The 113027-nt window shown below is 54.7% G+C and overlaps 7 protein-coding genes across 13 annotated transcripts in view; 3 read left to right on the top strand and 4 right to left on the bottom strand.

Annotated features, from left to right (window-relative positions):
* Positions 1-2467, bottom strand: part of ECHS1 (enoyl-CoA hydratase, short chain 1) — a 7676-nt gene extending 5209 nt beyond the window's left edge. The window contains exons 1-3 of the mRNA XM_080822301.1: positions 2312-2467; positions 1004-1201; positions 350-477 (exon numbers count right to left, since the gene is read on the bottom strand). Of these exons, the coding sequence (XP_080678427.1) occupies positions 350-477; positions 1004-1201; positions 2312-2399 (414 nt within the window). The 5' untranslated portion in view covers positions 2400-2467. The remainder of the gene's footprint in view (positions 1-349; positions 478-1003; positions 1202-2311) is intronic.
* A 7869-nt stretch (positions 2468-10336) lies between these two features.
* Positions 10337-20494, top strand: PAOX (polyamine oxidase). Of its 3 annotated transcripts, none has more exons than XM_080822302.1 (7): positions 10340-10645; positions 11172-11658; positions 12435-12634; positions 14322-14574; positions 17230-17345; positions 17718-17875; positions 20068-20494. In XM_080822302.1, the coding sequence occupies exons 1-7, from the start codon at positions 10462-10464 to the stop codon at positions 20209-20211; spliced, it is 1542 nt and encodes a 513-aa protein (XP_080678428.1). In that variant the 5' UTR covers positions 10340-10461; the 3' UTR covers positions 20212-20494. The 3 variants fall into 3 exon arrangements, with proteins under 3 accessions (XP_080678430.1, XP_080678428.1, XP_080678429.1); XM_080822303.1 differs by having other exon boundaries at positions 10341-10645; positions 17233-17345; XM_080822304.1 differs by lacking the exon at positions 17718-17875 and having other exon boundaries at positions 10337-10645; positions 17233-17345; positions 20068-20493.
* Positions 20495-22809: 2315 nt separating this feature from the next.
* On the top strand, positions 22810-37515 carry MTG1 (mitochondrial ribosome associated GTPase 1). 5 transcript variants are annotated; one of them, XM_080822296.1, is made up of 11 exons: positions 22841-23032; positions 24099-24165; positions 26739-26847; positions 29063-29143; positions 29673-29729; positions 30065-30155; positions 31509-31570; positions 32052-32148; positions 32388-32469; positions 36360-36472; positions 36860-37515. In XM_080822296.1, exons 1-11 carry the CDS (start codon positions 22921-22923, stop codon positions 36991-36993), a joined length of 1005 nt encoding a protein of 334 aa, XP_080678422.1. In that variant the 5' UTR covers positions 22841-22920; the 3' UTR covers positions 36994-37515. The 5 variants fall into 5 exon arrangements, 4 of the variants coding, with proteins under 4 accessions (XP_080678422.1, XP_080678423.1, XP_080678424.1 ...); XM_080822297.1 differs by having other exon boundaries at positions 22842-23032; positions 26739-26841; XM_080822298.1 differs by lacking the exon at positions 22841-23032 and adding an exon at positions 23656-23840 and having other exon boundaries at positions 24099-24163; positions 26737-26841.
* Positions 37516-39845: 2330 nt separating this feature from the next.
* Positions 39846-41547, bottom strand: SPRN (shadow of prion protein). Its single transcript, XM_080822300.1, has 2 exons — positions 41456-41547; positions 39846-40428 (listed from the first exon to the last, which is right to left on the bottom strand). The coding sequence occupies exon 2, from the start codon at positions 40411-40413 to the stop codon at positions 39982-39984; it is 432 nt and encodes a 143-aa protein (XP_080678426.1). The 5' UTR covers positions 40414-40428; positions 41456-41547; the 3' UTR covers positions 39846-39981.
* A 3665-nt stretch (positions 41548-45212) lies between these two features.
* On the bottom strand, positions 45213-46130 carry LOC308355405 (olfactory receptor 226-like; the record flags this gene model as incomplete). Its single annotated transcript, XM_080823618.1, has 1 exon — positions 45213-46130. One exon carries the CDS (start codon positions 46128-46130, stop codon positions 45213-45215), a length of 918 nt encoding a protein of 305 aa, XP_080679744.1.
* Positions 46131-70159: 24029 nt separating this feature from the next.
* On the top strand, positions 70160-71095 carry LOC308355358 (olfactory receptor 287-like; the record flags this gene model as incomplete). The annotated part of the gene is made up of 1 exon (XM_080823536.1): positions 70160-71095. One exon carries the CDS (start codon positions 70160-70162, stop codon positions 71093-71095), a length of 936 nt encoding a protein of 311 aa, XP_080679662.1.
* Positions 71096-101173: 30078 nt separating this feature from the next.
* LOC308354793 (olfactory receptor 226-like) lies at positions 101174-102130 on the bottom strand (the record flags this gene model as incomplete). The annotated part of the gene is made up of 1 exon (XM_080822473.1): positions 101174-102130. One exon carries the CDS (start codon positions 102128-102130, stop codon positions 101174-101176), a length of 957 nt encoding a protein of 318 aa, XP_080678599.1.
* Positions 102131-113027: the final 10897 nt, after the last annotated feature.

Raw genomic sequence — 113027 nt, 5'->3', positions numbered from 1 at the left:
CGCCATGATCGGCCCCAGTGCCTCTGGCTATCCTTGTGCCCAGAGCAGGCTGGAGCCACTGAAACCATATGGAGAAGGCAACGTGTGGCCTACAGCCCAGCAGAGGGGAGAGATTCCCAGGAGTCACAGGGGCCCAGGGGCCTCGGGGAGGGCTGAGAATGCAGAAGCCCGCAGCAAACACCCGCGAAGGAGAGCTGGTGTTATAGTGCCTCCGCTCTGCACGTCCTGGATCTGTGACGTCCCTCAGCAGGAACAGTGGGACTGTAACTACACCCCAGCCTTTTCAAAATAAAGATAGCTTATCCCACGCCTCCCGGTGCGCTGAGAGGAGACTTGGTCTGATACTCACGGCATAGCCATTGACAGCAGCTATGATCGGCTTCTTGACTTGGGCAAGCCGGTCCCAGTGGCTCAAGAACTTCCTGGAGTAACAATCCTGGAACGTCTGGTTCTGCATCTCTTTGATATCAGCTCCGGCTGGGGGTGGAAACGAGTCCCAGTTACCAGAGAGCAGAGACCCGAGTATTGCTGCACCCCCCAAACCTGCAGGGAGCTATGAGTGTGCAGCACGTGTAGGCACTGGGGGCTGCTGGGAATGGCCGACGATGCAGGGCCCTGCACGGTGCTGGCCACCTGGACAGAGCCGGGTAGCAGACTGTGGCGACATGCCATGCTACATGTTGATGGAGAGGATGCAGAGGGACTGCGGGACAGGAAACCGATGCAAGCTAGACTCGGAAGGCAGGACTAATTCATCAGTCACTTAAGCCCTGACACACACAAAACCTGATTGCCAAGAACCCGAGTCACTTTCAATAATCTTATTCTGCTGGCAGGGCACGCATGGATGTTAAACAGGCAGAGCGGCTCTTCCGAGAAGCACCTGTGTCTGTTTACACTATGTTTAAGTCAACCCTGAGTTGCCCTGACTTTTCTGACACTACCACGCGGGGTAATTCTGTTCACAATGCCACATGCCGCAGTCAGACCGCCCCTTGCGCACCTGCAAACGCCTTCTCCCCACCCGTGACGACGATGGCCCCCACGGCCGGGTCCTCCTCGAAGGCCTCCAGGGCCTGGTTGAGCTCGGTGATCAGGCCTTCGCAGAGCGCATTCAGGGCTTTGGGGCGGTTCAGCTGGATGAAGCCCACGTTGCTGTTCCTCCCCTTCTTTTCTGCGATGATGTACTGAAAGCCGGCACCTAGGGGGTTCGCGCAGGCCTCAGACAGGTCAGTGGACAGGGTGACCCCGACACGTCCCCCGCCCAGTCCTCGGGCAGCAGCCCACAGCTCTCAGCCCTGTGGTGGCCTCTGCACCGCTCTCTACCTTCGTAGGAGTTTGAACACTTCCCAGCACCTGCTCTGCAGATACCCTGGGATTCCGCAGGTACAAGGGCTGGGAAACGGGCTCCCTCCACAAACTGCAGCGGGGTGAGGCAACGAGCTGGGTGTGCACAGAGCAGCGCGGGAGGCACACACCGGGGAGAGGTGACTCACGGGCCGGAGGGGCAGGCTGCTGACTCGGGGCCAGCATGGCCCGGAGAGGAAGGGCAACCTCAGAAGCCACAGGTTTGTGTGCCTGCGGGCACTCGCGCTGGGGTATGGTGGGGAGGGACGCAAGCGAGAGACTTAGCAGCAGCCTGATGCAGCCCAGGACAGGACTGCTGACTGCAGGTCAGGTCCCACAGACGGCCGTCAGCAAAGAGAGCTCCGGGGAAAATCAACACGCTCTGGTAGCCGGACAGGTACGGGGACACCCGGGAGGGAGGAGGATGCACGGACGCCCCCCAGCTCCGGGACAGGGCCAAGAGCGCCTCAGGAACACTGCGGCCCTGACCCGAGGGCTGAGCGGAGGACAGGCCCGGCCAGCTGGGGGAGACAGAGTCGGAAAAGCAGAGGCCGTGGGCAGGCCTGAGCCCCAGGCGCTGCGCGACACAACGCGCGACTCTGCCAACTCGAGGCCCCAGCTGCACATTCTCTCCAAGTCCTGCAAACCCCGCAGGATTTCACCAACGACCGAACTGAAGAGGCTAGAGGTCTTAGCACGTGATCCCGAGTCCCCCAACGGAGGGGCCACCGGTAACCGCAGAGGTCAGCACGCTGAGGCAGCAGGTGCTGGAAGGGTGGCCCAGTCTAACAGCAGAGCCGCGGGGGCCGGGCTCTGGGTGCACAGGGAGGAGGTGGAGGGGGTGAGGTCCCGGGCGAGGCACGGGGGTGCCCGGGGCGGCGGGGTCAGGCCCTGAAGTGAGGTCCGGAGGTCCCGGGTGCGGCCGCGGTGCCGGACCCCCACGCGCTCTCAGTCGCGTACTCACCCGAGGAGAAGGGGCGCAAGGCCGCGGAGCCGGGGAGGCGGCGCAGCGGGCCGCGGACGCGAGGCAGCAGGGCGCGGAGGGCAGCCATGGCGCTGTAGGGACGGCTCGCCCCGCCCCGCCCCGCCCCGCCCCGCCCCGCCCGCCGCTCGCCCCGCCCCGTCCCGCGGAGCCGCCCCCGGCTGCGCCAGTCAGGGCCCGGCCCCACTCCGAGCCGGCATCGCGAGACGGCCCAGGCATCGCGAGACGGCCCAGGCATCGCGAGACCAGCGGGCAGCGGGAGGGGCGTGGCAAGCGGTGGGCGGGGTCGGGGGTTCGGGGAGCGGGGTTCGGAGGGTCGGCCTTGTGGGGTGCCGCAGCCCCGTGCTGGCGGTCGGTGACCCCGAGCGGTGGGAAAGCAGCCCGAGGACCCCGGGGGGCACGCCCGGCGACCTCTTGCGCCCCACAGAGACTCCCGGGCGAGCCGGCGCCGCCTCTTGACCTTTGGCCTTCGGCCCTTGCCCCCACTTCCGGGACGAGCCCCGCGGGCTGGAGGCGGAGGAGCCGGGGGCGGAACCTGGGCCAGACGCGCCCCACGGCCCCGGGGACGCGCTTCTCGCCTCGCAGGCCGCGGGCGCGGGGCAAGCACCCCCGCGAAGTCCGCGGAAGCCGGGTTTGCGGGGCACGAACGGGCCGCGGCGGAAGGAAGCGCGTGGATGGGAGAAGGCGGGGGACCAAGGGGCGCCTGGCGGTTCAGTCCGGGGTGCGGCTGCTTTCCGCTCGGGTCCTGGTTCCCGGGTCCTGGGATCGTGCCCCGGATGGGCCCCCGCCCCGCCTCGGGCCCCAGTCCCGCCTCGGGCTCCCTGCTCCGCGGGGAGCCTGCCTCTCCCCTCCCCCTGCGCTCCCCCTGCGTGTGCGCGCCCTCTCTCACTCCCTCCGTGAAATACATTAAAAATCTAAAAAAAAAAAGACCGTGGCCCCAGGACCCTAGCTTTAGCCCCGCGGGGGCACCGACGCCGCCCTCAGCGAGCGGCGCTTCCCGCGGTGCGAGCCCGGCCCGCGTCTCCGCGCCGGGGTGCTCGCGGGGCCGCCCTGCTCCGCTCGGTGCGCGCCGCCGAGCGTCGTTCAGCCGCGTGAAGCCACCGAAATCCGGGAGATGCGTGTACGGGGAGCACGCGCCCGACCGGTGCTCCCTGCCGGCAGCTCGGTGGCTTCTAAGTTCGACTTCACATAGTTTGTACAGTGTTCCCAGTGCCTCTGTGACGGTTACAGTGTTCCAATGCCTCAGTGATGGTTACAGTGTTCCAATGCCTCAGTGATGGTTACAGTGTTCCCAGTGCCTCAGTGACTCTGACGGTTACAGTGTTCCCAGTATGTGCACCTGCGTTACTTCCGCTCCAACGCGACGGTGCTCGGCCTCTGTGGAATTCTCGTTCAGGTTCTGTAGACAGCCGAGACGGAAGATGCCTACAAATGAAAAGGAAGACGGATGTTTTCCAATAAATAACAAAATTCAAACCAGAATCGAATACTCAGCAAAGTTCATTCCGAGGCCAAGGTAGAATTTTATTCACTTTCACGCCAAGATGACCAACGCTGTGCTCATGGAGACTGCGCCCCTGTGGGCCACCCCTCTGGGACAGGCACACGAAATGAAATGGTTCCAGCCTAAAAGAAGTTCTTCTAAGCCCCCGGGCTGGCGTGGAGGAGAGCAGCTGTTGTCTTCCGTAAGGTTAGGGACAAAAGAACAAGTGACAAAAAAACACAAAAGTATTTGTATTAACCTTCAAAATAAAAGTCCCTTACTTTACCAGAAAGATGGGTTTATTTGGGAATAGCAGAGAATTGTAATTAGGGACATGCAAGCTATAGAAAAATCATGGGCCAGCCCAACAAAGGAGAAGGAGGACATTGTGAGGGATTGCTCTGAGCTAAAGTCCATTGGTGAGAAGCAAGCAATGAAGGTGATGATGAAGGTGATGAGGGCTTCCTGGCCAAGGCGCAGGGGTGGGCCAGTTTTGGTGGCAGATGCAGGTTCACCTCTTCTGGTGGGGCTGTGGTTGACTGTCTCCTGCTGAGGGCTCTTCTGTTGGGGTCTGTAACTCACAGTTGGTTCTGTGCTCACCATGGAACCGTATGGCTCCCCCTCTGGCCTCCTGACTCCATTCTGTGAGGTTTCCCATCATTAATTTTCATATATATGTATCTGTAAATGGGCCTCAGCAAAATTAAAAACTTTTGTACTTCAAAGGACACCATGAAGAAAGTGAAAGGACAATCCCCAGAATGGGAGAAAGTTTTTGCAAATCCTATATCTGGTAAGGGTTTTCTTTCTAGAATATATGAAGAACATGTTCAACTCAATAATAAAAAGACAAACCATTAAAAACTGGGCAAAGGAGGGGTGCCTGGCTGGCTCAGTTGGAAGGACATGAGACTCTTGTTCTTGGCATCATGAGTTTGAGCCCTATGTTGGGTGCAGAGATTACTATAAAAAAATAAACTTTTTAAAAAGTGGGCAAAGGATCGGACAGAAATTTCTCCAATAAAGATATGCAAGTGGCCAGTGCACACACACAGAGGTGCTCGATATCATTAGTCACTAGGGAAATGCAGACATCACTTCCTACATACTAGAATGGCTATGACCGGAAAGGCAGTCTAAGTGTCAGCGAGTGTTGGAATACCCTCACTAGGGCCAACTGCTGGGTGACCACTGGCAGACTATAAAGGGACAGGATAGCGGAAAACATAACACAGGGTAATTTTAAGGGGGATAGAGCCAGTTCACGGGGCAAGGACAGTGACGATGCAACCTGAAAATGGGGCTGCAGCCTTGAGTCACCGCCAGTCACCTGGAGAGAGGGCAGTGTCTAGCCAGCTGGTCTGCTGAAAGTGGCCACGGCCTGTGCTAGGAGGCTTCTTTCACCCAAGGATGAGCATACAGATATGTCCCTCACGGTCCCACAGTCAAATCCGTGAAGGTGGCACCGGGCTGCCTTGTCAGGGGCAGTGGGCATGTCACTCGAGACTCCAATAAGCTCCAAACAGCCCACAAAAACCCAGGTTTCCAGTCCTGCTTACAGGTGCTGCTTGCCACCAGAAACTAAGGTCCAGGCCAGAAGCCGTAACTCCAAAGAAGCCCCACTGACCCAGTTCGGGACCAGTCTGATTCAGTTCAGACACTGCACTAACCTTGCAGATGACCTCAGGATCATGACCATGTCATTGCCATAACAAAGACACCGAGCCTCGGTGGCTCAGTTGGTTAAGCCTCTGCCTTCAGCTCAGGTCATGATCTCAGGGTCCTGGAATCGAGCCCATCGGGCTCCCTGCTCAGCGGTGAGTCTGTTTCTCCCTCTGCCTCTGCCTGCCACTCTGCCCCCCTCTCTGTGTCAAATAAATACATAAAATCTTGAAAAAACCCCCAAACACCTATTAGTGCACTGACAAATCCACCTGCACCCATTTAAGGGAAAAAAAGAGGTGGCAGTCTGAATCCAAGACAGCCCCCTTCCTCTTCCCTAAAAAACCCCTAGTCAGCTTGCTTACCAGCTCTTTAATTACCCTAACCCCATATAACCCTGACCATGAGACCAAATCAGGAAGAAGATACCTTCAGAGCTTGAGCTCCCCTTCTCCACTCCCTGGTCACTAAATAAATTACCAGCTTGCTGTGAAATATGGTTTGGTTATTTCACAAACAGTCTTGAGTAGGAAAAGAACAGGCCACTTTGGTAACCGTTGGGCCTCTCAGGTTCCACCACCAGCCCTCACCATGGGCATACCTGAGAGAAACCCAGACAACAGCGGCCACTTTGCTGAGTTTGGGATCTCAAAGAATCTTTAATCTGTGGGCTGAAGTGTCCCCAGTGGTAGACCAGATATCTGGGACACTGGCCGCAGCCCAGTGACACTGTTGAGTTGAACCCTGGGGGGAACCAGAAGGCATGTGGGGGAACCTCTGAGAAGGAAGTCCGCTGGACCAGCAGCTTTGCTTTGCATCCTGGCAGGGGGTAAATTTTCCCCCAAAGAGAGAGCTGTTCCTCCCAGCAAACAGGTGACACTGGGGGCAGGGTGACTGCACCCGAACATATGTGGACTCAGTCAGATTGCCTGAGATGTCGGGCTGAGTGACAAGGCCAGGGGTCAGGCAGTCAGCTCTGTGAACTGGTCTGAGGCCCAGTGCCACAGCCCACTTCTGGGTCCCCATGACCTCCAGTTTCCGCCCAGGGCTTTGTGTCCCCACCTGGGGGCTGTGCAGAGTCAGGTGCAAGCCTTCAGACTCAGGGTGCACCTCGCAGGACAATCACAGTCTGACGGGTGTTGTCATCTAGGAGCTTTCCCTGTGCAACGGTGACGCGAGCCCTGGGTGGGGGGGCGGTGCAGAGCCAGCTGTCCAGGACCCTGTTGGGGAGCCGGGGTGGGTGCAGAACGACAGCAGGCCATTCCTGGCAGTCACTCATGGGCGCCTTGACCTGTTTGGTTTCTTATATGACCAGCCACAGAAACTGTTCAGTATCAGGAGAGGGGTCAGCCTTGGTCTGGGCACTCTGCAAGGATTTTCAGACACTTTCTGCCGATGGCAACACCTCTCCCAACATCATTCTTCAAAAACCCATGTACCCCTTGCATGTATGTTTCATTGTGAATCACATATTCATGTATATTTCTATGTCCATTTTCTGAATGCCATAAGGGCTGGGATTTGTCTTTATTCCGGGGTGAGTTCTGAGCACCTTGAATTAGTTGAACAGGTTCCCTCATGTTTAAGAAGCTGTTCGATTACCAGTACTGGCCCTGGGCCATTCTGGCAGCAGCCTGGACATCTGTCTTTGCACAGAGGGATTCTGGAAGAAGGCACAGTTGGAGGTGGGTCTCCAGCACCCAGAATGCTGACCCTCCCCACTCCTGCCCACTCTTTGGCTTCAAAAATACTAGCAGCCAGACCTATATGCTGCAGGAAGGACACTGGAAGACACTTACTGGGGAGCCTGGCCAGCCCAAAGGAAGGACTTAGAGATACTGATGGGGGGTTCCCCATTTAACAGCTCCCCACCCTGAGCAGTGCAGAGTCAAGCTCAAATTCAATGAGCCCCACCTACAAACCTATTTCCAAACAGCCCTTTGGCCTATTCCTCCTCATGAGCAAACAAACACTATCCGCCAGCATGTAAAGTATCTTCCTGGAAGATAGAAACAGAAGAAACAATTTGGAGCAAACCTCCCAAAGCAGGAGAATGACACTTCAGTGTTTCTTTTTATATCCTTGAAGAACAGCACATTTCTCTAAAAACAGACATGTGTGGAAGAAGAGCTCTTGGAAATTAAACTCTGTGACAGCAAAAACAAAAGCCTCATGTGGAGAAGCCCTGCAGAGAGCAGAGCAACAGGTGAAGATGGAAACAGGAGAGAATACACTGAGCATCCACGTTCAGTCTCAGACCTCTGACGGCCTAAAGTAGGAATTCCATCTTATTTTTATTTTTTGTAAAGATTTTATTTATGTATTTGACATAGAGAGGCAGTCAGTGAGAGAGGAAGCACAAGCAGGGGGAGTGGGAGAGGGAGAAGCAGACTCCCCGCTGAGCAGGGAGCCCTACTCGGGGCTTGATCCCAGGACCCTGGAATCATGACCTGAGCTGAAGGCAGACACCTAATGACTAAGCCCCCCAGGTGCCCCTAAAGTAGGAATTTTAGAAAGGGTAACAGCACATGGGGGATAAATCATTGGTGGAAACAACTGATTAGTGAAATAACCTATGAAAGAAGTTCCCAGGACTGACGGACAGAGTTTCCAGACTGAAGGGGTCTTTGAGTTCCCAACACAGTGGAAGCCCACGCACATGGAGGCACCACACTGTGAAATTTCAGCAGATGATCCTAAATATTTGCAGGGTGGAACAAGCCTCCACTGTGGTGAAGGGTTATAAATTTGAGTGCCTGTGACTTTTTTTTTTTTTTTAAGATTTTATTTATTTGAGAAAGAGCGAGAGAGAGCACAAGTGGGGGGATGGAGAGGGGAAGAGGGACAAACAGACTCCCTACTGAACAGAGAGCCCAATGCAGGGCTCAACTCCATGACCCTGAGATCATGACCTGAGCTGAAAGTCAGACACTTAACCCACTGAGACACCCAGGTGCTCTTGCCTGTGAGTTTCTTAACAGCACTCCTAGAAGGGATGAGACAATGCCTTCACAGCCTGAAGGAGGAGGTCTCTAACCTAGAGTTCTATACTTAGGCAAACTACAAATCAAGTGTGAGGGCGAAACCAAGACATTTTCAGGTTTGCAGTATCGTTAAAAAATGATCTCCCAAACACCTCTTCTCAGCTTCACCCAAACAGGTGAGTGAATGAAGAAACAAGAATAGATGGCCGAGGAGGGCCAGCACAGGGGGACAGGAGGGAATCCTCTGGGACATGGAGAGGGGAAAACCCAGACAGAAAGACCATCTACCCAGCCTGGAGCTGACTTAGGAGTGGTAGCTGAAGGCTGCAGAGCCTCCCATCCCGGCCACCCTCACTGGCTGGAACAGGGGGCCACAGAAAGTCCAGGGAAGCCTCCGGGTGGGTTAGGACAGCAGGATCTAGCACATGACTAAGAAGGAACGACGTGCCCTAACACCCTGTTACAGAAAAGCCTTTGGGCAGAGGGCAGAAGCTTTCTAACCCTCACAAGACAGTAGAGAACAGACCTTCCTGAATTAGGGCGGTTCTCTAGAAAGGCCTGCATGCTTGAATATGCTTTAAATGCCTTCCGGGGTGGGGGGAGGGGGACGTTCGAGAAAGTTCTTCACTTACCCTTTCTCTTGAACTTTGTACCTCATGTGTATAAACAACCGTGACCACGCACACTCAGAACAGCCCCACTTCGGACGTGCTCAGCTCTCCCCGCCCCACCCTGACAGCACAGCCCGCCTCGGACTTTCATCCATAGGCTCCCCGGGGTCCCAGGGCGCAGGCGCTCATGGCGCTTTTCTGCGGCAGGAGAGAGGCACCTCCTCCACCTTCTGGTCGCCTTTCCCACGTCTCCTTCGGAAGGAGACACGAGCCGCCCGGACTGCCGGCGCCATCCTCCCTCCGTGGGGACACGCGCCCACATCGGCCAGCAGCAGGCCAGCGCCCCGCGCACAGGCCGACGGCGGACACACTCCCACACAGCGGCGCTCGCCCGCACTCCGCCTGCAGCCGAAACGTGGGCGGCGTCGCTAGGGGAAGCTCCAAACCCAGCCCATAGGGTCACGTGGTGCGGCTGCCAACCGGGCCGGGCCTCGCCCCGCGCTCCGCGCTCCACCTACCCGCCCCGCCCCTCGCTATCGCTCCGCCCCTCCTCGCCCCGCTCATCCCCCTCCAGCCCCGCCCCGCCCCTCCGTCCACCTCGAGCCCTCGCCCCGCCCCTCCCCCTCGCCCCGCCTCCAGACCCGCCTCTCCCACCTCCAGCCACGCCCCTCCCCCACCTCGCCCCTCCTCCAACTCCTCCCCTCCCCTCCGCCCCGAGCCCTCGCCCCGCCCCTCCCCCTCGCCCCGCCTCCAGACCCGCCTCTCCCACCTCCAGCCACGCCCCTCCCCCACCTCGCCCCTCCTCCAACTCCTCCCCTCCCCTCCGCCCCGAGCCCTCGCCCCGCCCCTCCCCCTCGCCCCGCCTCCAGACCCGCCTCTCCCACCTCCAGCCACGCCCCTCCCCCACCTCGCCCCTCCTCCAACTCCTCCCCTCCCCTCCGCCTCGCGCCCTCGCCACGCCCCTCCCGATCGCCCCGCCTCCAGACCCGCCTCTCCCACCTCCAGCCACGCCCCTCCCCCACCTCGCCCCTCCTCCAACTCCTCCCCTCCCCTCCGCCCCAGCCCTCGCCCCGCCCCTCCCCTCGCCCCGCCTCCAGACCCGCCTCTCCCACCTCCAGACCCGCCCCGCCCCCACCTCGCCCCTCCTCCAACTCCTCCCCTCCCCTCCGCCCCGAGCCCTCGCCCCGCCCCTCCCCATCGCTCCGGGCCCGGCTCGCCCCGCGCCCCCCGTCCCGTCGCCAGCCGCCCGGTGCCCGGACCCGGTCCCGCCCCTCCCCATCGCTGCGCCTCCAGCCCCGCCCCGCGCCCCACCTCCCGCCCCTGCCGGGTACCCTCGGCGCTCTCCGCGCTTCGGGGCGGCGGGGGCGCACGGAGACTGCCTGGGACGGCGCGATGGAGTCGAGCGGAGGCCGCGCGGAGGGCTCGGGCCGCGGCCCGCGGGTGCTGGTGGTGGGCAGCGGCATCGCGGGGCTGGGCGCCGCGCAGAGGCTCTGCCGCCACCCGGCCTTCCCGCAGCTGCGGGTCCTGGAGGCCACTGCCCGCGCCGGCGGCCGCATCCGCTCGGAGCGCGGCTTCGGTAACGGCCTCTCCCGGAACCCCTTCCCCGAGCCCATTTCCGGAACCCAACGGGTGCGGCCCCGGCTCTGCCGCGCCCGGTCCGGCCTGCACCCGGGGTTGGCCGACCCGGAAGCCTTGCCTGCCCCCGCCCCTCCCTTAATGAGGCCGAGTTCACCGGTGCCCGAAACTCAGCCGTCCCGTTGGCAGGGCCGGCCCCTGCCGGGGAGGGTAGCCTGTGTCTCTGCAGTCCTTCTGGTTGTGTCCCTCGAGGAGCTCCCCCTCCAGCCCCCGGGTCACCCCCAGGCACCCCTTCTGCCCCCGTGGCGGCTCTCTAAATGTCCTCTGAAGGCAGGCGCAGGCCAAATGTTCCGCTTAAACTAGGTCTGAGCAGGCCCTAGGACTGTAGTCTTCGGGGACTCTGTGTCCTCGGATCAGGCTTTCAGAGCATGTTTGGGGAGGGCCGGGCTGGTGCGGTCCAGGAGAAGGGCTCAGGGTTGGCCTCTGTGGGGAGAGAACCTCCAAGTCTCATCTGCTGCCCCTGCCAGGTGGTGTGGTAGAGCTGGGTGCCCACTGGATCCACGGGCCCTCACAGGGCAACCCGGTCTTTCAGCTGGCTGCCAAGTACCAGCTGCTGAGGGAGAAGGACTTGTCAGAGGAGAACCAGCACATCGAAACTGGGGGTCATGTGGGCCTGCCCTCCGTGTCCTACGCCAGCTCTGGGGTAAGTGTGAGCCGTGAGCTGGTAGTGGAGATGGCGAGTCTGTTCTATAGTCTCATAGACCAGACTCGGGAGTTCCTACACACGGCCGACGCCCCAGTGCCCAGTGTTGGGGAGTACCTCAAGAAGGAGATCCGTCAGCGCGCGGCTGGCTGGACGGAGGATGAGGAGACCAGGAAGCTCAAGCTGGCCGTCCTCAACAGCTTCTTCAATGTGGAGTGCTGTGTGAGTGGGACCCACAGCATGGACCTGGTGGCCCTCGTGCCCTTTGGGGAGTACACCGTGCTGCCAGGGCTGGACTGCACCTTTCCTGGGTATGTGCATGCCCCACCCCCGAGTCCGCCCTCCATGTGCCGCCTCCAGGCACCCTTGCCCCCCTCCACGTACCCCGGGCCTCTCTTCATGCACCCTGGGACCCCCTCCATGCACCCAAGTCCCCTCTGAGCCTGCCCCCCTTTATGGAACCCGGTCCCTCCCCAGGTACTCTGGTTCCCCTCCGTGCACCCCGGGACCCTTTCCATTTGCCTCAGGTTGAGCTTTGGGAAGTAGGGGAAGGGTGAGAGGGTCAGGAGGCCATTTGTCTTCCTTGTTTCAGAGAGGTTGCCTGTTGGTTTCTCTAGTTTTGCTCACTTGGGAAAAATAATTATTTTCAAGAAAAGGGGATTAAAAGAAGGCCGCACCTCTCACCACGCTTTCTTCCTCCCGTGTTTATGAGGCCTCTCACGCGCTGAGTGCTGTGTAAGGCTCCAGCCTCTGTGATGGGCAGATATCCCACCCCGTGGCGGGTGGCTGTCCCCCCACCGAGCGCTCAAGAGGCCCTCACAGGACTGTCCCGCTGGGCTCTCTGGCATCACCCCAAGTCTCCCGGCAGGGGTGGGCATTTGTGATCAGAAGTAGGGTTCCAGGCGGGTGGGGAGGAGGCCTTGTCCTCCCAGTTACCTCTGTTCGCTCACGCTCACCTGATCCCCTTGTTAGCCTGGGCAGTGGCGACCGTGTCCCCGAGGAGACCCTGCGCTCCTCCTGCCTTCCCGGCAGGGCCTCCTCGGACGGCAGCTCGCTCTGAAAACGCCCACACCTCTGTGTCTCCTAGGGGCTACCAGGGGCTCACAAGCCGCATAATGGCCTCCTTGCCGGAGGACGTGATTGTTTTTAACAAGCCTGTGAAGACCATTCGCTGGAATGGGGCCTTCCAGGAAGCCTTGTCTCCTGGGGAGACGTTTCCGGTGTTGGTGGAATGCGAGGACGGAGCCTGCTTCCCTGCACATCACGTCATCGTCACTGTGCCCTTAGGTGAAGCCGTTTCCCCTGTCGGGGTTCCCTTTGGTCGCCCACCCCCGGGGCCCCGGCAGCAGGCTCTGGAGGGCCGGGTCCGGGGGTAGCTCGCATTTTCAGTCTAGTTTCCAACAGGGTTATTCTCTCGTGTGTGTGGCAGTTGCACGCTTTGGCACTGAGTTTCACAGCGAGAGAAGACGCGGGTCTTGCTCCTTCCGAGGACGTTTACGGGGCGGCTGGGACGGCCTCCGGTTCACCCGGCTGGGCTTTCTCGGAGACGGAAGTGGGTGTGAGCGCCAGCTCTCAGGTTCCGTCCTGGTGTAATCAAGGAATGGGTCAAGCATATGGTTCTGTTTGAGTCTAGATCTGACACCCGAGACAGAAGCTCTTTTGGCAACTTGACAAAAGGTGAAGGCGGCTGCGCTGAGCTGTGCCTGTGCCGTCTCACTTACCCCGCAGCAGCTGGGGGCGTGTATGTCCCTGTCCTCTTGGACAGAGGCGGACGGCATGACAAGTTAGTTGTGCAGGTTCACAAAGCTGGCAGGGCCCGAGCTGAGGGAAGATGTGGGTTCCCGGGGTTCCTTCGGGATGGGATGCGGGCTGTGGTTAGCTAGCTCAGCACCCAGCTCCTTTCTCCCACACGTGCAACCACACTGGACGTCCTAGCATCGTCTTCTGCTGCTCTGTTTGCCGCCCCCTGCTTTCTCGGTTCATACGACTTCTGTCAATGCGCCCCAGTCCGCACGCGGAGACCCGTCTGTCTCCCCTCCCCACCCCCACCCCCCGCCGGCGTCTGTGTTTATGCACAGTTGCAGTGCTGCCTGGGGAGCCCCTGCTCTCACCAGCGGATGCGTCACTGTGTCTGCTGGTGTCGCTAACCGGGAGCGGGGACACCGGTCACAGTGCTTCTTTATACCGCATAGTATTTCCTTATACATGAGGGTCGTTGCTGAATATTCCTTAGTTGATGGAAATACAGTCTATTTTCACTTTTTTTGTTTCACAAAGCATTTTTCATCTGCACAGAAAACACTTGTGTGAATGTATCTGTGGCATAAATCACGGTGGTGGGAGCTGCGGGGCTGAGGGTCTGGGCAAACGGGACCGTGGTGGGGGGCATGGGACCCCTCTGTGGCCCTTGCAGCCTCTGTGGGTCTGCTTCCTCCTGGGCTGTTTGTCCTTTACTCACTGGCTTGCAAGTTATCTGTGTTGTAAGGAGACTGGCTTGTGCTGCAAACAGTCCATCTTGTCTGACTCTGGCCGAGAATTAAATTTTTTTGGCATGCAGGTTATTTTTCCCATGGCTTCTGGAGAGAGCCCGTGTGTCGTGATGCTTCTCTACACTATCCTGGAGCAGCGGGGTCTGCAGACATTGAGAGACAGATGGGTTTTGAAGTGAGACAGTGTCCTACAGAGCAGTTTGGGTGGGGTGTGACAACTGTCCCTGCCTGAGCAGGTGGCCATGGGGCCTTTCATGTCCCTCCACTGCAGTGTTGATCACTGAGGCCGAGTCCCAATGGCCAGAGCCAGCCCGATTTCTGGGAGCCCGGCTGAGCTGGGGCTGGTGTGGGTCTCGAGTGGACGTGGGCTCTGGATGCCTCCTTTCGCTGACTCCTCCGATGGGCATCTGGGTGGGTTCCTGTGGCGGTCAATTCCACTTTATGAGATTTATGTGGTGTAAGCTGAGTCCACTTGTGAATTCCAGGTTTTCTTAAAGAACATCTGGACACCTTTTTTGAACCACCACTGCCCGCTGAGAAGGCAGAAGCGATCCAGAAAATGGGCTTTGGGACCAACAATAAAATCTTCCTGGAGTTTGAGGAGCCCTTCTGGGAGCCAGACTGCCAGTACATCCAGGTGGTGTGGGAGGACACGTCACCCCTGGAGGACGTCGCGTCTGAGCTGCGGCACGCCTGGTTCAAGAAGCTCATTGGCTTTTTGGTCCTGCCTTCCTTTGAGTATGTATGCTGCTTGAGTCTCTCTGAGGACACGTCAGGGGTGAGCGATGAGGAGCTGGTTCGTTGGTCTTAGTTTGGTTGTTGATTCACTGGGAGGCATTTCTGGAGGATTTCTGGGTGGGATTCCAAGGGCACCCAAGAGCACTGATGACAGACACTGGGGCTCTAACCACTGCAGGGCTGGATGGAAGCCTCTTGCAGGCAGCCTGTTGGTGTGTCTTAGGTGCTGGAATGAGCTTGTGGCCGGGAGGGCGTGTTCAATCAGTAAGAAAGTGTTTACTGAAATCCCCAGGAAGCTGGGGTGTGTAGGTTACAGAAGGAATTTGAAACATGGAAGGGTCTGTAACTGGGAGACAGTATTCCAACCTGATGCAGTAATTGAGGAAACACCTTTGTGTTTCCTTGTAACTCAGGAATCAAAGACCCATCCGTGGCTAAGTTGGGTGGCTATGACGCATGGATCAAGCAGTCTACGTGGGCTCCGTGCTGACTCAGAAACAAGACCAGGAATCATTTAGGGACGGAGGGACGATTTTTCCCACAAGAGCCTAAGACGTAGCCAGTGTGTGATAGTCGATTGGCAGATGTGAGTCCAAGTTTCCACACAGAGACGTGGCAGGATTGGGGACCATATTCCGGGCCCGGAGGACAAAACGCAGGCATGCCTTCCAACAAAGCTCATCCCCAACAGCCAAAGGAGCTGGGTGCGTGGGGTCCTCCTACCTAGGAGGGGACCCGCACGTGTCCTTTGCACTGAAGATAAAGCGGACATCCAGGGGCTTGGAAAGTTACCCAGGGCTGCGGATACGTAGTGGAGCGGTGGCTGGCGTGCTCGGCCAGCTGCCCCATGCCGGGCTCTGTGGCCTGTGCTCAGGACACTGGTGGAGACGACAGTCTTCAGGACACTCTGTGGTCCAGGACGGTGGCCCTCACACTTTGTGGTCTCTGGACCCCGTTTCATACTCTTTAAAAATATTGAGGGTTCCAAAGAGCGTCCGTTAGGTGGGTTGTGTCTGTACATTTACCACACTAGAAACGAAACTGTTAAATTTAAAAAATTTTTAAAAAAGATTTTATTTATTTGAGACACAGAGAAAGAGAGAGAGAGCGAGCACACAGCAGGGGAGGAGCAGAGGGAGAGAGAGAAGCACATTCCCTGCTGAGCAGGGAGCCCGACTCAGGGCTGGATCCTAGGACCCCAGGATCGAAGGCAGATGCTTAACGACTGAGCCACCCAGGCACCCCAAATGTTTATTCTTTAAACTGAGTAAATCTATACCATGTTAGCATAGATAGCATCTTTTTTGAGAGGGGGGAGGGGCAGAGGATGAGAGAGAATCCCAAGCAGACTCCACGCTCCGCGCAGAGCCTGGCATGGGGCCCGGTCTCAAGACCCTGAGATCACGACCGGAACTGAAATCCAGAGTCGGTCGCTTGACTGAGCCATCCAGGGCCCCATTATACTTTTAAATGAAATCAAGTTCACGTTTATTAAAGAAAAATAACTATATTTCTAACACAAAGTTTAGCGAGGAGAGTAGCGATGCTTTGGCTTTTTTCCTCATCTCTTTACCGTCCGGCGTGATCGCGGACAGCTGGGCTCTCAAGGCTGTCAGAAGGTGTGGGGCCGTGTCTCGTTCCACTTGAGACGGATGAAACGTCTCGACCCAGACGCGCGGTCTGGAGAAGGGGCTGCGCTCAGTCTTCAGATGGTCGTGGGTGTTCTGTGAAACCGAAGCTAAGACGCAGTCGCTCCTCCTGGGTGAGGCACCGTGTGCAGGCTGGAAGCTCGTCGTGGACGTCTGTGCTCCGAACTCTGCTGCCTGCCCTGCACGTTGAGTGGGTCGTGCACCCGTCCCTAGCTTGGGCATTCCAGACACTGATCTGTTTCATGTACGACCTCAAAAAATTACGTTTATTAATATCACCACGGGTCTCAGGAAAGTCTCCTGGTATTGGGAACCTATCGAGCTGTTGGTGGCAGATACAAGTTTTCTAAAATTGTAATTTTTGCTTGAGTGCTTAAATTTCTTCATTGGCAGTAAATGCTTGTCGTTGTTTTCCTCGTGATGGACACATTGCTCGTTTTCGAGAACCTGCCTGCCACACAACCAAGCTTGAATACCGGCCGCGTTCTCTCAAGTAGAAACGGTGTTTGTGAAAGGAGCTACGCAGTTGGCAACTCCAGCTACCGCCCAGGGCTGTCCTGAAGACGGTGCCACACGAGCATGCAGCAGAAGTGCTTTGTGCCGGATCTCGTTTTGTCACGCAGAATGTGAGAGCCGTGCAGTCAGGACTCGAGATTTAATACAGTTAATGGCGTGCGTTGCTTCATCTAGGACATTCTCAAGTGAATTTGGCGTTTTTGTTCATTTATTTTTCATGGGGTGTGTGTCACGGAAGAACACCATGTGCTGGGCCCAATTCTGCGAAGGGACAGCCGTTCACTCCTGTGGGCCTTGCACACCAGTGTGGACGTTGACAGAGTAGAAACAGCAAACACTGTCTCGGCGTTGTGGAAAGGGTTGTGGCCTCACAGTCCCTGGGGGCTGGAACCCCGGAGGGTGGGCTGTAGGCCACACCTGCTGTCGGGGTACCGCAGGGGCTGAGCACGGGTGAGCCGGCTACAAGTCGTCTCAGCGTGTGTCTCCCCAGCAGGTCTGTCCACGTCCTCTGCGGCTTCATCGCTGGGCTGGAGTCTGAGTTCATGGAGACGCTGTCCGACGAGGACGTGCTTCTGTCTCTGACCCAAGTGCTTCGCCGGGTGACAGGTACGGAGCGTGTGTGGCCGGGCACCGTGGGGGCTCCTTGCTGGCCATCTCTGGACAGGAGCCCAGCTTTGCAAGAACAGAGCTTGGTGCTCTGTCCCTCCAGGGACAGTCCTCCTGCTGTGAGTGGGGTCACTCGGTTCTTATGTCTGAGGAACTGAAACGGCTTTGCAAACACTTTCCACTGCCTTTTTCTGTTTCTGGGTGTCCTGAGTTAAGCAAAGTGGTAAGACAGGGAGAGCTTCTGAGGAATACACTCGCGGTGAGGTTTTCTTCCTGGGTGGTTTCCTTCCGTTTAAACCGCGGGGTCTTAAAGGGAAGCTAGATTGGGGCCAGGGGTAGTGGGGCCACACTGACGGGCGTCTCTGGGCGCAGGAAACGCCCAGCTCCCTGCGCCCAGGAGCGTGCTGCGCTCCCGCTGGCACAGCGCCCCGTACACCAGGGGCTCCTACAGCTACGTGGCCGTGGGCAGCACCGGGGACGACATCGACCAGCTGGCGCAGCCCCTGCCCACGGACGGTGCCGAGGCACAGGTGAGGTGGGCGCGGGCGGGGCTGGGACCCCTGCACTGGGTCCCTGTGGTTTCTGAAATTAGGAATCGTGAAACATGCATTATTTTATCAGAATTTTACATGCACGTAGCCTAAAGCATCAGAAAATCCTGCAGTGCTGGTACGAATAACAAACTTAAAAACCACGGCGGCTGCCAAGGGCCTCCAGCATTCCCTTCCCAGGCCCTCGGAGCCAAGGCTCAGCTCCAAACACACCGCATCTCTAAGTCTCACATGAATCTGCCTCTTTTTACAAAACACTCAGCCGTGGAGAACTTCGGGTATGTGCACGAGCCGCCCAGACCTTCGCGCCGTGCCTGCAGCTTCAACGCTGTGCAATGGCAGCCGTGGCCCATCCCCCACACCATGGGATGACATCGTTTTACCGCAGACACCCCGGAGTGGGTCTCTGAAGACATAGGACGCCCTCGGAAGATGTGTAACTATAGCAAAGGTGTCCCAGTTAAAAATGAATGCTAATTCCTCTGTATGATCCAAAACTCAGGGCTCCGTTTCCCAAGTGCCTTATAATCTCTTCACAGTCTGCTTGTTCCGTAATATTGCTCCTTGGCTTTTCCGTTCTTGGCACCCCTGATGGACTCTCCCTACGGCAGATAGGGTTTTAGCTCTCTTGCCCCCTCTTCACTTAGCTCCGCCCCAGCCTCCCCACGTGTGGCGCAGCGCTCTTGGTAAGACCCCTGCTCAGGGTTTCCGTCATATGCTTGGCTCCAGGCCCCACGCACATCTGGCCGGAAGGGCGCCGTGGGTCCTTTCCTGTCTGGAGATGCGAGCGTGCAACTGTGCGAGACCTTGTGTGTGTGTCTGTGAGTCTCTGGGTGGGTGTGTGGAGGTGTGGCACGTGCAAGTGAGCGTGACTGCGTGCACGAGGGAGGGAGTGTGCAGGCCTCCGATTTCTGTACCCGTCTTTGCCTGGGCTCTGCTAACGCCTTCCGTCCTCTCTCGCCTCCTCCCCGCACCCCCGAGTCAGCTTCAGCTCCTGACGCACAGCCCTCGCCTGTCTGTGCCCGGTATCCCATGCGCCCCGTGTCCCACCTGCCCCATGCACGCACGTTCTGGAACATTTGTTCCAGTAGCTCCCTGATGAGGGGGTGCAGGGGAGGGGAGTTTTCAGAGGGAGTTTGCCTGTGTGGAAATGTCCTTCTTCTCCCCTTAGACTGCATGTTCCAGTCCTGCCAGCATGTAACAAACCACCCTAAAACCCAGAGGTGGGGACAACCACTTTGTTATGCTGACAGGCTCTGTAGGTGGGCACGTGGGACCATCTGTTTCTGTCCGTGACGTCTGGGGACGCAGTGGGGAAGACTTGACCTGTGCCGGGGTCACTCGGGGTTGGGGTGGGGGCCGTCCAAGGCTGCTCGTCTCACACGGCTGCCCTGGGCTGGGACACTGATGGGACCCCCTGCCTCTGGCTTCTGAGTGGCTCGGGCCTCCTCACAGTGCGGCCACGTGGTGGCCCGGACATTCCCGTGGAGGAGGCAGCTGCGTCGCCTCCCGTGGCCCAGCTAGGATGTCAGAAAGTGCCACTCTGCCACACCCCACTGCACAGTGGTCACGAGCCTGCCCAGATTCAAGGTCAGGACACAGACCCTGCCTCTCTACGGGAGGCGTGTCCAGGAACTCGTAACCCCATGTGAGCCGCACGTGGGGCGTCACCCCTAGTTGAGGGGCACGTCCCTCAGCGCTCTGAACACGTTCTTCGGCGCTGCTCTCGGAAAGCCCGAAGCCACTCAGCACCCTTCCTTTCTTACCTCTTAGGAAGCCTGGGAGCATCTCAGCGCCTGTTCTTCTTCTCGGCTGCTTCCCTCTTTTGTGGGACTTTGTTGTTTGGACGGGGGACAGGTCCTCATTTTTTTTTTTTTTAATCTTTTTCCCTCCTAACTTCCATCTCTCTGGGTTTTCACTCTGTGTTTTGGGTGAAGTCCTTAACATCACACCCCAAACCGTCTGTTGGGTTTCCATTTTGCAACTTCTCTTGATCACGGCAGTGGTTGCTGTCTGTGTTCCTGCTTACGCTTCCTGACCGGCTCAGAGCTCAGCGGGATTCGTGAACAATAAAGCCACATACTTGCCATCAGCTCTGCAGCCACAGTGAGATTCGTGTGGCTGCGGCCTGACGCCCGGCCCCCTGTGCTAACCCCGGCTTTTCCTTGCAGCTCCAGATACTGTTTGCAGGGGAAGCCACACATCGCACGTTTTACTCCACCACGCACGGGGCTCTGCTGTCTGGCTGGAGGGAGGCCGACCGTCTCATCGCTCTGCAGGACCCACAGGCACAGCTGCCCGGGCCCTGGCTCTGAGTCCTGCTTCTCCCCTTCTGAGCCCAGCTCTGCCCCTCCAGTGCCAGGGGGAGGCTGACACCATCCTTTCCTCTGACAGACAGTGTCTGCCCTGGCTTGAGATTTGGGGATGTTAATGACAGCCTGCCTTTTTTGGTGACTGGAGGAAGCTCTCATCTTTCATGTCCCCGAGTCTGGCCAGGGTCTAGCTAGAGCTGAGTGCGAAGTCTTCTTGGAGAAATGAGACATGGGAGGCCACCACGGCTGCTGGGGCAGGCACATAAAGTCTGTTAATGTCTCCGTGTCTCCTCCGTGTCTCCGTGTCACATCTGTCTTCGCCAGGCCCCAGGCCTGGGCCGTTGCAGGGCCAGGTGCCCCCCGCCTTGAGTTCCCTGCACACTGGGTGCTGTGGTTGCCCTTGTCCCTGGTGCCTCCAGACATTCCCGAGCTCTCACTGCCGGTCCCAGGACCACGCTGACAGATACTTAGTGGACACCAGCTGTGCGGGGCTGGGGGAGGGCCAGAGTGCGCGGACACAGGGCACCCCATCCTGACCTGGGGCCAGAGGGTTTCCAGAGGAAGTGAATAAAAAACGCCTCCAGAGTGCAGAGGGGTGGGATGGTTGGGGAGTCAGGGTGAGTGGGGGGCATGTCAGTGCCGTGGGCGTGTTGGGGTGAGTGTGCTGGGAGGCCTGGGCGCTCGGCTCAGCTGACCCCTTCTTACTTTGCTGCATTCTCAAAGTGTCCCAGGAATGGGTCAAAGTGCTGCCACTTCCCAGTTGAGGAGGGGACAGCATGTCTGGAGGTCAAGGTCAGCCTCAAGGCTGCCCCCGCAGAGCTCGGTCTTCTTCCCAGGACAGGCCCAGGGAGGCTGGTGCTGTGGTCAGTGGCACTTGGGAGGAAGGTGCGGGAACTGCAGGCGGTGGGGCTCATGGCCCTGCACCCACCCTGAAGCCAGCGGCTCCTGCCTCCCCTGGTGCCTCAGGCTGCAGCCTGTGATGGGCTCTGGTGGGGGCGGCGGGGAAGACCCTGGCCGCAGGCACGAGCCAGCGTGTCTGTGTGTTTGGGGGAAGGGTCTTGGGGCCACACCTGCCTGGGCTCTTCTCCAGTCCCAAGTCGGCCCCAGCGCGCCCTGCACGGACCACCTCATTCTTCCCCTCCCGGGTCAGACGGCCCCTCCAAGGGGACTTCCCTGCTGCTGTCCCGGAGCTTGCATGTGTGTCCACTGCTCTGTCACTCGAGTGTTTTGTGTGGGACACCTGCCAGTCAGCTGTGAGAAATCCGGAATTCGACAGGGTTTTGTTTCAGGTTCGTGGTCCCAGGGCTCTGAGAGATGCCGCTCCCCTTGGCGATCTGTGTTGTTGACCTCCAAGGTTTCTTCAAGCTGCATGCCTTGGGGGACATTTCTTGTACCCCAGGTGACAAAGGTGAGCAGGGCACCTGCTGCCCTCTTGGTGGGAGGGCTGCTCTGTGAGGCGGGGCTGGGGGCTGCGTCCTCATCCTCATTCTCATCTGGTGTCTTACTCCTCCCCTGAGTCCATCATCTCGGTCAGGGAGCCGCCTGGGAGGGCTTACCTCCCGCAGTCCCGGGAATGCTTAGTGCTGAGATGGTCACAATAGGGACATTTTTGTGCTGAGAATTCAAGCGTGTTTGGGATTTTAGCAGCTTGTTCCAGAAATTCCATTAGAGTAACTCTTGTACTCAACGTGTGCTGCGTAGTCGCTGGGACTCAGAACTAAAGCTAAAACCTGACACTACACAGAGTACCGGACCGCAGGAACCCTGGCTCCGTCTATTGACAGTGCAGCAGAACTGCCGTCAGCGTTTCCGAAGGCTTTGTTTAAAAAGTGGCATATTTGAAAAAGAAAAGGGCGATATTACATATATAGACTACATTTATTTTTTTTTAAAGATTTTATTTATTTATTTAACAGACAGAGATCACAAGTAGGCAGAGAAGCAGGCAGAGAGAGAGGAGGAAGCAGGCTCCTTGCTGAGCAGAGAGCCTGATGTGGGGCTTGATCCCAGAACCCTGGGATCATGACCTGAGCTGAAGGCAGAGGCTTTAACCCACTGAGCCACCCAGGTGCCCTATAGACTACATTTAAAGTATTTGAACATTTTAACCAACTAGTAAAAAGGGGACTGCTGGAAAAAAAAGGGGGGGGGACTGCTGAGTTGTGTTACACTTATACTCAGAATACACTCGAGGAGAAACTAGAAATTTTAAAATGTAGTTAACGTTAATATGTCTATGAATTCCTTAAAAAAAAAAAAATTCCATGGGGGCACCTGGGGGGCTCCGTGGGTTAAGCCTCTGTCTTGTGCTCAGGTCATGATCCCAGGGTCTTGGGATCGAGCCCCGCATCAGGCTCTCTGCTCAGCGGGGATCCTGCTTCCTCCTCTCTCTCTGCCTGCCTCTCTGCCTACTTGTGATCTCTGTCTGTCAAATAAATAAATAAAATCTTAAAAAAAAAAAAAATTCCATGAACTGAGGACCCCTGGGAAGTCCCTGGCCTGCACAAGGTCCCAGGTCGGCTGGTAGCCCCGCCCCCGCGGCCCCGCCCCCCCGCGCCGCCGAAGGCATCTAGTGCGCACGCGCGAGTCGCCAGCGGGGAGGGGGGGGCGCCTCCTGAAGCGCCGGAACCGCAGGGCGGGGGCGTGGGCCGGCGGGGAGGTCCGTCGCCGGAGCGGTCCCCCTGCGCCGCGCTGTGCTGGGGACACGGCGCCATGCGGGCGGCCTTGCACGCGCTCTGCGGCGCCGCCGGGGCCGCCTGGCGAGAGAGCTTCCCGCTGGGCGGTCGGGACGTGGCGCGCTGGTTCCCGGGACACATGGCCAAGGGTGAGGCGGGGGCGGCGCCGGGGTCCGTCCGCCCGCGACTGCGTCGCCCGCGTCCCCAGCACCGTTCGCCGGCGGGCTGAGCGCGCGTGGGGCGGGCGGCGGCGGGGGACGGCAGGGGTGCCCCGGGGTGGCCCCGGGTCCCCGCAGGTCCCTTCGCCGCCGTATTTCCCGCAGCCTCCGTCTCCACCCGGGGACGCGTTCCGGCTCGGACGTTGGGGACGAAGGGCAGTGGCCGCGGCGGGTCCCCTCCGAGCCGCGTGGTCACCGCAGCACGCTGACCGCGCGGGGGCCTCGCCGTCCCGCCAGGCCGCCCGAGGAGGCCCTTCCTGGCCTCAGGCCGGTCGGGGAGCCCTCGGCGTCCGCGCCGCTGCCTTCCGCGCTCGGGCGCCCGCGGTGCACGGGGCCGGGGGCCGCGGCCGTGCGTGTCCCGAGGTCGGCTCCGGCTCGCGCGGGGCGCGCGGGGGGCGCGTGCGGTGCTCCAGGGCGCTCGCGGGGCCCCGGCGTGGCGGCGTGAGGGGCGCCGAGCGGCGCCGGCCCCGCGGCTTTGCGCGTGTGGTTCCCGGGGCCGCGGCAGGGGCTCGGGGGTCCCGGGGCAGCAGCGCCGCCGTGCGGCGTGGAGGCCCGGCGCGCCGCGGAGGTTAAGTACCGCGGGGGGCCCTGCGGGGGCCTGGGGCGCAGACGTGCTGCTGCCCCTCGGGCGGGGCCTCGGCCCTTCCCGGAGACGCCGCCGGTGAGCGTGGAGGAGGCCCTCGCGAGCACTTGTCCGTCGCGGCGGCTCAGGACACGTCCTCGGGGGATTCTTTCCTAGGTGGTCATTCGTGGCCGCGGGATTAAACCTGGCCTGTTTATTATTATGTTTTAAAGATTTTGTTTCTTTACTGGAGAGTGAGAGACGGCATGAGAAGGGAGACGGGCAGAGGGAGAAGCAGAGAGCCGGGGGCCGGAGCCTGGGGACTCCGGGATCCTGGCCTGAGCTGAAGGCAGTCGCGTCACCAGCTGAGCCGCCCAGGCGCCCCTCACACCTGCCCTGTTTAAACCCAGGAGGCACCCTTCTTCTGTTTTCCAGGGCTGAAGAAGATGCAGAGCAGCCTGAAGTTGGTGGACTGTATCATCGAGGTCCACGACGCCCGGATATCCTTCAGGGGCTGTGATCCTGTGACCTGTAAAAAGAAATGCGTGTATGTTGGGTCTCTGTCCCTGTCTCTGGCACGTAGCTCTTAAAGCCCTGGGTATTTCCTAAGGGATGAGAGGGATAAAGGTGTCTGTCGATGGGGTGACTTTGGAAAAGCCACTAAGTCACTTAGGTTTGAGGGTTGGTTGCCGGTGAAACAGTCCTGCCCTTGGAGGAGTGGAGCTTTCAGTTCCGCCCCCTGGACCCACTGACCCATTGGCCGATGGCCAGTGATTTAATTAATCAGCCCTGTAGAATGAAGCCTCAGTTAAGACCTAAAAAGACAAGGTTTGGAGATCGTCTGGGTTGGCAAACATGGATATAGAGGGAGAGGAGCATGTTTATTATTTAAAAAAAAAAAAAGATTTTATTTAGAAGGGGGGTGTGGCACACATGCAAGTATGGGACTGGGAGAGGGAGGGGAATTTCAAGCCGACTCTGCACTGAGTGGTGAGCCTGATACGGGGACTGAGCCACCCAGGTGGCCTGAGTGGTACAGGTAGAGCACGGAGGCTCTGTGCTCCGTCCTGCATAACACAGCCTTGTGTGGATGTGGCTATCTGGCTGTTCCTGAGTTGTCATTTTATAACGAGCCAGTAATCTCGTAAGTAAAGTTTTCTCTGAGTTCCGTGAGCCACTCTGGCAAACTAACTGAATCCAAGGAGGGGGTCGTGGGTCAGAAGCACAGGTGATGGCCTGGACTGTGATAGGCACCTTGGGGGCATGTGTGGGCCTCAGCCCTTAGCCTGTGGGATCTGGCTCTTTCTCCATGTAGATAGTGTTAGAGTTGAGTTGAATTATAGGACATGCAGCCGGTGTCACAGAGTTGCTTATGTTGTGAGCCCCCTTGCTCCCAACTCTCCCAGAACTGGGTGCACGCAGAACCGTAGTGGTAAGAGGAGGCCCTTTGTCCTGGGTCGCATGGGGCTCAGGCAGCAGGAGGCATTCCTGGTGTTACTTGGTCTGGGTCTACCTCCTCTTCCTGTCTCTGCTCTGGTCTCCTGTACTGGGCTGGTGCCCTCGCCTCTCAGTTACTGGCACTTGAAGCAGTGATTCTCAGCTCTCATTACATGTTAGGGTTTCTCCAGCAGGCTTTAAAGAATCCTGGTCTGGGCCCCTTTCCAGACCAGTTAACCAGCATCTCCGGCGTGGGGTCCAGGCCTGTGTCTTTTGACACTCTGCATTGGTGCGTAGGGCAGCATCTTTGCTCTGACCTCTGCCTGGCACACGCAGACCTTCCAGTCCAGTCCAGCAGTGGGGTCTCTGGGTGAGGTATGCAAGCTTCACGTAAGCGTGCCGGCCAGTGGGATTTTCCTCTGGGCCTGAGGCGTGCGTTGGCAAGATCCGGGAATCTTGTTTAGTAACAAATGTACTTTTCAGACCTTGTGTTCATTGTATTGGAGTATGTTTGGGTTCTCTTTGTGTGACGAAGGTGTTGCTGTGAGAGTTGTTACCAGCTCAGGGATGTCAGATGAGGGACCGTTTTCACTATTTCAGACTCTGGAACTTTTGTAATAAGATGTCAAGTTTATTTACTGTAGGCTAAATCTGTCAGTTTACAGGATATCCCATGCTGGGCAGAAGTGTTTGCTGGCAGTCATATGTTTGACAAAACATATGTTAGCAAAAACAACAAAGCTATAGTTGCTACTGTGCAGTGAGTGGACATCTGTCCTTTTGGTTTCTAGACCTCTGTCTTTTTCGCCAGGACATGGCAAGGAGCCCTAGGCTGCGTTAGGGACCCTGGGATGGAGTCTGGGCTTTTGCTGTTGGCTTAACCCTTGAGCAAAGAGTGAGATTTGTGGGAAGTCCTTTTGTGTGGGTGAGGGCACAGCCCTTAACAGGTGTCCAGACCCAGGGTGTGCTGGAGGCCTTGGGGATCTCACACCTGGACTCAGTAGGAGATGGAACAGCGGTAGTGTCTGAGTGTTCAGAGGATAACTAGGGGCCGTCCTTCTGCCCGTGTTAGGGTCCCATGAGGTGGGACCTGTCCTGATTCCTTAAGGGTCCCTGGCTGAGGGCGGAAGGGCCTGACAGTGCTGGCGAGGAGGCAGAACCTTCAGGGATGGTTTCCAGGGGGGACCCTCATCTCCTTGGCAGTCACCAGAGGGTGGCAGCAGTGGGAGGTAAACTGGTTAGGGCATTACTGGCTGCACTGTAGGGTGGTCACATCATTCATTTTGGACTTCTGCACCTTGGCAGCTAAACAAAGAGCCAGTTATGAAGCCCTCCACTGAGCTTTGCCTTCTGTCTGTGCCCCATCATTCCTGTTCGGGAAGGCAAGCGGGAGCCGCTGTCCTGCATGTCTGCGGTGGGAACGTGGTGGCGACAAGGTGTCCTTCTCCCCAGCTGGCGGGGAGTGTGAGGAGTGTGGGGCTGGGCTGGCTGGCAGGGCTGAGACTGGGCTTCCTGCTCTGCTCAGTCCCTTCTACAGATTTCATTCTGAAGATGGTGTCAGTCTGGGTGACGAGGTGGATGAGATAAATTAATGGGCTGGGAAAGCACTGATGGGATTTTTCCTTAATTTTACCACATTCCACTTTCAGGCCGCAATCCTCTGTTTCAGGAAACTCTTGGGCTTAAGCCGCACGTGCTGGTCCTCAACAAAATGGACTTGGCGGATCTGAAGCAGCAGCAGGTGAAGGTGCCCGTGCGGGCGCGGTCCGCGTCTGGGATTGCAGACACGCGCGGGGTTGGTTCACCCAGACAGGCTTGCTTCGGCAAACAGCACTTTGTTTGCAGAGGTATTCCCACGTGATTTCTCAGAATGACAAGCCTCCCTCTATGTTTATGGTCCAAAAGACCAAGGTGTGCCTCTCCCATGGGACGTGGCCAGGCTGTGGGGCTGGAGTCCTGTGCCCCACCGTGTGGCCTCTGTCCCATCTGGCAGGGAGCACTTGACATGTGGCTCCTGTCGCAGCTGCGACGTTCACAGTTTACATCATTTTGATGAGCTACCTTTCAGTGGCTGTGTGAGGCCAGTGGCCACAGGCTCAGGCCACAGGTACTGACCTGGAGGTCTCCTGTGATGGCCGCACTTGCCCCAGGCGCCCACACCAGCCGGCCAGCCCCGCATAGCCACTGAGCTGGAAACTAGAAGGGTGGGGAGGCCCAAAGGAACTTCTTCAAAGCAGGCAGGATCGGGGACACGAGGCACCAGGTGACCGAGGGCAGGGCTTTCCCCCGTGTTGCAGAAGTTCGAGAAACATGGAGGTCTGGACATGTTGTTTTCAAGCACTCTCCTCTGCTCTTCCTGCCCAAAGGGCTGGCGCCAAAGCCTTGTGGGTCGCAGCCTGGCTGCTGTCAGGGTGTCAGTGGTGCAGTTCGCTCTTTGTTTCCAGAATGTTGTTTAGGTTTCTTTTCTTGTTTTTAAAAAGCATTGTTTCTTTTTTCTTTCCTTTCGTTTACTTATTTGAGAGAGACAGAGATCACAAGCGGGGTTGGGGGTGGAGAAGCAGAGGGAGAAGCAGGTTTCCCATTGAGGAGGGAGCCGATGTGGGACTTGATCCCAGGACCCTGAGATCATGACCTGAGCCAAAACCAAGAGTCAGACGCTCAACAGACCGAGACCCCCAGGTGCCCCTTGGTTCAGGTTTCCTCGTTGATCGTGGCATGTTTGAGTTACGTAAGCCCCAGCCACAAGCCTCTGTCTCAAGGTTTCCAGGGAGACATCCAACCCGGAAGCCACCAGAGTTCTGTTCGTTGAGAATCCAAGCAGCAGTGACCCCTCACCCAGGTGCAGGCACCTGGGGTCATTTCAAGCCTTCCTGCTGTGCAGATCAGGCAGCTCAGGCCCTCTAGGCGCTGGGTGTCTGTGGGTCTCAGTGCATGTGCACATGTAGTCATTTAATCACAAGCTTTGCTTTTATTGGTTGAGATTTGAGTTTTAATCAGTGATTGCTTCTGCCCTTAAATGCTAATTTCTGTAGAGTGCTGGGCACTGATGTGACCTACTGTAGGAGCGCAGTGGGGTCTCCCCGGGCTGGGAGCTGTTCTCAGGCGCTGCTGTGGCAGAGGTCCTGGAGAGGAGGGGTGGAGCCCCGAGTGGACGCCCCTTGTGTCTGCCTCGAGTGCTGGGTCATCACACCGTTGTGAATTTATGTACTTCAGAGCGTGGCTTTAAATGTGTCTGCCGTGGCCTGTGTCTTAGCCTGCATCATCCAACAAATAACTAAAATCAGACCCGAACTAGTGAGTGAGCTTTTGTTCATTTAGGCATCAACCGTATGTTTAGGTCGGTAGCTGATCAAACGTCATCATACTGGTTTAAAAAACAGGGTTCCTACACGGGTTTTGCTTAATGCTGAGGCCGGTAACTTCATATTAGCCTTAGGTTACCTGTGGGCTTTTAGAACATCAGATATGTTCTGTGATTGGATTTGGGTCACGCCTCAGTTTCCGGGGGGGTGGGGGGAGTGTGGGCAGAACACTCAGGTGTAATAGGCTGTTTGCTGCTGGAAGTGGCCCCTTGCACACGAAGGTCCTGAGTCCCAAGAGGCAGTTGATGTCTGTGCTGAACCCTCATCCCCGCTGGAGCCTGGAGTACAAGGGCCCCTGACTGGGACACCTCCCTCCCGCCCTCCCAGGGGCTCCTAACCCTAACCCTCACCCTCACCCTCCCAGGGCCTCCCGCGCCCGCACCGCCTGCCCCTCACCACCCCCCCCCACCCCCCCCCACCCCCCCCCCCCCGCAGCCTGATCGTCTCCAGATCCTGTGGCGGTGGCTCCGAGCCAGGGAACAGCCTGGCCTGGGGCGGGGGCGGGGGTGGGGTCGGGGTCAATCTCAGGTCCTTGGATTTTAGCATAGTATACCACCCATGTTTGCATTTAGTATATAAAATGGAAATATTCTCTTTCAGAAAATTATACAACACTTAGAAGGAGAAGGCCTAAAAAATGTCGTTTTCACCAACTGTGTAAAGGATGAGAATATCAAGCAGGTAGGCACCCCTCTGTTTCACACTCCAGTGCTTTCGCTTAAATACATTCAAGAAATCCTACAGGTTATTTCATGCTCTCATAAGAAGCAGAGTTTTGAGACAGTCCAGGGTTTGCTGGGGGCCTGGGGGCACGCTCCTCTCTGGGCGAGAGCAGGTGGGCTCTGGGCAGCCTGTGATGGTCTGAGGGGTGCGGTGCGGCTGTCGCGAGCACTCGGGGCCGTAGCTCCCACAGGCTTCTGGACGGTCTGGGGCCTTGTGTCTGCAGCCATATTTGGAGGATCATTTCACTGGTTGGTAGGCAGCTTGGCTGGAGTGGCTGCAGTCAGAGCTGTCGCCCTCTGGGGGACTGACCCACTCACTGATGGTAGAGGGACAGGACGGGGCACAGGTCAGCGCGTCCCTCCCTCCCTGGGCCCCAGCACACTCTGAATCCTAATGTGGACAGCCCTGCTTCCCTGATGCTGGACCTGGGCGGACGCCACCCCGGAAGTCCAGAAAAAGCCAGTGTCTGGGTGTTTGTGCTTTGCAGATCATACCGCTGGTCAGAGGACTGGTTGAGGGCAGCTACCGCTATCATCGAGGAGAGGTTGGTTGTGGAGCCTGGGGCTGGCCGTGGGCTGGTGCCTCCTGCTGAGGGGTCAAGGCTCAGTGTCTAGCAGTGGCTGAGCAGTCCTTGTGCTGGGCCACGACCCCTTGGGGTTCTCTCTCTGCTGCTGCAGGGGGGCAGCAGGGGCAGCTGCCCTGTGTGTGCTTTCTCGCAGCAGGAAGGGTGGGGTGGCGCTGCTGAAGCGGACGGGGCCTCCACCCTGGTCTTCCTTCCCCTGAACACAAACCTGGGCTTGTGGGGCCCCCAGCATGGGCCACAGGAGGCCGTGGGTGGTCTGGGTGGACCCCTGAGTCCCTGCTCTTGTGCCTTGGCAGAACCTGGAGTACTGTGCCATGGTGATTGGGATCCCCAACGTGGGCAAGTCCTCACTCATCAACGCACTCAGGAGACAGCACCTCGGGAAAGGTCCTGCCTTTGCTGCTGTGGGCCCTTCGTCCCCCCGGCGAGCAGTTGTCTCAGTCCTGACAACAGACAACACTGCCATAGCCAGAGCATCACGGCCCCTTGGGGTTGTCTGTGCCCTGAAAGGACCCAGTGAAGTGTCCGATGTGAGGTTAAGTGGTGACACAGAGTCATCCTGTTACCCATTTTATACTGAATGTATTTTCTTTCCTGAACGCGAAATGTTGGTGTTTGACGCGGGGATGACTTTTCTACTCTCCGGTGGTCTTGTCCTCACCGAGGTCTCAGGCCGCCACTGCACACAGGCAGGAGACATTTGGTGAGGGCCCCCTCTCCAGCTGGAAATCTGCCTCCTCCCGGCTCGGGAATGGCCTCCGGGAGCTCCCAGGCGCCTCCTGACTGTGCTCGCCCGGTGTTAGGGTTGTGCAGATGCGCCTGTTATGCTCGCTCGCTCGCTGTGCTTCTGTTGCGCTCAGGGTTTTCAGGGTTAACGCCGGGACCGTGCTAGCCTTGCTCTCCAGACCTGTCACGAGCCCGCTGCCCGTGCACGGACCCCAAGCCTGATGTAGCTGAACCGTTAGTTTGCAGGTGGTGTTTTCGGTGCTCATTGCAGACTTGCCAAACCGTCTGTTCTTTTAAGTTTATTTTTTTAAATTATGGCTTTTAAAAACATTGTGCCATTAAGTATATTCAGTGCTGTCCATCCATCCCACTATTCTAGACTTTTCCATTGTTTCCAGCTGGAAGTCTTTAAACAAACCCTAACCGGCACTGGGCACCAGTAATGTGCTTTCTGTCTGGACCTCACATGTGTGCAGTCAGCGGTAGTGGTCAGCATAATGTCCTCGGGTCCGTCCTGCGGCTGCCGAAGGACTTCCTTTTCAAGGCTGAGTAATACTCCGTTGGGTTTCTGGACCACAATTTGCTTTTCCACGCACGACTGGCAGACACGTGGATCTCTTTACTCTTGAACTGACTGGGTACCTTGGACAGGAACTCAGCTCATAGGCCTGTTGCGGGCACTGCTGTGGGGTCGGACTTGCAGGGTGCAGGGTTGGCGTCGGGCATGGGGTCAGGTCCTGGAGGCAGCAGCTGGCGTGCTGACATGAGAGCTCTGTTGGGACCTTCACGGTCAGGTGCTTGCCTGCTGGTCCCTGGGCAGGTCTTGGAGCATCTTTCTAGGTGTTGGGAAGAAGTTTTGGTAGAAGAGTCACTGCTGTGAGCTGGTTTGGAGTTGACTCGAGCCCAAGCCCCTGTGGGCCATCGTAGGGTTCTGTGTGTATCATTTCTTACCCTGTAGCCTGTGTGCCAGGCTTTGTGTGTGACTACCTTTGATGGCCCGTTTCCATCCTGCAGGAAAAGCTACCAGGGTCGGCGGCGAGCCCGGGATCACCAGAGCTGTGATGTCCAGAATTCAGGTAGGGTGCTCGGCTGCCGGGTCTCGAGTGCCGCGCACACATGCCCGGTACTTCCCGAGGGCTGTGGGGCGGCCTGCCTGTCTTCTCCACTCTGCTCCCCCTGAGTGCTCGCCACGCGCCACACACTGAGGGCCCTTACAGCAAACCCGGGGGGAGGGCGCGCTCTCACCCCTGTTTTATGGAGGAGGGAGCCGAGCACCTGCCCAAGGTCACACCGTGGCCTGTTCTCCCAGGCTTAGCTCAGCCTGTCCACACGCGCCCTTTACGCCCTGGGAGGAGAACCTATTGCCCGGATTTATTCTCCAAACTCAGTGGGAACTGATGGTGTGGGGAAGCCGAGAGCTTCCTGAAAAGGACGAACCCTCCGGGACGGGGCCCCAGAACCTCCTCGGAACCCTAGAACCTAGCAGCCTGGCTCTAGGGGCCACCCAGCAGAGCATCTGGAGGGGATGGCTGGCCCAACCGCCCTCTGTGTCTACAGGTGTGTGACCGGCCACTGATGTTCCTGCTGGACACTCCCGGGGTGCTGTCCCCTCGGATTGAGAGTGTGGAGATGGGCCTGAAGCTGGCCCTTTGCGGTGAGTCGGGGCCCCCCTGGCGCCCCTCCTGCCGCCGGGCCTCACGGGTTGTGCCTGCTCTAAGTGGGCCGCCTGACGAGGGCCAGCCTCTGCTCCTACCCCGCAGACCGCGGCCTGGAGAGCTTAGCGCTGAGGCAGGGCTGCCAGGAGCCGCAGCGTCACAGGCTGAGCAGGGAGGGGGCGCTTGAGTGCCAATGCCGGGCGGGTCTGCGGGGCTCACCCTGGCCTCCTGGTTCCAGGAACCGTGCTGGACCACCTGGTGGGGGAGGAGACCCTGGCCGACTACCTTCTCTACACCCTCAACAGGCACCAGCTCTTTGGGTGAGTGCAGGGTCGGGGGCTGGGCGGGCTGTCCTCTCTCATCCTGGACAGATGTCATTAAGGAAAACAGCAGCATTCACGTGTTCTTAGAGAAATTCTGCACATCCTGTGCACTGTGACACGTTTGACTCTTACACAGTCAAGAAAACACCCAATTTCTCGCGCTCTTTGGGGATGGCTCCTCCCTACCCTCCCTGCTCCCATTTTATAGACGGTCTCCTGACCCCGCCTGCCGCAGCTGGTGGCCATCTGCCTTCTGTCCTATCCTCGAATGTCCTAGGAATGGAGTCCCACGGTGTGGTTCCCTGTGCTTGACAAGATAGCTCCCAGACTGCTCCGTGTCGCGCCGCGTGTCGCTCCTTCCTGGCGGCTGCCGCACCGTGTTCTCTGGTACAGACTGATGCACCTGTTTGTTCTTGCCAGGGAGTGTGCGGGGAGCTGGGAGTCCCGTGGACGTCCTGTGTCGCGTTGAGGACCTCAGTCCCCCGGACACTTGTCAGTTTTACTGAGTTCTATCGAGAGCTTTCGGTCACGGTGACTTTCTCCGTTGTCTTTCTGTCTTTTCGTTCACTGATTACTGTTCCATCTTCCCTGTTTCCTTCTTTCTGCTTTGCCGGCTTTCCTTCTGTTTCTGCCAGCAGGTGCCGAGAGAAGGTACTGAAGTCTCCGCCTGTGGCTGGTCTGTCTGTCTGTCCTTGCGGATCTGTGTGTCTGCTCCACACACTCCGAAGCTGTGTTGGGAGGGGCAGGGGACAGTCTGTGGGTCCTCGTGTCCCCTGACTTGATGCGCTCGTCGCCCAGAAGGGCCGTCTTGGTCCTGGCGGTTCTCTCTGCTCAGACATCTGCCTCGTCTGGCAGGGACGCGGTGACCCTGGCCTTCTCCTGTCACTTTGTGCTTTAATTGTGTCTTTATGTTAAAAATGTGCTTCTCACAGCCTGCGTACAGTGAGGTCTTTTTTCTTATTCAATCTGACCATTTCTGTTTTTTACTTTCGGTCTTTGCACTATTTACATGTAATGTGATTATTGTTGTCAGGTTGAATTTGTCATCTTATGGGGGCAACTGGGTGGCTCAGTCAGTAAGCATCTGGCTTTTGGCTCAGATCATGATCCCGGGGTCCTGGGATCGAGCCCTGCGTGGGGCTCCCTGCTCGGCGGGAGGCCTGCTTCCCCCTCTGTCTGCTGCCCCCCTGCTTTGCTCTCTCTTTCACACTCTCTCAAATAAATAAAACTTTTTTTTTTTAAAGATTTTATTTATTTATGACAGAGATAGCGAGAGAGGGAACACAAACGGGCAGAGGGAGAGAGAGAAGCAGGCTCCCACCAAGCAGGGAGCCTGATGCGGGGCTCGATCCCAGAATCCTGGGATCATGACCTGAGACGAAGGCAGACGCCTGATGATTCAGCCACCCAGGTGCCCCTCAAATAAATAAAATCTTAAAAAACCCAAATTTGTTGTCTTGCTGTTCGTTCCAACTGTCCCTAGTTCCCTTTCCTCTTGCTTGGCATCCGTCTGCCTCTCTCCCTCCCTCTGTCCCTCTCTTGGATGAATTGGACGTTACGATGTCCCTCTGTCCCCTCTGTCAGCTTGTTGTCTGTGACTCCTAAAGGGGTTGCCTGGGTGTTGGAGGAGCAGCTCTGAGTGACACCAGAGCGTGTCTCGAGTGTGGGCGCGTCTCCGTTCCTCGACGGATCTGTGGCTGTGGCCGCTCCGTGTCTTGCTGGGATGTGTCTTGTAACCCTGAGCTGCACTGTCTGGTTTTTACGGAGACGTCAAGCGTAAGAAACAGACCTTAGCTGTTGATCTGTTGCTTGGTGTTTCGTGGGTGCCGCGCGCTCCCTGGCATAGGTCTGGGCTCCGTGTGCTGCCCTGTGGCGGAGGGTTTCCCGTCCTGCCTCTTGCCGCACGTGTGCTGCTGCTGAACTGTCAGATTTGGGTTGTGCAGAGACGTCTTTCTTTCACATTCATTTTGGAAAGATACTTTCACTGAGTGTGAAAGGCTCGATGGACAGCTGTTTCCAGGACTGGAGAGTGGTCGGCCCCCCCTGTTCTCACCCCTGTTTCTGATGAGCAGTGGGTCAAGTCTGTGTCTGTTCCTCCAGCTGGTTTTGTGACAGCGGCTTCTCGTTTCTTGAGCTGAGAGTTTGTTGTGCTCTCAGATCTGTGGCTCGGTGGCTTTTCTCAGATTTTTGACCACGGTATCTTCCTGTGTGTTCAGCATCTGCCTTCTCCCGTCCTCAGGACTTGCTGCCCGCGCGTTGGCCACGCGCCTGCACCCCTGCATGTTGGACCTGCTGCTCGTGCCCCCCAGTGTGTGTCTCACAGCGCGTGTCACGTCGTCTGTGTTTCTTGAGTTCGTGACACGTGGACCGTGGTTACACAAACCGGTCTGCCATCTCCGCTAACCCTGACGTCTGGGGCAGTTTCGGCGAACGGCTTTTCTCCTCCTGATGAGTCTGTTCCCCACTGTCCGTGCCTCGTGGTAGATGCTTGGCTGCTGGGCGTTTTGAATTCTGTCTCTTTGGGTGATGGGCGTCTTTCAGATCCTGCACAAATCCTTGAGCTTCGCTTGGGACATTGTCTGGAAACAGTTCCTTCCAGGCCTGTGGGTCTGGAGCCATTGCCCCGCGTGGGACGGGGCCCTCCCCTGCCCTGTGTCCCATCCACCCGCTCCTGGCTCTCTGTGAGCGTGGGCCCATGTCCCTCTGCCTTGCTGGGGGTCTCTCCCGGCCTCTGGCTTCGGAGGATTCCCTTTCTCACGTGTGCTGAGCCCTCGTCTGCTAAATATGGAGGCGGCAGAGTTCCGGCATTCTCTCTGTGGGCAGCTCTGCTCTCTCTGTTTCAGCTGGTGGTGTCTCCGCTGTGCAGCCGCCCTCTGGGCCCTGTGGGGTCCCGAGGCACCGAGCAGGACAGTGCCGGGCCCCCCGTTTACACTCTTCGTGGCTGGATGCCCGGTGCCTTGAGAACCGTTTTGTCTTTGGTTGTTTCAGTTCCTGTAACTGTCTTTTGCACGGAGGCAGAATTTCAAAGTAATTTTTTTGCCTCGTTTGTGTGGGAGTCTGTTTGGGCATCTGCAGTCCTGCAGCGTTTCTAGAGAATCTCTGGAGAGTTTCCAGAGTCCCTGCGGGCGGCCACTCCCGGATGTGTTAGTGAGAGTGCTCCCCCGGACAGCTCTCGAGATCGTCAGGACGGAGGGCCTTGACGCCCTCGGAAGCTGCACTTGGGACCTGCGTTCTCAGGGCTCAGACCCCTCTGAGACGGGCGCTCTGATGCCCACGTGGGGCGGGGTCCGGGTCTTACTTTGCTCGCGCCTGAGCCCCGCTCCCCACTGCGGACCGTGGGGCAGATCCACTGTCTCCTCTGACTGGGGGGCGGTCCAGGCTAGAGCTTCCCGGACCCTGGGGTTCGGCAGGTGCTTGGCTGTGGGTGAGGTTTTTCTCCTTCGGCCCTTCAGGGTAGGCCGTGCCGGCCCCGTGCTGGCCTCCCTCGTCGGGCCCAGAGCCGGAGTTGGGTGGGACAGGGAGCTCACGGGGGCCACTGGGCGGTTCTCAGCAGTGGTGGGCACTGTCTGCTGGTCCGCGGGCTGCAGAAAACGCCAGGCACGCCTCTTCCTTCTCCACCGGAGAGAGTGCTGGTGATCCTGGCGCTCCTGGCCTCGTGCGGCTGCCTCCGGTGGCTGGCCGTGCTGACCAAGGGCTCCAGGCCCCAGGCCTGCTCAGGAATGGGGTGGATGTTGCAGCCACGGGCTCCTGTGGGGAAGCTGGCCTTAGGGCACCTGGCCATGGCCGGCCAAGGGCGGGGACTGCGGGAGGGGTCCTTGCTAGAGCTGGGCATGGCCCAGCACAGGTCAGCTCTGGCTGTCCCTCCCTGACTGTGGGTGTGTGTGTAGGTACGTGCAGCACTACGGCCTGGACGGGGCCTGTGATGACATCGCCAGTGTGCTGAAGCGGGTAGCTGTGAGGCTGGGGAAGGCGCAGAAGGTGAAGGTGCTCACAGGCACAGGTGAGACGTGGAGGCCTCAGCCCCGGGCTGGGCGTGGAGCACCAGCCTGTGAAGCGGGCTGCGGCTGTCGGGGAGGACGTGTGGGCACGTGTGGCTGTTCTGGAAACTGAGGTGCCGCAGAGGAGGGGGCTCGGGGTCCAGCCTGGAGAGGAGGGCAGGGTGGCCCTGCCTCGCTCTGGGCACACCCTGTGTCCTACCCCTTGGGAGCCTCCTAAGGTCCAGGTGCCACGGCCCAGACTCCATTTTCTTTCTGAATATGCCCTGGGGCCCAAGCTCCACTGGTTCCCACCGCCAGTCCCTGAGGATGGGCAGGGAGCGGTGCGTCTGAATCCCGGGCCTGCCCTGCACAGAGGGGCCTTCCTCCCCAGACCGTCTTGTTTCCCCCAGGGGACGTGAACGTCATCCAGCCCAACTACCCCGCGGCAGCCCGAGACTTCCTCCGGACCTTCCGCAGTGGACTGCTCGGCCCAGTGATGCTGGACAGGGATGTCCTGAAGAGCCTCCCCTTGGCAGACCCCTGAGTGGGTCCAGCTGGTAGGGGCCTCACCCCAGCCTGGCCCTTGACACCAGAGATTGGGACATTCCCGGCCCTCAGACCCAAGAAGTTGCCGCTGGGACTCCCTTTCCCAGAATCTCCATGCTGGTCCCCGGACAATACTCAGGTCTCGTCTCTAGGAAGGAGCCTGTACCTGCCGCCACCCCACAGCCTGGCCAGCTGCTGGTCCCGGGCACGGTGCCCGGGGTCTGGACATCGGTGCTGCCGACACGGTGGAGCTGTCCCTGTGCGGCTCACGCCTGCTGAGTATCTCTTAGGGAGAAGCTGACTTTTTTTCTGGAGGTGAAAGTGCAGTCTGTAGCTTAAACATTTTAGAAGGCCTGTCTCTGCTGGCGGCCCATTTGTTGTGCACAGGAGCACCGTGGGTCCGCGTGTTATGGCCTGTGTCTCAGCCCGAACGGTCAGGATGTGAGCCGTGTTGTCGGGGCTCTCATGTTAGGTCCTCCTAACGCCTTGGGTCCTGCAATAAAGACGGATCTGTTTGCCAGCAGAGTGTTTATTTCACGACATGACTAAACTGTGCACACAACATGGACAGAGGTTCTAGGAGCCGTGGCAGAACCCACGGACTGTCTGTCCCCAGCTGCGTACGGGCCGCGATGGTCGCTGGTGTGGTCAGTGGAGACTCGAGAGCTTTCCTGCTGCCTCCGAGCACCTTGAAGCCAACAGGTCGGTGGGACTCTTCCCCGGGGAACTTGACCTACCAGCCTGCATTCCAGCAAAGGGCAGAAGAAGGAGGGGGTGGGGTGGACCTGGTGTCCCGTGGGGGCGTGGCCTTCCTGGAAACACCGGCGTCTCCGTGGGGCACCTCCCCTCCTGCAGGTGCCCACTCCCGGAGCACACACACTGGCCTCTCTTGAGGGGACCGGCCCTGGGCACCGTCTGCTTCCCGCTGGAGCCCTGACCAGTAGAGCGGGAAGTACGCCAGCGTGCGGCGGTGCCGAATGCCGGACACACTCCCGGAATCAGGCTGGTGTGTGAGGAAGCTCTTGACTTGGGCGTCCCGTTTCCGCCACCTCCACCACGTGGTGCTGGGCAGGCTGGGCCCTGGCTCCTGGCCCCCCAGGTAGAGCCGAGTCCCTGTGCAAGGCTGTCCTGCTCGCAGGTGTGGCGGCAGGCTGGTCGCACGGCTCCCGAGGCCCCAGGCAGGGCTCCGCCGTGCTGGTCTTTGGTCGCATCAGGTGTGGTCTGGAATGGATGAAGCGGCATCTGGGCCTGCTGTGCCCCGAGAAGGCTGGCGCTGTGGGTACAGGCAGAGCTGTGTCCAGCAGCTCTGCGTCCTGGCCTTTGGAGAGCGATGCTTGGTCCAGGGTTCTGCTGGTAGCCTGGAGACCCTTACCCTAACCAGACCTGTGTGTCAGCTGTGGGAAAGCAGAGTGGGCAGGCCCACCCACCCCCTCCCCCATGGGAGGTGCTGGCATCGGTCAGCTGAGTAGGAAGGCCCCACGGTCCAGGGGCGGGTGTGAGGGCGTATTCTGGGAGGCAGCCCAGCGGCAGGTGAGGCTTTCAGTGAGCACCGAAGGACGGGGCGATCCAGAGGATCTAGGCCTGGGACGTTGTCCTGCTGTGGGATATGGGGTGGAGGAAGTGGTAAAGAGCCAAGGCCCCCAGGGCTTGTGGACCGTGACCCAGGCCTGAGGCTTGAGGGAAACGGGCCTCTGGGCGCCTGAGAAGCAAAGGGCTGGCTTTCTGCAGAGGGTGCTTGGGCGCCAGAGGCAGCCCCTTGCAAGGCCCACCTGGCACTTCCTTAGAGGCCTCTCTGGGGGTCTGTCCTGTCCCCAGCACAGCCTCAGATGCTCAGACAGGTGTTGCCGGGGGTTCGGCTTCTGGGGGCCTTGCTTTGCTGAGCCCGAGCACTCTCGCGTCTGGCTGTGCCTGCCGGGTGCTGGGCCTGGCCGCCGTCCGCCTCCAGGGACCTGCCTCGTGGCTGTGCTGGTTGCTGGTTCCGATTTGAGATCGGGCCGGCCGCATTCACACCCCCCCTTCCCCAGGAGGCCGCCTGCTGCAGATCTGCCCGAAACACAGCTGGCTGTCCTGGGAGGGGTCTTCAGCGGGAGCGGCTGTGCGGTCCCTGAGGACCAGCGAGCACTGATTCCAGAATGTGAACCTAAACCTTAAAGGAAAGGAAAAGCTCTTGAAAGTTAAACAATGTGGTTTTTTCCCCCCAAAATAGGTCCCAAGAAGAGTTGAGTGAGTTGTTTCAAGTGGGAGCAAAGTGGCCCCAAGGGGTCCATGGTCTTGAGAGTGTCCAGGGAGGGGGCACGTCTCTGGGCCCAGGGGTGGGCTGGCAAGGCTCTGGGGCAGTTGCTGTAGCAGGGATGCCCTGGGAATTATCCAGGGACCCATGATGGGCACGTGTGGGCCCCGAAATCCCCAGACTGCCTTTTGCGGACAGGTGGTAGGCACACGAGAACCTGTGAGAGAAACCTCTTCTTCCCCAGAGCCACTAGGCCTTTGGTCCGTACTGGCTGCTGCTGTGGGGGAGGGCCACAGTGTCCTCAGGGCCCACCTCTTGGCTTGGTGGTCAGCACTGTCCACACCCCTCCGGGGTCCAGGATGGGGTCAGGGGAGCCGGAATGGCTTGAACATCCTGGTTTGGCACATCTCTCTGGGCAGCTGGGGAGAGATGCTGGACTGCTGGTCCCGATGGCAGCACAGGCACCGCCTTTCTGGCTGGGGAGGACCCTGACCTGGCGGTAGGTGGGGCATCCTGGAGCTGATGGGCCCTGGGCCTCCGGTATCGTGAGGAATGGGGAGGCTGGGGAGGGACTTGGGCAGGGCCGTGAGCAGGAGGCCGCCTCTGGGTGAGAGGTGGAACAGGGCTCCCTGGTTCAGAGGCGGTGGGCAGCGGTGGGAAGGGGGTGCTCAGCGGCTGCAGGTCTCTGGGGCAGGCTGGAGAGGCCTGCCCGAGGGCACTGGCTGGTGGCCAGATCTTGCCCTAACCCGGCAGGGCCTAGGGCCGCAGCAGCCCCAGGGCGCCAAGAGCGCCGCCCAGCAGCAGGCAGAGGTGGGGGCTGCTGGTGGGCCCCGCGCCCGAAGTCCACGCCCGGTAGCTGTAGACTCCTTGGCCCGTCCGGTTGCCACCTGGTCCCGCGTCCTCGTCCTCCAGGTCGTATTCCCCCGGGCCCGTGGCCCTTCTCCAGCCGGAGCCCGCTGCCAGGCCCGCGGCCGCCCCCGCCGCCCCCGCCGCCGCCACGCGCAGGGAGGAGCCTCCGTAGCGGGGCACCGGCCTCACGCGCACCCTCGGGGCCCCGCGCGCGCTTCCGCGCAACCCTCCCCTGGCGCTGCCGCGAGCCCCTCCACGGCCACCCTTGGCCGCACCGCTGTCGCAGAGGAAGGTGGCGGCTAGTAGCAGAGCCCAGCATGTCGCGGCCGTCCAGTTCATCTTTGTGGAGCAAACCTGCGGTAGAACGGGGAAAGGACCTCAGCTTCGGGGAGATCAGGGGACCAGGGGCCTTGGAGCCAGGGGCTTAGGGACCAGGCGACTCAGGGCCTGGGGACAAGGGCTCAGGGGCTCGGGGACAGCGGGCTCAGGGCCTGGACACAGGGGCTAGGGGACCAGCGGGCTCAGGGCTTGGGGACAGGAGACTGGCATTTGGCAGTACAGGGGGCCCCCAGCATCTGGAGGACGACTGGCTCAGAGCTGGGGCGGGCTGGGAGGGTAGCGTTCCGGCCTAGACAGAGGGTGGGAGTCTTGTTCAGGAACCAGGAAGGGGTCACCTGGAGGGTGAGAGGGTTGAGCACCTCGGGGTTATTCTGTGCCTGGGGCTGGAGTGGGTGCAAAGAACGGAGGGTGGTGAACTCCCTGCGGTGGGGCGCTGAGCCCTGGGGGAGGGGACCCCATATCCTGCGCTGCCCTGGGACGACCGACCCAAGCCTCCACGGCTTGGGACAAGAGGCCACACTGGGGTGGGGGATGTACTTGAAGGACACAGTCTCAGGGACCGAGGGTCCCCAAGGACCCAGATCACCGTCTGGAGAAAGGACCAAGCGTGTGCCTCTGTCAGGCTCTTCCGGCCCGGCCCTTCGGGGCAGCGCGCACAGCGCGCAGACCCAGAGCCGGTGGTGGGGGGGGGGTCCTGGTCTCACCGCCGGCGCGGGCCGGCGCAGGGACTCGCGGCGGTGACACAGTGCAGACCCCGCCCCCGCAGGCCGGGACCCAGGGCACAGGTCCCTCCCGCCCCACCCGCGCACCACGCTCCACCCCTCCACCCCCACCCCCCACCCCCCACCCCCGACCGCTCGGCCGAGCAGCTGGGGCGGGGGACCGGGACGCGACGCAGGGCCGAATCCGGGCGCGGGGGATCCGGGTAGCGGCTCGACCCTCCTCCCAGGGCCTCCGGTCGTCACGCGGCGCCTGCATCCCCAGCCCCGCAGGTGCCCGCCCCAGCCTTCCGGAGCGCCCGGATCCCGCGGTCCGGCCTTACCCGCCGCGGGCTTCTGTCGGAACCGCGGGCCCGAGCGGCTGCTCCAGGGACCCCGGCGGGGCGGGAGGGAGCGGGCTGCGGCGGAGACCCTGCACCCGAGCGCGGAGTCTGGGTGTTGCGCGAGGCCTCCGCCCTAGGATTGGGGGCGGGCAGACGCGGAGGCTCATCCCCCGGGAGACGGGAAGGGAGGAGAAAGAGGCAGTCTGAGAGGAGCGCGCAGCCCCTCTCCCTTCCCGGCACCTCACCCTCGCCGCACCCGGTCCTAACTGCCACCCCACCGCGCCGGCCGCCCACCCCATCTCCTGCTTCCACTCGCGTCCACGCCACTCTGTCTCCGTCCCCCAGTGGGCACACAACCCCGCCCCGTTTCTCCCGCACCCAGCACCCCACCCCCTCCATCCTCACTCCACCCCTCCTACTCCCGCTCCCTCGCACACTCCACCCCTCTCCCACCCTCCTCACCCTCTCTGGTTCCCCATCTTCATCCCTGCCCCAGGCGATGTGTCCCGGACTGGCCACAGACTGCTGGGGCAGCCCCAGAGCCCTAGATCCTGCTGTCCGGTGCTCCTCACTGGGAGGCGCCTGGAGGAGAGGGTGGTTATCCAGGGCCCTCGGGTATCCAGAAGGGAGATAATGGGTGACCTTCTAACCGTCCTGCAGTGCCACCGCTCAGATCCCTCAGGGAGCCCTCCCGGTGGCCACTCCACAGCAAGGTGCCCCAGCCAGCCAGCCTTCCCAGTCCTTGCTGGATATGACCCTGGGACTCCTCGGCGTGGCGCCATCTTGCTCTCCACCTTTGTGGGTACCCCACCCAGCCACTCGGCCTGGGGACACCCAGCTCTCCTGATGGCTCTCGGGGTGGACTGCAGGACCTCCTCAACCGTGACCTGACAGGACCAGTTTGTTGGTGTGACATGACCTCTCTCAGCTTCCATCAGACCCTCTCGATTCCCAGAGGCTCCGAACCGCTGCTCCACGCACAGTCCTGGCCCCCCAATTCTTGTATTGAAGGCCTGACCCCAGGACCTCAGAATGTGACTGTATTTGGACACGGGGTCTTTACGGAGGTAATTAAGGTAGAGTGAGATTAGGAGGGCAGGCCCTGATCTAATCTGACTGCTGTCCTTACAAGAAGAGGACATCAGGAGACAGACAAGAACAGGGACAGCCACGTGGGGACCAGGGAGAAGGCAGCCATCTGTGAGCCAAGGTGAGAGGCCTCAGAAGGAGCCAGCCCTGCGCACACGCTGTCCCAGACTTCCAGCCTCCAGAACCATGAGAAAATGAGCTTCTAGTGTTAAGCCATCCCAACTATGGCGCTCTGTTACGGCGGCCTGGGGAAAGTCATAGAGAGCCTGAGGGTTTCTAAAGTCCATATGGAAAAGTAAAAGAAGTACTCATGTAAGTCATTTTGAAAAACAAGATCAAAGAAGAAGGACGCCCTGTCAGATACTAAGACGCTGTAAAAGGTCACGGCAATAAGACCGCTAGTCTGGGCAAGAAACGGCCGCGCAGGCAAACCAGGATCGCTAACAGACTCACGGAGGAACACACACGTGCCGACAGGAATAGCACGACACAGAGAGGGTGATGGAGAGTGGGAAATGAAAGAACCAAACGGAAATTCTAGAACTGAAAAGACACACTTAAAAGCGCAGGTTAGAGTTGGCCAGGGACGGTTAGGAGACACCCAGAAGAAAGCCCGGAGAGAAAGCAACACAACAGGCTGCTGGTGCACAGGGGAGGCTGCCGCAGGCCCGCCCCACACGGACCCCACGGGGACCCCATGTGGACGTGGGGAACTGTGGGAGGCCACACAGTAGCTTAAGAGAGAACCAAACCAGCCCCTGACTCGCGCCTCCTTGAAACCTAAGGGTTAAAGCAATCCTGTGGTTTATAAGTTGAGGTGCTCGAGAATGGGCCTGTGCCATGGGTCTCACGCTCTCCTGCGCGACCACCCTCTGGGGCTTATCTGGAACAGGACATGCAGGCCTAAAGCCGTGAATCGGTAACTTGACTTGCTGTCCCTGCAGGGGCCATAAACTGCACCTGATGCCCTTTGGCCCTTCTCTGTCTACTTATCTATAGGGAACTCATCTTCGAGCAGCCCTCTTGGCGTCAGGATGTTTGCACATGAGCCTTAAGAAACCTTCTAAGGGGAACCTGTGGAAACTATTCTAAGAATGCAATGGATCACTGCTTCCTTGTGATTGTCTCTGTACAATACTTATACCAGAGCACTCTTCTGAATAAACTGGCATTGCTTGGACATCATCCACTTTGCCCCTCCTGTCCCCATCTCTTTGTGTCTCGTCTTCATTTCACCATCCTCTTACCCTCTCGACCCTGGTCGTGTTGTCGCGCCGGCCGCGACAGGGAACCAAAGGAGAGCAGTGGAGGGCTGGGGCAGAGGCAGTGTTTAGGGGCACATGCTGAACATTTTCAAAAACTGTTGAGGCAAGACACAATTCTGGAAACATCACACACTCCAGACGCGATAAATACAAAGAAAAGCACGCCCTGGGGACCAGGCACCACACTTCTTGTCAGAAGACCTTGAAAGCTTCCAGAAGTAGGGGAAACCCAGTTACCTAAAAGGAGTAAAAACAAGCTGACTTCTCCACAGATGTAGGGAGCAGCTGACAACCCAGAAGTGTGGTTTACAGAGCTGACGACAGCAGTGGTCAGAAGCCAAGAGGCACAGAAAGTGTCACACAAGCAGCCAGACGGAAGGGAGGCTGACACAGCTCTGCTGCCATCAGACCGAGCGGACTTGAAGCTTATGGAGGAAGGCAGAAGTGTTACTGGAGACAAAGAGTAACACTTCTTAAGGACAAAAGGTTAAATTTAGGAAGACAACACCGTGCTAAATTTCATGTACTTAATGACATAACCTCAAAATAATAAAGCAACACAGTAAGAGAACATTTACAGCACCAAGTCATCCCCATGAATTTAAAACTCTCAATGCCGAGCAACCCGGCACACCTGCAGATACATGCGTACTGTCCCAGGGCGCACACCAAGCACGTCGCACCCGGGGCCATGGCAGGGGAGGGCTTGGAGCGTGGGAAGCCATGGGACCGGGTCAGAACCACTCGCCCTGACCAGGGACAGCAGCCCAGTAAGAAGGAAGGTGCTGGATCAACCCAATTTGTGCCACTAAGTGCCAGAGAACAAAGAAAAGGCAGAAAAGCCAAGTACGGGGGTGCCGTCTACTCGCCGGACCCACCAAGTTTTAAGTCAGTGACATCCCTGTTTCTGAGGGAAGGTGGCGAGTGTGTGGACTACGGCACCGTCTGGCCTCGCCCAGACACTTCATTCACCGTCCGGCCAGCCGAGGTTGGTTGCTTAGGCAATGGAGGCCATCCAGGTGGGCTCAGGAACAGGGCGGGTAGGGCCCAGGAGGGCCGGGCAGCGGGGCTGGCCACCACGGAAACTGGCCCCGTCCCAGGTGGTGAAGGGAGTGACAGTGAAGCGGAGCCTTCCTGTGAGCTGGGGTCTGTGCTCCGCCCGGGCTAAGGGCCCTGCTGGGGAGCTGTTCCCCCTCAGGTGCTGATGGGAGAGGTGGCGGGAAGTTCCGGCTTTACTCCGCTTGTCCAGATGCTCTCATGGGCACCCTGGGTTCTTGGCAGCTCTGGCTCAGAGTGAGAGAGCTGTGGGCTGCCTGGTGGCGGGCCGGAGGCTGTGAGCCGACGAGAGGAGGGGCGTTAGGCAGCTCTGCCTCCTTAGAGGGTGCTCAGGAGGGACCAGGGGCTCAGAGGAGTTTGATCAGAGCCTCCCTGATGTCTCGATTCCGCAGGCAGTAGATGATGGGGTTGAGCAGTGGCGTCACAACTGAGTAGATCACGGACACCAGCTTGTTGATGTCGAAGGAGCTGGCAGCGTGAGGCCGGGCGTACATGAAAATGGTGGTGGTGTAGAAGGTGGCCACCACCACCAGGTGGGAGGCACAGGTGGAGAAGGCTTTCCGGCGGCCGGCCCAGCCCGGGATCCTCAGCACTGTGACCAGGATGTGTGCATAGGAGACCACGGTCACCAGCAGGGAGGTTGCGAGCACAGCCAGGGCTGCCACGAAGTCCAGGACTTCGATGGTAGTGGTGTCAGAGCAGGAGAGCTGCAGCAGGGGTGAGATGTCGCAGAAGAAGTGGTTGAGGACATTGGGGCCACAGAACCTGAGGCGGGAGATGAGAGCCATGGAAACGAAAGAGGCCAGGAAGCCGCCCAGCCAGGCGCTGAGGGCCAGGCAGAGACAGAGCTGCCAGTTCATGGTGGCTGGGTAGTGCAGCGGGCGACAGACGGCCAGGTACCGGTCACAGGCCATGGTGGCCAGGAGGAAGCACTCGGAGGAGCCGAGCGAGAGGAAGAGAAACAGCTGGGTGAGGCATCCTGAGAAGGAGATGGTCCTCACCCGTGCCAGGAGGCCAGCCAGCAGCTTGGGGACGGTGACTGAGGTGTAGAGGGTCTCCAGCACGGACAGGTTGGCCAGGAAGAAGTACATGGGCGTGTGCAGTTGCTGGCTGGCTCGGATGGTCACCACGATGACCAGGTTCTCCAGGATGGTCACCAGGTAGATCGTGAGGAATAACCCGGGAAGCAGCCCCCGAAGGTGGCACAGCTCTGGGAACCCCAGCAAGACGAATTCCGTTACCAGGGTCTCAGCGGAGTGGTTCATCGCCCTCCCTGGCGGGGAGGTCTCTTCTGGGCCCCCTGGAACAGCAGAGAGACGCGAGTGTGCTATGTCCGCTCTCCAAGGTGCTGCCCTACTGACCTGTCACCCCCACCCCCAGTCCAACCTGCAGTTTCCCAGATCTAGCACCCAGCAGAGGGGCCTTGGGTGCAGATACTCTCCCTCCCGATTTCCTACAGAAGCCTGCAGGCGTAGGCTCTTCCTAGCGCCCCCCTCCCCCGGTACAGGGCCAGGTGTGTGTGCATGCACGTGCGTACATATGCACGAATGCCCATCCTTCCAGGTGCGCTCACACCCCTCCAGGTGTGCACTTCTTACACACTCCCAGGTGTGCACCCCCTCCATATCTCCTCTGCAGGTGCATACATACTTCCACACACACACACACCTAGGTGTGCACAACACACACAGCAAGAGACAAGACCCATTCTGCCCACTGTGTCTCCTCGGGCTGTGTCCCTGGGTACTTTCCTGGCCTCGTCCAGGTCTCCGTCCAGAAGAATGCTCCTTGTTGTTCCTGCCTGGGGAAGGACACCACTTCCGTCTGACCGCCAGTGAGCTCTCTAGGGCTGAGCCAAGCTGCCAGGGTATTTGCAGAAGGGAGGGAGGCTCATCCCCAGCTCTGATGTCCTCAAGTAGACCATGCCTGAGCCAGCCTGAGGTTTTTTTTTTTTTCATTTTATTATTTATTATTTATTTATTTATTTGACAGAGAGAGACCACAAGTAGGCAGAGAGGCAGGCAGAGAGAGGGGGAAGCAGGCTCCCCGCTAAGCAGAGAGCCCGATGTGGGGCTTGATCCCAGGACCCTGAGATCATGACCTGAGCCGGAGGCAGAGGCTTTCACCCACTGAGCCACCCAAGCGCCCCCAGCCTGAGGTCTTTAACCTGTGTTTTCCGAGCAGCACAATGGCTGTTTGGGGGATGGACAGAGCGGTCCGCTCAGAGCCGCTAAGGGGCTGCGGTGTTTGGGACTTTGGTAGGACACCCCTGAAGTTAGGTGTCTGAATGATGGGCATATCTCAGGGAGAGGGTGGGCGAGGGCAGAGCCCGGGCAGGCGTCCCCACCTGCCGCCCAGGGGCTCCTCCAGGCTTTCCCGCCCCTCCGGGGGGAGGGGGAGCCGGCCGCTCCTGCTCGCCCCGGGAGGGGGCCCGCGCTGGTGGAGCTGCCCCCCCCCCCGCCCCCCCGCGACCCGCTCAGCTCTGCGGGGAGCGGGCTGACGGAGGGTGGGCTGCGCAGGCCGCTCTGAGCTGGTGGGGGCACAGGCCCGGGTGCGGAGAGATGAGGACCGCCCCCCAAATTCTTGGCGAAGTGTCTGCAGGACAGAGGGTGGGGCCTTGGTCGGTGGGACCCTCTTGGACCCGCGGGCTGAGACCGCCGGGGGCTGGGGTCCAGGAGCTCCTGCCCCGCGCTCTGTGCCGCCCAGGCTGACGGAGGGTGTTGGAGACCCTCCCGGAACCGGCCGCCTCCCCTTCCCCAGGCCCCTGCCCCGAGAACAACCTTGCCCCCGCACAAGATGCGCGGCCTCCGCGGGTCTCCGCAGGCCTCCGAGGGTCTGGGGAAATCACGCCGCGTCTCCCTCGGCCCCGCTGCCTTTGCACCCAGGTGGCTTTTATCAGGCTCGCTCGCGGCCTCGCCTCCCTCCCAGGTGTTCGGCTCCAGGTCGGGAGGACTCTGACTGCAAATTCCCACCCGCGCGGGACTCTCGCGACTCTCCGCGCAATTTGTGAAGGGGCGCGGCAGGGCCCTGGAGGGATGGGTCCGACCTGCCCCCTCTCTCCTCAGCGACAAACAGGTCTTTGCAGGTCGCCTGCCCCCCAGGCGGCCAGGCGCGGGGGGGGGGGGCGGCCGCAGACCCGCCCCCAGTCTCAGGGCCCTTCCGCGGACCTTCAGTTTCTTTTCCAGGCGCGCCCTTTACTCGCTTGGTTACAAAGTAGCGCAGCTCACCAGCCCCCTGTAAACCTCCGCTCCTTCCCTCCCCGACCCCGGGCTCCCCTCCCCCAGGGCCCGCTCTCTGGGGCTCCCCTGCTGCTTCAGGTGTTCTCCTTAGGACAAGATCTTTTCGTGCCGCCTGTGTTCAGCCGCCCGGAAGGGTGTCCTGCTCTGTGTTGTCCTTCGGGTCTTGCCTTTTCCTGTCACTGAGATCCTTGCTCTTCTTGTAGCTGCATTTGCTTGAGGTCCGCCGTCTGGTCAGCTGGGGGGCTCTGGCTCCTTCTGCCTGGTCGCCCTCCCTGTCTGCTGGCTTGAAAACCTCGCAGTGAGCCAGGAAAGCTGAAACCCTCTCTTTGCTTCCTTTCTCTCAGGGTCACTATCTTTCATTGCCTCACCTTCAGGGTCTTGAAAACCACTTTTTTTTTCTTTCACAATTTTGTCCGTGTCCTTCCAGGTGGGATGGTAAATCCAGTTTCTGTATTCCATCTTGGCTAGAAGTGGGAGTCCAAGTCCAGTCATCCCTTGCACTCACACCTGCCTCCGTGTCCCCGAGCTCCGGTGTGTGTCTCCTCCCTTTGGCTCCCAAACCATGCATGACACCCAGAACTACTGTCCCTTTACCTGCCCTCTGGGGACACCTGCCCTCTTGTCCAACATCTGGAAACAGCTGTTGGTTTCAGGAGTAGAATTCAGTGATTCATCACTTACGTACAACACCCGGGGCTCATCACAGATACCCTCCTTTTTGTTTGGATTGCCTTAGTTTTTATCCGATGTCCTTTTTTTTTTGTCCCAGGATCCAATAGAGGATCCCACATTACATTCAGTTGTCATATCTCCTTAGGCTCCTCTTGGCTGTGGGTTTCTCAAACTTCCCTTATTTTTATTTTTATTTTTTATGAACTTGACAATTTTGAGGCATTCCGGTCATCTGTTTTGTACAATGTCCCTCAGCTGGGATGTGTCTCATGTTTTTCACATGACTAGACAGGGATTGTGGATCTTCAGAGGAAGACCATAGACGAGAAGTGCCATTCCCAGTACACCACATCAAGGGCACATGTTATCTGCACGGATGGCCATCGCTGGTCCCTGGCTGAGGCCATGTGTCGAGTTTCTTCACTGTCAGGTTACCCACACCCCCTCCATACTGCCCTCTTTGGAAGGAGGTCGCTGTGCACAGCCCGTGTCGAAGGGGTGGGAAGTCGTGTTCTCCCTCCTGGAGAATGGAACATGTACACAGATTATTTGGAATTCTTCCTCATGGGACGTTTGTCTGTTCTTTCCATTTATATCAGTTTATATCATTAGAGACTCATGGATATCTGTCTCATACCTTGGGTTATGTTCCAGTACTACTGTGCTTCTTTTGTTGTTGGCCTAGCTTTGGCTGGCGAGAGCGCTCAGCTGTTTCCCGGGCCCCTTTGACATACCCCACCGTTGTGTTTTTGTCTTTCCGAACACTTATTACATTTCTGGCACGAGGCGATGTGCCAGGCTCATCCTGCACTCTTCCTTCCCCAGCTGTAGATTCAGCTGTTTCCCCAAGGATATCCGGTGCTTTGTATTAGACATGGACACCTGGGTCCCCACTAGGTAAACTTGTTGCTCCCGAGTGTTGTGTCTTCCAGGCCCTCCCAGCAGACAGAGAAGAGAGGGTAATGTGTGAATATTAGTCCAGTCGCTGCATACATCTACAGCCACTTCTGTACGGAGCCATCTGTACCCATGTTACGTTGAGCACAAGATCTTACCGACATCTCCTCGAATCCACCAGTGTGTGGTCATTCCAGCCCCTTGCCCTTACTGGTCTGTACATCCAACATCTGCCTACTCGACTCTTCAATTCCAGTGTACATGCCTGGTGGCAACAGGACGGGTGACTTGTCAGCTGGGGTGCAACGCTCGCGGAGTTTCTCTTGCTGTTGGTCTTACAGACTCCACTCATTTCCAAGGTTATTCAGATCAGCACCCTTACGCCCCACTCCTCTAGTCAGATTGTTTGCCACTTTCTGCATTCCATCCCGGATCCCCAAATGTTCTGAGCGACTTTTTAAAAATTTGCACACATTGGAATTCACTTCTTGTGTGGTAAAGTTCAATGGGTTTCAACAAGCATCATGTCTCCATCATTACATGATCATACAGAATAGTTTCCCTGCCCTTAAAGTCCTCTGAGATTTACCTTCTGAACACTTTCCTTTCCTTTGAACTGATCATTTTACTATCTCCATAGTTTTGACTTTCCCAGGATGTCATATAATTGGAATCATACTGTATGCAGGCTTTTCAGACTTTATCCATTCACCTATTAAAGGACGTATTGGTTGCTTCTAGTTTTGAGTCACTTTGGGTAAAGCTGCTAACAACATTCCTGTGAACTTTTCTTGTGTGGTCGTAAGTGTTCAGATCGGTTGGGTAAATACCTATGAGTGTGATTGTTGGATCACGTGCAAGAGTATGTTTAACTGTATGAGAAGCTGCCAAGCTGTCCTCTAGAGTAAAGTTGTCGTTTCACTTTCTGACTAGCAATGTTGCTCCGTACCCGAATCACCATTTTGCATCGTCAGGTTTTCGAGATTTAGCCATTCTTATAGGCAAGTAGTAGTATCTCGTGTTAATTTGCAATTTTCTAGTAACATATTTTGTTGACAACTTTTCATTTCATACGCTTATTTTCCATCTGTATATCTTCTTTGGTCAGATGTTAAAGGTGTTTTTTTGGTGGGGTAGACAGAAGAGGGTGAGAGCATGGAGAGGAGGGGCAGAGGGAGAGGGAGAGAATCTTAAGCAGACTCCGTGCCCAGCACAGAACCTGACACTGGGCTTGATCTCAAGACCCTGAGATCATGACCCGAGCCAATATCAAGAGTCAGACACTTAGCCAAGTAGCCACTCAGGTGCCCCTTAAAGGTCTTAATTTGAACAAATTTTCAGAAATTTAAAAATTTTCTTTTATGGTTCACATTTTCTAAAGGAAATTCTTGGCTACTCTGAGGTCAGAATAATATGCATCTATATATTCATGGAAATGTTTTAAGATTTCCTTCTTTTAGGCATTTTTTCATTTTCCTTTTGTTTTTTTTCCTGAAGTGAAGTTCACACAACATAACATGAACTAGTGAGAACGTGCTTTTCAGCAGGATTTAGTGATGTTGTGCCCTTGTGGTCTTGGTCTGGGTTCAGCGTGTTCTCATCACCCCAAGAGGAAGCTCTGTGCCCCGTTCTTTAGCACTGGCAGTTACTGGTTTGCTTTCTGTCTGTGAAATACCTATTGTAGATTTTTTGTATAAGTGGAATCATACAGTATGGAGTGTTTGGTGTCTAGCTTCTTTCCATTAACCATGTTTTCAAGGTTCATCCATGTTGCAGCATGGCCGGGATGTCATTCCTTTTTATGACTAGATAAATTCCATTGTAAGGATTTACCACATCTTACCTCTCCATTCATCTGTTGATGGACGTTTAGGGTTGTTTCTACTTTGGGCTACTGTGAGTGGTACTGCTCTGAACATTCATGTACAAGTATCTGTTTGCATATTGGTTTTCAGTTCTCTTGGATATATACCTATGAGTGGGATTTCTGGGTCATATAATAATTCTATGTTTAACTTTTTGAGGATTTACTGCAGTTTTTCAGAGGCTGCATCATTTTACATTCCTACTAGCAGTGTACAAGGATTTCAATTTCTGTACATTCTCGCCAACATTTGTCCTTTTACATTAAAGAAATTATAGGCATTATGGTGGGTGTGAAGTGGTATCTCATGGTTTTGATTTGCATTTCCCTGATGACTAATGGCACTGAGCATCTTTTCATGTTCTTGTTGGCCATTTGTATGTCTTCTTTGGAGAAATATTTATTCGAGTCCTTTGCCCATTTTAAAGTTAGATTGTTTGTCATTTAGTTGTTGAGATGTGTTTTTTTAAAAAAATATGTTCTGGATACTAGATCCTTATTAACATAAGATTTGCAAATATTTTACCCCATTTTGTGAGTTATCATTTTAATTTCTCAGTACTATTCTCTGATGCACAAAAGTTTTAAATTTTTATGAATGCTGATTCATTTCTTCTTTATTTTGTTGCTCTTGGTGTCATATCCAAGGATCCTTTCCCAAATCCAAGGTCATAAAGATTTGATCTTATATTTTCTTTAATGAGTTTTATAGTTTTAACTAATGTATTTTCACTGTTGATCCATTTTGAGTTAATTTTGGCATATGGCATGAGGTAGAGCCCCAGTCTCATTCTTCTGCAGATGGGTGTCCAGTCATGCCAGCCCATTTGTTGGAGAGACTGTTCTTTCCCTACGGAATAGTCTTGGTACTTTGGTCAAAAAGTAGTTCATCCTAGATATGGGCTAATTTCTTGACTCTCGAATCTATTCTAATGGTCTGTAGGTCTATCCTTATGCCAGTACCACACTCTTTTGATTACTATAGCTTTGTAGTAAGTTTTGAAATCAAGAGGTGTGAGTCCTACAATTTTGCTCTTTTTCAAGATTGTTTTGGTTATTCTGGGTTCATTGCTAATCCATATTGATTTGAGAATCATTTTTCTCAATTTTGCAAGAAAAGGAAAATGTCATTGCTTTTCTTTTATTTACTTTATTTATTTTTTAAAATTTTATTTTATTTTTTGAGTGTTCCAAGATTCATTGTTTATGCACCACACCCAGTGTTCCATGCAATATGTGCCCTCCTTAATACCCACCACCAGGCTCACCCATCCACCCATTCCCTCCCCTCCAAAACCTTCAGTTTCTTTCTCAGAGCTATAAAGAACTCCTCAAACTCAACACCCCCAAAACAGATAATTGTGTCAAAAAATGGACAGAAGACATGAACAGACACTTTTCTTTTTTTTTTTAGTATTTTTTTTTATTTTAATAAACATATAATGTATTTTTATCCCCAGGGGTACAGGTCTGTGAATCGTCAGGTTTACACATTTCACAGCACTCATCATAGCCCATACCCTCCCCAATGTCCATTTCCCCACCACCCTCTCCCGTCCCTCCTCCCCCCAGCAACCCTCAGTCTGTTTTTTGAGATTGAGTCTTTTATGGTTTGTCTCCCTCCCAATCCCATCTTTTCATTTTTTCTTTTCCTAGCTCCCCCCAACCCCCCCCACATTGCATCTCCACTTCCTCATATCAAAGAGATCATATGATAGTTGTCTTTCTCCAATTGACTTATTTCGCTAAGCATAATACCCTCTAGTTCCATCCATGTCATCGCAAATGGCAAGATTTCATTTCTTTTGATGGCTGCATAGTATTCCATTGTGTATATATACCACATCTTCTTTATCCATTCATCTGTTGATGGACATCTAGGCTCTTTCCATAGTTTGGCTATTGTGGACATTGCTGCTATAAACATTCGGGTGCACGTGCCCCTTCGGAGCACCACGTTTGTATCTTTAGGATATATACCCAGTAGTGCAATTGCTGGGTCATAGGGTAGCTCTATTTTCAGTTTTTTGAGGAACCTCCACACTGTTTTCCAGAGTGGTTGCACCAGCTTGTATTCCCACCAGCAGTGGAGGAGGGTTCCCCTCTCTCCACATCCTCACCAGCATCTGTCATTTCTTGACTTGTTAATTTTATTTATTTATTTATTTTTTTAAAGATTTATTTATTTATTTGACAGACAGAGATTACAAGCAGGCAGAGAGGCAGGCAGAGAGAGAGGAGGAAGCAGGCTCCCTGCTGAGCAGAGAGCCCGATGCAGGGCTCGATCCCAGGACCCTGGGATCATGACCTGAGCCGAAGGCAGAGGCTTTAACCCACTGAGCCACCCAGGCGCCCCTTGACTTGTTAATTTTAGCCATTCTGACTGGTGTGAGGTGGTATCTCATTGTGGTTTTGATTTGTATTTCCCTGATGCCGAGTGAGGTGGAGCATTTTTTCATGTGTCTGTTGGCCATCTGTATGTCTTCCTTGCAGAAATGTCTGTTCATGTCCTCTGCCCATTTCTTGACTGGATTATTTGTTCTTTGGGTATTGAGTTTGATAAGCTCTTTATAGATTTTGGATACTAGCCCTTTATCTGATATGTCGTTTGAAAATATCTTCTCCCATTCTGTCAGTTGTCTTTTGGTTTTGTTCACTGTTTCCTTTGCTGTGCAAAAGCTTTTGATCTTGAGGAAATCCCAATAGTTCATTTTTGCCCTTGCTTCTGTTGCCTTTGGGAATGTTCCTCGGAAGAAGTTGCTGCGATTGAGGTCAAAGAGGTTGCTGCCTGCATTCTCCTCAAGGATTTTGATGGATTCCTTTCTCACATTGAGATCCTTCATCCATTTTGAGTCTATTTTCGTGTGTGGTGTAAGGAAATGGTCCAATTTCATTTTTCTGCATGAGGCTGTCCAATTTTCCCAGCACCATTTGTTGAAGAGGCTGTCTTTTTTCCATTGGATATTCTTTCCATTGGATATTCTTTCCATTGGATATATTTTTCCTGCTTTGTCGAAGATTAGTTGACCATAGAGTTGAGGGTCTATTTCTGGGCTCTCTATTGTGTTCCATTGATCTATATGTCTGTTTTTGTGCCAGTACCATGCTGTCTTGATGATGACACCTTTGTAATAGAGCTTGAAGTCTGGAATTGTGATGCCACCGACTTTGGCTTTCTTTTTCAATATTCCTTTGGCTATTCGAAGTCTTTTCTGGTTCCATATAAATTTTAGGATTATTTGTTCTATTTCTTTAAAAAAAATGGATGGGAATTTGATAGGGATTGCATTAAATGTGTAGATTGCTTTAGGTAGAATAGACATTTTCACAATATTTGTTCTTCCAATCCATGAGCATGGAATATTTTTCCATTTCTTTGTGTCTTCCTCAATTTCTTTCATGAGTACTTTATAGTTTTCTGAGTATAGATTCCTTGCCTCTTTGGTTAGATTTATTCCTAGGTATCTTATGGTTTTGGGTGCAATTGTAAATGGGACTGACTCCTCAATGTCTCTTTCTTCTGTCTTGTTGTTAGTGTAAAGAAATGCGACTGATTTCTGTGCATTGACTTTATATCCTGACACTTTACTGAATTCCTGTATAAGTTCTAGCAGTTTTGGAGTGGAGCCTTTTGGGTTTTCCACATATAGTATCATATCATCTGCAAAGAGTGATAGTTTGACTTCTTCTTTGCCAATTTGGATGCCTTTAATTTCTTTTTGTTGTCTGATTGCTGAGGCTAGGACTTCTAGTACTATGTTGAACAGCAGTGGTGATAACGGACATCCCTGCCGTGTTCCTGACCTTAGCGGAAAAGCTTTCAGTTTTTCTCCATTGAGAATGATATTTGCGGTGTGTTTTTCATAGATGGCTTTGATAATATTGAGGTATGTGCCTTCTATCCCTACACTTTGAAGAGTTTTAATCAGGAAGGGATGCTGCACTTTGTCAAATGCTTTTTCAGCATCTATTGAGAGGATCATATGGTTCTTACTCTTTCTTTTATTAATGTATTGTATCACATTGATGGATTTGCAGATGTTGAACCAACCTTGCAGCCCTGGAATAAATCCCACTTGTCGTGGTGAATAATCCTTTTAATGTACTGTTGGATCCTATTGGCCAGTATTTTGGTGAGAATTTTCGCATCTGTGTTCATCAAGGATATTGGTCTGTAATTCTCTTTTTTGATGGGATCCTTGTCTGGTTTTGGGATCAAGATGATGCTGGCCTCATAGAATGAGTTTGGAAGTTTTCCTTCCATTTCTGTTTTTTGGAACAGTTTCAGGAGAATAGGAATTAATTCTTCTTTAAATGTTTGGTAGAATTCCCCTGGGAAGCCATCTGGTCCTGGAATTTTGTTTGTTTGGAGATTTTTGATGACTGTTTCAATCTCCTTACTGGTTATGGGTCTGTTCAGGTTATCTATTTCTTCCTGGTTCAGTTGTGGTAGTTTATATGTCTCTAGAAATGTATCCATTTCTTCCAGATTGTCAAATTTGTTGGCGTAGAGTTGCTCGTAGTATGTTCTTATAATTGTTTGTATTTCTTTGGTGTTGGTTGTGATCTCTCCTCTTTCATTCATGATTTTATTTATTTGTGTCCTTTCTCTTTTCTTTTTGATAAGTCTGGCTAGGGGTTTGTCAATCTTATTAATTCTTTCAAAGAACCAGCTCCTAGTTTTGTTGATTTGTTCTATTGTTTTTTTAGTTTCTATTTCATTGATTTCTGCTCTGATCTTTATGATTTCTCTTCTCCTGCTGGGTTTAAGCTTTCTTTGTTGTTCTCTCTCCAGCTCCTTTAGGTGTAGGGTTAGGTTGTGTATTTGAGACCTTTCTTGTTTCTTGAGAAAGGCTTGCACCGCTATATATTTTCTTCTCAGGACTGCCTTTGTTGTGTCCCACAGATTTTGAACTGTTGTGTTTTCATTATCATTTGTTTCCATGATTTTTTTCAATTCTTCTTTAATTTCCTGGTTGACCCATTCATTTTTTAGAAGGATGCTGTTTAGTCTCCATGTATTTGGGTTCTTTCCAAATTTCCTCTTGTGATTGAGTTCTAGCTTCAGAGCATTGTGGTCTGAAAATATGCAGGGAATGATCTCAATCTTTTGGTACCGATTGAGACCTGATTTATGACCCAGGATGTGGTCTATTCTGGAGAATGTTCCATGTGCACTAGAGAAGAATGTATATTCTGTTGCTTTGGTGTGAAATGTTCTGAATATATCTGTGATGTCCGTCTGGTCCAGTGTGTCATTGAAGGCCTTTATTTCCTTGTTGATCTTTTGCTTAGATGGTCTGTCCATTTCAGTGAGGGGAGTGTTAAAGTCCCCTGCTATTATTGTATTACTGTCGATGTATTTCTTTGATTTTGTTAGTAATTGGTTTATATAGTTGGCTGCTCCCATGTTAGGGGCATAGATATTTAAGATTGTTAGGTCTTCTTGTTGGACAGACCCTTTGAGTATGATATAGTGTCCTTCCTCATCTCTTATTATAGTCGTTGGCTTAAAATCTAATTGATCTGATATAAGGATTGCCACCCCAGCTTTCTTCTGATGTCCATTAGCATGGTACATTGTTTTCCACCTCCTCACTTTATTTTATTTTTATTTTTATTTTTTTTTTAAAGATTTTATTTATTTATTTGACAGATCACAAGTAGGCAGAGAGGCAGGCAGAGAGAGAAGGGAGGAAGCAGGCTCCCTGCCGAGCAGAGAGCCCGATGCGGGGCTCGATCCCAGGACCCTGGGATCATGACCTGAGCCGAAGGCAGAGGCTTTAACCCACTGAGCCACCCAGGCGCCCCGCACCTCCTCACTTTAAATCTGGAGGTGTCTTCGGGTCTAAAATTAGTTTCTTGTAGGCAGCATATTGATGGGTTTTGTTTTTTTATCCATTCTGATACTCTGTGTCTTTTGATTGGAGCATTTAGCCCATTAACATTCAGGGTAACTATCGAGAGATATGAATTTATTGCCATTGTATTGCCTGTAAGGTGACTGTTACTGTATATTGTCTCTGTTTCTTTCTGATCTACTCCTTTTAGGGTCTCTCTTTGCTTAGAGGACCCCTTTCAATATTTCCTGTAGAGCTGGTTTGGTGTTTGCAAATTCTTTCAGCTTTTGTTTGTCCTGGAAGCTCTTTACCTCTCCTTCTATTTTTAATGATAGCCTAGCCGGATATAGTATTCTTGGCTGCATGTTTTTCTCGTTTAGTGCTCTGAATATATCATGCCAGTTCTTTCTGGCCTGCCAGGTCTCTGTGGATAGGTCCGCTGCCAATCTAATGTTTTTACCCTTGTATGTTACAGACTTCTTTTCCCGGGCTGCTTTCAGGATTTTCTCTTTGTCACTAAGACTTGTACATTTTACTATCAGGTGACGAGGTGTGGACCTATTTTTATTGATTTTGAGGGGCGTTCTTAGCATCTCCTGGATTTTGATGTTTGTTCCCTTTGCCATATTAGGGAAATTCTCTCCAATAATTGTCTCCAATATACCTTCTGCTCCCCTCTCTCTTTCTTCTTCTGGAATCCCAATTATTCTAATGTTGTGTCGTCTTATGGTGTCACTTATCTCTCGAGTTCTCTCCTCGTGGTCCAGTATTTGTTTGTCTCTCTTTTGCTCAGCTTCTTTATTCTCTGTCATTTGGTCTTCTATGTCACTAATTCTTTCTTCTGCCTCATTTATCCTAGCAGTGAGAGCTTCCATTTTTGATTGCACCTCATGAATAGCTTTTTTGATTTCAACTTGGTTAGTTTTTAGTTCTTTTATTTCTCCAGAAAGGGCTTTTATCTCTCCGGAGAGGGTTTCTCTAATATCTTCTATGCCTTTTTCGAGCCCGGCTAGAACCTTGAGAATCGTCATTCTGAACTCTAGATCTGTCATGTTACCAATGTCCGTATTGATTAGGTCTCCAGCCTTCGGTACGGCCTCTTGTTCTTTTTTTTGAGGTGAGTTTTTCCGCCTTGTCATTTTGTCCAGATAAGAATTGCTTTCTCCTGCTGTGGAATTCCGCTGTTCTTGGTGAGCGAAGTTGGTCTTGGCTGGGTTTCTTGCTGATCTTCTGGGGGAGGGGCCTGTTGTAGTGATTCTCAAGTGTCTTTGCCGCAGGCAGAATTGCACCGCCCTTGCCAGGGGCAGGGCTAAGTCGTCCGCTCGGGTTTGCTTTCGGGAGCTTTTGTTCCCTGAGCGCTTTCCGTAGAGTCCGGAGGACGGGAATGAAGATGGCGGCCTCCCAATCTCTCGGCCCGGAGGAGCCGAGAGCTTGGGGTTCCGCTCCTCAGTGCGCTCTCAGAGCAAAGCGCCCAACCGCCCCGCCTCCCTGGCCTGCGGTCGCGCCTCGAGGAAAGCAGTCAGTTGCTGGAGCTGGAGAAAAGCGCCCGGTCGCTTCCGTCTCCGTGGCCTCCGGCCGCGCTCCGAGCCCACCCAGCCTGCGACCGGCACAAGGTAACCCCGGGCTGAGAGCTCGCCCCTCGGCTCTGTCGCTGTAGCCGGCTTCCCCGCTCTAATACCTGCGAGCTCTGCGGCACTCAGACACCCCCGGTCCTTCCGTGACCCCGCGGGACCTGGGGTTATGCTGACCCCGCCTGGGTTTCCCCCCGGTTTAGCCTCTGGAGCGAAGTCTCCCAGTGGAGCCGACTTTTAAAAGTCCCGATGTTGTGCTCCGTCGCTCCGCCGCTTGCCGGGTGCCGGCCCCTCCCCCCGGGGTCTATCTTCCCGTCGCTCTGGATTCACTTCTCCGCAGGTCCTACCTTTCAGAAAGTGATTGATTTTCTGTTTCTAGAATTGTTGCTCTTCTTCTCTTCGATTTCCCGTCGGATTTGTAGGTGTTCGCAATGGTTAGATAAGCTGTCTAGCTGATCTCCTGCTACCCGATGTCGTCTCAGCTGCTACTTCTCCGCCATCTTGACTCCTCCCCCTGAACAGACACTTTTCTAAAGAAGACGTACAAATGGCTAAGAGACACATTGTTATTCTTTTAAAAAATTCTTTATTTAAATTCAGTTTAGTTCACATATACTGTATTATTAGTTTCAGGGGTAGAATTTAGTGATTCATCAGTTGCATGTAACACCCAGTGCTCACTCCATCACGTGCCCTCCTTAATGCCCATCACCCAGTTACCCCGTCCCTCTACCCCTTCCGTCCAGCAACCCTCAGTTTGTTTCCTAGAGTTAAGAGTCTCTTGTGGTTTGTCTTCCTCTTTATTTTCATCCTACTTTATTTTTCCTTCCTTTCCACTATATTCATCTGTTTTGTTTTCTTAAATTCCACATGAGTAAAATCGTATGGCATTTGTCTTTCTCTGACTTATTTCACTTAGATAATACCCTCTAGTTCTACCCACCTCATTGCAAATGGCAAGATTTCATTCTTTTTGATGCCTGGGTAATATTCCATTATATATATATGTTTATACATTACACACACACACACACACACACAATGTCTTCTTCTTCTTTTTAAAAGATTTTATTGATTTATTTGACAGAGAGAGAGAGAGAGAGAGAGAGAGATCACACATACGTAGAGAGGCAGGCAGAGAGAGAGGAGGAAGCAGGCTCCCCGCCGAGCAGAGAGCCCGATGTGCGACTTGATCCCAGGACTCTGAGATCATGACCTGAGCTGAAGGCAGAGGCTTAACCCACTGAGCCAGCCAGGTGCCCCTTGACTGGATTATTTGAGTGCTGAGTTTGATAAGTTCTTTATAGACTTTGGATACTAACTTCATCTGATAAGAGATTTGTAAATATCATGTCCCATTCCATAGGATGCCATTTAGTTTTGTTGAATGTTTCCTTTCCTTTGCAAAAGCTGTTTATCTTGATGAAGTTCCAAAACCAAAGACTCCACTAAAAAGGACTGTTATAGACCAATATCCCTGATGAACACGGACACCAAAATACTCAACAAGATACTAGCCAACAGGATCCAAGAGTCTATTAAAAGGATTATTCACCACGACCAAGTGGGATTTATTCCTGGGCTGCAAGGTTGGTTCAACAACCACAAATCAATCAGTGTTATACAATACCTTAATAAAAGAAAGGACAAGAACCATAGGATCCTCTCAATAGATGCAGGAAAAGCATTTGACAAAGTACAGCATCCTTTCTTGATAAAACACTCTGCAGTGTAGGGAGAGAGGGAACATACCTCAATATCATAGAAGTCATACACAAAAAACCCATAGCAATATCATGCTAAACACTGAGAGCTTTCCCTCCAAGGTCAGGAACATGACAGGGACGTCCACTCTCACCACCATTGTTCAACACAGCACTGGAAGTCCTGGGCTCCGCAATCAGACAACAAGTGATCCTTGGGCTACTATTTTACATCTTCCCTAGAGGAGAGCACAGGCGGCGGCCTTTTTGATCGAGGCTGCAGAAACTTCTTGCTAGACACGTCTTCAAAGGCAAGGGAAACGAAAGTGAAGATGTTCTTGTGAGAGGATTGCACGGAGTCAGTAGGTCCTTGGGCAGCATTATGCAGTTGACAATCTCAACTCATCTGGTCCAGGAATATGGGTTTTCTTTCCACGTATTTAGGTCTTTTTAAAAACATTTCTTTTCAGTGTACCAGAATTCATTGTTTATGTACCACACCCAGTATTCCACGCAATTTTAAAAGATGTATTTATTTATTTTAGAGATAGAGCCTGCAGGGGAAGGAGCAGGAGAGGCTTAGAGAAGCCCCAGCAGACCCCACGCCAAGTGTGGAGCCCCGTGAGGGGCTTGACCCCACGACCCCGAGAGCACAACTTGACCCGAAACCAAAACTCCAATGCTTCACCCAGGCACCCCTGTATTTAGGCCTTTATTAATTTTTTGCCACAGTGTTTTGCAGTTCTTAGTGTAGAAGTCTTCCCTCCTTGGTTGAATTTATCCCTATATATTTTATTCTTTTATGGTACTTTTGTAAATGGAATTGTTTTCTTAATTACATTTTGAATTGTTCATTGCCAGCACATTTCAGAAACACAACTGATTTCATGTGTTGACCTTGTACCCTGGAACTTGGCTGAAGGCACTTATTAATTCTAGGTATTTTTTGGGTATAGATTCTTCGGGATTTTCTGTATAAAGGATCAAGCCGTCTGGAAATAGAGATACTTTTACTTTGCCCTTCCCTTCTGGACGCCTTCACTATTTTTTCTTGCCTAATTGCTCTGGCTGGAACATCCAGTGTGGTGTTGAGTAGCACCTGGAGCCTCTCATCTTGTGCTGTTCCTAGCCGGGAAGCTGCCAGTGCCTCACTGTGGAGAACGGCGGCAGCTGTCGGGTTTTCATAATCGCCTTTAATCACGTTCACAGAGTCCTTTTCCGTATCTGGTGTCGACACGTCCTCTGCCACCGGCTTTGAGTTGAGTTTGCTCTTCTTTTCCAAATTCCTAAAGGTGTTTTCCTTTAGTGGCTTGAGGTTTTTCTTCTTTTGCAGATGGAGGTACGAGCGCTTACGCCTCCCTGTGGGCGCTGCTCTCTCTGCGTCTGCTGGACGGACCCTCTCCATCCATCGTAGAGGTCGTTGTCTCCGGGAATTGTGTTTTAGAGACGGTGCTTGTGAGGAACGGACTCTCATTACCCCCAGGCACACTTTTAGGCACAAACTGTAGTCAGGTTTTGTCTTTAGCTTTTTGCTTCCTTGTAAAATGCGTGGTTTTTCCAGGCTGAGGCTTCTCAGTGAGTGGCTCCCTATCTTCTCCATCCGTCAGCCCCTGCCTGATCCCAGATTTTGTCTTCGCTATATGGTGGTTTGCCTGTGCCTGTTGTCCCTGTGCCAGTAGCAGGACACTCCTGTCCTTGTCTGCGGGGTGCTGGGGAGGGAGGCCCAGGACCATCCAGCCCGGAAGGAACCAGGTCTCCCAGCGTCGCTCTGTCAACCACGCAGCTTCTCAGGGGGGACATCTTGGTGCAGGCAGTGGGTGACACAGGGTGAGGTTCTCAGGCAGGAGGCTCACAGAGAAGGTGGGCTGGGCCAGAAGGGGGTTCTGTCAGGACCAGGCTCAGAAGCTGAGAAGGGAGCTAGGTTGGGGGCACCCTTGATCCTGGCCCCTGGTGTGAGCCAGGCCGCAGGAGCCCAGTCCTCAGTGTCTTGGGGGTGGGTCTTGGAGGTGGGGCTCTGCGGAGTCCGATCAGCAGAACCACCAGCACCCTGGACAGTGTCGCCCGCACTATGGCTATGGCTTCTCCTGACAGGGCGCTGGGCTGCCAGGGCGGGCACGAACTGATTCTTTAAGGCAGGCACCCTGCTCTCTCTGTCACTCACCAACATGCGTGGGTCTGATGCCGAGACTTGTGAGTACGGACATGGAAACAGAGACACACAGAGCCATCTACAGAACCACAATGGGCTGGACCAAGGTACCGTATGGAGACACAACCTCACAAACCCCGACAGCCCTGCATTAGCTACACATCACTTCACTTAAAATGAATTTCCTTCTGGGGCACCTGGGTGGCTCAAGGGCTTAAGTGTCCCACTTTTCAGCTCAGGTCATGATCTCAAGGTCATGAAATCCAGCCCTGTGTCAGGTTCTGTGCTCAGTGTGGGGTCTGTCTCACCCTCTGCTCCTCCCCCTACTTGCATACTCTCTCTCTCTTAAAAAAAACAAAGAAAAAAGAAAAAAGAATTTCCCTATAACAAACTAAAGCTGAAATACATACATATACAAACAAACTCACCTAAATTATATTTGTCCAAACAAGATTAATACTAGATATTCTTGCAATCAGTGTACCCCACGAGTGATAACCTAGGAATGATACTGTCACAAGTTACGCATCATTTCGGCGGAGACGGAGTTTCAGCAAGTGTCTTAAGTGTTCTCCCGTTATTTTGCCTGCTTCAGGGAATCTTAAGGGTTAATCCACTTACATTTGCCTGAAGGGTGTGTGTCCTGTGGGTCAGTGGTGCCCGCGAGCTGGGGATAGCCAGCGTCTTACTGGTAGCTATTCCCGATTTGCCCGCTCTCCGGTACTTCGAGGACTTGGCGCTCTCTGCCGACCTCTGTACTTCTCACCGGCGGCTGCCGTGTTTCAAGACACACTGCCCCTCGCCTCGCTCCCTGTTCTGCTGCGTCTGACTTTGCCTTTCGGATGCACACCCTGGCCTGCTCCCCGAGCCCCATACGTAGTCCTTCTGGAAAGATTGTGGATTTGACCGTGAGAACAAAAGGGTGTGGTCTTTACTGCTCTACCTTATTGAGAGGTCAAAATTGGAAGGAAATACTGTGTTGCAGAGTTTTCAAAGGGTGAGAGGCGGTATCATTATTCTGACCCCCAAATTCCACATCTTACGTGGCTTCCCGAGGGGGCAGGTACAGCACCTCAGAGCAACGCTGTCTGCAGGCAGCCCACACCCCCGCCGTGGGATCCAGGTGTGGTCTTGGTGCCGCAGGTGTGGGTCGAGGCAGTCCAGGTCCAGGACCTGGACACATGCTCCTGATTACGGGAGAGGAATATATTTTCTTGCTTGACTGCTTAAAAATAGAGATTGTTTTCATCACAACCGCCTGCCATAATTGAAACGCGGCTCTGTTTTGTCTCGACCTGTGCCTTGAAAATGTGCTTGGCCGGGAAGCTTATTTCCAAGTTGGTGACACTTCTGACAACTCTCAGAGAATCGAGCCACAGACCGTCTTGGGAATCGGCATGTTGGGAGAAGACCCCCACCAGAGGGGCCCTCCTCCCCATGGGGCATGGTGCGGGGGCTTTCCGCCTACTTCCCATCTGTAGTATGCCAAAAAAGGACACCCCCTCCCCAGAATATATCCATGACATAATCCTCGGGACCCGTAAAAGTGCCGTGTTCCATGGCCAGGGGGATTTACATCGCCGGTGGCTGCCAAGGTCGGGGGACTAGCTAGGCTGCCCAGGTGGGTCCAGTGTCATCCTAGGGTCCTCGGAGGTGTGAGAGGAAGGCAGGTGGGTCTTTCAAAGGAGATGTGACCCAAGAGCAGTGTCCTGGAGATGCTGCATGGCTGGCCTTGGAGATGGAGGAAGGGCCCATGGGCCATGGACGGCAGGTGCCTCTAGAGACTGGGACAGGCAAGAAAACAGCGTCTCCTGGAGCCTCCGGGAGGAGCCAGTCCTGCCCACACCTTGCCTTCAGTTCAGAGAGCCCTATATCCAGCTTTTAACCTACATGGAAGATAATACATTCGTGTCATTCTAAGTCCCCCACTCCATTTGTGGAGATTTGTCCCAGCAGCCGCAGCCGACTCCTACCCTGCCTGACTTCCTCCCGCTCCACTCAGGACCTGCTGCGGCCCCTTGAGGTCCAGGGTCAGGCGGGGTGTTGGGGAAGGCTGTGGGAGTGGTGGGAGCCCCCCGTGCACTACAGCCACCATCCGCCCCGACAGTCCTCATGCTCCTGCCGCTGCCTCTGCCTGGTGGGGCTGCCACCTCCCCTCCCTGGTGAACTTGGGGCCGACAGACCCCTGGACAGCCACCCTGCCTTTCCTGACCCGGAGTCTGCTCAGGGGCCCGCGGGAGAAGGCCCAGCGCCCCCCAAGCCCCCACTCCGGGATGCCCACGGCAGCTCTTGGCTTAAAGGGAGCAACTGGAGGCTAACCCCTCCGTCTTCAAAGAAACGTCTGCACGAATCCTGCCCTGGAGGCTCTCTGTTCCCCCTTTCCTGACGCTGCAGCTGGGCGGGAGGCCCATTAGCAGACTGGAAATCTGCGTTTGTTCTGAGCCTTCAGTGGGTATCCGATTTCTGTCCCTGCAGTGTCTCAGTCGGAACGGAGTCAGGATAAGCCCCGTTTTAGGGCCATGTTCAGGTTTTCAGTCTGTGAGGGCATCCATGTCTGACCCCGAGGAACCCAGAATCAATCCCTTCTCACGAGCCCGTGGTACCCGTTATCCCATTTGATCCCGGCAGAGGAAGCTGGAGGAGACCATCGCCCCTTCATGGAGAAAGGGGTCCGAGAGAGGGTCCCCAGCGCGCGGTCTGGTTCTGCCTTTCTGGGCACAAACCCCTGGGTCTTGTCACCTCTAGAGTGGTCTTGTCCATGGGGAGTAACAGATTTGAACCACCCTTCCTCTACTGTGAGGAAATTGTCAGAAATTTGAAAAAAGCTTTGGGTCCGTGTAGGTTTGCAAGAGAAGCGGGAGGTCTGCTTCTCCGTGCGAGACGGGTGTGCGGTGCCAGCCGGGGGGGGGGGGAGGGGCTCCTGTGGGAGGGCGGCTTTCAGAGGTGACGGTGGCATTTCTGGTGACTATGGCAGGGCTTTCCGCACGTCCTCAGACCCATGAAGGTGTGTACTGTGTGTGTGTGTGTGTGTCAGCCACACCTTGATGATGAAAACAGAAAGAGGAGCTCACAAGGGTGCCGGGGCGGACACACCCGCGGAGAGTGGAAGGCACCGCAGGTCTCCACACGGGTCTGTGCTTTGACAGTCTTTCTTCTGTATCTTCCAAATTCCTACATTTGGAAGTTATATTTGGAAAAATAATGTTTATGGAATCAAACAGATGCCCGTGTTTTCCCAGATCAGTAGCAGCCCCTGATTGGGGAGTTAATTGACGAGGCAACTGTCCTGCCTCAGGGGAGACCCTCACCAACTTTTAACGAGCTCCCAATTAGGGGCAGCCCTGCCCAGACACCCATGTGGCAGTGGCCCCACGGTGGTCCTGGAGCCGCAGGGCAGGGTAGCGCGGGAAGCTGGAGCAGGCTGGCAGGGGTCCGCACACTTGTGCCCGCCACAGTGCCCCTTGTCCCTGGGGCCTTGGCGGGATCTGCTCTGGCCAATGCCAATGAGGGAAACAGGCTGAGGCTTGTGGGGAGCACACTCCCTCCCCCTCCCGGGATGCCAGCCCCGGGCAGCTGAGTCCCTGCCACGGAGGCCCAGGCCCTGAGTGACCACCGGCATGCCGCCTGGCCCATGGCCAGGAGCCCAATTCCACAAACCCCGGATGCACCCCACAGGTCTCGAGGTCCCCGATGTTGATGCTGGCAGAGTCCGGAGGTTAAGGTTCTGCTCAAAGCTGCCTTGCCGACAGCTGCTCTCCCCCCTCCTTCCTCCTGTCCTCACCGGCTGGAGGCCCCAGCTAGGGAAGCGGCCTGGCAGCCACAGCTGGGCTCTCGCAAAGACAGCTATTTCCAGAAAGCTTGGTGGGGGCGGGGAGTGGGGCAGCCTGCACTTTGCCTATTGACCTGTAGCAAACCCCCTGTTTACAGAGGGGGAAACTGAGGCACAGGGAGCCTGCCAAGAATACCCAGTGCGCAGCCAGAACCTGCCCTGGGGTGCACGGGGCGCTGCTGCCCCAGGGGCTCTCGCGGGGCGGGCACTCTGTGTCAGGCATGGCCCCAGGAGGCAGGCCTGGCGGGGGGGCTGGGCCCTGGAGAAGACGCCCTTGAGCTGTGGGTGAGAAACAACTGCCAGGCCCAGCCTAAGGGCAAGAGGACCCGCTTAGAGTGCTGGTCGCTGCCCAGGACCACCCTGGGGGCCCTCACCAGCCCCCAGAGCCAGTCTCATGCCAGCTGCATAATCAACAAGAGGGTCCTTGCAGGCCTGAGCCCGAGGGAGACTGTGTGAGGGCAGAAGGAACCTGCGTGTCAGAGGGCTGCCTGCGGGGCCCAGGGCTCACCGTCTACTCTCCTCCCTGGTGGGTGGGCAGGTGGGGGAGCGGGAGCTATCCAGGGTGCCGGACCCCCCTCGCTGCCCTGTACCGGGGGCACCTGCTGCCTGGGTTGTGAGCTGGAGTCCCAGGGGCTGCACGCTAACCGATGGCCAGCAGGTCTTGGTGGAACACTGTCCTGGGAGAGAGGCGGTAGAGGGCACTGCCTGGCCACAGTCTGAGGCAAGGGCGGCAGCTAGAGGCGCAGGACAACGGCAGAGGTGCCGCTGAGCTCCTTCCCATGGCAGGGGGGTTGGGGCAGCATCCGTGCCTGTGCTCTGGGGTCTGTGCTGGACTGGCCAGTGCTGGCCACTCTGAATGACCAGAGTCACTGTCACCTGGGCAGAGCAGTCTTGTGCACTTGGGGCTGGGGGATTGCATTCGGGTCTAGTGCTGGTGGATAACCCAGCCATCTTCTGGGCCAGCCAAAACCTGGCTCCTGGCCAGTGCCATGGACGTGCTGGAGCCACATGAGTGCTCTAGCAGGTCCCCCGCGGCTCATGACCCCCACTGCTGCTGTTGCTACGTCTCCAGGAGCTAGGCAGTGGGAAGCAAGCAGTTCAGCCCACAGGAGTCCCTCACTGGCAAGTCAGAGGGTCAGCTGGCCACAGGGAGTGCCCCCTCCCAGCGACACAGCCCCGCCTGGAGGGTCCTTGGCCTTATCCCATGTTCACCCTCCTGGTTTTCTGGCTGCTTTGGGGGGGCATCCTGGAACCTGCTCATACCCCTTCGGTGAGTGACCCCAACCGTGCTATGTTCCCCCAAGCAGACCTGGGCAAGTGGATTCTCCCGAGACAGGTTGACTCCCCTACCCCTGTTGTCCCCCACGAGGAGTTGGACCACCTGGGGGGGGGCCTCAACATGGCCTCATTACGGGACCCCTTGCAAGATGTGCAGGATTCCGTAGGATCTGGGCGGTCCTCACCCTGCACAGCTGGGGTCTGCTAGTCCTCCACACCAGGCGCAGGGGAAGCAGGGGAAAGTCAGGACTGCAGAACTGTGAAAAAGCCGGACGGGGCAGGGCTTGCGGAGGCCTCTTTTTAGTCTTTTAACAGTCATCTTCAACAGTGAAAATGGTTTTCTAAATGAGGCTTGTCCTGGAGTCAAGGCTAAGGAAAAGAGCCCCAGTTCCCTGGGTCAGGACCCAACACCCCAGGCAGAGCGCTAGGCTGGCAGGGGCCAGGGCTCATGGGCGGTGCCGTGGACTCAGGTCCCAGTGCAGCCCGGGCAGCGGTCTGTGTCCTGGTGAATCTGAGGCTGCAGCAGAAGAGCCTTCTGCCCCCCGGAAGCGGAGTCATGGGGACCCTGCTCAAAAGCCTGCTTCTTCCAGGCCAGCCATGGCTCACAGCGGCCCCAGTCCTGGGACCTGGGACGGGCAGGGGACTGGTCTGTCTCCCTTGCTGGGGCTTTGCTTTCTGCCTGAATGCTCACTGCATGGCACATGGCCACACAAGGCAAGGACCAGAGCAGGTGTGCTAGAGCGTGGCTTATTTTGTTACCGGCTGGCACTGTTAAGGATAGCTTTGCTGACAGCACTGTGGGAAGGGAGGCAGCCAAGGGACCCCCAGCCCATCAGGAACCAGGATGAGTGTTCCGGGGCTCGTTCAGGTAGTGAGTGTGCACACACAGGTGAGCCCAGGCCCATGAGTGTACACGCTGTGCCCACGTATGTATGTGGTGTGTGCACCAGCGTGTGACTCCGTGTGTGTTGTGTGACAGGCATGTGTGTGTGTGGCGTGTGACCGGTGTGTGACTCTGTGTGATGTGTGCACTGGCATGTGACTCCATGTGTGTGGTGTGTGACTGGCGTGTGACTGTGTGTGGTGTGTGACCGGCGTGACTGTGTGTGATGTGTGCACCTGTGCTTGGCAGTGGGGAGGATGGGCGCAGGCAGAAAAGTGCACAGGGTTCCGCGGCTCCTGAGGGCAACCCTCCCGGAGTGCGTCCAGCGTCTGGACACTGCCTGGGAGAAGCCTTCACCGGTTGGGCTCCTCCCGCCTTGCTGCGAGCTCTGGGCTCCACGCTTGTGGGGTCACTGCCAGCCTCTGTCCAGCTGCCCCTCGGACCCTCCTCTGGTGCCTGTTGGCCCAGAGTGGCCAGCGGGCAGGGTCCAGCCCCGGTTGGGAGGGATTGGGCTCTAGGGAACCGAGCTCAGCTCCCACTAACCCCCATCCTCACTGGTGCCACAGCCCCTCCCCCTCCCCTGCAGACAGCCACCCTCCAGCACCCCCTCCCCTCCAGCAGGTGCCCCCCACAACAGTGCCACCCCCAGCTTCCAGCCAGGAGGGGGCACTGCTCATATGACTGTTTGCAATTTCACACTTCAGGGCCCAGGGGCTGCCTGGTTTCCAGCTAATAATCCAGGGTGACGGCCCCAGGCAAGGGGAGCGGGGCCTCCCGTGGGCTTCCTACGTCAGCTGTGTTGGGTGTGTGGCGAGGGGTGGATAGGTAAGCGTGTTTCACTAGGAGTCGATCTGGTTTGTTGGAAGAAAATGCTAAAAATTGGGCCATATGTAATTTCATTTGTGAAACGTGACAATTCTTGTCCCTTTCCAGTCTTCTTGAGTCTAGAACAAGGACCCCCCTCCCCAGGTGACAAGGAGTCTAGAACAAGGACCACCCCCCGGTGACAAGGAGTCTAGAATGAGGAAGTGCCCCCCCCAAGACAGAGTCTAGAATAAGGACCACCCCCCACCCCCAGGTGACAGAGTCTAGAATGAGGAGATGTCCCCCCCTCCCCAGGTGGCCAGCAACTGATAACCTGGGTCCAGCGTCCTTCTGAGCCACTTCCCCCAAGAGGGCGAGGTCCCCGGTCCACTCGCTGGCACCCACCGGGACCCTAGGCCTGGCTGGAGTCCTGGGACATAGACAAGGTGAGGAGACCCGGAGAGGGGGGACAGGGCGGCCCCTCCGTTCCTGGGCCTCCGGTGGGGGCCTGCGGTGGGAGGTCCCTCTCTCTGGCCCGCGGCGGCCTGTGTCCCAGCAGCGGCTCATGGCCTGGGGCGGCGGCCGGAACCTCTCCGCGCAGGGGCCCTTCATCCTGCTGGGCTTCCCGGGGCCGCAGGGCCTGCGCGCCGGGCTCTTCGCGCTCTTCCTGGTCGCCTACGCGCTCACGGTGGCGGGGAACCTGGCCATCATCGCGCTGGTCGGCGCGCACCGGCGCCTGCAGACGCCCATGTACTTCTTCCTGTGCAACCTCTCCTTCCTGGAGATCTGGTTCACCACGGCCTGCGCGCCCAAGACGCTGGCCACGCTGGCCCGGCGCGGCGGAGCCATCTCCTTCGGCGGCTGCGCGGCGCAGATGTACTTCGTCTTCGCGCTGGGCTGCACCGAGTACTTCCTGCTGGCCGCCATGGCCTACGACCGCGCGCTGGCCGTCTGCCGGCCGCTGCGCTACGGCAGCCTCATGACGCCCGGCCGCTGCGCCCGCCTGGCCCTGGGCTCCTGGCTGGGCGGCTTCTCCGCCATCAGCGTGCCGGCCGCCCTCATCGCGCGCCTCTCCTTCTGCGGCTCCCGCGTCATCAACCACTTCTTCTGCGACATCGCGCCCTGGATCGCGCTGGCCTGCGGCGACACGCGCGTCGTGGAGCTGGCGTCCTTCGGCATCGCCTTCTGCGTCATCCTGGGCTCCTGCGTCATCACGCTGGTCTCCTACGCCTGCATCGTCGTCACCATCGTCAGGATCCGCTCCGCGGCCGGGCGGCGCCGAGCCTTCTCCACCTGCTCCTCCCACCTGGCCGTGGTCCTCCTCTGGTACGGCTCCACCATCTTCCTGCACGTGAGGACCTCGGTGGAGAGCTCGCTGGACCTGACCAAGGCGGTCACCGTGCTCAACACCGTGGTCACCCCGGTGCTGAACCCCTTCATTTACACCCTGAGGAACAAGGACGTCAAGGAGGCTCTGTGGAGGTGGGTGCAGGGGAAGTGAGCCCCTGGGGGACCCACGGGCAGGACCGGGCCATCTGGCCGTCCCCTGTGTGGGAGCCAGTTCTCAGCATCATTCTCTCTGTCCAGACTGCGAACAGCACCCTGATATCACAGGGTGGTCAGGGCTCCGGGGTGGCAGGCGGCTTTGGGCTGAGTGCTTGGCCGCGTGGAGGGCCCCCCATCCCATCCTGGCCTCAGGGCGTTCCCACCCCCTCACAGGCCTTGCCTGAGGGTGCTCAGCCCCTGGAGCTCCAAACCCAGATTCTGGAAGAGCAATGGGGACGCGCGGCCCAGAAGAAGCAGCGCGTGAAGCTGCCGGTAGTCACCGCCCAGCAAGTACTGGGCACCAGACCAGCCCGTGGGCCCCCAGCCTGGTCTGGGTCTTGGGGGCTGATAGCTGTCTTGTGAGTGGGGGATGGAGATTCCCCCCACCGCCAGCACCTGTGGTGTCCTGAGCGTTTCCTCCTTGGTGGCGGGGGAAGTTTGACCATGGAGAGAATTCAGAGAAATGCTGAGGAAACCTGGCACCCTTTGAGGACCACCTGGAGTCAGTGTGTGGGTTTGCCTCCGAGCATGCCCACCAGGGCTCCTGCTGGGGTCTTGCACTGTGGGGGGCACGGGTGTCCCAGGGAGGGAGGGGGGCTTGGTTCGGCCTCTGAGTGTGTAGTCACGTGACGTCTTCCGGGCCCAGAACCTCTGTGAGAGGCCTGGTCTGGCCTCACAGCCCATCATTACTTGGGCTCCAAGCCTCTGCCAGCATGGCTTGGGCAAGTCACGGAACGACTCTGACGTCCCGGTCTTCATCTACGAACGGAGACTGTGACTGTGTCGTGTCATGAGCCATGAGGGTGCGTGAATCAGTGCGGCCAAAGTGCTCAGCACAGGGTCTGCTGCGAGCGAGTGCTCAGGGGATGCCACTGTTACTGCCGTCCCCACACGCTGCAGACACGACCGTCGCCCCCTTTCCACCGTACACACGGGCCAGGCAGGACCGACAGACGCCGTGCCCAGGGGTTCTGGTGAGTGCTCGCTCTCCATGGTAGCCCAGCGCCCAGAGCGGAGCTGTGCCCACAGGTGCCGGCCAACACCTGCCCAGTGGGCTGAGGGGCCGTCTCCCCCCAGTGGGACCCCCTTGGCCTGTATACTCTCTGTCTGATGTGTACACTCTGTCCTCCGTAGTTAACGACGCTTCTGAAATCTGTGCTTTCGTGAAGTTATTTTCTAGACAGTGAATTGAAGTGTCCACGTGACATCTGCTCATGGCTTTGCTAGAAGGGTGAGGACATTAGAAATACTTCACGTCATTATGGCGAGTCACACTGGAGCTCATAGCGACATAGACCCCGGGCATCCCCTGCAGGGGGAAACCGGCTTGGGGCAGGGCAGGGAGGGAGTGAGGGAGGTGCAGACCCTGTAACTTTATATTCTGTGGCACCAGGGCCCAGAGACCCTGCGTGACCCCTCAAGGCCACGTGGATGAGGATCAGCACGACCAGAAACCACGGCGGGCCACCAGCCACCGACTCAGAAGTGACCTTGCCGCCGCCTCCACCCTTCAGTGTAGATCCCTCTCCTTGGAGACTGAGGCCATGGGGGGTCCCAGGATGGGCGACCCTGAGGGGTGCCAGTGGGGGGATCCACCGGACTCTTCTGCTTCCTGCCCCTCCGTGGGCCCTGCCCCTCACCCCCACCCCCTGGCGCCGTGTCCTCGGCTAATCGTTCTCCAGGGGCCCCTCTGGGCAGGGGGTTGAGTGTGGGCCTTCCCTGTCCCCACGTTGGCCCAGGTGAGGGCCCTGGGGCAGCGGCTCAAGATGAGGAATTAGGTAGCTTCTGAAGGCTGAAGGGGGATGCGATCTCTTTTTCTTAATTAAAGGAGAATTTCAGATCAATATCCCTGATGAATATGGATGCCAATATTCTTAACAAGATCTTAGCTGATAGGATCCAACAGGACATTAAAAAAATTATCCACGAGGCACCTGGGTGGCTCGGTGGGCTGGGGCCTCTGCCTTCGGCTCAGGTCATGGTCCCGGGGTCCTGCGATCGAGTCCCTCGTCAGGCTCTCTGCTCAGCCGGGAGCCTGCTTCCCCCTCTCTCTCTGCCTGCCTCTCTGCCTACTTGTGATCTCTGTCTGTCAAATAAATAAATAAAATCTTAAAAAAAAAAAAGATTATCCACCATGACCAGGTGGGATTTATCCCTGGGATGCAAGTGTGGTTCAACATTGCAAATCAATCAGTGTGATATAGAAAATTTTAAATTAAAAATTTTTTATTTTATTTAAACTCAATTACCATAGTGGACTATTGGTTTCAGGGGTAGAGGTCAGTGACTCGTCCGTCTCAGATCGCACCCAGTGCTCACTGCACCCCGTGCCCCTCTTAATGCCCACCCGCCACTCCCTCCCCTCCAGCAGCCCTCAGTCTGTTCCCTAGCGTTAGGAGGTTCTTATGGTTTGTCTCCCTTTCTGATTTCGTCTTATTTTAGTTTTGTCCCTTCCCCTAGGATAGTTAGTCTGTTTTGTTTCTTAAACTCCACATATGAGTGAGATCATAGGATAACTGTCTTTCTCTGACTGACTTATTTTGCTCAGCGTAACACCCTCTAGTTCCATCCAGGTCCTTGCAAATGGCAAGATTTCGTTCTTTTTGGTGGCTGACTAGTGTTTCATTGTACGTACGAACCACATCTTCTTTATCCATTCATCTGTCGATGGACATCTGGGCTCTTTCCATACTTTGGCTGTTGTGGACGTTGCTGCTATGAACATTGGGGTGCACGTGCCCCTTCGGATCTCTACATTTGCATCTTTAGAGTAGATACCCAGTAGTGCAAGTGCTGGGTTAGGGCAGCTCTATTTTTAACTTTTTGAGGAATCTCCATGCTGTTTTCCAGAGTGGCTGCACCAGCTTGCGTTCCCACCAGCAGGAAATGCCATCTGTCCCCCTCCTTTCTTGCCCTCTTTTGTGATGGTTTACTGTGAGCGAGGGGCCCGCACTGTAGCTGGTCACAGGATGGGGCGGGTGGGGGACCTCTTTGCCTTCCTCGGCCTGGGAGGGTGCGGAGTCCTTCGGGGCTTTCCCACGGGGAGAGGGTGTGGAGTGCGTACTGGGGACAGGGAGGGGGCTACGGCTGGGGCATCTCAGTCCAACTTTGGACCTCCTGGCCAATGTGGTGGTCGTGGTGAGGCTTGTTGGCTGTTGGGAGGGTGGGACTCACACCGGCAAGGTGCTCCAGAGCGTTCAGAGTTAAATGGTATTTGTGTAGCCTTTTAAAAACATTTTAAATTTATTTTTAAATTTCTTTTCAGTGTTCCAGAATTCATTGTTTATGCACCACACCCAGTGCTCCATGCCGTCCGTGCCTCCTTAATACCCACCACCAGGCTCACCCGCCCCCCTCCCCCCTCCCCTCCCAAACCCTCCGTTAGCTCCTCAGAGTCCACAGTTTCTTATGGTTCATCTCCCCCTCCGAACTCCCCCAGCTCCCTCCTTGTGCAGCTTTTGTGACGCGTCAGGTCACACCAGAACAAGACTGCCTTGGACCTGGTCTGGACAGACCTTCCTTAGGAAAGTTTGGGTTCCACAGCGGGCGTCCAGAAAGATGGGGGACACAAGTCGGAGCAGCTCTTTGAGCATTCCGTCTGAACGTTGTGCTCTTTGAATTACGAGTGTTCGTGTGTTAGCCTCGCTCTGAGTCCTGCCCACGCTCACCTGGGAACCCTGCCGACACGGGCTTCCTGCCTCTCGGGGGCAGGGCTGCAGGTGCTCTGAGCCTGGCCCGTCCGGGCTCTGAGGGTTCCCGGGCCTCGGTAAGTCAGTAAAGAACCAGCTTTTAACACATCCTGCTCTTTCATCGTTTCCTTTCAAGGGAAACATTTTAAAGGATTTTTAAAGTAATAGACTTTAGGAGCACTTTTAGGCTTATAGAGAACTGAGCAGAAAGTAGAGTTCCCATTTACCCCTCCCCTGGTTTGTCCTTGCATTAGTGGGGGTAAGTTTGTTGCGCTCAATGAGCCAGTGTTAGTACATTATGATTAGCTAAAGTCCGTAATTCACATCGGGGCCACTCTGACCTGTGGGTTTTGACAAATGCGTATGCAATGTGTCCACCATTACGGTAGCCTTCGGAATCATTCTACTGCCCTAAAAATCCCGTGTTCCACGTGCTCATCCCTCCTCCTCCCCTTCCTGACCCTGACAACATCTGATCTTTTTGCCTCCTCTATAGTTTCATGACATTTCATTGGGCTGTATGGTATGGACCGTTTCCAGATTGACTTCTTTCCCTAAGCAACATGCATGTAAGTTTCCTCCAGCTCTTTTTGGTGACTTGATAGCCCATTTCTTTTTTATGACGGAATAACGTTCCATTGTCTGGGTGGACCACCGCTTATTTACCTGTTCATCTGTTGAAGGACATCTTGGCTGCTTTCAGATTTTAGCAATTACGAATAAAGCCACTATAAACATTCAAATGTAGGTTTTCGTGTGTATTTATGTTTTCAACTTATTTGGGTAAGTACCCAGGAGTGTGAGTGCTGGGTAGTAGGGTAAGACCATGTTTAATAGTATAAGAGCCCGGCCAACTGTTTTCCAAAGTGGCTGCGCCGTCTTGCGTCCCTTCCAGCAGGGAGTGAGAGCTCTGCTGGCCCGCATCTTTGCCAGCGTTTGCTGTTGTCAACCATCCGACCAGGTGTGTATGGTATCTCATGGTGGTTTTAATTGGCAGTCCTTAATAAGCATCTTTTCATATGCTTATTTTCCATCTGTATCTCTTCTTTGGTGGGGTGTCTGCTCATTTTTAATTGGGTTCTTGTTTTATTTTTTTAATAGCCAATTTATTTTTTTTGTTATTTTTTCATTTTTTAAATTGTGTTCAGTTAGCCACTGTATAGTACATCATTACTTTTTGATGTAGTGTTCAGTATTTCATTACTTGCATATAACACCCAGTGCTCTTCACAGCACGTGTCCTCCTTAATGCCTGTCACCCGGTCACCCCCTCCCCTACCCGCCTCCCCTCTGAAACCTTCAGAGAGTTTCTCGGAGTCCAGAGTATTTCACGGTTTGTCTGATTTCTCCCCCTTCAGTTTTCCTTCCCTTCGCCTGTGGTCCTCCACACTGTTCCTTATGCTCCACATGTGAGTGAAACCAGATGATGACTGACTTTCTCTGCTTGACTCACTTCACTCAGCATCACACCTTCCAGTCCCGTCCATGTCGATGCAAAAGTTGGGTATTCATCCTTTCTGATGGCCGAGTAATATTCCGTTGTGTATATGGACCACATCTTCTTTATCCAACATCTGTCGATGGACATCTCAGCTCTTTCCATAGTTTGGCTATTGTGGATGTTGCTGCTATGAACGTTGGGGTGCACGTGCCCCTTCTTTTCACTACTGTCTTTGGGGTACAAACCTAGAAGTGCAATTGCTGGGTCATAGGGAAGCTCTATTTTTATCATCTTGAGGAAACTCCACACTGATTGGAGTGAAACTCCACAATCACTCCAGAGTGATTGTACCATCTTGCATTCCCACCAACAGGGCAAGAGGATTCCCCTTCCTCCACATCCTCACCAACATTTGTTGTTTCCTGCTTTGTTAATTTTGGCCATACTAACTGGTGTAAGGTGGTATCTCATTGTGGTTTTGATTTGTATCTCCCTAATGGCTGGTGACATTGAACATTTTTTCATGTGCCTTTTAGCCATTTGTATGTCTTCTTTGGAGAAGTTTCTGTTCATGTCTTCTGCCCATTTTTTGACTGGATGTTTTCTTACTGTTGAGTTTTAAGTGTCCTTTTAATATTTTGGATACAAGTCTTTTATCTGATATGTGTCTTTTGCAGAAATTTTAATTTTAATGAAGTCCAGCTTACTGACTTTTTCTCTCATGGGTTTTGTTTTTGGTGTTGTACCTAAAAAAGTCATCATCAAACCCAAGGCCACCTTGATTTTCTCTTATGTTACCATCCGGAAGTTCTGTAGTTTTGCACTTTACATTTAGTCCTAGGATCTGTTTTGGATTAATTTTTTGGGTAAAAGTTGTGAGGTCACTATCTACATTTTTTTTTTTTTTTTGCATGTGGACATCGAGGTGTTCCAGCACCATTTGTTGAAGAGAATGTCCTTTCAATGTAAGAAACAAACCAGGTGAACATAGGGGAAGGGAAGGAAAAATAAGACAAACTCAGAGAGGGAGGCAAACCCTAATACACTCTTAGTCATAGGAAACAAACTGAGTGTTGCTGGAAGGAGGGGGTGGGAGTATGGGGCATTAAGTAGCATGTGATGGAATGAGCACTGGGTGTTATATGCAATTGATGAATCACTAAATTCTACCCCTGAAATGAACAATACACTATATGTTATTTAAATTGAATTTAAGTTTAAAAAAAAAGGGAAAAAGAAAAGACTGTCCTTTCTTCATTGTATTGTGTTTGCTTCTTTTAAATAATTAGTTGCCCGTGCTCAGATGGGTTTGTTCTGTTTCACTGATCAATTAGTCTGTTCTCTCACCAGTGCTAAGCTGGCTTGATTACTGTAACTTTACAGTAAGTCTGACATCAGGTAGTCTCAGTCTTCTCACTTTGTCCTTCTTTTAGTATTGTGAGGGCTAAATTTTAGAATCAGTTTGTTGATATCTGCAAGTTAACTTGGTGGAGTTTTGATTGGGATTGCTTTGAATTTATAAATAAAATTGGGATGAATTGACATCTTAACAATGCTGAGTCTTCCTATACACCAGCATGGAACATCTTTCCATTTATTTAGGTTTTCTTTGATTTCTTTCTTTGGAGTTTTCTATTCTTTTCTCATGTAGAACTTACATGTATTTTGTTAGATTTATACCTAAGTATTTAATTTTTGCCAATGTAAATGCTATTGTGTTTTAAATTTCAAATTCTATTTGTCTATGGCTGAGATATTGGTAATATATAAAAGCAACTGACTTGTACATTGAACTTATATTTTGCACCCTTGTTGGAATTACTTCTGTTACAGGAGTTTCTTTGTCTTTTTTGGGGGAGATTTTCTACATAGACAATCATGTCATCTGAGAACTTGAATTTTCTTTCTTCCCTTTCAATGTGTATACTTTTATTTCCTTTTCTTGTCTTATTACATTAGCTCAGTCTTTCAGTGTGATGTTGAATGTAAGTAGCAAGATGGGATATCCTTGCCTTTTCCCAGTCTCAGGAGGGAAAGCATCTAGTTTCCCATCAGATATGAGCTGTAGGTTTTGGTTTTTTTTTTTGTTTTTTGTTTTTTTGTTTTTTATAAATTGTTCTTTATCAAGTTTATCAAGTTTTGTAGACTTTTTTTAAAGAAAGATTTTATTTATTTATTTGACACACAGAAAGCGATCACAAGCAGGCAGAGAGGCAGGCAGAGGGGGAGGGGGAAGCAGGCTCCCTGCTGAGCAGAGAGCCCGACACGGGACTCGATTCCAGGACCCTGAGATCATGACCTGAGCCGAAGGCAGAGGCTTAACCCACTGAGCCACACAGGTGCCCAAGTTTTGTAGACTTTTTTAAAAATCAAGTTTATCCTTTCCTAGTTTGCTGAGTTTTCATCATGAATGGGTGTTGGATTTTCTCAAATGATTTTTCTGTATCTATTGATATGATCATGTGACTTTTCTTCTTAGCCATTAGATGCAATGGATTACATTAATTGATTTTCACAGGTCTCATCTTGTATACCTGGAACAAATCCCACCTGATTGTGGTGTGTAATTTTTTGAAAGAAATTGTTGAATTTATTGGATCATATATTTTTGAGGATTTTTATATCTGTGTTCACAAGAGGTTTTAATCTATAGCTTTTCTTTCCTGTAATGTCTTTGTCTGGTTTTGGTATTAGGGTAATGCTGGCTTTATAGAATGAGTTAGGAAGTACTCCCTCTGCTTCTAGTTTCCGGAAGAGCTTTAGAGAACTGGTATCTTTTCCTTCTTAAGTGTTTGGTAGAACTTAACAGTGAAACCATCTGGGTCTGGGGCTTTTTCTTCTTGAAGGTTATTAATTAGTGGTTCAATTTCTTTAATAGATATATGAACTTTTTTAAGGGGACAAATAACCTTACTTTTTCCCTTATTAGTAAAGCATATATGCTCATCGTAAGGGTGGTTAAGAAATAACCACATTTAAAATGCTTTTCTAAGTATACTCTCACTCTTATAAAAATATTATCACAGGACATCAAAGTTTGAAACCTTAATTTCCATTTAATATATGAATATATATATTTTCATATAAACAAATAACAGTTCTAAGTCTTATTTTTTAATCAGTTATCTTTCTAGTAAATCGATACCATCATTTATTTCACCAAACTTCCTACTAATTGGCACTTAGTGGATCTCAGTATTTTTCCCTTATGGACAATACTGCAAAGAATGTGCCTGAATGAGCCTCTTTGGACTCCTGCTTGATTCTTTGACAAATTACTGCCAAGTTGCATCAAGAGGCTGTGCCAGTTTGTACCCCACAGTATGAGAAGGTCTGTTTCCTATGCTGTTGACCTGGTGAATGTGAGCAGCAGTTACTCCTTACATGTGGTCTGGTCATTACATTTTGTAGATAATTTCATGCCCACAGCTTCTCTGAAAAGTAGGCCAGGCAAGTTTACCATCTTGTTTTGCACACAAAATAAGACCAGGCAGAGGCCAGCACAACCAGCCAGTCTGCAAAGTTGCACCCAGACCTTCCCCATGAGGCTTCATCACCTAGCTTACCATCCCTCTGTTGGAGTCCGTTATCCAAGGAACGAGACTGAGACAAAGTGAAAGTTATGCAAAGCCTTATTCTATGCCAAGCATTAGAAGTCAGACTGACCGGCCAGGGCTGCCTCCGAAGAGAGCGACCCCCTCCCGATCTCACAGGCTGGTTTTATAGGGCATAACCGCAGACCCAAGGTAGGTGGCTTCTATTGTTAAGGCGTTTACTCCCGGAATCAGTACCCGGAACCATACCGGGAACTATGGGGGCGTTTATTCCCGGAATGAAGTCCATGGATGTAAACAACAATATGGCTACCGAGGCAATATGGAGTTGCTCTGGCTAAGCAGGCCCTAATAGTTAAACAGGTTTTAACATTAAATTGGCCCTAACACCCTCCTTCCTCCAGAAAACAAACAAACTTAGTTAGTTCAAACAATGAAAACACAGGGGAAAGTGAAACCTTCCCTTTGGTGCTTCTCATGGTTCTCAGCCTCTTTCCTGATGCACTGCTATTTGCGGCTCTGCCAAGCCCAGAGAGAATCTCTTCCCTCTGATCTGCCATTCTTGGCTGCCCACTGAGCCCACACAGACAGCTGATGGCTTTTCTGGTGAGCTGTCATGTTGCCCAAGGCCTGGGTCCCCTTTATTCTGTCCCTCATCTCTCTACCCCCTGGAAAGCCCCCCAGGGATGGACAAGCCCTTGTGAGGAGGGAGGCCATCCAGGTCCTGTCTGGTGCATGAATCCTTGCGCGCACCCACACACACCTCGCCTGTTCTTACTGTGCCTCTGAGGTCTAGTTATATTGCAGGGTTTATCTTTTGACCTGTCTCCTCAAGTGTTACCACCGACCCTAGTGGTTTTCAGCTTCTTTCTGTTCACTGATTGTTCCCAACACCTAGTGTTCCCTTCTTGTGGAATTACTTGTCCAGCTACCTGGTGGAATGTCTAGTTGGATTTCATATTCCACAGATCAAAAATGTAACTCTCTTCTCTTGAACTGGCTTATTCATTCCTCATTGCAGCAACCATGGAGCATGGTGCTCTCCACTATCTCATAGAATGTTTTGGTGTCTTGCTGTGTTCCAGGTGCTGATTGGGTCCTGGGGAGACACCAGAAATACATTAGGCTCTTGCCCTTTGAGACAGATTTGTAGGCCATTAGGACAGACTGTGGAAGGTGACCAAGACTGACAAGGCTAAGTTGCCATGGGGACTCCAACCTCAGCTGGGGACATTAGGGAGTGTGACACTCAAGCTGAGGCTGGAAGGGGGAGCACAGGTGCTGAGAGCTGTCCTAATAACCTCCACACGTGCTTGTGCCCAACTTCACCACAAATAGGGTGCAGGCACCACTGCGGTGCCATGTGATGGGATCATAGCAGAGAGACCAAATGACATTGGGGACTGGCCAGCAGCATCTGGATGTGGGCAGAACCCACAGCTCCACCTAGAAGCTTCCTGTGTCTGGAGGGAGAAGTGAGTGAGGTCCAAAGGAACCTGAATTTTAGAAATTGCTCTGAGCTTGGTCTGGGGACAGACTGGGACTCCAGCATCATCAGGGGAACGTAAAGGTGTGGTGGCAATGTGAGACTGGGGGTGAGTATTTGGGACAGAGATCTGAGGGGTGGGGACATGCCTGATGTAGACTGAGGAGTGGAGGAGTCCAGACAGATCTTGGGTCACTGGCTGGGTACTGGTGGGTGGCTCCAAATGTTCTGAAAACCCATACTCTCTTATCACCTTGGCCATGCCAGTATGGACACACAGATGGTGGTGTGGCTGTTCTGAGACCTGGCTCCTCTCTGTGGTTTGTGTTTTCTCATTGATCTGTGTTCTTGTTGTGCTGTTCCCACTCTCAGGGACACCATTTCCTCTTGTGCAGATTCAATGTTCTTTTCTAGGGTTCAGCTCTTGGGTGGCCTTCTATGTGCTCCCAGGAGCCCCATGTCCATTGTCTGGGCACCCAAGGCAGCCCCAAAGCCTCAGGGTCAGCTGCCCCTCATCCACATCAGGGCTACTCATACTCATGCCTCCTGCCTCTAGGCTACCCTGAAGTTTGACCTGTGGCTGCAGAACTCCACTGGCTTTTGAGGAACTCCCTACCCAAGTGCAACTTGGTGACCCAGGTCTTGAGTTGGGACTCCTTGCCTTGTGGACCTGGCTATGTCTGGACTTGGTTTCTGTTTGAATCATCTGGTTAGGATGGCTGTCTCTGAGCTGTGCTTAAAGCCCACTCTCCCCTAAGCTGTTTGGGTGACTCCTGACTCCATCTCAAGCCACCTTTTCCTGGCAAAAGGAAGTCACAGTGTTTATTTTTCAGTGTTGATTCCTCCTGTGAGCTCCTTGAGGGCAGAGGCCAGTGGCTCTTATTTGTGTCTATACCATCAACACTCTCATCTGCTCATTTACCAGCCCTATTACTCACTTTCCACCCATCCATCCATCCACCCACCATATTTCCATCCACTCATCTACCATCTACCTGTCCATCCATTCATCCACCTACCCACTCGTCCACCCAGCTGTCTGTCCACCATCCATGCACCCATTCGTCCTTTCATCCATCCACCCATCTGTTGATCCACCTGTCCACCCACCCGTGCTCTCCTCTTCCATTTTTCTGAGTCCTTCCCTTTCCCCTCCACCCTTTCCTCTTCTACAGGGGAAGGAGCGTTTCCAGGGTGTTTGAGAAACAGCTGTGGAGCTTGTGTGTCTGGAGGGAGGTGATAGAAAGATATGGCAGGAGAAGATGGTGTGAGGGTGGAGGAGACCCAGGTTATGTAAAACCTTGCAGGTCCTGATGAGGACCTTAACTGTGATCTGAAAGGGTTGGGAACTTTTAAGTATTATGAGTGGAGGGGTGATGAGCTCCATCTGGCATTTGGAAGGACCCCTTGGCAGCTGTGTTGAGGAGACACTATAGCGGAGAGACAGGGAGCCCAGTTGGGAGGCCATTGCAATAATCCAAGTATGAGGTGGTGGTGATGGCAGCAGTGAAGGAAGAAGCCAGTGGGGTCTAGATATATTCTCAGAGTAGATCCAATAGGACAGCTGATGGGATATGAGGAAAAAAGGAGGACCAAGAATGACTCAGGGTTTTGGCCTGAGCAACTAGAAGACGGATTCCATTAATAGAGACGGAAAAAGCTACAGATAGAGCACGTTTTGGGGGGGGGGATTAAGGGTTCTGCTTTGGACACATTATGTCTGTGAGGTGAGGAGACATCTGAGTGGAGATGGTCAGTGAGCTGCTGGACACAGGTCTGGACTTCAGGGAGAACCTGGGCAGTGGCACTTACTTGAGAATGTTGCTGTGGAAGTCACAGACTGGTTAAGACCTCAAAGGAAGAGCTAGAGAGAGAAAAGAGAAGTTGGATGATGAGCCTGAGCCCTCTGATGCTAAGAGATCAGGAACGTGATGGCACCAGCCCAGGAGACTGGGAAGGGCAGGCGCCAGGAAGGTGGAGAGCCAGCTGCTGCTGGTGGCGCCTTCCCATCCTCAGCTGGCTTAGACATGGGGGTGGCCACATGACTGTGACAGAGCAGTTTTGGTGAGGTGGTCGGGACAGTCTTGGGAGAGGGTGAGCAGAGAGGACGCACTGATACCCCATCAAGGAGCCCTGAAGTGGCAACAGCTGGAGGAGGAGGTGGAGTGAACCTACAGAGAGAGTGTCCCTGTTGATGGTGATGTCTAGTCCTGAGGGCAATTTCGGTGTCGCGGGAATAAGAGAAGATGAGTGCTGGGGTGACCTCCGATCGGGTGAGAATGGACGTCGAATGAGGGGCTGTGTGGGGTATCCTGGATCGCTCCAGGCCTAGGTTGAAGGTTAGATAGTTGAGACCTTTGGACTATTTCAGTAATTCCTTGAAGACCAGGTGGGAATGCGGCGGCCTGTTTACCCTGGATCTGCAGACATGGGAAACCCGAGCTCACTCTCAAGAGGGCCTCGGAGCAAACAGCTCAGCAGGAGCCGGAGCTTGGCATTTGGCCACAGCTTCCTTCCCGGGTGGGCGCTGGCCAGGAGGCACCTGCTGGGCCGGGAGATGCCAGGCCCTCCCTGGCAGCAAGGGCCCCGGACACACCCGAGTCCCCGCCCATAACTGGTTTTCATGGCTTGGAACCTCGGCCTCCTGGTGGCTACGAGTTGCCAGGCGTCTTCAGGTGGAGGCTTGGCATGTTTTCCACCTGCAAGGAGCTGAGATGTGGCGACGGCCCCTGCTAGGCTATTCTGCCCCTCCTAGGCTATTCTCCAACACAGCTCAGCTCCAGCAGCTGAACTGAGCCCCGCTCAGCCTCTGGCCCTTCCCTGACCCACTTCGCCCAAGGGAACGTATTTCAGTCTGAGCCCTGTTTCTGAGAAAAAGTTTGTGTTCTTCGGGCAATTGGGGAATCATTCATAAACCTCATGGTACCCAATCAAATTGATAGTTTACAAAGACTCCAGCCAACTTTGGTGGGAGAAGTTTTACGAGCTGGGAGACCAAAGTGCTCTCTTCCCAGGGGCATCATTAAGAGGAGGTCAGGCAGGGCTGCGGCAGGCTGAGCAGCCGCCTGGGGGAGGTGCCTTCCCAGGCCCCAGGCGATGAGAAGGCTGGGGGGTTCTGGCTCGTTAGACTCAGGGAGAGTCGGGACCGGGGACTCCAGGGCATCATCCTGGGGGTGATGAAGTCTCTCCCAGTTACTCACCACAGCAGATCACTCAGAGGAGTTCAGCTCAGAGGAGTCAATTAGTTTCAACAAGCAATTATGTATGTGGCTCGCGAGCTCCCGAGAGCTCGGGTGACTGCCGCATGGCAGCCGGAGCCAGGAGGGAGGGCAGGGGCAGGACGGGGTTGAACGGGAAACTCCTGCACGAGCTTTCCACCTTCTGAAGTTTGACCGGGGCTGGGGGGGCCATGGGAGATGAGGTGTGCTGACTGCTTCCCGGCCTCAGCAGACCTTGGATTCCCTGGTTTCTGTGGAATTTTCCTGCAAGGAGCCTGGTGACCCCACGCAGTTCTGACAGGGTCTGTGGGCTGCACCAGAGCCTCACGCGGCGTGACTGTGACATGTAAACACTGGTGTGCTGCAGATCACGCCGGGGGCCCACTGTCCTCCACCTGTGGCCGGAACACAGTCCAGCCGTGCGAACGGCTGCCGGGCCTCTCATTTTGTGTTGGTTTTCAACCATTTCTGTATTCTCTCACTATCTATATTTCAGAGGGATTAGACTTTTTTGGGTGTGTCAACTTTTCTTGATTTGTAGTAGGCTATATATTATGAGCAAGTATGTGACAACACAAAAATTTGACAGTCCTTGTGTTTATTTATTTTTTGTATTGAGATAGAATTGACACATAACATTGTATTAGTTTCAGGCATCCAGCATAATGACTTACATCCGTATAGACTGAGAAATGATCACAATAAATTTAATTGACGTCTGTCACCACACATAGTTACAATTTTTCCCTTATGATTAGAACTTTTAAGATCGACTCTCTTAGCAATTTTCTTTTTAATTAATTATTCACTATGTTCGTTAGCCAACATATAGTAATTCTCAAACGTAAAACATAGTATTATTAACTGTGCATTACATCCGGTGTGCAGACTTTTGTGAATCACACAATGTGTACACGAAAGTGCCCACATTTGAAGTGGACGGTTCGATGAGTTTCTGTCAACGGCACACGTCAAAGAAACCAACGCCCGGTCTAGAACCAGACGTGCTGGAACCCCACAGCCCCACGCGCCCTTCCTCCCGCAGCTCCCAGAGGTAACCCTGGTCTTGACCACCTGCCACCACAGATTAGTTTCGCCTGTTTTTTGGACTTGTGTAAGTGGAGTCACACAGAACGTGCTCTCGTGTGCTTGGTGTTTCACTCAAGGTCCTCTCGTGTCTCACGATGTCGTATGCAGCGGCAGTTCGTGAATTCTCACGACTCATCCACTCGGCTGTTGACGGACATTTGGGCTGGTTCTGTCTTTTGGTCATTGTAAGTAATGCTGCTCTGACAATTCTCATACATGTCTTCTGGGGAGAATATGCGTGTGTTTCTTTTGGGTATAAATCCAAGAGTGGCATTGCCGGGCGATAGGTCTGTGTCTGTTCCATTTTACCAGGCAACAGTCTTTCTTTCTTTTTTAGGTATTTATTCATTTATTTATTTTAGAAAGCAAGAGAGAGCACACATGCAGGCATGAGTGGGCAGAGGGGCAGCAGAAGTGGGGAGAGAAAATCTCGAGCAGACTCCACGCTGAGCGCAGAGCCCAGCGTGGGGGTCGATCGCATGACCCCGAGTTCATGACTTGAGCCAAAAGGAAGAGGCAGATGCTTAACGGACTGACCAGTCACCTGGTGCCCCAACCACAGTCTCTCTGGACGATTGCCGCACTGTCCACTCCCTCAGGAGTGCGGGTGCTCTCCAGCCTCGTTAGCACTTAGTGTTGTCAGTCTTCATTTTAGCCAGCCTGGAGGATGTATCCCACTATGGTTCCCCCTGACATTTCCTGGTGACTAGGAAGTTTCTTCACGCTCATTTGCCATGGAGATGTGAGTCAGGTCTCTCTTGATCTTGGATTTGAGAGAGCAGCATAGGGCCTCCGTGGGAACCTGTTTACCGCACTGGACCACAGGGCTGCATTCAGACGCTTCTGCTGAAGCCCAGCTGTGCACCCCCTGTGTCACCTTGGAGATGGTGGGCCAGGCCGGCACCTCTGTCCCCGGCACATCCCCTGAAGCCTTTCTGTTTGAAGAGCATGTGGTTGGCTAACAAGTTCTCTTAAATCTGAGGAAATGCTGGGTGGGGCCTCAGCACTGCTGTGGGCGTCTCTGTGCCAGAGGCTGGGCATCACTGCTCACTTGAGGCAGCGCAGCCTTGGCCAGGAGCTGGGATGGGTCCTCCCTGCCGTGGCTCTGTCGTCATGCCCCATCTGCACAGTGCGAATGACCGCCATGCTTGCCTTGCGGCACTGTGGGGACTGGGCGCCCCCTCGTTTGTCCTGTGGGCAGCACACAGTGGGGGTGGAATTCCCTTTTGGTGGTGGTACTAAGGAGGACACACATTGCATGAAGCGCTGGGTGTGATACATAAACAGTGAGTCTTGGAACATTGCCTCAGAAACTGATGGTGTACTTTACGGTGACCAACATAACACAATAAAAATTAAAAAAAAAAAAAGAAAGAATTCCCCTTTTGTTGAAGAGACTCATGGTCACTGGTGAGTGCGCTCCAGACCCGTGACCGCGGGCTCTGCTCACCTTCCTTCCCCCACTCGAGTGAAACGACTCAGCCTGGCAGCCATGAAGGGAAGCAGCCACCGTGGCGGGTGAGCCAAGAGTGTCTTCTGTGGGACGCTCACGGGCGGACCGGCTGTTTAGCTCTCTGTGTTCCGGGGGGTGCTGTCCACCACGGTTTCTATTCTGAGGACCACTGAGCTTCTCTGAGTACAATTCTTTCAGAAAATATTCTTTTTGGCATAAAGCATCCTGTATGATTGCTACCTTAGTCACTGCGACCACTATCACTGATTCATTCCTGCTGATGTGAACAGAGCGCCTGTGTGTGTGCAGTATGCCTTTGCTCAGCAAGCAGAGGGTGAGCCCTGGGCTGGTGGGTCCCCAATGTGGCTGGGACCCCAGGCCACAGGTGCGCCAGCTGGCTGGGTCCCAAGAGGCGGGGGGGGCATCCCTTCTTGTCCCCTGTTGCTTTGATGTCGGCTTCTATACCGTCCATATGATGTGGCGGTCACTTAGTCCTCCAGCGGCCCTCACACGAGCCACCTCGGACCTCAGCAGCTTGTCTGGAAGCCAGGACGGCAGTATCTTACCAAGTGACCGCCTCGTACCCTTGCCAGGTGACGCAGCGGTTCCGCCACCTGGAGTTGACTCAGGAGAAGTGGGACGGCATGTCCACACGGAGACATTCTACGTGTGTTCATAGCAGCGTCGTTCATGATAGTCCCAAGCGGAATGTGACCCAGGGTCTGTCCCACGGAGGACATTCACCTTATGGGTTACCACCCAGGAGCAGGCTGAAATGAGGTGTTCATACGCACCTGATGGAGCTCAGAAACACGACGTGGCGCGAAGGGGCATGCGGGACTGCAGGCCTCACGGAGCGGATTGCCAGGAGAGGCAAACCTGAGTGCCGCGGGGGCTGTTTAGGCCGGGGAAGTGGGTCTGCTTGGGGGCGCTGGTGGTCTCACTGTTGCAGGCGGTCACCACAATGCCTCAGGCTCCAGGCTTTACAGGAGTGATTTTACCATAAGAAAGATAACGCAGGACTAAAAGCCTCAGGGGCTTAAGATCATCCATCAAACAAAAGCCCTCTCTTGCCCCTCCAGAGGCTGCGGCCGCCCGGTGCGGGGTGCTCGGGCTCGGCGGCGCTCCCTGAGGCGACCGAGGATAGCCGTGGGCTGGCTGGGCTCTCGCCCGGGCTTGGGGATGGCCTCGCTCTCTCTGGTCCTGAAGACGTCTGCCACCCAGAGCGCTGAGGGCTGGATGAGGGCAGGTGGCTGCTGAGAGGACTTTTGTCGTTCCTTCTGTTACCCTGGTGCCTCACGCTGACTGGTGTTTGCACTGGGATCCACTCCTCCGTCTTGGTGTCTGAGCTGCCGGATGTGCCACCGAGTTTGGCTGGTTGGTATTTTGTGGAGGGTTTTCCCATCTACGTTCAATAGGGATCCCGGCCTGTGTTTTTCTTTCCTTATGGTGTCTTTGGAATCAGCATCAGGGTAACCCTGAAATTTATGTGGAACCACGGAAGACCCCAGATGGCTAGAGCAATCTTGAGAAGGAAGAAGGGAGCTGGAGGCATCGCACGTCCTGACTCAGAAATACGTGACGAAGCCGCATGAACAGCGCGGTCCCGGTCACGCCGGGCTGCAGTGCAAGAGAACAGAGCAGAGGATGTGGAAGCAAAGTCATCCGCACACAGGCGGCTGGACGGATCTCCGCAGCGTGCCGGGAACACACCTGGGGGAGGACAGCCACTTCAACAAAGGGTTTTGGAAAACAAGATCCACATGCACGAGACTGAAGTTGGGTCCTGCTTTGCACAGTGCGTGTGCGGAAGCTCCAAGTGGATTAAAGATTTAACCGCAGGACTTGAGACTGTGACCCCCTAGAAGTGAACACCGGGGAGAAACTTCATGACGTTGGTCTCGGCACGACTTCTCGGACACAGCAACAGCACAAGCAACAAAAACCAGAAGTAGAGGAGTGGGATGACACCAAACAACAAGCTTCTTAACAAAATATTTTATTTAAATTCTATTTAGTTAACCGGTAAATGCTGTATTATTAGTTTCAGAGGTAGAGGTCACTGATTCATCAATTGCACACAACACCCAGTGCTCATTACATCATGTGCCCTCCTCGGTGCCCCTCCCCCAGCAACCCTCAGTTTGTTTCCTGGAGTTAAGGGTCTCTTAGGGTTTGTGTGTGTCTCTCTCTCTCTCTCTCTCTCTCTGTTTTCTTCTTGTTTTATTTTCCGTCCCTTCCCCTATGATCTTCTGTTTTGTTTCTTAAACTCCACATATCAGGGAGATCATATGATAACTATCTTTCTCTGATTGACTTATTTCATTCAGCATAATACCCTCTAGTTCCTTCTGCGTTGCTGCAAATGGCAAGATTTCGTTCTTTTTGGTGGCTGCATAGTATTCCATTGTGTATATATACCACATCTTCTTTATCCATTCATCTGTCGATAGACATCTGGGCTCTTTCTATATTTTGGCTGCTGTGAATGTTGCTGTTACAAACATTGGGGTGCACGTGTCCCTTCGAATCACTATGTTTGGATAAATACCCAGAGTGCGATCGCTGGGTCGTAGGGTAGCTCTATTTTTAACTTTCTAAGGAACCTCCACACTGTTTTCCAGAGTGGCTGCACCAGCTTTCATTCCCACCAGCAGTGTCAGAGGGTTCCCCTCTCTCCGCGTCCTCGCCAACATCCGTCAAACAGGCTTCTGAACAGCAAAGGAAACAGTCAACAAAATGAGAAGGCAACCGATGGGAGAAAACACCGACAGACTATATATCAGATAAACATTCAATATCCAAAATATGTAAGGAATGTATACAATTCAGTTGCAAAAGCCAAACAAAACCCCCACTCCCCAAAACCTGATTAAAAATGGGCAGAGGACATGAATTGACATTTTTCCGGAAGAAGACCTACAGATTGTCAACAGACACATGGAAAGATGCCAACATCACTCATCATCAGGGAAATGCAGATCAGAACCATAATGAAATACCACCTCATGCCTGCCAGGATGTCTGCTATTAAAAAAGCAAACTAAGTGTTGGTGAGGTCATGGAGAAAAAGGAATCCTTGTGCACTGTTGGTGGGAATGTAAATTGGTGCAGCCACTGTAGAAAACAGTATTCTCAGAAAATAAAAAGAAAGAACTACTGTATGACCCACTATCCTGCTTCTGGTGTATATCTGAAGGCAATGAACTCAGGGTCTCGAAAAGACTGTTTGCATCTCCAAGTTCATTGCAATAGTAAAGACACAGAAACAACCCAAGTGTTTGTCAACAGATGAATGGATAAAGATCGGTGTATACACCCCCCCCACACACATATAATACACACCCACACGTACACACACATATAATACACACCCACACGTACACACACATAATACACACACGTGCACACTCACACACATATAATACACACGTATGCACACACACAACACACATATACACACATATAATACACACACGTGCACACTCACACATATAATACACACGTATGCACACTCACACACACAACACACATACACACATATAATACACACACGTGCACACTCACACACATATAATACACACGTATGCACACACACAACACACATATACACACATAATACACACACGTACACACAATGCACATGCACACACACTTATACACATATAACAACACTTATACACACATATAATACACATAATACACATGCATACACACGTATACACACATAATACACATGTATACACACTTATACACACATATAATACACACGTATACGCACTTACACACATGTAACACACAATACACATGTATACACAATTATACACACAACACATAATACACATGTATACACACACATATAACACACATGTATGCATACTTATATGCAATATAATACACACCCGCACACACATAACACACACATATACACACGTACACACATATATATAACACACACATATACACACATACACACTTATACACATACACACTTATACACACATGATACACACAATGCACATGTATACACAATCATACACACATATAACACACATAATACACATGTACACACATAACACACATGTATGCACACTTATATGCAATATAATAGACATACACACACGCACATATATAATACACACATATGCAATACACACATGCATGCTCACACACATATAACCCACATGCACACACACGTAATACACACAACACACACATATATAACACACATGTATACACATATAACACACACTTATACACGCATATAATACACACATATATACACACAATACACGTGTATACACACTTATAACATATAACACACACATAATACACATGTATACACACGTATACACATTTATACACACATATATAATACACACGTATACACATACACAACTATAACACACAATACACATGTGCACACACTTATACACACCTATACACATTTACTCACACAGATAACACACACAACACACATGTATACACGTGCATACAAACAACACACATGTACACACACAATAACATGTATGCACACTTATATGCAATATAATACACATATATGATACGCACACACACATATAACACACATAAAACACATGCATGCACACGTATACACACATAATACACATGTATACACACTTATACACACATACAATACACACGTATACACACTTACACACATGTAACACACACAATACACATGTATACACAATTATACACACATACACATATAACACACATAATACACATGTATACACATATACACATAACACACATGTATGCATACTTATATGCAATATAATACACACACATAACACATATACACACGCACACACATATATAACACACACATATACACACATACACACTTATACACACATATGATACACACTTATACACACATATGATACACACAATACACATGTATACACAATTATACACACAGATATAACATAATACACATGTACACACAGATAACACACATGTGTGCACACTTATATGCAATATAAGAGACATACACACTTACATGCACATATATAATACACACTTACACATGTAATACACACATGCATGCTCACACACATATAAACCACACGTGCACACACACATGCAATACACACAGCACACACATATATAACACACGTATACACACATATAACACACACTTATACACACATATAATACACACATATACACACAATACACATGTATACACACTTATAACATATAACACTTACACACATATAATACACATGCATACACACGTATACACACTTATACACACATATATAACACACGTATACACATACACAACTATAACACACAATACACATGTATATACACACTTATACACACCTATACACACTTATGCACACAACACACATATACACACGTATGCAAACATAACACACATGTATACACACAATACACACATATGCACACTTATGTGCAATATAATACACACATATAATACACACGTATACACACATATAATACACACATATTCACACTTATATACACATATAATACACATGCATACACACTTATACACATATATAATACAACATATACACACATATAATACACATGTATACACACTTATACACACATATAATACACATGTATACACTTAAACACATATAACACACATAATACACATGTACACACACTATACACACATATAACACACACCTACACACGTATATAATACACATGTATACACACATATAACACACATGCATACAGTTATACACACATACACATATACACACATATAGTACACATGTATGTACACTTATATGCAATATAATACGCACACTTACAGACATACATACACACACATAACACACACGTATACGCACATATAATATACATGTATACACATCACACACACACGTGTATACACACTACAATACACATGTATACACACGTATGCACACATACATAATACACATGTATACACACTTATACGCACACATATAATCAACACACACACACACAGTGGAGTATTATTCATCCCTAAACAAGAAGACAACTCTGCCATCCATGACAGCATGGGTAGACCCAGAGGACATCGCACTGAATGAAATAAGCCGGATGCAGAAGGCCCCGAACTGCATGATTCCAGTTACATGAGGCGCCGGAAGAGTCAGATTCCTAGAGACGGAGTAGAGTGGTGGTTGCCGGAGGCTGGGTGGCGATCTCTAGATTGGTTGTAGAGGAAGACATTACACCTCACATTATCCTGGTATGAAATTTCTTCCTAGTAATACAACGTCATCATTATCAACAAGTTCTACTTTTGTTAAAATTTGCCTTATAGTCCCCTCCTCTATAATTTGAATACAAGCTTTGGAAAAAAAAGGAATTTTAAAAGGTTAAGCAGCGAGAAGGGCTTGGGTACAAATTTGGCTGACAGTTTTCTGGGCAAAAGACCTCTAGACTGCTGAGTGAACCCAACTCATCTCCAGTTTACTTTTATTAATGTTTTGAGGACAACAAAGCACTTGGGAGTGGATGGGAACCAGCCACTACGCTAAGAGGATTGGATGTCACTCCTGTGATATGTTATGTGAGACCCCATGAGTCTGACCGTGCTGGCCTACAGTGGGAGGGCCTGTAGGGGCCACCTGGCAGAGATCTCTTCCCAGAAGTCCTAGAGTTGCGAGGAGATGAATTCTGCCCAGAGAGCTTGGAAGTGGGTCCCTCCCCAGCTGAGCCTCACATGGGACGCGCCCCAGCTGACATCTGCCTGCGGTCCAGCAAAAACCCAAGCAGAAGACCCATGGAAACCACGAGCTAATAAACAGTTTTGTGCTAACCTGTGATGACTTGTTACACGGCAATAGGAAACACAGATGATCAAGGGAAGGACGGTGCAGTGTAAGGCTGGAAATATTTTTAGAATAAGCAGTTATTGAAAAGGCATAAGCAGGTTTTCTCTGAGAATAACCTGAGACTAATTAGCACCTTTGCAGGCTACTTACGTGCTCTCAGTTGTAGACAAATGGTCTGGGGGGCAGAAGCTGTCCCCAGACCACACTCAGGAACTTCTCAGACCCTCCTGTAAAGCCTGGACCAGCTGATTCCAAGTGTCCTCAGGAGTGGCAAGTATCCACCTAAGATTGTGACTGACTTTTTAGGAAAACTGGCCAAAGTTGCCATGTGCAATTATCCCTGAGTATAGGGTGCTAGGATGGCAGATTTTTCCGGCCCGTTGAAGGCACTGACTTCCACAGTTACTGCTGGAAACCCAGCTTTTTTCCCCTTAATGTTCAGTTATCCACTGTGTAGTGCATCACCGGTTTCTGATGTGGTGTTCCGTGATTCAGTGGTCACGTGCAACAGCCAGCGCTCATCACAGCACGTGCCCCGGTCACCCCGCCCCCACCCCCCCTCCAGCAACCCTTAGTCTGGTGTCCAGAGTCCAGAGTCTCTCAGGGCTTGTCTCCCTCTCTGATTTCTTCCAGTTTCCCTCCTTCCCCTGTGGTCCTCGGAGCTATTCCTTGTGCTCCTCAAATAAGCGAAACCAGATGATAATTGTCTTTCTCTGCTTGACGTATTTCAGCATAATCCCCTCCAGTCCCGTCGATGCAAATGGTGGGTGTTCTTCCTTTCTGATGACTGCGTAGTATTCCATTGTGCATATGGACCACATCACCTTGATCCATTCGTCTCTTGAAGGGCATCTCAGCTCCTTCCACAGTTTGGCGACTGTGGACATGGCTGCTATGAACATTTGGGAGCAGGTGCCCCTTCTTTCCACTATGTCTGTATCTTTGGGGTAAATACCCAGTAGTGCAAATGCTGGGGCGGGGGCAGGGCTGGCTCAGCACCGCAGGCCTAGGGAGACTGGCCTCCCGACGCTCACACAGGAGTAGCGGCCTCTTCCTTCTCTGCTGCAGTGGCCCCTAACTTCACAGTGTGCAAAAGAAAGGAGTAGCCACTAGAAATACCCTAGTGGTAGGGTAGCTCTACTTTCAACTTTTTGAGGAAACTCCCTGCTGTTTTCCAAAGTGGCTGCACCAACTTGCGTTCCCACCAACAGGGTAAGAGGGTTCCCTTTCTCTACGCCCTCGCCAACATCTGTTGTTTCCTGTCTTGTTAATTTTGGCCATTCTGACTGCTGTGAGGTGGTGTCTCATTGTGGTTTTGATTTGTATTTTCCTGATGCCGAGTGATGTGGAGCATTTTTTCATGTGTCTCTTGGCCATTTGTATGTCTTCTTTGGAGAAGTTTCTGTTCATGTCTTCTGCCCATTTTTTGACTGGGTTATTTGTTTTTTGAGTGTTGAGTTTGAGAAGTTCTTTATAGTTAGTTTCTGGTTCCCTGGGAAGACATCTGCCTTTTTCCTGGTTGCTTTTTGAAAGTTTTTCTCTGTCTTTGATGTCATGTGCTTTTAGTATAATATGTCTGGGCGTCATCCGTCTTAGTTCTGCTCAACATTCATGGACTTTTATTGCATCTATAGATTTCTCTTGTTTATTAGTTCTGGAATATTCCCAACCACAGTCTTATCAATATTGCTGTATCTGGGGATAAGCCTTTTCTGAAAAGGGTCAGAGAGTATGTGTTTGGCAGGTCTAACCCTTCCTGGCCCCTCCTAAAGCATCGCAGGCAACCCTGGTCTGCCGTCACTGGTGATCAGTCTGCATTTTCCAGGTTTTTAGGTGTCACATTTTCCCCCCGAGCATGGTTTCTCCGAGACCACCTATGTCGTCTGCGTCAGTAGTCCGTTCCTCTTGGTCACCAACAAACCCAGCGTGCGGATGGGCCGTAACTTATCCATCCGCTGGCTGAGGGACACTTGAGCTAGTTCCGGTTTTGGGCTGTCACAAGAAAGCTGTTATGAACATACACTTACAGTCTTTGGAAAGACTTTCATTTCTTTTGGATAAATACCTGTGAGATGGGGATTGTATGGTGGGTTTGAGTACACCGTTTCAGGAAGTTCTCCAAAGTGGCCCTGCCATTTACATTCCAGCCAAGACACGTGATTGGGGAATATCTTCTCTCGGGCTGTGGCTTGTATTTTCATTGTTTTAACTACGCCTCCTGAAGGGCAGAAGACTTAAATTCTATTGAAGTTCAGTTGATGATTTTTTTTTCTTTTATGGATTTTGGTTTTGCTTTTATATCTAAGAAATTTTTGCCCAACCCAAGGTAAAAAAGATTTCCACAGATGTTTTCCTCTGGGAGTTTCAGGTTATATTTAGGTCTATGAGTATGTATGCTGTGAGTTATGGATCAAAGCCTATTTGGGGGAATCAAGATAATCTAATTTTTCCAGCCCTATGTGTTGAAAAGACTGTTATTTTTAGGGCGCCTGGTGGCTCGTGGGTTAAGCCTCTGCCTTCGGCTCGGGTCATGATCTCGGGGTCCTGGGATCGAGTTCCGCGTCGGGCTCTCTCCTCAGCGGGGAGCCTGCTTCCTCCTCTCGCTCTCTCTCTGCCTGCCTCTCTGCCTACTTGTGATCTCTCTCTGTCAAATAAATAAATAAAATCTTTAAAAAAAAAGAAAAGAAAAGACTGTTCTTTTAACTAAATTGCCTTTGCGCTTTTGTCAAAAATCAGTTGTCTTTATAAGTGGGGCTCCATTTCTGTAGTCTCTCTACTTTGATCTGCTCACCTGTTTGTCTCTCTTGATGCCAGTACTGTGCTGTCTTGTCACGGTAGCTATGTAGTAAAACCTGAAATCAGACAGTGTTAGTTTTCTAAATCTGTGGCTCTTTTTCAAGTTGTTGTGAAAATTCTAGGCCCTTAGGATCAGTTTGGTGGTTCCTAAGAGAAACCTGCTCAGGTTCCGACTGAGATCACGTTGAATGTATAGATCATTTTGGGGAGGATTAACAAAATAGTGTTTCAGCCAATGAATGTGGTTTACATCCCATTTCTTTAATGCTCTCAGCAATATTTTGTAGTTTTGAGCATATAGTTCTTGCAGATTTTTGTAAGATTTACCCTTAGCTATTCTATTTTTTAATTTAAATTTAATTAGCCAAGGCATAGTACATCGTTAGTTTTAGATATAATGTTCAATGATTCATTAGTTGAAAATAACACCCAGTGCTCATCATATCACATGCCCTCTTTCATTCCCATCATACTGGAAACGGTATTTGAAAACTACTTCAACTTCCTACTGTTTGTTGCTGATAGATGGACACAAGTTGGTTTTTGCATAATAAGCTTTACTGTAGGCTCCCTGAGTTTCCTCTCTACTCGCCCAGTCTGCCGCGAGTGAAGGGTCTCCGCGGTATCCGAGAGGCGACCCCTTCCTTCTGGGCTTTGCACTTTAGTCCTCTGAGCTCTAGCAGGACCACGCCAATTTACCAGTTTCTGGGGCTTTGTTGCTTCTGTCCCCTCTGTCACTGTCCTTATCCTCTGGGTTCCTTTACCATCATTCTGGTGGGATAAGGAGGGACCATGGGGTGCGCAACTGCCATCTTTAACCAAAAACTGGACCCTGACTGGGGGCTGGGGCGGGGAGACAGAGGAGGCCTCGGAGAGGGCCTGGGGTGGTCGGTGGGAGCACCCCTGGTGGCAAGATGTCCCGGGCCACAGAAGCTCCGACTCCTCATCTGCTGGTGGGTCCTCCTGTCCCTGGGGGCTCTGGGGCAGGGGGCAGGGCTGGCTCAGCACCGCAGGCCTAGGGAGACTGGCCTCCCGACGCTCATGCAGGAGTAGTGGCCGCTTCCTTCTCTGCTTCCCCCAACTTCACGCTGTGCGACAGAAATGAGTAGCCACTGGAAATACACACCTTCCAAAGTCCGAGAAAACAGAACACACGGAGCATCAGATTAGGCAGACAGTCTGGGCCACGCTGGCCCAGAGGAGGAAGGGCCCGGCGGGACGCTCCCAGGGGATGCAGGGGGCCCACTCCTATGGCCTACCCCCAGTGCCAGGGCTGCCGTTTTTACCTGCTGCTCAGTCCCTGCACCAGGGTGCACGTGGGCAGAGCGGGTGTGCCTGGGTCCACAGGAGGCTTCAGTGGCCCCCGGGAGTGGGTGCCCGGAATATGTGAATACGATGGATGGACAGACACAGGTGAACGCCCTGGGAGCTGGGAGGTTGCGGGTGTCCTTCTGTGCAAGCCCCACCTGGAGTCATGCTTGTGAGAGGGGCCAGGGCAGAGGGGACTGTCTCCTTCAGTGTCCTTGGTGGGGGCTGGTGCCTGACGGGAGCAGACGGGGACGCCTGGCAATCCGGAGAGATGGGAGGCAGTGTGGTCAGGACCCCAGGAGGTGTTAGTGAAGGCTGGATCACAGGGTCCCCGTTAGGATTTGGGAATTTTGCCTATGGACAATGGGGGTTTGATGGCAGGGTCGAGTGAGGGGGCCGGGAGTGGGAGACCAGGGTGGTCCCAGCAGGGGTCCTGCCCCCCAGACCTGCCCATCCGGGTGGGTGGACAGTGGACCTCCAGGCTCAGAGCTTCACGGAGCTCGGCCCCACCTTCGGGGCAGCTCTGCAGCCTCACACACCTGCCAACGGCGCCGTGTCCGAGGTGCCCCAGCCTCTTGCCTGGGCCTCTGCCCTGGCTCCCTCATCCCTGGACTCCTGCTCCCACACTCTGCTCCATATCCCACGTTAGAAGGAGGCCAAATCCCGTCAGAACATCCCAAAGTTAGAGCAATCTTCTAAAAACTCAAATTATGATTTTATTGGGCCCCAAGTCCAAGAGCCCACGAGGTTCCTCCATCAGGCCCTTGCCGGCTGCCCTTCTCGTCTCTGCTCTGGGGGTTCTGTCTTCAGTTTGGGGCACCCCCCACCGACGCTGGGGCCTTGTCCCTGACCCCTAGTTTTCAGTCTCCCAGCACTGACTAGTCGCCTGACTGGGCTGCGTCTGCCGGTGCCCCTCTCCTCCAACAGTCTCCGCTTCTCCCCCTGTGCTCGGGGTGGGCTCTCCCTCTGGCCCCGCTGCGGAGTTCTGTCTCCAAGGGAAGACCAGAGCACGTCTCCCCTTCGCTTCAAGTGCTCGGCCGCGGCAGGAGGATGCGGGCAGCCCCTTGTGTGCCCTGCCGGGAGCCCTGCATCCCAGCTCCTCCTGGCTTGGCATGTCTCCCGACCTCGCTGCTCCCTGCAGGGCGTTACTCCACATTCGCTGGGGCTCCCTCACGGTCTCATCCCTGCGTGGCACCCAGGCCCCACCTGGGGCAGAGTGTGTCTCCCTGGCCTTGGGGGCCCTGCTGTGTGTCCAGCCGTGACCCGAGCTGCATCCGTTGCTTCTGGGGGACTAGCCCAGGCTGTGAGCTCCCCGGTGCAGCTGGTCTCTGCAGGACCGAGTGAGAGGCCGGCGGTCCGAGCTTGCTGTACTGTCAGACCAGTGAGCCGTGGTCTTTTCAGCCTAGTTTTTAGAGCGATCACTTTGCAGAAATTTGATGTGGAACTACATCTGTTATGAAAGAGGGCGGGGTTGGAGTGCCTGGGTGGCTCAGTGGGTTAAGCCTCTGCCTTCGGCTCAGGTCGTGGTCCCCGGGTCCTGGGATCGAGCCCATCGGGCTCTCTGCTCAGCGGGGAGCCTGCTTCCCCCTCTCTCTGCCTGCCTCTCTGCCAGCTTGTGATCTCTCTGTCAAATAAATAAATAAATCTTGAAAGGGAGGAGCTCGAGGTATCGGGCTTACGGGCACCGTGTGTGGGACGTTTGCATCCCATTGGCTGCCATGGCGGTAAGTGTCTGTGCCAAGAGGCTAGGTAGGGACGCGGCGACAGCTCTGCCCGTGGACGGGGCGGCAGGACCTCCCTTGCTTGTCCTGCGCACAGGCCTGGCCCACGCGGCTACGTGGGGCTTGTCCCCTGCGCCTGGCAGCACCGAGCCCGGTGTGAGCACGTGGGGCAAGCAGCCGCGACGCTCGGGGTCGGGTGTGTTTCTGTGGCCCAGAGACAGCAGCTCAAAAGCCCCCTTGTCTGTCTCACGAGGCGAGCATTCTAGATCGCCCCAACTTGCCAGCATGGTTCACAGTTACCACCTGAAATCCCACCGGGGCACCATGAGATCGCAGACCGGCACGGGCCGCCTTTGCGGCACAGGCAGGGGCCTCGCGACTCTAGGAGCCACGGTGGGAACCCCACGGTCTGTCACAGTCGTGCCCCAGCTGGGACGCGGCGCCTTCTGACGCCCTGGCACCAGCGATCTCAGGAAAGCGGCTAAGACTCTGGGAGGTGAAGCCCTGCCCGCCTACACCCCGCACCTCCTACCAGTGTCCCGGTGACCAGCTTGCTCCCTGGCGGGAGCGTGTGGAGTGAACGAGGCCAGGCCTGGAAGCGAGGTGCGCGCCCTGAGACGCAGCCCTGTTCCGCGCAGACCCAGCACTGGTGGTGGTCCCACCAGAGACCCCCACGTCTCCTCCAGCCGTCTGCCGGAATGTGGCCTCCCTGCTCTGTGGACCTGGCATGGGATCCGCATGGGCCCTGCTGTGCGCGGTCCCTGGTGGCTATCCCGGCCACAGCTCCCACATGCATACCGTCACCAAGGGGAGACTGGGGGCGGGTCCACGCCCAGCACGGGCCTGGCTGACCGGGGAGGGCAGGACAGAGATCTCCCTCGAGAAGCTCTCCCCTGCTCTCCCGAGATCACTGGTGCCATGGCGTCAGAAGGTTCCATGTCCCAGCTGGGGCACACCTGCCCCTCTTCCTTCACACCCTCTCCCCAGGACCGCGCAGGGGTCTGGTGCTATGGCTGACCCGGCCTGGGGGCCCGCCCAGAGGAGGAGCACCTGGCGGGGACTGCCTGGGGCCTCGGCAAAGAGGCAGGCCCCGGCCTACAACCTGGCCACTCCACTCCTACCCTGGGTCGGGAGATGGAGAGGTCCCGCCTGGAATGGGGGTTCCTGGCCACCTCGCACAGCACGTGAAAAGTACCCCAGGATGAGACCTTGTGAGGCACCTGGGGTGCAAGGCGAGGGCTCCACACAGGTGCCTGTTCCGGGCACTGGCTCGCTGGGGCTGACCCAGGTTGGGGTGCTCATCCTGGCTGGCGTCCTGGGCAGGTCATGATGAGGGACAGGGACAGCAAGGACTCTGCCTTCAGCCCCTCACCCTGTGGCCACTCAGGGGACACAGAGGCCTAGAGCAGGTCCACGGGAGCCGGGGTCCCGGGGAGGCTCCTAGGACGGGACCCCCAGGGCCTGGGCTGCCCTCTGGGCCGCCTTGCTTAGGGCCTCCTTGACCTCCCGGTTCCGCAGACAGTAAATGATGGGGTTGAGCAGCGGCGTGAGCACCGTGTAGACCACGGACACCAGCTTGTTGAGGTCGAAGGAGTAGATGGCGCGCGGCCGGGCGTAGATGAAGAGGGAGGCCGAGTAGAAGATGACCACCACGGCCAGGTGCGAGGCGCAGGTGGAGAAGGCCTTGTGCCGGCCGGCGGCAGACGGGATGCGCAGCACGGTGCCCAGGATGGCGGCGTACGAGAAGACGGTGAGCAGCAGCGGCCCCAGCAGGATGAGCAGCGCCAGGAGGAAGTCCACCAGCTCGGCCGCCGACATGTCCGAGCACGCCAGGTTCAGCAGGGGGGACACGTCGCAGAAGAAGTGGTTCATGACGTTGGGGCCGCAGTAGCCCAGGCGTGAGATGAAGAAGACCTTCCCCAGGGAGATGGAGAAGCCGGAGAGCCAGGAGCCGGCGGCCAGCACGCGGCAGAGGCTGGGGCTCATGACCGTGGGGTAGTGCAGGGGGCGGCAGATGGCCACGTAGCGGTCGTAGGCCATGACGCCCAGCAGCGCGCACTCAGTGCAGGCCAGCGCCAGGAAGAAGTACAGCTGGGCCATGCAGCCTGAGAAGGAGATGCGGCGGAACTGGGGGGCGGCCAGGCTGAGCAGCATCTTGGGCACGGTGACGGACACGTACCACACCTCCAGGAAGGACAGGTTGCTGAGGAACACGTACATGGGCTTGTGCAGCGGGGGGCTGACGCGGATCACGGCCATGATGACGACGTTCTCCGTGACTGTCAGCGTGTAGGCCAGCGTGAACAGCACCAGCAGGCACACGTGGACGCCCAGCGAGCCCGGGAAGCCCACCAGGACGAACTCTGTCACCTCGGAGTGGTTGTCCCTGGCGGACATGGTGCACACCGCCTGCCGGCAGAGGCAGCGGGTCAGAGGTTGGCCGGCGGGCGGGCTGTGGGTGGAGGGGCCGTCTTACTCTGTGTCCCCCGGACTGCTGAAGAGGACATCCATGGGCCCGTGTAGTGGGGGGGCTGGCGCGGATCACGGCCACTCATGGGACGCCCGTTCCCCAGGAGAGTTCAGCATCCCAGGCAGTTGGAGGGAGGCAGGAGGCCACCCCGGGTCCCCTGGACTCCCCGGCCAGGCGAGCTACGTGCTTCCTGACGCTCCCAGAAGCCGAGGCCGCTGCACGGGCCTGGGGGTCCGGCCCTCCGCCGCCTCACCCCTTGGGCAGCTCCTGTGTGGCTCTGCCGAGGCCATGCGGATGCAGCCACAGCCTGCAGGGAGGTTCCTGGGCCCAGACCTCCTGTGCCCCCACCCCTGGTTCCAGCCCCGGCTGCGGTGGCCGAGGGATCGAGAGGGCAGGACTGTGGGCAGCTTCCTCGTGGCTCCAAGGAGCTGTTTTCACAGGACTGAAAGGGCCGGATCCTCAAAACAGAAGTAGCTTCCTTCACCCCTGCCCTATCGTGGTGGGTCTCCCCCGTCCTGTCCACCCATGGGTTTGCTGGCTCAGAGGCTCCCCAAAGTGTGGCCGAGTCCTGTCCAGGGTCCCCCTGCACCGTGCCCCACATCAGCCTGTGCTCTCCGTTCCAGGAACGTTCCTGTAGGTCACAGGCTGTGCTGCCAGATCTCCAAAAACCCATTTAAAACCCAACGTGCTCGTGTGTACTGTGGCTGGGGTTTGGGCTCTTACCTGCTTGCTGAGTGCCTCGGGACATGGCCGAGGGGACCCGCACACCTGATGTGAAGTAGCCGCTGGCTGAACAGGGGCTGATGCATGAGAGAAGGGGTTTGGAGGACAGAACCCCTAGACCCCTGCTCAGGCTCTGTCGGGCATCTCGCTGCTGTGAGCCCTCAGAGGGCACCTCCCACACCAGGCCTTGTCCCCCGAGGCCTCCTCCTGAGTTTGGGACTGAGTGGGGTGTGGCAGGTGGCCCTCCTTCCTGGATGGAGTGGATGCCCCAGGGCATGGCTACCCTGGCCTCCCGACCCCTGCCCCTTTTTGGAGAGGCCCTTGAGCCCAGAACCTGGCAGGGTGGCTGTCCCTGTCCCCAGGCCCCAGCTCATGTCCCCTTCTTAGGTTCCTGCCTCCTCCCAGAACCCCAGAACTCCCAGGACTCCTCCCAGCCTCTGCCCTTGAGTGGCCACGGGCCCCCCGTCCTCTCTCCCCTACGTGCTGCCCAGGACCTGCTCGAAGCCTGCAGTTTCCCATGGTTTTCTTCCTGCAAAGATTGTGACAGGCAGTGGAGCCCGGAGCTCCAGGGCACGGGCTCTGGGATGGGCAGCTCAGGTTCAAACCCCACCCTCCCCAGCCTCCTGCGCCTGGGACAGGACATCTGCCCTCTCTGCCCTCTCTGCCTCTGATCCTTCAGCTGTCCTGTGGGGCATGGCAGGACCTTTGCTGGGCTGTCCCGGTCTCAGCAGCCAGCAGGAGGGGTGGGACGCATGGGCTCTGAGGGCCGTGGAAAGCCTGCACACATGCTATGCTCACTCAGGTGCGCTTGGTGGCCCCGGGGGGTGCGGTGAGGAACCTTGGTGGGGTCGGCCTCCTGTGGTGGGGTCTGGGGTAAAACCACCCCTGGGTCCCTCTATCGCTCCTCCACTATGGCTCCTGGTGACCCCAGGACTCTCTGCTCAAATCTGCCACTGATCAGAGTTGGAACAAATGTCTGCCCTTGTCCAGGGCAAAGACAGAACAAAAGTGTCACCTTGGCTGTAGGGGTGCTTCCTCAGGAGCCCTGAGTCCCACAGACACGAGGAGACAAGTGGCAAGTCCCCAGGCTTCCCTGTGATGCTCCAACGCCTGTGCCTCCCAGACCTTACCTGGGAGAAGTCCCACGTTCCCTCCCCCAAACTCAGATGCACTTGGGGCGCCCAGGCGTCTGAGTCAAAGTCGCAGCAACCTCCACACCCAGACCCACAGCCCCTAATGCGGTGACCCACGCAGACACCAGGTTCCCGGCAGGCAGACGGACACCCGCGTGCCTGAGTGCCCCCAGCAGACCCCGACCTGGCACAGACATTGGCACCCAGGCCTTGGACAGACACAGGTGCCCCACCCCGTGCCGCCCTGCCCAGGAGACAGATGCCAAGCCTCCCGCCTGAGCCTCAGGACCCATACCCTCTGCCACAGGAACACGGAATAACGGCTCTGACACAGGGTTCGACCCCAAGCCCCAGACGCCCTGCCCCTCACAGATGTTCAGACAAGCTTGCTGCCCTCATCCCATGCGTGGGCACACACAGGCGCACTCAGGAACAGAGGCTCACACAGGCTCACACAGACGCAGCAGACACGCGCACCCCTCAGCTCTCACCGGGCAGAGATGCCAGTTTTAGGTGGCAGACCTGGCTTGGAGCCTGAGCCCGGCCCCACCCTCTGCTCTCAGCCCCCAAGCCCGACTCCTCACCTAGGGAGGGCAAGGTCTCAGCGCTCTTCTCTGGCTTCCCTGAGGCCGCAGTGCTGCTCTGGGCAGGAACTTAGCCAACGCAGGTCACTAGCTGGTCCTGAGTGCTGAGAGGGGGCTCAGCACCACAGTGGATGGAGGCTGACCACGGGCCCCCTGGATCTCTCCCTTCCAGGGCTGCCACGCACCCTGGGACCATCTCGATTCTGGGCAGAGCTCGGAAGATACAAAATGGGATAACAGCGGCTGCAAAGACCCCTCCTCACCAGCAAGGAGCCCTCCAGGCCAAGACGGTAGTGGTGGTCCGGACAAGCAGGGGCTCCCCTCCCGCCCTCATTTCACAGGAGCAGGAGTCAGGTTTTGGAGGAAAGTACCAGGGACTGGCCAGTCTGCGGCTGCGGGGAACATCCCCTCTTCATGGGGAGAAGCCCCGCGGCCCCGGAGCCCACACCGCCCACCAGCAGGTCACTGCTGTGTTTCTAAAGGGTAGCTGGGTGGCAGATGGGAAGCTCACCTCAGCCCTCACTCCCTTCTCACTGGAGAAGAGCTCCCCGGAGCGAGCGCCGGAGGCTCCTCCCCCCCCCCCCCCGCAACCCCCCCCCCCCCCCGCCGTCCCAGGGGTGGTGCGCCAGCAGCTCCTCCTGGGAAGCTCCTCAGGCCTCTGGTCAGGGACCCTCCTCCCCTGGGACCATCCATGTCAGCCAGAATGGCCAGGATGGCGGCCCTGTGGAGCCTGGACCCCTCCCTGGCCGTCCTCACAGGCAGAGGGCAGCTGTGATCTGCGGGTGGGGGTGGGATGTGAGCACAGCTGGTCCCCCTTACCCCCCAGCAGCTGCTTGGTCTAGCCAGAAACCTCTGCCCCTACCCCTGAGCAGGGCTGTGGGTGAGGAGCTGGCCCAGCCTGCGTCCCACACCCGCCGTCCTGAGTGGGCTCCAGGCTGCGTCCTGAGTGCGTGGGGCTCAGGTTCCCGTCCTGTCTCGTGGCACCTCCCTCCCTGATCTCCAGCTGGTGGCCCGGGAGGTGGACAGGCAAACCCCTTTCGGCTGTGAAGGGGCCCAAGTGGCAGCTCCCTCTGTCCTGTGGGAGGTGGGAGGACGGTGCCCAGGACCCGACACCGGGGGTGCAGTCCTTCCCTGCCACATGGGGCCCAGTGTCTGCAGTGCTCAGCCACAGGGGACAGCTGACCAGCCCCGTAGAGGTGGGGTCCTGGCCTCAGGGGAACGCCGATCTCTGGGGCTGCCGCATCTCGGGGCCCAGGGTGGACAGGTTGGCCGTGTGTTCCTGGGTCCCAGGGTCACTTTACAGAAGCCACATGTACTCATTCACCCTTCAGCTCAGGCGGGCCGGACTCTGGGGCATCCAGTAGTCAAGCTCCTGCGTGTGGAGCTCTGGTGCTGGAGGGACAGACAAGGGGGTGGTGAGGTGTGCTGCGGCCAGCAGGGACCAGGACGAAATCCGGGGCGCAGTTCCAGCTTGCACAGGATCCTGGAGGTAGCCGGGAGAAGAGCGTGGGCGGAGGGGACAGCCACTGCACAGGTTGGGGGGGACGTGGGCTCCACGTGTGGGGGGAGGGGATGTGGGCTCCACGTGTGGGGAGGGGGCATGGGCTCCACGTGTAGGGGGAGTGGGGGGAAGGGGCATGCTGGACAGGCCTGGTCTCAGAGAGCTGGGGAGGGGTCTGCAGCTGAGCTCTGGGGTGGGCACATGGTCTGGTGGTGCTCCTGAGATGTGCGGGGTTCTGGGCAGAGCTGGGCTGCTGGGGAGAACAGACTGGCGGGTCCAGATGGGCTGCACTGGGGCCCCCGTCCGAGCTAGTGAGCCCTGTGGAGGGGGGGCGGGATGTCGCTGGATCTGCTGCAGGATGAGGGACGGGTGGGATCGGAGGAGAGGGCGTCAGGAGTGAGTGTTCTGGGTGTGCAGATCTAGAGATGAGGGGAGGTTAGCTGTGGACACATGCATCTGGATCCCAGGGCCTCCCTGGAGGTGGGCGTTTGGGGTCCCCCAGGGTGCGAGGCTGAGAGTCGGACTGGGCCTCCCGCGGATGAGGCGTGGGGTGAGGAAGGAGCCGGGAGCAGGGTGGGCGGGCTGCGGACATGAGTCAAGCAGGCCAGGCTCTTCACAGCTGTCCTGGTGAGGGGCGTGCAGCGTGCCGGAGCTGGGCTGTGCAGGCTGCCATTTGGGGACCGTGAACGTGGCCCGAGCGAGTGACCAAGGGAGGACACTCAGCTAGGCTGCCGGTCCGTGTATCCGCACTCTCAGGCCTACACCATCCCTTCCCACTGGGCCTTGGGGCTGGGAGCCGCTGCGGCTCCCGGGAAGGGCTGACCACGCTCTGGGCCTCACTGCCTTGGGTTGCACCTGGGCCAACCAGGCTACTTTGCAGAGGTGCATGGAGCCTTCCAGGAGAAGAAGCTCTCTTACTCACGAAAATGCCCCAGCCCCTGCCCTGGTCTAAACCTGCCCCCACCTCCTCGCCGCCCCCGCACCCTCCCAGGAGCCCTGCCTCACAGCCCCGCTGCAGTAGTGAGGTCGGGGACTCTGCTGTGTTCCGGTGGGGAGTGTCTTGCGCTGCTGGACCTCTTGCTGCTTTGCTGATTTGGTGGCCGGTTGGAGATTTTCTTCTTGGGAACCCCAGCACTCGCAGGCTGCGCCCCACACTTCCCCAGCTCCCTGCTTCCCAGGGTCCTGTCTCCCGGCCTCATCTCAGGAGCCCTGTGGAGGGGGGCGGGATGTGTGCACACACACTTCCACAGACACCCCTGGCTTCCCGTGGCCCAGGACGTCACCCTGGGTCCAGGCTGCGCAGATGAAGGTCCCGCCCATTTCTCGCCTCGCTCACACCAGCCCTGGTCCCACCTCAGCGGGTGCCCACGCCCGCCCGGCCCGCCACCCCTCCCAACCGCCAGGGCCAGTGTTCACCCCTGCAGAGTCCCCAGTCTGTCCCTGCAGCGTGATCTCCAGCAGCGCCCCCCAATCCTCTGCCCCCTCCCCCCAGGCAGGCTCCCCAACCCCTGTAGCCCTCACCCCCTTCTCAGAAAACAAGCCAGCGGCAGGGACTCTGACTTCCTGCTTCCCCCACAGCGACCTTATCTTTATCCACACGCATCCTGGGGGCTTTCCGGCTCCAGGCCGTGCTGAGTTCCAGACCCTGCCTGGCCTTTGCTGCTGGGTCTCCACCTTCTTTCTTTCCCCCTTTCCTAACAGCAGCACGGACACAGGTCCCAGCCTCCTGTCTTAGAAACCAAAGGGGAGGAAGCCCCAGCCCTGCAGCCCCCCTACCCCGCTACCTCCTCGGAGCAGCACCTGCGTGTCCTCACCCTACTTCTTGCCCACCCTAGTGCCCCTGTGAGCTGGGCAGGAGGACTCCCCACCTGCCACTGGCCTTGGAGAAGTAGAGAGCCCACACTGGACCGTGCCCTCTGCTTCGGTCCACGCTGGCTGGCTGGTGGGTGTCCCCTACAACTGTGTTACTGCTAACCCAGCTGGGCGGCGGGGTCCTGCCCCTAGCGGACTGGGCTGGTGCTCCCGCCCATGCCGGGTTCCAGGTGAATTTTAGAGTCACTTGTCAGGGTTAGCCTCCGTCCTTCAGTAGTTAATTTGGGGAAATTTTATGTCTTTGCGAGATTGAGCCTTCTGACCCATGAACTGGGCGTACTTTTCTTCCTCAAACTTTGCTGTGATGTCTGTTTTCTGTGTAAAGGGTTCCGCATCTTTCATTAGATATTGAAGTATTAATATTTAATATAATATTAATTAGGTATTTAATATTTTTGTTGCTTTTTAAACTGGAGCTTTTTAAAAAGAATCCCTTTCCTGCTGGTTGCTTTTTGTTTATTAACTGTGCCCTGTGAGCTTGCCACAGTCATGAATTCTGCTCCCTTCTCTGCGGGTTCTTCGGGATCCCTTTCACTCCCGCGGGCACTGTCTGTGGGCCATGAGGGCTTTGCCCTCATTTCTAGTGCTGACGACGTTCTTCTCCGAACCCACGCCCCGGCGAAGGCCCCCGGGGCAGGGCGGAGCCGCTCGACGTGGGCGGGGCGGTCCTGGGCGGTCTCGGCCGACCTGCTTCTGGGGAGCAGGAGACCTGCTGTGGGCTGTGGTTTGATGCTTGTTACCGGATTAAGGGACTTCCCTGCTACTTCTAGTTCGCAAAGTATTTATTAGTCGCCACACGTTTTTTAATATAAAAATGTTTGCCTCTCTTAGGAGGATAATACACGTTTTCTCCCTCCGTCTTTGTGGGGCAAGTTACAACGGTGGATTCTCTTTCTTCCTTTCGAGGTTTTATCTGTTTATTTATTTGGCAGAGAGAGAGGGGCAGGGGGGCGGGGGAGGGGGAGCAGGCCCCCCGCCGAGCAGGGAGCCCGAGGCGGGGCTCGAACCCCGGACCCCGGATCACGACCCGCAGCCGCTCAGCGACGGAGCCCCCGCCCCGGTCGGACCGACGCTGCGGCCCGGGCAGCGCTACTGCGCCTCACACACGGCGCTGACGCCGGGCGCTGGGCGCAGGGCCTCCCGGGGGTCGCAGCCGCGGTGTCCACGCTGCGTCACGACGAGCGCGTACCTGGGGCGTGCGGCTGGCCGGCTGGGGTGGACGCGCGCTCCCCGCGAGTCGGACACCACGCGGGGCCCGTCCACCCGCCCTCCCGCCGCTGCCCTCCCGCCGCTGCCCTCCCGCCGCTGCCCTCCCGGCGGCCGCAGACGCGCTTCGGCCATGGCGTGTTCGTCCGCGTGGACACGGGTGAGGCGGCGGGGGGCCGCGTCGGGAGGCGGGCCGGGCCCTGCCCAGTGCGTGAGCGCGCTCGGCCCCGGCGGCCCCGCCGTCCACTCCCGGGGCCCCACGGCCGAGAAGCGGAGACGCACGTCCCGCGAAGGACTGGCCCGAGGCTCCCACCGGTCGCCTCGTGGGCGCCGCGAACCGCGAGCGCGGGAAGCCACGCCGAGAGCGCGCTCGGGTCCCACGGCCACGCGCTCGGGTCCCACGGCCGCGCGCTCGGGTCTCACGGCCGCGCGCGCTCGTTCGCGCGTCCGTGGAGCGCGCGGCCGCGGTGGATGCTCCGGCGCGCGCCCCGCCATCACACCCACGGCCCGGCGGGCAGGTGTCCAGGCCCGCCGCCCCCCGCACGTGGCACCCCGCGGCCCGCTGCGTCTCTGTTCCTTCGGAAACGGCCCCCCGTGGGCCCTGCGGTGTCCGCTCGCGGCTGCTTTTCCGCGTGATTCCCTGAGGCGCGTCCGCGCGCTCGTGCGGACCCAGGACTGTCCTCGTGCCGGGCGGCCGCGCCCCAGTGTGGCGGCCCCGGACGGGCCTTCGGGGACTCCAGCCGCCGCGGACGCCAGCGCTCACGTTTCCACGGGAAGACGAGTTTTTGTCGCTCCGGGGTCGGGCCCGGGCACCCACGGAGTCGCGGGGCGATCCAGGCCGAGGGCTGACGGGCCGCGCTGCCCGCAGGACCCCCGCGCCTTGCGGTTAGTTCCCGCTTCTTGCCGGCGCCGGCTCTGACCACGCGTTTAAAAGCCTTCCTGGTAGTTCCGTGACGTCTGCTGTGTCTTCGGGTCCCACGAGGCGGCCCGTGGCGGGCACCCCGTGCTGTCCCCGCGCGCACAGCTGCGCGTCCTCCTCGCTGACCGGACGGTGCGTGCCCGGTTCTAATGCAGTATTGTTTCCTGTTCAGTTTTTGGAGGTTTTTTAAATATTTTGAATGCAAGTCTAGTGCTGAATATGTGATTTGCAAATATTCCCCCCCGTGAATATTTTCACAATTCTTTCATAGAGCAAAGATTTTAAATGTTTACACAGTCCAATTTAATTTTTTGTAGAATTTTGGTTTCGTGTCAAATTAAGAATGCTTTGCCTCATCGTAAGTCCCAAAGATTTTGTCAATTTTTTCTAGAAGTTTTATAGTTTTACATTTGACATTGAGGCCCATGATTCCTTTCGAATTAGCACTTGTATAGATACGAGGGTTAGGCTGAGTTCATTTCCTTGGAGAAATTATAAATTGTATTGCATTTTTTCTTGAGATTTCCCCCTGTTCATGGTTGGTGTGTAGAAATGCCCCTGGTTTTTGTATTTGATCTCGTGTCCTCTGAGCCTACCGAACGCACTTGCTACTACTACGAGTTTTGTTTCTGTAGACTTGGGAACTTCTGTATAATTATGTCATCTGTAAATAGAGATATTTTTGTTTCTTCCTTTCCAACTCGTCTGCTTCCGGTTCCTTCTCTTGCCCTGTTGCCCTGGCTGGTGGGGAGGGAGGGTGGTGAGAACGGGCGTGGCCACGCGGAACTCCTGGTCTTGAGGGAGGATGTTCAGTCTTTCAGCATTAAGGGTGATGCTAATTGCTGAGAATTTTTGGTAGATGCTCTTTATTTGAGAAAGTTCCCCTCTGTTCCTAGTTTCCTGAGAGTTTTTTTATCTATCCTGAGTGGGGTGTGAATTTTGTCAGGAGCGTCTTCCCCACATTTGATATGATCATGAGATTTGTCCTCTTTTTCCTGTTGCGGAGATGAATCATGCTGATTGATTTTCAATATTGAATCAACCTTGCGTGCCTGGAATAAATCCACTTAGAGTGAATTATTCTTTCTATATACTGGGTTATGTTTGATGGAGTTTTGTTGAGGATTTCGCATCTAAATTCATTAGAGATATAGGTCTGTGGTTTTCATTTTCAGTGCTGTCTTCCGTTGCACTTTCGGGTTGGGTTATAAAATGAGTTGGAAAGTGTTCCATCTTGTTTTTAGAAGAGATTGTGTGGAATTGGTGTATTCTTTTTTAAACGTCTGGTAAAATTCTCTAGTGGAACCATCTAGGCCTAGAGATTTCTTTCTTAGGAATTTTTAGACTTTATTTTTTAGAACAGTTTTAGATTTGCACAAAAACAGAGAAGCTAGCACGGACACCCCATTTACGTTATATACCTCTTACATTAATATTATATTTGCTACAGTTAATGAACCGACACCGACACGTTATTATAAACAAGAGTGCATAGTTTGTTCAGATTTCCTTCGCTTTTCCCGAGTGTCCTTTTCCTCTCTTAGGTCCCATCTAGGGCTCCACGTTGTAGCAATCGTCTCCTTAGGCTCCTCTTGGCTGTGAGGGTTTCTCCTACGTTCTTGGTTCTGGTGACCTTGACAGTTTGGAAGAGTACTGCTCAGGTATGTTGTAAGGTGCCTTTTTACTGGAATTTCTCTGATCTTCTTCCCATTAGATCGTGGTTATAGGTGTTTTTGGAGGCAGATCGCAGAGGTGAAGGGCCATTTTCATCCCACATGACCCAGAGCACACATATGGAGATGGCGCATGGCTGTGGACACTGACCGTTTTCACATGGCTGCATTGTGTTGGTCGGGCCTTTCCCATTGAAGAACAGTTCCTTTTCTCCCCTTCTGTACTTCATTCTTCGGAGGAAGGCATTCGGCAGGCCCACATTTAAGGAGTGGGAAGTTAGGTGCTCCTTCCTTGAAAGCAGAGTATACACAAATTGGAATTCTTCTGCATGGGAAATGTGTCTCTTCTCCCCCTTTATGTATTCCGTCATTTTTTATGTCAGTATGACTTATGGGTGTGTATTTTACCCTTTGGGTCAGTATCCGGTGTTGACTGACGGATCATTGCTCCAACTGTCCCGGCTTTGGTCCTTAGGAAGGCTTCAGTCAGCCTCTGGGCACCTTTGCCGTACCTCATCACCAGTGTTTCCATTTCCCGTTATTGTTTGTTTTTTAAAAAGATTTTATTTATTTATTTGACAGAGAGAGATCACAAGTAGGCAGAGAGGTAGGCAGACAGAGAGGAAGGGAAGCAGGCTCCCGGCTGAGCAGAGAGCCCGATGCGGGGCTCGATCCCAGGACCCCGAGACCATGACCTGAGCCGAGGGCAGAGGCTTAACCCTCTGAACTACCCAGGCTCCCCTGTTATTGTTTTTTTTGATCACTTCTTTACTTTCTGACATTAGAAGATGCTCTGGGCGCACCTTACGTATTTCCTGCTCCAGTCTTAGAACCAGCCGCTTCTCCTTGTCCTTGTCCTGTTTCCTTTTACTGAGGATGATGTTAGATGCCAAGTTCTGGGCACTGGGTGTGCTCATTGCTACTGGGGCACCCCTGCTTCCAGACCCTCTCAGTTGGCAGAACAAAGAAATACATGTGTGTATGTACATACCTGTGCACACATCTGTACAGAAATGCATACCCACATCGACAGTATTTCTGTATGGAGCCGTCTGTACCCATATCAAGTTGAGCACAAGGTCTTACCGACATCCCCACCTCTAATCCACCACCATGTGGGTCCTTCCAGCCTCCTGCCCTTGCTGGTGTGTAAGTGTCAATTCCAGTAGTGAGAACTCTGGATTCAGAAGCATTTTAATGACAAAAACTTAGT

Source organism: Martes martes (genome assembly GCF_963455335.1).
Source record: "Martes martes genome assembly, chromosome: 14".
Lineage (NCBI taxonomy): Eukaryota > Metazoa > Chordata > Mammalia > Carnivora > Mustelidae > Martes > Martes martes.
This window is presented reverse-complemented; position numbering and strand designations above follow the sequence as displayed.

Coding starts and splice junctions, on each gene's coding strand:
- MTG1 (XM_080822296.1), top strand. CDS start 22,921: ATGCGGGCGGCCTTGCACGCGCTCTGCGGCGCCGCCGGGGCCGCCTGG. Junction 23,033..24,098: donor CCCGGGACACATGGCCAAGG/GTGAGGCGGGGG, acceptor TCTGTTTTCCAG/GGCTGAAGAAGATGCAGAGC. Junction 36,473..36,859: donor GAAGGTGCTCACAGGCACAG/GTGAGACGTGGA, acceptor TGTTTCCCCCAG/GGGACGTGAACGTCATCCAG.
- PAOX (XM_080822302.1), top strand. CDS start 10,462: ATGGAGTCGAGCGGAGGCCGCGCGGAGGGCTCGGGCCGCGGCCCGCGG. Junction 14,575..17,229: donor TTGGTCCTGCCTTCCTTTGA/GTATGTATGCTG, acceptor GTGTCTCCCCAG/CAGGTCTGTCCACGTCCTCT. Junction 17,876..20,067: donor CGGACGGTGCCGAGGCACAG/GTGAGGTGGGCG, acceptor TTTTCCTTGCAG/CTCCAGATACTGTTTGCAGG.
- SPRN (XM_080822300.1), bottom strand. CDS start 40,413: ATGAACTGGACGGCCGCGACATGCTGGGCTCTGCTACTAGCCGCCACC.